The 144,179-nt window shown below is 41.7% G+C and overlaps 4 protein-coding genes, 3 long non-coding RNA genes and 1 other non-coding gene across 10 annotated transcripts; 2 read left to right on the forward strand and 6 right to left on the reverse strand.

Moving 5' to 3' along the window:
- Window positions 1–66,851: 66,851 nt before the first annotated feature.
- Window positions 66,852–76,993, reverse strand: LOC124265802. The gene is made up of 2 exons (XR_006895552.1): window positions 76,903–76,993; window positions 66,852–67,020 (listed from the first exon to the last, which is right to left on the reverse strand). It is a non-coding gene; the product is annotated as an uncharacterized LOC124265802 (long non-coding RNA).
- On the forward strand, window positions 71,544–71,652 carry Trnai-uau. The gene is made up of 2 exons: window positions 71,544–71,581; window positions 71,617–71,652. It is a non-coding gene; the product is annotated as a tRNA-Ile (tRNA).
- A 41-nt stretch (window positions 76,994–77,034) lies between the features above and the next one.
- LOC124265801 lies at window positions 77,035–94,444 on the forward strand. 3 transcript variants are annotated; one of them, XM_046700635.1, is made up of 6 exons: window positions 77,055–77,131; window positions 79,932–79,984; window positions 80,087–80,310; window positions 81,209–81,325; window positions 92,669–92,743; window positions 92,955–94,444. In XM_046700635.1, exons 3-6 carry the CDS (start codon window positions 80,097–80,099, stop codon window positions 93,518–93,520), a joined length of 972 nt encoding a protein of 323 aa, XP_046556591.1. In that variant the 5' UTR covers window positions 77,055–77,131; window positions 79,932–79,984; window positions 80,087–80,096; the 3' UTR covers window positions 93,521–94,444. The 3 variants fall into 3 exon arrangements, with proteins under 3 accessions (XP_046556589.1, XP_046556591.1, XP_046556590.1); XM_046700634.1 differs by having other exon boundaries at window positions 77,056–77,131; window positions 79,921–79,984; XM_046700633.1 differs by lacking the exon at window positions 79,932–79,984 and having other exon boundaries at window positions 77,035–77,131; window positions 80,081–80,310.
- A 1,047-nt stretch (window positions 94,445–95,491) lies between these two features.
- Window positions 95,492–112,669, reverse strand: LOC124265804. Its single transcript, XR_006895554.1, has 3 exons — window positions 112,659–112,669; window positions 112,384–112,388; window positions 95,492–95,560 (listed from the first exon to the last, which is right to left on the reverse strand). It is a non-coding gene; the product is annotated as an uncharacterized LOC124265804 (long non-coding RNA).
- LOC124265800 lies at window positions 104,534–110,316 on the reverse strand. The gene is made up of 2 exons (XM_046700632.1): window positions 110,132–110,316; window positions 104,534–106,914 (listed from the first exon to the last, which is right to left on the reverse strand). Exons 1-2 carry the CDS (start codon window positions 110,151–110,153, stop codon window positions 105,035–105,037), a joined length of 1,902 nt encoding a protein of 633 aa, XP_046556588.1. The 5' UTR covers window positions 110,154–110,316; the 3' UTR covers window positions 104,534–105,034.
- On the reverse strand, window positions 107,554–108,440 carry LOC124265803. Its single transcript, XR_006895553.1, has 3 exons — window positions 108,222–108,440; window positions 107,902–108,140; window positions 107,554–107,859 (listed from the first exon to the last, which is right to left on the reverse strand). It is a non-coding gene; the product is annotated as an uncharacterized LOC124265803 (long non-coding RNA).
- A 388-nt stretch (window positions 112,670–113,057) lies between the features above and the next one.
- LOC124265794 lies at window positions 113,058–114,917 on the reverse strand. The gene is made up of 3 exons (XM_046700623.1): window positions 114,675–114,917; window positions 114,221–114,275; window positions 113,058–113,296 (listed from the first exon to the last, which is right to left on the reverse strand). The coding sequence occupies exons 1-3, from the start codon at window positions 114,915–114,917 to the stop codon at window positions 113,058–113,060; spliced, it is 537 nt and encodes a 178-aa protein (XP_046556579.1).
- A 17,825-nt stretch (window positions 114,918–132,742) lies between these two features.
- Window positions 132,743–136,705, reverse strand: LOC124265790. Its single transcript, XM_046700617.1, has 3 exons — window positions 136,466–136,705; window positions 134,141–134,200; window positions 132,743–133,220 (listed from the first exon to the last, which is right to left on the reverse strand). The coding sequence occupies exons 1-3, from the start codon at window positions 136,617–136,619 to the stop codon at window positions 133,120–133,122; spliced, it is 315 nt and encodes a 104-aa protein (XP_046556573.1). The 5' UTR covers window positions 136,620–136,705; the 3' UTR covers window positions 132,743–133,119.
- Window positions 136,706–144,179: the final 7,474 nt, after the last annotated feature.

The raw sequence follows: 144,179 nt of genomic DNA on the forward strand, positions 1-144,179 counted from the left end.
TGCGGTGTTATACAACCAGCCATGTTAACGACGTCAACTTCAGGATTGTGTGGTGTTATGCGATGTTATACAACCAGCCATGTCAATGACGTCAACTTCAGGATTGTCTGGTCCACACTCAAATATTTACAGAAAGCCGTCTGGTGGGGTAACGTTTAGCTCAAACTAAATCGACAAACAACCTCCATTGTGAAACTGCCTGATATAGTGTTAATCCGGTTATACAAGACAGTAAATAATCTTTCAAGAGTGAGGTGAGGTGAAATTGGGTTTAACGTCGTGCTTGAGAATATTTCGCTCATATGACGATATGCATGCGTGTATGTGTATGTGTATGTGCGGCTGCTTGTACTAGCCCAGACTGAAGCTGGTTTTATAGTGCTAGCCCACTGAGATACCATGCCGCAGTGAAGCATGAATACCCACTCAGACACATTATACTGGCTCCGAGCCGACCAGTCTTTGTACCCATTAATACCGAGCGCCAGGCAGGGACCAACAAGTACCGTATTTTAACTTCTTATGGTATGACGCGGTCGGGGATCGAACCCGCGACCTTCCGCTCTCCAGGCGGACGCTCTAACCACTACACCACGGATGCGGTCCTTTCAAGAGTATATATGCCGGCCAAAGTAACCAAAGACTCCATGCAAATAAGCATTTATGATGTGTTCAGTAGCCCAGTTATCACACTTTACTACACTCAGTGTATCAGAGTCATTCTGCTGGGTGCTTAGTCTGCAAGTTCATGTCGATAAATATATATGGCAGCCAATCTGGAACCAGATTCCGTAGAGCGTCAAAAGCAATATAGGGCTAAACAAGAAATCAGTGATAACTACAGGTGTTCGCGAAAAGGCCAATAGTGTTATGCACTACCGGTTGTGCCCACCACCCAGACAACTTGCTTAAAATAGAATACTTGTTGTTACCCTGCCTCGCGTCAGTGAAAGGGATGAGGCAGGTGCTCGTCGGTTCGGTGTCGGTAAGTTATAGACCCAGTGACTTATGTCCTGAACTTGGCAGCATGTCTTCTCTTTGGACAAGAACTATAAAGCACACACGTTCACATGCACCCGCATACACATATGCACAAACATACACATATATACATACATACACAGATACACACGCACACACATACACACATGCATACACATACACATACATGCGCGCACATACACGCAAACATACACATATATAAATACATACTCAGATACACACGCACACACGCACACACATGCACACATACATACACATACACATACATGCGCGCACATATACGCAAACATACACATACACACATACATAACTGTATGTGAGCAAACATCTACAACCTAACCGCCGCCATATATCTGGAATATTGCTGAGTGCGGCGTAAAACTAAACTCACTCACTCTACAACCTAACATGACATCCCGTTCACCACCCCTCATGTTGGCGGCCTGCAGTATCGGTCTATTTGGCTATGTAATAAGCAGATGTAAAGTCTGCTCACTGATGCATGGCTGAAAGTTCCATGGTTGGAATCGATGACATCACCGTGGTGGATATCCACTTCATCGACCAGAACAAGGAAAGACTGCAGCTGCCACGATAGACGATTAAAATGGTTGAGCATGTCGTCGGTTGTTGATCGGCTAGGCAGAATGTGCGATGTGGTATGTGTGTGTGTGTGCGCGTGCGTGAGTGCGCGCGCTTGTGTGTGTAGATGGTTGTTGTAGTGTGGATTTCTTAGCGAGAAACTGAGATACAATGTCGCAATGGAAATCCAACCCATACACAATATTCTGAACACGAGTAGATCAGTTCTTGGTTCGTCCCTTTAAAGACGGATATCTTTAATGTCCGTTTTGCGTGACCGTGGTTTTACCACCAATCTCCCACTGTCCTGACACACCGGCAGTATGGATCTTGCGCGGTCGTCGGTTTGGTGTAGTCCAGCCATCAGCTTAATGAGGCGAGATCCACTCACTCGACGTGTAAATGGCCTAGTGATTTGACTACATTATTATAACACTCTCTGACGATGTACCGATGATTTAAATCAATTGAAGGATGTATTAGACATAAACTGTAGACAATACACATCATTTCCTGTCTATGAAGAATCAATAAACAGGATGGGCGTGACGACGGTATCTGTGTTGTTATAAGTGAATCTCATTGGCGTGACGACGGTATCTGTGTTGGATAACAGTGAACCTGGGCGTGACGACGGTATCTGTGTTGGATAACAGTGAATCTAGGCGTGACGACGGTATCTGTGTTGTTATCAGTGAATCTCATTGGCGTGACGACGGTATCTGTGTTGGATAACAGTGAACGTGGGCGTGACGACGGTATCTGTGTTGGATAACAGTGAATCTCATTGGCGTGACGACGGTATCTGTGTTGGATAACAGTGAATCTGGGCGTGACGACGGTAATAATAATAATAATAATAATAATACGTCCATTTGTATAGCGCCCTATATCCAATGCTCATGGCGCAAGTGGTTGTATCTGTGTTGTTATCAGCGAATCATTGGCGTGACGACGGTATCTGTGTTGATAACAGTGAATCTGGGCGCGACGACGGTATCTGTGTTGGATATCAGTGAATCTCATTGGTGACGACGGTATCTGTGTTGGATAACAGTGAATCTAGGCGTGACGACGGTATCTGTGTTGTTATCAGTGATTGGCGTGACGATGGTATCTGTGTTGGATTACAGTGAATCTGGGCGCGACGACGGTATCTGTGTTGGATATCAGTGAATCTCATTGGCGTGTCGACGGTATCTGTGTTGGATAACAGTGAATCTGGGCGTGACGACGGTATTTGTGTTGGATAACTGTGAATCTGACTATCGTGACGACGGTATTTGTGCTGGATAACAGTGACTGACGAACAATGTACATCACATGATGTCTTGCTTTGCTTATAAATCACTGATGGTTATCTGATGATGACATTTTGTTTACGGATATGGTTAGCGAGTTTAATAGATGATTGATATGGCCGAGTAGCTGGAAATTTCTCAAAATATCATCTACATTTGATACATACTGTATCAGACAACACCACGACCTTCAGGTTTCTACTTCAATTTCGCTGGTTAACATTCGTTTGAAATAGAAATTTCCAGGCTGCTAATTAATTTGAATAATATTGATTTTGAAATATTGATCTGACAAAGAATAAAGGAATGATCGTTCATGTTATTTGTGCTGATGTAACACAACAGATAAACAACTTCAAAATAATTAGTCGATGTATTGACATCTGCGTAAAATATTTTGAATGAAAATGTTCTTTGCTACAGAACGGCAATTTATAAAATAATGCATATTTTTCCAAAATATTATTTATTTCCTCAGTTTCAGCGTATTTGTTGTGCCCCGGTTGCAGACTGTAATCTGATTCAGTGGCTCGGTAAACGCTGCTATCGTAATCTACATCTACACGGATATAACTGAACAGTACCAGAATATAACCACCGCCTTGACAAGAGCCTAAAATAGCTGATCTTGTACCAGAAGGTCCCCTCCCAATCAGTCAGGAACGTGTAACTACGTCATTAGCCGCAACATCGCACATCATCACGTGACGCTGACCAAGGTGCGTGGTAGCAGTGATGACGTCACATTACTATCATACCACGAGCCAATCAATGGTTGATGCATTATAGATGTGGAGTTAATTCCCCTTCTTGCACTGCTGTTCTTTGGTGAACTGGTATTGTTTGTGACGATTATATGCAAAATACGAATGCACTCAGTTTGTTTACAAATAAGGACGTAGAGTTGCAAATATATCAATATAGTCTATTAATGGTCAGTTTTGGGGGAAAAGTTGTTGAAGAAACTATTATGTTTCTGTGTGTTCAAGTGAACATCTGTAACGGAGGGGGCACACCGGTAGGAGGAACAGCGGAAACACGTACTGCATATGCTACAAAGTATACTCCTGGAATAAAGTAACTGTGAATTATCTGATGTTATGCCATTTTTAATGCAAACACATAATAACATGATTTGTGGTGTTTTCCTTAATCATTGTTCAACTCTTGACAGGATAATATCGAAATCTGTATACTAGGCATCGTGACGAAGAGATATGTGTTAAAAGTTACAAATTCATTTTCGTGTGTGTCCACCATTGGCGTTAATGCAGGCTTGACAACGATGCCGCATAGACGACACTAACCGATTGAAGAAAGCTTTGGGAATGTTGCTCGATAGGGGACAGGTCCGGCTGGCCAGGGGAGTACCGGAATGTTGTGCTGTATCAGGAAATCTGTTAAAACACGAGCAACATGTGGACGGTCATTATCTTGCTGAAGTGTGAAATTACGTCTCTGTCCTTGAATGAACGGCTGCACATAAGACCCAATGGTCTCATCTCTGTATCGCAGTCCTGTCACATTGCCATTGCGATTGACAATGACAAGTTGTGTCCGACCATGAGATGTGATGTCCCTCCATACCATAACGCCCTCGCCACCAGACTGTCGATGTTGAAAAACGCACACGTCAGCATACGGTTCCCCTCGACGTCTTGTCCGCTCTTGTAGACCTTTAAGTTGGGTCTAGTCCGTGATTTGAACCCACACTCTCAAAGCCAGGCACCTAATCGCCGTCACACAAAGTCAGCCATCTAACCCACTCAGCCACCGCAGTATTTTACCGAGAAAGTGTAATCCCAAATATAACATATGCTATATTTGACAACTTTCTAAATGGCGTTGTGAATTCATTGCATCTTACATGGTGATTAATATTGTTAAATGAAATTCACAATGTAAGGTTACGATGCCTCACAATCAGCCAAGTCTCCGTGCCTGACCATCCGATCCACGAGTCGCCACTCACCATGGTTACTTATAAAATGTTACTTTATCGAAAATGGCTGCCAGGTGAAGAAGACGAACACAACAACCATGTGCGTTGCTGTATCACATAATATAAGTCGTAAACTTCCTGTAGGAAGAATGAGGACAATCGTTTTCTGGATATACAGCTTCTCTATTCTGTATAGCGACGTTTGACCATACGTTCTAATGTCGTTGTCACCCAAGACAACGACATTAGAATCAGTTTCGAAACGTCGCCTATACAGAATATAAAAGTTGTATATCCTCAGTTTTCATCTCCTCAACTTCCGGAATACCAATCAAAGAAATCCTGTATTGTTTTACGGTTGTCATTGAACGTTTTCTATTTAATGTTCGTAATGTTTTTAAGTAAGAGAGTGAGTGAGTGATTGAGTGAGTGATTGAGTGATTGAGTGAGTGATTGAGTGATTGAGTGATTGAGTGAGTGAGTGAGTGAGTGAGTGAGTGAGTGAGTGAGTGAGTGAGTGAGTTAGTGAGTGAGTGAGTGAGGTTTAACGCCGCTTTGAACAGTATTTCAGCTGATATGTGAGGAACGCCCGAAATGATGGAGGGCTCAGATGATGCGGGACTTTCCCCCTTCATTTTATTAACACGACATGGCATATCTGAAACACCGTTGAACCTGGAGAATACATAGGAGTTCAACATCAGTCGAGAATGATGTGGCAAATCAGGTTCCATCAGCTCGAGGCCTGGAATTAGAAATCGTCCTGGGCTCCTTTTGGATGACATTTAAGCTTTTTATTTCAGATATTTAGATTTGTTCTTATTTTTAAGACAACTCCCTTTTGGATTAAATGTCAATCAATCTCTACTCGTAATATTCCCGTTGCTAATGCATAAATTACGTGTGTGATAAAAGGTCATAAGATATTCAAGTTAACTACCGCAGAGGGTGGCAGCCTGTGAAGTCTAACAATGGATGCACACTGAACTCCCTGGGGAGAACACTACGCTGAATACTTCTTGTGTTCAGTCTTGAATAAGTTGAAGGAAATAATTGTCCGTACAAGACAGATGACTTCATGAACATTTAATAAAATTGTGATTGTCTCATCGGGACAACAATCCTGTTAGAACATGAATTGTAGGACAGGCTTTGCTTTAACCCTGGCAGACGACAAGCCAGAGAAAGGTTAATGGACAACAACTTCCTCATTTTGTGTCAACAAACCGCAAAATAATTCAGTGTGAATCCCCAAAACAACAAAGTGAGAATGAGTTGGGTTATATGCCGCTTTTTGCAATATTCCAGCAATATCACGGCGGGGGACACCAGAAATGGGCTTCACACATTGTACCCATGTGGGAATCGAACCCGGGCGTTCGGCGTGACGAGCGAAAGCTTTAACTCCTGGGCTAATTCGTCGACCCCCACCCCCCACCATACAAGACAATGGCCATATGATAAGAAGCAACATTGTATTACAAATTGATCCCAAATCAATACAAACTGTTATATGTCGATCCCTGAATGAGCTAATCACCCAAACATATGTGAATATGTGACGAAAGTAAAAGCAAGACGGTTAATGTAATGAAGGTAGAGTTTATTTGAATCCTTATCATGACATCATCATATGACTTGATCACAAAACTGGAAAATGAGTCGGACCTGATAACAGTCCCCGTTGACACGTGTGTGTGGAGATTGAGACGGCACATGAGCTGGAAGTCGTTCTTCAACGAGCACACCAATAGAAGTTTGGTCAATGTCACCACTGCCGTAACAGTGTTCTTGGCCCTGCTGGCGCCTTTCCAGGCAACAATCATTGGGACATGATATATATCTGTGACGTCGTAATAACGTCTTTTCGGACGTTTCAGGGATATATCACTCAAAAGAATTTAAGGACCACCCTTACCTTTCATATTACGATAGTTAGCCTGGCGTGTAAGTTTAACTGAAGATATAAATAAGCAGGGGGGTATTCTTAACGTATTTTGAGTAGTATACACTGGAGGCGAGGCCAAACACATTGGGGTCATGGACGTTCACCAGTTTAGTGGAAACCATGGGTATCAGCTGGGGAGAATATGGAACTCGAAATGTTGTTTGTTTTCATCCGAACGGGACAAAGGTAAACAACTCTGTATGGTGGTACTAAGACACTTCGGTCACCGGTGTTCCTTGATGCTATGAAAGGGATTAATCTCATAATCTCATAAGTGAGGTAAAATTTACATCGCGTCGGAAATATTTAAGCCATATCGCAATCTGTTTCAACTAAGGTCAAGGTGCAAGAGGTGACTTTTTCTAATACAGATTCCTTTTTACATTGAAACAATACAATTCTGTACGATTCCAACTCAATCTTCTTCTGTGTCACATGTATCTAATTACTAATATGCGCATCTGACCGGCTTAATGTTGGAGGATCAGTCTAACGTGTTATTCAAATTAGGGACGGGTTGAACAATGGTAACAATGATAATAAAAGTCAGACTAGGTAAGAAGTGAATCAACAAGCTTAAAAAAAGGTACGATTAATGTGCAAAATGATTTGGCTCGTCATTGGGACAAGGGGAGACAACTCTGATATCATCATTGGGGTGCTCGTTGAAGTGCCATCACGTTTCAGGAAGCAATCATATTGACTTTGGAGGTACATGAACACATAACCATATGAACAGAGCATAAACACATGACACGCAACACTGATTCATTAAATTTGGAAACAATGCTCAGTATAACAGTGGCTATACAGCCATAGACACACGATGAGATGGATACTCGCCACAGAACGAAGAGTTGCCTTGGAAAGGTAAACTGGCACTTGGTGTTGAGGTGTTGATGTTTCTGGTGATGGTAAGGATGTTAAGTGAGTATGGTTTTATGCCGCTGTTCCGTGAATGTCCGAGGCACACCAGGGTTTCACTAAGGCAAACAGTCATGGAGGGAATCGACCCCCTTGCTTTAACCACTGTGCTAACCTAATGGACCGTAGATATTACAAGCACGGAACACATAATAACACTTTTGAAAGACATCAATCATTTTGATAAAGTGCTCTTGAATAAATGAATATAAACATCAAAACCAAAAGATTTTTAAACTACATATATAAATATAAAAAAATACGGGCATGAGCTTTACAGAAAACAGCTCAGATGATATATACTTTGAAAGATTATATAGACACGTGAAAAAGTCGAATGTCCTTAATTTCTTCTGAGACATATAAATCGGACGAAGTGAAAACTGAACGATAGACTGCAAAACGTAAGACTGAACGTTGGTTTTGAACAGAAGTGCGGACATATTACTGAACTTCAATTTTAGCCTCATAACAATAAATTGGGGGGTGGGGTGGTTAGTGGTGGAGAGGGGGGAGGTGTAGAAGCGAACTGGCAGACACATGGTACATGATCTTCAACCCAAGACACACACTTTACAATCACAGTATTTTGATTAAATGTAAACTGACAACACAACACGACTGGATAATATACACAATTATATACACAATTAGAATACAGGTTGGAATGACTAATATCACAAATATGTGAAATTGAAAAACGAACTGTGGCCTCTGTATCAACACATGGCGGGCAAAAGTTAGTGTACACTTGAAAGTTGGATTTGACTGAACAATTAAATCAAAACAGAAACACTACAAACGTAAGGTCCCAAAAACAACTTTTCTGTAAATAAAGCAAAATGATAAACATTTCTTGTTGCATTCTGTTGTAGATTTAGCCACCATCATATGTGGGTGTATACTTTCTTTTGTCCGTCAGTTTAAACGGTCGCCACCATCATATGTGGGTGTATACTTTCTTTTGTCTTTCAGTTTAAAAGTAAAAACACTGACCAACAGACAATAGACTACCTTGGATACACTTTGAGTACATGGCGTCGACCTGGAAATTTGAATGCGCTCAACTATGGTATGGTCCGGCCGCTATAAAGTCCTCATTATGATTTCATACACCATCTCATTAAGCTTGTACGGCAATCGAAATTCCTATGGGCGAAAAGTTGTAAAATGGTGAACCGAACGACCTTGGCAAAGCGGGAACTAAACCGATACACATTAACACAAGGTACTTAAATCTGTAGATAACAGTTGTCAGGTAACACGTACAAGAATGACTTCGCATATGCAGGGAGTAGCATAATATCAACACTTAAAGGTCGTCATCGAGCTCTCATTTCAGTCGCGGCGTATTTCCCAAACGAGGAGCAAAGTACCATTCTATTTCTCTCCCAGAACATGAGTCCTACACGCTTATGTCCCAACCGGTAGTAATAGCACCGAAGCCCTGGGAAGAATATAAATAGAAATTCTGTATGGTGTAATGGTGTGTTAAGGTCTCGTGCTGCTTTAGGCCTCCCAGTCTTTGGGTATCGCTTGATGACTTCCTTTATAATGTGTACATATACAACGCATACATCGTCCAGATATATATACAACATCAACAACAGGGGAAAACGATGTAAGAAAGGAGTGATGTCCACCAAGGGCACATATTTGACCAACAACTATTAACACTAAAGTTTAATTATGATATCGTTCTAGCTCAGTTTCGAATTGATTTTTTGCGTTGCAACAAAATAACATTTTGATATGGTTATTTTGATCATAAATTGGGAGCCATCGTGAATCAGTTGACTCTGACACACAGAGTGTCACTATTTTCGGATATTAGGACCGAGCTACGGTGGTACAACATAATATCCCGACATATACTGACGGACTAAAATAAGGGAACGGTGCTAAAAGGAAACGTATGACATTTCACATGAATTCTAGTTGTCTTTAAAAACTTTTCCAAGACTGACTGTCTTGATGGAAAGAGATGTTTTACTTGTATGTATATGAGGTTACGAATCCACAAATTCAGCCTTCTTTTTTGTCGTGCCCCTTGCGGCTAAACAGCCCCATCATGGGTAGCATGCGATGACCAAATTATTTGAATCTTGTTCAAGAAAGAAATTTGACTTGAAAAGTCGTTTCATTGGCACCGCGTAAACATGCCAACAAATATATACTCATGTCAATAATGGTTGTCACCACCCTCCCCACCCGTACCCCCACACAACCCCACCCCACACCCCCTCTCCAATTAAAAAAAAGTAAGGGGGTGACAACCACTATTGGCATGAGTATATTCTAAAAAGGCAAGCCAGAAATATTTGCCCTGGTCGTCAGCACGCCATTGGCTAAAAAAACCGTGATATATTGGCCTACTTGATTGATAAATGATTTCGGATTTCTTTCACCTTTTCCGTGAACACCTGGTGTCATGCATGATCTTCAGTGATCTATACATGTATTTTTCGCCACGATTTTGCCTCTTAAGCCCCAGGTCTCATTAGACACTAAAGGTTGTATATACCTTGACGTTGACGTTTAAATGGTCAGTGTATTATCTGGAATACCTTTACCGTCAAGGTCAAACAGAGGTCAACCTTCATGATTGTCCTTTGCCCCCGTTTACTTTTCATGAATAAATAGTGGAAATAAAACAACATTGAGGTATAATGGATGACTAATTACAAAACATGATATATTTTATATCACCCAAGCGGAATGTATATATACTATCCAAAAAAAGAAACGCATATGCGATTTGTATTTTTAAAAATCTATTAATTACCTATTGTGTTCAAACAATCGTCAAAATATGAAACAAAAGGGTTGATAACATGATTTTACTCAATTGCACAAATAAAAAATCGACGTTACCTGAAAATGTTGATTTTGATGAGATTTCTTACAAGGATTAAAAAGGCAACGCCACAACGCAACAGGAATCACCGTCCTGTGGAAATTGTGCAGCAAGGAGCATGCACTGTCTGGCTATAAAAATCCAGATTACTTTCGGAAATTGGCATTCGTTTTGAAGGGGTTTAAAGGTCAAATCACTATGCCACGTCTTGACGCTGCTACACGGAACATCGCCATTGAAAGAATGCACGCTGGACATGACCAATCTTCTGTTGCCAGGCGTCTGAATGGTAGTCTGAGCACGATATCACGACTTGCAGCTCGTTACAACCAAACACGTATAACAAATGACCGTCTCCGTACAAGCAGACCTCGAGTCACCACTGCAGCCCAAGATCGGTACATTCGGGTACTACATTTGCGTGATTGTACTGCCACGGGTGAGAGCACAGCAGCCAGGGTGCCTGGACTTCGGAGGATATCTGGTCAATCTGTACGGGACAGGTTGAGAGAGATTGGTCTGAGAGTCATCACCATCGCGCTCAACGTCTCCGTTATCTAAAAGTATCTACTTGGTTGTAGAGACATTACCTTCTTCTAACCTGATGTAAACATTCATGTACTAAAGTCTATTTGTGGACGAGTTATACATGTTTGAAAATACAACATTTTCGCAACAGATTTTCCGGCCTATGCGTTTCTTTTTGGGGATAGTATAATAAGGATTTCAGGAATCAACATGCGACAACGTAATATATATATATGGTGGTGCATTACAAATGACCCACATCATCTACAGACTGAACAGCACCACATCAAACTGACATGAACATGAATGTTTAATGTTAGTTTACATGAACATGGACCCTTGTACAAAAGCAACAATGGCACCCAGGTATAGAGCACCATATTTCAAATAAATATCACACGCCGACATCGTTATTGTCGTTTTGTGATGGCAATCAGGGGAGGATGGACGTGTCTAATGCACTTTCTGAGTTCTTGTTTTTTTTATTTTTTGACTTGTTGATGAATAGTAGTGAGAGAGTGAGTATGGTAAAAAAACAGCCACCGGTTTGTGTTTTTAAAGTCAGATTAAATATGTCTTCAATTTAGCAAAATTGGTTAATATTTACATGACTTCAAATATCAGTTTCAGATATTTGATCAGATGATATAAACGTGAAAAACGTCGTGCCGTATATTTCCAACTTGCACAAGCAAATTGAATTTCAAACTGAAACACGGCTTAATTAAAATAGAATATTTTTATATTACACAATAATTCAATTATAATGAAAGCATCATTAAGCAATCTAAATGAATGAACCTTATATATCCTGTTCTTGGAAGAACACACATTGTTGGTCTCCATGGTAAAATCTAAATAAAGAACAAGTTTAAACAATATGTAACCAATTCAGGATCTGGCCTAGAAACCAAACAGAACGCACATATCGATCACGTTCAATAGGAAATAACCTCCACTGACTAAATTTAGAAAGCGCGTTAGCTACAGGTTGATAGTGCTACTATTAATACGTTCTAATAGAGAAAGGGCTTGCCCAAGAATTAGGCTAGTTGTCATGGCTGAAGGATGTTTGCAGCACATTTGATTGACAGCAACCGACAATGCAGGGCGTGACGCCAAAACGTAATGCACACTAAACAAGGCCGCGTGTGGCGTTAAGCACAAATATATACCTACTGTTAAAAACATTGTCTTCGTCACATGGTTACCAAACAATGACGTTTGCAACCAAGTAATGACGGCGTCACTTTAAAAGGCTGTTCCAATGTCCTCCCTCGTTACACTTTGATTGACAGCTCATCTTGATCGTCTTTCATTGTGATACCTCGTAATCGATTTCACCATGTGATGTTGGTGTGCAGTGACCTATTTTCTCTCGACGTAAAATAGGTTTTAATTTCCTGGGGAGGGGTGCACGTGATGGTTGCATATCACTCCGCGATTGGTGAATGCTCGTTTGGCCTGGGTAGTGAGAGGCACCTTTCTTGACAGTTAGTCCCGAATATTTTGAAATGACTTTGTCAACCGAGTTAGTATACAAACTGTCACTCATAACGGAATTGGAGAGGTATTTTTTATTGTCCGAAGTTTGTTTTGAAGTCCGAGTGTCTGTCCTCCTGGGTATGTTGGACACTCGGTCAATATCGGGCTCGCTTTGGACGCGTCTTCTTCCATGGGATGTTGTCGGCCGAGGTTGTGAATGGGGGTCGTAATTGCGATCCGATTGCGGCCGCTCTTGTCTTAAACCAAATCCACTTTCAGGCGATTCTAAAGTCTGTTTGTTCATGTTTTCAATATCGTCATGGTAACCGCTCTTTGGACTTACGGTTTTAGGAGAATCAGATTCATTGTTGTCTGATGAAACAAGCGGGCGGTTAGATTTTGACGTATTTCTTGAATTTTTCGCCTCCTCAAATTCCCGCTCATATGCGAAAACTGGATCATCTAAATCAACCACTTCAATCTCACCATCGTAAAAACTGTCGTCGCTGTCCGACAGGTTCCCGGACAGGTACATTGCCTGTCCGGCTGATTTCGGCCTGTTCGCGGATGTCAATCTCTTCATAGACCTCCCTTCATCCAACTGTTGAGTTGAAAAGTCCGAGCAGCTGGTTGAATCCCAAGTGTTCTTACTAAACCCTATTCTCTCCTGAACGGCAGTATTTCCATACACTTCTCTTTGTTGGGAACTATCCCAGTCGGGTGTTTGTCGAGTCCGGTCAGACCTGGCAACTTCCGCAGCCTCAACCGTGTCATTTAACACGCTCTTTTTATAGCCATTTAACCTACTTTTCTTCTTCTTTAAACTATGGCCCCCACTTTCAGAATATCCAAACATTCCAGCACCAGCTCTCGGTTTGGGGTAATCCTTTTCCCACGGCGACCTGGGAACGTCCCTTCTCCGGTAATCCTGGGAAGAAACAGATTTCGACACTTTCTTAAATTTTGGTGCTTCAAATGTTCGATTTACAGCTCCCTCTCGGAGTAGACTGTAATCTTTGGAATTTATTTTGTTGAGGTTCCGGGTTCGTTTGTCTTTCACGTTCAAGTCTCTGACAGAAATGAATCTATCACTGTCTAACTTGTCTACTCGTCTACCCGGAAGTAGTTGGGATTGGGGTGGCTCTAACGCCAGCATCGTGTACTCGGTCAGTGAGTCTTCAGCGTCATACATACCGCGACGTCACAACGACGGCCAAAGTCGCACCCATAAGATGCAAAACCCGATATGTCAATTCAATATCCGAGTTATGTCTGCGGGTAAGTCCCTAACACGACTTAATCTTCACGTTTATCTGTTTACAGGATTGAATAATCACGAGCTGGTTAAAACGGATCCTCAGTACCTTAACAGACCGACGTTGAGATCCTATTTAATCCAAACTAATTCCAGGATATTTATCTCGAAACGGCAAAACTATCCACACCTCGGCTCGAACGAGCAGAATTCCTGCTGTGGCAAAACCCCCGAGTCAATTCACAAGAGAATCACTGTATTAGAAACTTTCACAAACTGCTCTCTGATGTGAATATGACACAAAATTGTCTAAGAAGTCACTTGAAAATCAAATTTTGTCCCATCGGTGTAACAAATCCGAAGAGTCACTGGATGACGTCAAGCTTGAATCATAGCAATCGTCCGAAGTATCTTTGCCGGACAGGCTCAGGCGAGGTCGTCTTGCGGTTGTGGAACAAAGAACACTTTGTCGCGAGTACTACACTATCTTCTTCGCTGAGAGAAACAACACACACTCTACGTCTGACTGAAGCTGTGTTCCCGTGAGCTCATCCGTCCAATACTCTCGTCTGCGTGTGGCGTGTTCACCGACGGGTGACGCTCTTGCCTCAGACACATATATTCCTCAAACAGAGTGAAACAGGCCGCCTTGCACTGTCAAGGGAACAGCTTTCCACAGTTCGCGCTTCGGATCTGACCCTCCAGGCGTCTTTGATTCAGCACTAGTCGTCTATCGGAGCAGACGACATTACCTGTCACCAATCGCAGCAGACGACGCTCGTTTTGTATTGATGCGCTCGGCATCTACGGCGGGAAAGTGTACATGGTAATCACGTGATGTTGTGGCGCGGTCGATGAGCTGTTCTCGTCACGCCAAGACGAGCATGTATAAGCCGAGGATGATTTCGTTGAAGCTGATACTAATTCCTTGGCCTGGAGAGAGCCTTGTAACTAATGTCGCAACGAGAATGTTTTTTTTTCGCCATTATGAAGATTTCGTTCTGTAGTCAACACTATGAGTCGTATGCTTGCCATAAGCGATATCATGTTTTTTCGTGTCAGTTGGCATTTGAGCTAATTGGTTTTAATTACATTATGTTATGGATTTATTTGTTTAGTTTGTTGTTTGACAAAAAAGTCCCATCCAACTTTTTTATCAACATAATTTCAACTTGTTCTCGGGCTTAGTAGTATGTGTTTCGCTGCCATCGATGACATGGAACAGTGGGGGCATAACCCCACCCTCAGTGAATGTTTCGGCGGTCGCCAATATTTCTTTCTCATAAGTCTTTTCTCATAAGTCTGAAATTGAAAGTAATGTTAAACTCACTCACTCACTCACTCACTCACTCACTCACTCAATCACTCAATCACTCCAAACTCATTATATAAATGAACTGGACAATATACGACGTTCACGGCTGTCCACGTTATGGATGCAAGGCGTCCTCAACGAAAGCTTGGGCACCGTGTTTTATCACTTGTATTCCAACAAAATACTACCTGATATCTAAACGTCATAATTTATATCAAATGGATTTGTATGCTTACACCTGTAATACTGCCGAATCAGAGAGAGAGAGAGAGAGAGAGTTTATGAGAGAGAGAGAGAGAGAGAGAGAGAGAGAGAGAGAGAGAGAGAGAGAGAGAGAGAGAGAGAGAGAGAGAGAGGAGAGAGAGCGAGAGAGCGGGAGAGAGAGAGAGAGAGAGAGAGAGAGTTGACTAATTTTGCACCATTGTCAACATCTTCCAATGTAATGAAATTACCATTCTAGTTGTCGTCATCGCTTGTTTTATGTTAATGCACTTTGCGGCGTCGGAGAAAGACGACATTTCAGTTGCCTAATTTGTTGTCTAATACATCTGGGTTTGTCAGTCAGAATTTGAGGCTCTTTTAACAGAACATGAAATGACTGGTCTTACCATTTAAATAATGTCATGAACAAATATACAATTAACAATTGTTTTACCGTACATCTTAATGTAGACAGCACAAATACTTTGGGGATCAGATTAACGTGAATGAAAAATATTATTTCAAAACACACGAGTATATTTTCAGGAGAGGACATTTCCTTGTTCATTGTTATATGGTTACCTCTCTTGATAAATGACTCAACTGTGAACAAATAGTTCCTTTTGTATGGAACTATCAGAATACGGTTTGACCAAAGGATATCCTGTCATCACAATATTATATTAGACTGCATTATTGAAAACAAAGTGAAAACAGAATGAATCATAAACCATTTGTAACCAAAGAACAACTTTGGATTATTGTTCTGTCGAAAAAACAACATAAACAAATTCCATGACAAGACAATTCCCGGAATTCCTTAAAAATGTGTACACATACATTTCTTGAAAAATGTCAATTTTCTTATATTAACATATTCAGTTTTGTTTATAAGATCACACTCGCCTGTTTTTATGAAATTACAATTTTTAAATATTACACACATAGGACAGTTATGCCTACGTTCCATCCTCTAACACAGGCAGACAGGTTAAGGATATGGTATAATACGCCAAGTGTAACAAATACCCATCATACATTTAAAACAAACAAAAACATTCGCAAAATTTGAGGAACTGCTACACAGTGTAGAATCTGAATATTTGCCTTCATTTACATTTAGAACAAGCACAGTCTTCCGAGCACAGTCTTCCGTTTTCACATCTTACATATTTTGTTTATTTCATCTAGACACTAGGTATTGGAGACTAAGACCTTTGTTATTTTATTCCATAATATTTGAGGAGTGAGTGAGTATGTCATGCTTAACGCCGCGGGAAATGTCTTTTGTTTTACAATAAACAGATCACAGAAATTCAAGGGTACAAATCTTCATACAGTTTGATTTCTTTTAACTACTCATGTGGTAACACACTGTTCTAAAAGGTTCAGACAAAGTAGGAACACCATAGTCAACTCATTGAAGCGCAATGTGCTCGATGTTAATGGGTCCATGGCAAGAGATGTATTGCATCTTCTGTTTTTATCAAAATACGAATCTGTATGGTATTAATGTCCTGTACGACATCGCAGAATCACAAGTTCATCTTGGCGAAGTAGTTCAGTAAATGGATTCTGTCCAATATTGAGTTTAATGGAATGAAGATTGTTAGACGTTTGATCATTCCATCTCTGCTGCCACTGATCTGTTACATATTGTCGGATACCATTGTCGGAAACATTGGTAAATAAATGATGTTATATGACGATGCCATATGGTACATTCACAAACCATTGGTAAATACATGAAACCATTGGTACGATGCCTTATGGTAACTACACGAAACCATATGGTAAGTACATGATGACATATGGTAGTACATGATGACATATGGTAAGTACATGATGACATATGGTAAGTACATGATGACATATGGTAAGTACATGATGACATATGGTAAGTACACGAAACCATATGGTAAGTACATGATGACATATGGTAAGTACATGATGACATATGGTAACTACATGATGACATATGGTAAGTACATGATGACATATGGTAAGTACACGAAACCATATGGTAAGTACATGATGACATATGGTAACTACACGAAACCATATGGTCACGGTGGTACACGAAACCATATGGTAAGTACATGATGACATATGGTAAATACACGAAACCATATGGTCAATTCACGATGTCATTTGGAAAATACACGAAACAATACAAGTCTGTACATGATCGAGTATGAACCAGACACTCCAGTGATCAACATCATGAGTTAATTGAGATACACGTGTCAACCAAGTCAGCGAGCCTGACCACCCGATCCAGATAGTCAAGTATGGCTTGCTGAAGATTGCTAAATGTTGCTGAGTGCGGCGTTAAACAACAAACCGTTCAACCAACGTTCACCCCCATGGTCCCTAGTATGGTGACGTACCTTCAGTTGCTGGTGATCTCCATTTTTTATATTGTATTGTCCGTAACAGTTGGTCGATTTTTACAGTTACGTGCTAGTTTTATTTCTCTATTTGTGATAATCTAGTTATTTTACTGTCCTTCGATGACACGTTTTTCTAATTTACCATTAATTACTATGCATAAAATTAATTGTTCTCGTCACGATATGGCTGGAATATTGCCTACGTGACGATAAATTTTAACTCACTCACTCACTCACCAACGTTCACCACAGGATTCCAGCTTGAGCGTGACGATCTGTTCAGGGTGGTACAACATATTGAAGCGGAAAGCGATTCTTAGTCTGGTCAGTAACTTGACATTTAACTGTAGTTTTGCTGGATTTGGGGGCTCGAGGTCTTTAACCCTGGTTTCTGGTCACCGGAACTTGCACAAGGTCAGAGTTGATGTTTTACGTTTTATGTCGTCGGAATCCATCTATCAAAGGATCCCGTGACTGGATTGTCGACCTCGGGCGACCTGTGCGGGGTCGACCGTTCACAGATTTGTTTCCAGAAACCTGAACCAAAGTCTACAAATCACCGACTGAGATACATTGAACTTATTGGCTAGCTGTTGTTGAGTTCTGCCAGATTCCCAACAACCTTGAGGAATTCATTAGGCTGTGTACAGCATGTTCCGAAGTCGATCACAAACGTGAAAGCAAGAGTTGATACTTGTTGATAATAACAATGAACAATACCAACTGCACAGAGCTACCGAAGAAGAATAATAATAAGAAGATTATTCTCATGAATCACTTTGTGTGACATAGAGAACATGCAGAGATAATTTGAAATATGAACAGTATGCATTTATACATGGCAACAATAATAAAAAATAAATTACAATTATGCACATGATAAGTCTCAATTGTACAAACATAAGCCCTCCTTGATGTATTTGGCAAATTTCACTGCGAGTGGTTTATAAGTGGATTTCATAATTGAGGTGAATTTATCTATTGATGGATTATTACAAAAATACTTGGGCAGATATTTATTTCTTAGGGTCGCTAGACATGGGCATGTTAAGAGGAAGTGGTATTCGTCGCCCACTGCTTCATTACATAATGTACATTGTCTGTCGGATCCTACAACGTTAGCCCATCTTCCAGTTTCTATGGGCAGTCTGTGGTTAGCAGTTCTAAAGCGTGTGTACCATATTCTAAGATTTGGGGGTAGTTCCAGAAGATAAGAATTTAGATGAGGTAATTCTTTATAAAGATTTAATATTTACCTTTTGAGGAAGCATTTACTGTTGCATTCCATGACTGATAAAACTGGTCAGTAAGAATCCTTTTAACGTTAGTTTTTAAAGCATTAGGAGAAACAATATACTGTGACATCCACACATGATATAAGCCAGTATCCCGTAGGATATTTTCTATTGCCGTCAGCAGGCTAAAGTTATAATTTGGCCAGGTTGACTTCATGGTATACATGAGATAATATATTTTCTATGACAGCTTGTCTGGGAATAATAACATTTTACACCAATGAGAAAGCATTCGGATTTTTACAGAGATATTAAGCAGATATCGACCCAGCTCGCCGTATACCATGTAGTCAGGAGTTGTCATTTTAACCTTGAGAAGGAATTTACAAAACTTTAGATGGAGACGTTCTATGATTTGTGTATTTTCATATCCCCACACTTCTGAAGCATACAATAATATGGGTTGTACAAGTTGGTCAAACAGTTTTAACTTGCAATCTAGTGGCATCTCTAACATTCTTATTTTTCTCAATACTGCATACATGGCTCTGGAAGCTTGGGAATATAGTCGTTTAATACCTTTCCAAAAACGTCCGTTATTGTTAAACAAAATACCAATATAAATGTATTCTCTTACAACCTCAATATTTTCATCATCAAGTTTAAATATGGGACTTTTTTACAACTTCCTCTAGAGAATTTTACAACATTAGGTTTATATATATTAACTTTCAGTTTCCATGTTTTGCAGTATTCTGAGAAGATATTTAATGCATACTGAAGATCACCACTGGATTCAGCAAATATTACAGTATCATCTGCATACAACCATAAAAACAACTCAATGTACAAACCTATATGATCTTCAAGCATACTCTGAGTTGACTTCAAGCCAGTATAACTATGTTCAGCAAGGAAAGATTCGAGGTCATTCAAATACAGGGCAAATAAAAAAGGCGACAAATTTTCGCCCTGTCTGACACCAATATTACAGGCGAAGAAAGGGGATTCAATACCATTATGTACTATACAAGATTTTATACTTTGATACATGTCATGGATAATGCGGAAACATTTTCAGATGACCAGATGACCTTTCACTGAAGTCATGAATGGCCCCTATCCACGTGCTGGTTCCATGCATCAGGTTTTGGTTCCAAACCAGTTCTGTATCTGCCGATCTTACCCCCCTACTTATTTTGAGAGCATTCCCCATCTCCCGGAAGTTCAGTTACCTGTCTTCTGTTACTGTTGCATTATTATTCGTATGTTCATAGTAGACTTAGAAATGAAACCGAATACACTAATGGGATAATGGGAGACAGAATTTGATGTTTCCTGGGACATGTGTACGTGAGAAGGAAATGTGAAAAATGAAACTTTTCCAAAGCGCAAAGCCCCCCGGGAACAGGACTACACACAGGAAGCAAGCAGTGTTATTACGTTGAGGGACATTTTGACACTACTACCCCGGGAGCAGCACTACACACAGGAAGCAAGCAGTGTTATTACGTTGAGGAACATTTTGACACTACTACTACGAGTGAGTGAGTGAGTGGGTGTGTGGGTGAGTGAGTGAGTGAGTGATGGAGTGAGTGAGTGAGTGAGTGAGTGAGAGAGTGAGTGGGTGGGTAGATGAGTGAGTGGGTAGATGAGTGGGGTTAAACGTCTATATAAGCTCCCCTACAATATCAATATAATAGTCAGGACACCAGAAATGGTTTCAAACGTTGTACCCAATGTGGAAATTCGAACCCAGACTTCCAACGAACCAACCCTTAACCATGAACCAACGCCTGTCCCCCTATCCCCCAAAAACCCAGCCGCCCTCCAGCCCCGCCTCGCTCACTAACTTCCCGTCCTGTACACGGCTGCAGACCTGTCTGTTTAATGTTTAATTAGTTTGCCACAAATGCAACGGAAATTCATATTTACCCCCAGCAAAGACGATTCATTGGGCGGCCATTGTTATACAATACGTGTTATCTAAAAAATGTGTAATTTACGAGAATTATTCCATCCATTATGAAAGACAATCAAAGATCGATATGTTATCACGTGAATAATCTTGTCTCTCAACGTGAGACTGAAATTAACACGTGACAAAAATAGCTCATATCCACGTTCAGGGCTGGTCTACAACCAACGCTGCCCATGATAAGTGTTTAATTATGAAGGAATTACATTAATGCAGTTGAAAGGTATCGGGAATAGAAATTTATGCATGTTCAGGTTCAGGGCTAGTTGTAACAAAGAGGGACCCTAATTGAGGATAAAGTATCATTTGGGGTTTAAAAGATAGGAGAGAGTACGGAAATGGATTGAAACTGAATACTTTAATGGAATATACGGATGAAGAATTAGATGTTTCAGAAAACGAGTGGATGTTTCCCGTACATGTGCATATCTGACAGGAAGTGAGAAAAAAGAAACTCTTTCCCAACTTCTACAGCGCTCAAGGCACAAGGAGCAGCCCAGCTTGCATTGTGTACAAAAAGGATGCCTTAATTGCAAATGTCATTACTATCAACATTGCCAATCGAGACACACCATCACCCACAGTCCGTTTGGCTCAAAAGCGGACCGATGATTATGATCAGCGTTTCATTGAGTATTTTATGTTTATTAGTTTTCGAGTTAGATTGCAATTCATCAGTCCGCTTTTGAGCCAAACGGACTATATGAGATGAGTCATCAATTAAAATTCCCCTCCGTATAGAGAGTATCTGAACCGGGAAGTGGCACCTGTTTGAATGGTCTACCTACTCCTACTACCACAATGACGACTGCTTCTACTACCACCACAATGACTTCTCAAAGTGCCACTATTGCTGCTGCTGCTACTACTACTACTACTACTACGACGACTATTACTTCAACTATCACTACTACAACTACCAATACGACTACTAGAACCACCACGACTACTGCTACCATTACCGGGAGGTGGGGTAGCCTAGTGGTTAAAGCGTTCGCTCGTCCCGCCGAAGACCCGGGTTCGATTCCCCACATTGGTACAACGTGTGAAGCCCATTTCTGGTGTCCCCCGCCGTGATATTGCTGGAATATTGCTAAAAGCGGGGTAAAACTAAACTCTCTCACTCACTACCACTGCTACTACTACTGCTACTCGTGCTACTTGTCTAACATCTAGCCTCTAAAATAAACACATTTTAAGAAAACAGTTCTTAAGTGGACTTAATAAAATATGATTAATATGAGTCAAGAGACTTTGCCCTAAGCCGCAGTAATCTAGACGTGCCATATATTATACATGTGCCTGGCCTTTCCTGTATATATTGTTTTCGGAGTCTGTGTGACCGTCCGTATCGTGCTACCTGAATAAACCAGAGACCATCTATCATATGGTCTCTGAATAAACTTAAAACGCATGTTCCACGTGGTTTAGCTTTGTGTGATGTTGGACCGCTGATCACATACACATGCATTATGCATGACTCCCAACAGCGATGTAACGGCTTCTGTGCATCCCAACACCTCCTCCGAGTTGGTGTTAGTAACTAATGAGGTAAACTTGACTTTCACGGTTGACAAGAGCGGCATCAAAACATCCTGAACGTTTTTGTTCCTTAAACCATGGTTGGTTTGTCTTTCAACCCGAATTAACTGAATTATTCATCACTTGTTGAACGAGAAACTGAGAAAAACGGGAGTCGACAGAAAGAGCGACATAACCCCTGAGACTGAAGGTTTCTTAAAAAATCCTTCTTACTGAGATCCGAAGATCAATTCTTATTCTGGTACGGATATTCACGGGTGAATACCACATAATCTGACCATATGGGCTGAAATATTCCAGTACGGGATACTATGATGACCTCTGTACGGAGGAAGGACTTAGATTACCCGGATGAACATGTAATAAGTGTAATAAATACCCTTATACACCGGCCCTATTTGTTCGATATTTGATAGTACGGTCCATCGGTTTTAAAGGCAAACAACTTCGAACATGACAGTTCATGTTGGGTATCGACTATTGCATAACATCATTTTTTAATTTGGAGATCGATAACTCGATTGTATAGGTCGGCATGTCTTGTTTGATGTTTGTTAGGTCAAAATCGATTTCCTTTCTTTCGCATTTCGAGATACAGAAACCGGAGGAGCTGATAATTTCATTGCGTGTTAAGCACCATAAACCGTCTTGAACACACTTCACCAAAAATCATGTGAAAGAAAACTTTGGAATCGCAAAAATATTTTTTGTTTGAGGGAATCACTGCATGGGTGTGTTGAGGAGAGTTTTTTAAAACTCCATTTTTCTGGTGTGAATTATTTGCTGAGGATATACAATCTGCACTGGTCTTCAGGGACCAATGGTAGTCCTTCCTGGTTGGCTGGTCGGGGGCCCGTATCCCCATAGATCATGATCACTGGATTGTCTGGTCCAGACTAAAATATGTGCAGGCTGCCGCCATATAGGTTGAAGATAATTATTCTTGGGTCAGACAATTGACGGCATCCTGAACCTCAAGCCCGTGTGTGATTAATGATCAAGCAATGATCTCTAGATACTGGCAAGCTGAGTGTTACTTCGGCTTGCGGGTCACAGATGTGGATTTCATGGGTGACTAAATCTGTAATAGAGAAAATTGGGGGTTAACGCCGCTTTGGACAGTGCCCCAATTCCAACACGTCGTGTGACGTGGGGTGGGGGTGGGGGATGAGGGTGGGTGTGTGCTGTGGTTGCTGGAGGCGTTGCGGGTCTCAAACCCATACCCACGGGTTTAGTGCTAGAAACAGAATCGGCGAACCGGGATTCCAGTGAGTGAGTGAGTGAGTTTAAGTTTACGCCGCACTCATCAATATTCCAGCTATATGGCGGCGGTCTGTAAATAATCGAGTCTGGACCAGACAATCAAGTGATCAACAGTATGAGCATCGATCTGTGCAATTGGGAATCGATCACATGTGTAGACCGAGCCTGACCACCCGATCCCGTTAGTCGCCTCTTGCGACAAGCATGGGTTACTGAAGATCAATATTCTAACCCGGACCTTCACGGGTCACCGAGGTTCGAACACACGCTGAAAGGTTTATAGGTGCCCAGGAACGCACAGCGGCACGTGTCAACAAATTGTCAACACAATTGTTACAAAAGTGGTTCGTATTACATGAACATATGTACATGCATTTAAAACAAACTTTTATCATATCGTCAACATATTCATCCCCTTTCCACTCTTCAGTATCATCAATCGTCGTTGCCGATAAGTGTGAAAACTCTCCAAGCCATATACACAGAGTCAGAGAGAAACCCCGTGAGGTACCACACTACACACCATCCGCTACAAAACATCGATGTGTGATGATAATGGAATGATGCTGACGATCTGTTAACTTTCTACTATGAAAACCATAAATGCTTTTTCTGGTAACCCACACCAAGCATTGGCTAAGTCAGTACTTGGTGGGGGTTTGAAACAACATCACCAATATTCCAATTCTATGTCGGCGGCCAGCAAATAATCATGTCTGGAAATGTGGCTGACGTCATCAACATCGATGTAAGCGACTCGGGCAAGAATCAACCGGGATACGCTGACTTGTGCCAAACAGGTCTTCGAGCCTGACCGCCCGGTCCCACTGATCCCTTTGGGTCACTGAGATGAGGGGCGGTAGGTAGTGTAGTGGTTAAAGCGTCGGTCGTCACGCCCGGGTTCGATTCCCCACATGGGTACAATGTGTGAAGTCCATTTCTGGTGTCCCCCGCCGTGATATTGCTGGAATAATGCTAAAAGGGGCGTAAAACTAAACTCTCTCACTCACTGAGATGAATTCTAATTCAGTTCTTTACCCGCTCGAATTCTATGGGATGATGAGCACGTCTTCTCGTCTCCTGAGCCTATTTTGGTTGAACTGATCTTTCACACAATGATTGCTATTGTTTCGTGAAACACAATTTTGTAAAACCCTGACAATCGTGCGTACTCATATATCCATGTTAAAGAAGAATGAATCTCGCAATCTATCAATTTCCAATTTACGATAAACATTTCATGCACACACAAAGAAATTCCGAACTTTTTGTATTTTTGATATTAACACACATAGATCAAACACAACTTTCGACGACTCTCGGGCACGTTCAGCAACAGAAGTTTACAGTTTAAAAAGTCAGTAGCACGTGGATGATCGAGATGGATTTCAACGAAAGTAAACACATGTCAATCAAACTTAAAGATGTGTTTTATGACGTGCTGTCCGCATTATTTAAGCGACAGCATCAAAAGTGGAATTGGAGAAGAATATTACTCCGAATATACACATGCGCACGTACACGTAACGATTTTAAGATTAAGTCACAAACAGCAGAACGCTTGATAAACAAACAATGACATTCGCTTGTCGGATATAGTGGCGTCCTTGGATACTGCAGCTCTGTTTGTAATAAACAGCACGACAAGGTATCCAGTGCGAAGCCCGTGTGGATCGTGTTCCAGATTTGTTTTTATCCAGGTGTACATATACGGTGACGTCTATTGTTATCGTGGCCAAGGAGGATACTTAGCAATCCAGTCTGCTAACAGCAAGAGCGACACGTGATAATGTGGGTTAAATAGTGCTTTATGTTGCCATACATTCACACAGTCATTAGGCCAGTTAAACATATCCTTGTTTCTCATGAGTGTCAGGGACGAGGGAGGAGTTTGATATAGCTAGGCTGGTTGGCTGTTGTTGGTTGCCGAACTCAGCAATATTCCAGTTACATGGCGGCAATCATGACGTCATCGACTGTCATTCTCTACGAAGCTGACACTGTGAGATTATGTCATGACGTCATCGACTGTCATTCTCTACGAAGCTGACACTGTGAGATTATGTCATGACGTCCTCGGCTGTCATTCTCTACGAAACTGACACTGTGAGATTATGTCATGACGTCCTCGGCTGTCTTTCTCTACGAAGCTGACACTGTGAGATTATGTCATGACGTCCTCGGCTGTCATTCTCTACATTATGTCAAGACGTCATCGGGCGTTCTTCTCTACGAAGCTGACACTGTGAGATTATGTCAAGACGTCATCGGGCGTTCTTCTCTTCGAAGCTGACACTGTGAGATTATGTCATGACGTCCTCGGCTGTCATTCTCTACATTATGTCAAGACGTCATCGGGCGTTCTTCTCTACGAAGCTGACACTGTGAGATTATGTCAAGACGTCATCGGCTGTCCTTCTCTACTAAGCTGACACAGTGAGATTATGTCATGACGTCCTCGGGTGTCCTTCTCTACGAAGCTGACACTGTGACATTAAGCCATGACGTCCTCGGGTGTCCTTCTCTACGAAGCTGACACAGTGAGATTATGTCATGATGTCATCACCTGTCTTTCTCTACGAAGCTGACACTGTGAATGGCATAAATTCGGAATCCGGTGGAAAAAAAACTAGTTCAAGTTTGGGATTTGTCAATGAATTTGTTTTATTTCTTTTATTCAATATTATCAAACATTTTCCAAAACATAATATTTACACCACTCTTGATACATTAGAGCCATTTAAAAGTCCACAAAGAAAGGAGATATATGTTCACAACAAAGACACACTGTCTTGAATAGCATCTCTGGATACTTTCTCTGTGTGTTTCATTTCTTATTCAAATTACAGAGGTTCTTCTGAGCTCGTGATAAGAACAAAGGGCACGCGACTCTTTGGGTGTTGAAGTGTTGCAAAAACTGTATTGTATTGTTTTCGACTTACACGGAATGCACTATTCCCAAATGTGCCATAAATTATGGTCATTGAGCTTTGCGCATGACTGAAGATGCAGCCCGGCAACATGAGAGCGAGATAAACAGGTTCACCACACTGTGACATACCGTCTTATTGCACGCACAAACTGTGCGCATGATCGACCAGGAAGTGCACCTGTTACGTCAAGTCTAGACAGAGTTATCGTTCGTTCTTACTTCCGTCAACGAAGAATATCAACGTCAACAGATGTCACGTGTTTTTTGCCGACATGTGTAGAGGCTTACTTATTCTGTGGGTGTGAGTTTCTTTTGGAACTGTGTACATTTGAATGTGAAGTCGGCACCCCAGTGATGTTCGTTTTCCTATGGCATGCCAAAGATGTTACATTAAACCTCGATAATTGTGCACATCGTATCACATTTTCCTCTCCCTGGGAATTATACAACCCAAGCTGTGTGAAAGGTTAACATACACATTTACATCTCATCCTACCGGGTACCCATCCACTGCAGGGTGCACAGAGGCACGTTTCGGACAAACTCAGTTGCCTAAGGAGACACGGCATGTGCTATATGTTTCAGTGTGGGGCAGGGCCGAAGGGCGAGAGACACTCAGGATTCAAGCTGGTGGACGTCCCCCATCCACCTACTCTCCGTCGCCAGCGTTGGTTAACTTTGCCTGAAAACAGGATCACGTGCCAGTAATAAGTCCAGCCGATCAGCCCCTGAAGCAGTCTTGTATAGTTACATACGTGTCTCAGCGCATCTTCACAATACATGGGCGGCGGGGTAGCCTAGTGGTTGAAGCGTTCGCTCGTCACGCCGAAGACCTGGGTTCGTTTCCCCACATGGGTACAATGTGTGAAGCCCATTTATGGTGTCCCCTGCCGTGATGTTGCTGGAATATTGCTAAAAGCGACGTAAAACTAAAAACTCAACTCAACTCAACTGTTCCCAATTCAAGCCATGAGTAGTTGATATCAACATGTACACAATATGATGATCGACAGTTGATGGGGTTCTTATCGAAACTTGAGTTACACGTGACTGTCACGACTCTACTCGATACCCTCACACGTCAATTCCCAACTGGCACAATCCGTTAACCCCGAAATCTGTTATTTTAACGTCACATCGGCAATATTTCAGCCATGTCGTCACCAGACATTCGGACGAAAAAGAATTCAGTGAGAAAAAAAATACAAACTTATTTCATGCAGATATCATTTGTATCATATAATGAACCAGGTCCACAAATCAATACAAGTCGTTGCAGTTGCAACTCTGCATAACGAACGGCGGCCAACAGAGTGAGTGAGTGAGTTTAGTTTTACTCCCCTTTTAGCTACATTCCAACAATATCACGACAGGGGACACCAGAAATGGGTCATTGTACCCGTGGGGAATCGAACACGGGTCTTCGTCATGACGAGCGATTTTCACACCGCTTTAACCATATTCAAGACTTTGTCCCCACATTGGGAATCGAACCCTGGCCTTATGCGTGACGAGTGGACGGTTTCACCACTAAGCTACCCTACCACCCCTTGCTCGCACGGACGTCGACTATTCAAGCCAGTTTAAGGAGTCACGGGATGAAGACAGATCCAAAACTTCAGGTCCAAAACACCATATTGACATCGGCATCAAATACAGCACCATCTTAACCTGACACACCGACTGAACCAACCATTCACACCAGGTGAAATTATGCAGCCCATAGAATAAAATCGAACCCGGGTCTTCGGCGTGATGAGCTATCACTTTAACCACTTTGCCACGCTTACTCCCCTACCAACGCGAACACAACCACATTTGGAGATGTAATGACTATAACTATCATTATACCAATGACAACAATAATAAGGTATAATTAGACCACCACAAGATCAACCCTGTTGATTGCTGACAACATGAAGCGTAATAACCCCCATCGCTAATTATACCGCTTGTCTTAACGATGACGGCACAACAGAAATAGATCGCGCCACACGACAGCGAACCTCTCCCTGCTTAACTGACCAAGCATATGACGTGCAGCTTGAGTGAAATGGTTGCTTAGCGACGAGTCAACACGTTGTCGTATCAAAGGCCGTGCCATCAATATTTCACTGCTGCCAATACGCATGACGCTTACCGCGATAGTTTATGTGAACACAGTGAAATGAAATCTACAAACGAAATGGATGTTTCAATTTGATAACATCCTGTTGTCATTCGAGAACTCATGCATCAAAAGTAACACACATATCAGTTTATTATTCATTTGAAATAATCGATGCAAATCAGTCGATCACCTCTGCACGTGCAGCTGAAACAGGTGAGGCGTGATACCGTAGCGCTCATCATTAATGACACAATGATTGTAAGAAAATTATACCGTAAATAAGTTTTGATCGAACAGCTGCATACTATATTGAATTTAATGAGCTTAATCCTCTTAGCTTGGAAGGGCGGTGGGGCAGCCTAGTGGTTAAAGCGTTCGCTCGTCACGTCGAAGACCCGGTTCGATTCCCCACATGGCTAGGTACAATGTGTTAAGCCCATTTCTGGTGTCCTCCACCATGATATTGCTGGAATAAAGCTAAAAGTGGCGTAAAACTAAACTCACTCACTAACGTAGTTTGGAAGAAGATATTTCCATGCTACACATCGAACACAGAATGGAATGGTCTGTATCCTGTTGTTAGTTACAGGAGGCGATGTGCACGCAGCGGAAAGTGATATGTTTGTAGAGATACAATACTCTCCCAAGAAAGAAACGCATATAGGAATTTCAACTGTATTTTTATGTTTATTTTGAAACAACTGTAGGCTTTATGAGTCTTTGGCACCAAGTCGAGGAAAGTCAGTTTGAGTGTCACATGGAGACGTGTGGTGGCGCTGAAGTCAATACCTCATGTGACCACTGTGGGCATCCAGAACTGCACGGCATCGCCTCGGCATCGAACGAATAAGTCTCAGAATCTCGTGTTGCCCAATCGCAGCCCACTCTGCCTATAGTGCCTGTGCGAGTTGCTGAAGTGTCTGGGGCTGAGGGTTACGGCGTCGCACCCGTCTGTCCAGGGCATCCGACAGATGTTCGATCGGGTTTAAGTCCGGTCATCTTGAGGGCCAGGGGAGCACATTGATGTTGTGGTTCTGGAGGAAGTCTCTAGTGTGACGTGCGGTGTGGGGCCTGGCATTGTTCTGTTGAAACAACTCCCTCTGGCGATCAATGTATGAAAGGAGGTGTGGGCGTAGGATTTCGTCACAGTACCGTTGAGCTGTCAGGTTGCCCTGGATCATCACCAAATCACTTCTCCTACGGCAGGTGATCGCCCCCCACATCATAACACTTCCCGGCCGAATCTGTCCACCTGGGGAACGCAAGCTTCGGCGAAACGTTCACGTCGACGTCTGTACACTGTACGTTCCAATAGAAATCATGATTCATCACTGAACCAGATGCTACGCCAATTCGGTAGGTTCCAGGCCTGAACGTTGGTGCACCATTGAACTCGATGTCGACGATGTTGTTGTCGAAGCACAGGGCCAAAATAAGGTCTTCTGGCACGTAAACCAGCCTCTCTCAACCTGTTCCTGACGGTCTGTGCAGAAAGCCTCCTCAATCCGGGTATTTGTCGAGCGGTACTGGTCGCCGTAGCTGTTCGATGACGCAGGTGATGTACCCAGATGTAGCGATCCTGCGCCGCAGTGGTCGCTCGAGGTCGCCCACTACGAGGGGTATCTGCTACCGCATTCTGCCGGCGATATCTCTCCCAGAGCCGTGAAATGGTGCTTTGGTGAACATTCATGCGTCGGGCAACTGCACGTTGAGACTGGCTAGCTTCAAGCAAACCAATGGCGATATGACGGTTGGCTTCACTGAGACGTGTCATTTTGCGTTCGTCAACAATATTCCAAATACAGTGAATAATGGACAGACAGCGATCAACCTTTCATACCCATCATTGAGACTATCTGATCCCCAACTTTCACGTGCATTGCATGTGAATTGTGTATTGTGTGACACTACACGCCGAAATTGAAAATCATGCTGTTAAATACGGGTATTTTACGGATGGTGTGTTTTGTTGCGATGTTTCAAAACATAAACACCATAGGACTCATAAACACAGCAAAACCTTTTGTTAAATGAATCACGTTTTAATTCATTGCTACATGAAATTGCTATTTTCATGATGCGTTTCTTGTTTGGGAGAGTATATATTATTTTTTCCATATATAACATGACATAAAGGAGAATAAGAACCATTTTAATATCTGACGGAGTTTTGCTGATACAAGATGAAAAACATTTGAAATTTTCACTGCCTCGTACAACTAGAACACAAAGTACGCCCACTACAACGACGGTGACGTGTTTCGTTCAGTGACGTTTAGTTTTGTCATTTGTGTACAGACGAACGACGCTGTGTTCAAGTGACGACGCCGTGTTTATGTGACGACGCCGTGTTTATGTGACGACGTCGTGTTTATGTGACGACGTCGTGTTCATGTGACGACGTCGTGTTTACAGACGTCGTGAAGAACGTTATGCTCCAAAGTACACACAGTAAGTGGCCAGGTTTTGTGGCGAAAGTGTGATGATGTGGGCCACCATATCTCCCATACCGGTCAAATAGACTTGGTACAAGTCCAGGGCTATTTAACTGTACCCGTTACACGGATGAAATTCTTCCGTCACACGTCCTACCCATTACACAAGCAAACGGCATTTTTCAACACAACGCCTGACCTCACGGTAAGACTGACAACGACATTTTTGTGGAACCGCTACATCCAAATACTACCATGGTCCTCGAGGTCCCATCTGAACCATATCGAACATTCATGGGATGCTCAACGTCTGCGACCACGTCACCAAACAACCACAGAACCTCCAACAGCTGGAAAAAGCACTACAGAGAGAATGGGGGTCATACAAGATATTGAGAACGGATGACATTCATCCTTGACATTCGATTGTTTCATGTGTGCAATGATGAATCCCGGTCAGTGACAATGACTTGTGCCAAGTTGGAACAATTGTTTTAGGTCTTTTGATTATTTATTGAGTACATAAATTAAACATCTGAAAACTACTGTTGCGTGTCTTTTTTGTGCAGAGTATAATATCTGCTTTGTAGGTGGTGAATGCCGTTGTAACGCATATGTACTTAACCCAATAACATCGCCCCAACCATGGATGGCTAAATACCGCGTTCCGAATGTAAGTAACATGTATCTGTTTGGTTGCCTTGACTACTATTATTCTTCATTGTTAGTGGTCAAATATTTGGTCAGCCAAGTGGACTAAGAAGGTGTCATATTTTTCTGCTTGGTCAATGTATTATATTTAACCGAGGATTTCATTGCTCGCTGGCCAACTGGCTTCCATGTATATCATGTATTCGCCATGACATGGAAGTGGGTGGACTGACTGATCAAGTTCTTGGAAGACAATTAGAAATTGGACGAACATGCATACATGACACGTTTTATAGATGACAAAGTCAGTCCATCAGTCACCTGGTGAAGGAGCAAGAACTCGCTCTGAAACAAAGAACACTAAAAACCGTGTCATGTATGTAATGTAAACTTGAATTAAATATCAAATGTCAAATATGTCCAACCCATATTTTGTACGTTAAAACACAATGCATTGTATCCTGCATATCCTGAGTGAGTGAGTGAGTGAGTTTCGGCAGGTATTATATCATGGACCATAGAGTGAGAGTGCAGTGAGTTTTGGAAACAGGTTTGACACTTTTAAATTTATCGGCCAAATCGGAAAAATCAAGTGAGTGAGTGAGTGAGTGAGTGAGTGAGTGAGTGAGTGAGTGAGTGAGTGAGTGATTGAGTGAGTGAGTGAGTGAGTGAGTGAGTGAGTGAGTGAGTGAGTGAGTGAGTGAGTGAGTGAGTGAGTGAGTGAGAGAGTGAGTGAGTGAGCGAGTGAGTGAGTGAGTCTCTATGGACTAAAGAAGAATACCCCATGCATGATGGGGGTCGAGTTTGCCAGTGTACCCTGAAATACTGACCCCATAGCATTAGAAACTAGTTACTACCACTATGCACAGAAAGAACCCCCACAGAGAGGAAGTATCTTTAAACAACAGTATTTTAGATCAATATTAAAATTACCCTGAACAATACGTGCCAAATATTATCGGCACTAAATACTAACACCGGTAGACGTGACGACAGTCGACTGCAGGAAAACACACTACCTGATCAGTAAATGTGTTTTTCACTGACAAGTTAATTACTATCAGACTGAAGTAGCGTGGATAATGTAACAGAATATGCGTGCGTTTGCTGTGTACATGTCAGGACGAGATGATTGATACCGGTTTTATCTCCTGGGGTTTCCTGGGTCCCCCGAGATAGGCTGGAAATTGTACCCCGGGATCTAATTGCATGGTGAAGTAATTATTAAACATGGATTTACACCGTTTTTACCTGCCTGTTCTGCATATCGTGGCGGGAATCAATTACAAAATAAATGGACGTTAAACACTTTACTAATGTAGGATCTCCTCGCGGGGCTTGACATAAAACCCGATTTGATTGATGTGAAGTGAAACTGGACATTGCAACTGTTAATCTCTGACATACATGTAGTCAGTTTCCAGATGTGATATATGCTACCCAAAATATGTTTAGGATAAGGTGAATGGCCCATGATAACTGAAAATTAAGATATCCCTGTACACGGGTATACTTAACTCCTGTGGTACAGTGCAGTCATAGGTACGATGTGCACAAGGTACTTGAAAACCTCTGTTGTGATGCATCGAGACAGAATCGTTGCTCATCTGTATCAGAGAGAAAAACATCACTTGCCACTGAGTGTTGCAACTCCAAGCACCTATGCCTGTTTGCCTCCTCCTCGTCTGACGGCAGCAATATTACTCAGGTACTTTCTTGAGACAGGGTCAAAACAGGGGGCACCTTGCAAACATCTTTGATGTCTGCCAAACTGTGATCACCACATGAAATCAATACAGTAGAAGCTTGCAGGTGGTCGAGAGCGTTCCACCACACCGCGGTTTGTGGTGTAGGATTGTATGAAGACGTCATCTTTTCGTGACTGCCACTACACTCAGAAATGATTTTGCAGCAGCCATTTTGTTTCAGCTCCAGTGATGATACAACCACTTTGTTGCAACCCAAGTGATGGAACAGACAGTTTGTTACAACTCAAGTGATGGAACATCCACTTTGCTACAACCCAAGTGATGGAACAACCACTTTGTTACAACCCAAGTAATGGAACATCCACTTTGTTACAACTCAAGTGATGGAACATCCACTTTGTTACAACTCTAGTGATGGAACATCAACTTTGTTACAACTCAAGTGATGGAACAACCAGTTTGTTACAACCCAAGTGATGGAACATCCACTTTGTTAGAACTCAAGTGATGGAACATCCACTTTGTTACAACTCAAGTGATGGAACAACCACTTTGTTGCAACTCAAGTGATGGAACATCAACTTTGTTGCAACTAAGTGATGGAACATTCACTTTGTTGCAACCCAAGTGATGGAACATCCAGTTTGTTAGAACTCAAGTGATGGAATATCCACTGTGTTACAACCCAAGTGATGGAACAACCAGTTTGTTACAATCCAAGTGATGGAACATCCTGTTTGTTACAACCCAAGTGATGGAACATCCTCTTTGTTGCAACCCAAGTGATGGAACATCTACTTTGTTGCAACCCAAGTGGAACATCCGCTTTGTTACAACTCAAGTGATGGATCATCCACTTTGTTGCAACCCAAGTGATGGAACATCCACTTTGTTATAACTCAAGTGGTCGGACATCCACTTTGTTACAACCCAAGTGATGGAACAACCAGTTTGTTACAACCCAAGTGATGGGACATCCTCTTTGTTGCAACCCAAGTGATGGAACATCCACTTTGTTGCAACCCAAGTGGAACATCCGCTTTGTTACAACTCAAGTGATGGAACATCCACTTTGTTACAACCCAAGTGATGGAACAACCGGTTTGTTGCAACCCAAGTGATGGAACAACCGGTTTGTTACAACCCAAGTGATGGAACAACCACTTTGTTACAACTCAAGTGATGGGACATCCTCTTTGTTACAACTCTAGTGATGGACAAACTACTTAAGGAATAAATACCCTATCATCTAAATTATACTCAGCTATTTCTTTCAGATCTTTGTGATATTGTGTCAACATAGAAATCTTCATTTTGAGAACGCTAAGACTATCTGTAAATTCGTATCTGTTTCCCATCTGCAGTATTATATTATTTAAAAGTCCCGGGACTAGCAGGTAGCTGTTTCACAAAAGCATCCCTTAATGAAAGTAACAAGTGTATACTCCGTTGCTAGGCAATAAGCATTTTATCTAACATAAAAGCCGGAGACAAAACGATATTTTGTTCCATCCTTTTAATATTTACTCTCAGGTCAATTGTGTAGATATTTGAAGAGCTAAGCTCACTAGCTTTGACGCGTTGATACAGAAATAACCAACCCCTCAAGAGACAAATCGAACATGGCTTCCGGCGAATGCACGTGCTTCTATCGTTGGTGGCGTTGAATCAACGATGGTCACGCCAGGCGTATATTGAACACATAGTTTATTTACATTAGTGAGCCATGTAAATGTTATTGACGGTTACGGGACACGCTTGGTTTCACCATGAATGTTTGCTACAACGCAGAGACGGTGTTGTGGTGACTGTATCTCAGGTGCGCGCGTCATTCCTCCCACAGTGACCTATTGATTTCCCTATAGATAACGGTACTTTTGTCAGGGAACATCAATTTGATTTTCTTAAAAATATAATAAAATCCTCTGTTACTGAAAACAAATTACACATTGTTGGTTGAACCGTTGGTTATATGTTTTGTTTTTGTTTCTAGTAAAAAAAAGTGAAAAAGGTTAGTGGGCACCTCTCTCTCTTTTTCTCTGTCAATCTGTCTGTCTGTCTGTCTCTGTCTCCCCCTTAGTCTCGCTCTGTCTCTCTCTCTCTCTGTCTCTCTCTTTGTCTCTGTCTCTGTCTCTCTGTATCTCTCTGTGTGTGTCTCTCTCTTTGTCTCTGTCTCTGTCTCTGTCGGTCTCTCTCTCTCTCTCTTTGTCTCTCTCTCTCTCTGTCTCTCTTTCTCTCTCGCTGTCTCTCTCTCTCTGTCTCTCCAGAAAGACGGTTCCGTAGTGTTGCGCCTGCTCGTTGCTTTAATTATGTTTCAGGATATATCTATATATCTGTTTGATCTCAATCATCAAACTGCCCTACACGTGTGTCACGAGGTATGTCTGTTTTAGCTGTATTCATCGCCCAGTATTTGCCGAATATTCTTAGTGTTGCAGAAATATATTGCAAAATGTTTTCTTAATTGGAAAATCATCGGTAGGTTCGACAGGGGCCGTCATCATCAACGACAACAACACAACCGACTGCATCACACGACCTACATCGGAACAATATCGACAGCAACATCACGGATAGTTATCTGCTTCCTCATCACCAAAACACCCACTATCCACCTGGTTATAACAGGCAAGATACTTCTCCAGCGTCATGTTACCTCAACATCTGCACTAGCAACGTCAACAACAGCGCGCACACTGAAGTATACAGAAACTAATGCGTCACGTGGTGGCAACGATAAATTCTATCACGTGAAGTATTGTCAGTCATTTCAATATGTAACAGTTCTGATAGACAATGCACTGTCACTTCATCAGCTATGTATGTGTGCTCAATCAACCGTTACCAGACAATGTAGTGCTTTTCTTATCGACCTGAACGCTGTGTATTGTGAGGAATTGCTGTGTCATATGTCTGCTCAAGGCCCACCTTCGATTTTCACTTCACGTTCAACACAGCTGTTTACAGATACTGTTTACTTCCGGGTCTCCATTGTGTCCATCTGGTATATATTCCTAATACATCAGAAAATCGCATTTCACACATAGATGATAGAAATAATTACAACTACAAGAACCGTACTACAACTAAAACCACCACTAGAACTACTACTGCTGCTACTACTACTACTACTTTCACTACTACTACTACTACTACTACTGCTGCTGCTGCTGCCGTCTCTGCCACTCACTCACTCACCACTCACCACCACTCACTACCACCACTGCCACTGCTGCCGTCCTGCCACTCACCACTTCACCACTACTCACTACTCACTCACTCACCACTTCACTTCACCACCACCACCACTACCACACTCACTACACCACCACTCACCACTGCCACTCACTACTGCTGCTGCTGCTGCTGTCCTGCCACTCACTACTTCTTTCACCACCACTACCACTCTCACACCACACCACTACTCACTCACTCACTACACCACTACTCACTACTACTCACTGCAGCTGCTGCTGCCCTGCCACTACTCACTTCACTCACCACCACTACTACACATTACTCACCACTTCACCACTACCACTACCACTAACTTCACCACTACCACTACTACCACCTACTGTTGCTGCTGCTGTCCTGCCACTACTTCTTTCACCACCACTACCACTACTACTCACTATTTTCACCACTACCACTACTCACTACTACTACTACTACTTCACTACTACTAGTACTCACTACAACCACTGCTGCTGCTGCTGCCCTGCTACTACCACTTCTTCACTACTACTACTCACTCACTACTCACTCACTTCACTCACTACTACTACTACTACTACTACTTCACCACTACTACTAGTACTACTCACAACCACTGCTGCCCTGCTACCACTACACTTCACTACTACTCACTACTTCTCACTACTACTACTACTACCACTACCACTCACTGCTGCTGCTGTCTCTGCTACTACTCACTTTCACTACTACTACTACTACTATTTTCACCACTACTACTACCACTTCACTCACTACTAGCACTACTACAACCACTGCTGCTGCTGCTGCCCTGCTACTACCACTTCACTTTCACTACTACTACTACTACTACTTCTCACACTACTACCAACTACTACTACTCACTGCTGCTGCTGTCACTGCTGCTGCTGCTACCACTACTCACTTCACTACCTCACTGCTGCTACTGCTGCTGCTGCTACTACTACTCACTACCACTGCTACTACCACTACTACTACTCACTACTTTCACTACTACCACTCACCACTACCACCACCACCACCACCACCACCACTACTACTACTACTACTACCACAACAACTACCACTACTACTACCACTACTACTATACTACTTTCACTACTACTACTACCACCACCACCACCACCACTACTACTACTACTACAACAACAACTACCACTACTACTACCACTACTACTATACTACTTTCACTCACTACCACCACCACCACCACCACCACCACCACCACCACCACCACTACTACTACTACTACCACTACTACTACTACTACTACTACTACTACTATACTACTTTCACTACCACCACCACTACTACTGCTACTACTACTACCACAACTACTGCCACTCCTACTACTACTACTACTACTACTACGACAACTACTGCCACTACTACTACTACGACAACTACTGTCACTACTTCTACTACAACTACTGCTACTACTACTACTACTACTACTACTACTACCACCACCACCACCACCACTACTACTACTACTACTACTACTACTGCTACTACTACTACCGCCACCACCACCACCACCACCACCACCACTTCTACTACTACTACTGCCACTACTACTACAACTACTGCTACAACTACTGCCACTACTACTATTACTACTGCTGCTGCTACCTCTGATGCTACTTTTACTTCTACTTTCACCACTACTACAATTACTGCAACTGCTACTCTGGTCCTTGAAACAAGATATTGAACCAACAGTGCCCCTTCCCCTTCACCATCCACGTCAGCAACAACAGAGTACGTAATGAAGCAAAAACGTTGTGCTGATGACCGGAAATTGACTCCGTATCTTACCTTGTGTTTCCGTCAATAGCGTCATTATCTCGCGGTGTGAGAAAATAGACATATAGTTCTTTTTGTTTTGTCTACGGTAGAAACACACGGCGTAATAAAAAAAGGCAATTCACGTCCCGCTCGTTTGTTTCAAAATAGGACCACGCTACATCCACGTCACTTCCGGTCGAAGTGTATTTTGGTCCCCGGTTTATTTCCGGAATACGAAATCCCATTAACAGCTGTATATCGCCACGTCATATCAATTGCAAAAAAGTACGTCTATGGACCTCCCTTGACCGAGTTAGCTTCTTGGCGGTCGCACATTCCATCGAGGGAACCAGTCTACCGCGAAATCCCTGACTTTTATAAGCCGGAAGTAGTTTACTTTGCGTGATTAGGTGGGGAGACGTATTGTCAGGAGGGAACTGTAGTTTGTTTCACGGAGGTTGGTGTAAATCTTCGTCGTGCTTGAGTAAATGATTTGCCGTCTCCCGGCCCTGACAGGTAGATGGGTGCCAGATATTGATGCCCAGGTAGTTCATTCGCAGGAGATGTTAGCTGTGTTGATGAGTTGGCGAGGGTGAGTTAGTGAGTGAAGGGTTAATCGACAGAGAAAGTCGCTTTGTAAGGTGGCAATACAGTGCCACTGATTGTGTTTGTGAGTTGGCGAGAGTGATTTAGTGAGTGAAAGGGTTAATCGACAGAGAAAGTCGCTTCGTAAGGTGGCAATACAGTGCCACTGATTGTGTTGATGAGTTGGTGAGAGTGAGTTAGTGAGTGAAAGGGTTAATCGACAGAGAAAGTCGCTTCGTAAGGTGGCAATACAGTGCCACTGATGGTGTTTGTGAGTTGGCAAGAGTGAGTTAAGGAAAACTGATTTGTATGAAGTGATGGGGAACACTACTCCTTCATGGAAACCTAGGGTAACCTCTCTAGCCAGGGGTGGAAATAACTTTAAAATTGCTAGTGTACTCCGGTACAGTGGCACATGTAAAATCACTTGCCCTGATCATTTTCCAACTATACCGGCTGTTTTCTTGTTGATTTTTGAAATAAACAACATTATTACATTGGAAAGTCAACTGGACACCGGTACAGTGTGATATACAAATTTGCTTGCCCGACAGAAAAAAACACTGGACTCGGACGTCGGGCAATGGGTTATTTCCACCCCTGCTAGCACTGGAGGATGGCTAGTTTTAAACATAGAATATTATAATATTAAGCAAGTGATTATATATAATGTTAGGTTTGACCAAGGCAAATATGCCTTAGTTCTTTGAGAAACATTTTATAAGTTGTGAAGATGAAGGAAAACTAAGTTCTATGGATAGTCAACTTCTTTATTGCAATGAGTGCGAAGTTTCGGTGTAGGTACTAATACCGTTATCAAGCCTGTAGTACCTACACCGAAACGTCGCACTCATTGCAATAAAGAAGTTGACTATCCATACAAATCAGTTTTCCTTCATCTTCACAACTTCTAAAATGCCTCTCAAAGAAAAAAGAAGAAGAAAAAGAGTGAGTTAGTGAGTGAAAGGGTTATAAATGTGAGAGAGTGAGTCACTTAGAAAGGTGGCAATATGGCGTTACTGAGTATGTTAGTGAGTTGGCGAAATTGAGGTAGTAAGTGAAAGGGTTAAGCGAGAGAGTTAGTCAGTTTGTAGGGTGGCGATTTAGTGTGGCTGAGAGTGTTAGTGAATTAGTGACTTACAGGATTATGCGAGAGAGTGAGCTATTTGCTAAGATGGCAATGTAATGTGGCTGAGAGTGTTAGTGAGTTGGCGAGAGTGAGTAAGTGAGTTAATCTGGGTTTGTATCTGTATGTACGGCTGAAAGTAGGATACGTCTGCGTGTTGGACTTCACACGTTGTGGTCGGGTTCGAATCTCAGCTCGATGTATTTATTGTATTTATTAATCATCGACTAACAAAAGCGGAAATGTGTCTCACTCATCCTCTTTAATCAGTGCTGGTTTCCATTTGATATACACGATGACATTTTGGGATATATTTACACCAGAACAATAGAACATGTATGTTTTTACTAAAAAAAGGTGACAACCACCACATGGACGATTACACGTAAACATCGATATCACACACACAGACGAGGCGTTCGTCTATAAGGAAGCATCCCAATTGTTATATGCTGTGCTCGAAATGGAAGCGACTTAACGAATGTCTGTGGACTTACTTCAGATTGTACCGTGACAGTACATAGATGAGGCTATTCAGCGCAATGACGTCATGCAAGGAGGAAATAAAATGTTATGTCACAGTTTACAGAGCAATAAGGTGAGGTGAGGTGAAATTGGGTTTAACGTCGTGCTTGAGAATATTTGAAGCATGAATACCCCACTCAGACACATTATACTGACTCCGAGCCGACCAGTCCTTGATGTACCCATTAATGCCGAGTGCCAGGCAGGGACCAACAAGTACCATATTGTAAAGTCTTTTGGTATGACGCGGTCGATGATTAAACCCGGGACCTTACGCTCTCCGGGCGGACGCTCTAACCACTACACCATGGAGGCGGTCAAAGCAATACGGGGATGGACAGGCACTTCATCATCTAAAGCCCATTTTACATGTACAGATTTACTTATGTGAGTAAATTTGCTTACCGGAGTAAAAGTATATGTACGTTGCATTCACATGTAATTTAAGCTATATGAGGTTTTTTCATTATCCAATGGGAGCAATTCTGTTTTGTATACAATCGAGACAACACCTTTTAAAGACAGTTCTTGTCACAAGAAGCTTATTTCCTTCGGAGAAATCAAAATGAGTTGGCTCCTTATTCTGAAAAGGCGGCTGGATTATCAATATTGGATGTCTACTGGAATCATTATCGGATTAACGAAGGAGAAATCAGTCTGGACCACAAAACGCTCACGTTTCTGGTGGGATGACATTGTGAGAGGACATTTTACGGAAGAACAATGGATTGAAAATTTTCGCATGACAGAAGAAACATTAAATTTCCTGTCTGATGAACTTCGTCCGTATTTTCCTATCACTGAAGCACCTGTGAGGCAGCCGCTGGACCATCACCACAGAGTTGCTATTGCCATATATTGGCTAACGTCCAATGCCGAGTACAGTACTGTTGGCAATTTGTTTGGTGTTGGAACAACTACTGTGTGGAAATGTGTACATGCGGTGTGTACAGCTATATCGGACCACCTCCTACCAAGATATGTGACTTTCCCAAAAGATCATGAACTTGAAAATGTAATTAAGGGATTTGAACAAGTTTGGGGCTTCCCACATTGTGGAGGAGCAATAGATGGTACCCACATCCCAATCGTTGCACCACCCGTTGCTCATGGTGATTACCTGAACCGAAAAGGTTGGTACTCCATTATTCTCCAGGCAACATGTGACTACAAATGCATAATCACAGATATCAACGTGGGTTGGCCAGGTCGTGTGCACGATGCACGTGTATTTGGGAACTCCGAAATATCCTTTACAGGAGAAACCAACGATCTCTTTCCCTCTCGACCAAAAACACTCTGCTGCCAGGATAAAGTGATAACTATGCCCATTAATCTCCTGGGAGATGCCGCATACCCGTTGAAGACCTGGCTAATGAAGTCCTTACACCGGTACCCTCACAGCAGCTCAGAGATTATTTAACTACAGGCATAGCAGGGCAAGGATGACCATTGCGAATACCTTTGGTCGTCTAAAGGGACGATGGCGACGCATCCAGAAGCAACTCGACATCGACGTCGAGTTTGTCAGCACAGTGGTCACTACATGCGTGGTACACCACAATCTTTGTGAATTGAGACGTGAGAGATATGTAGACATGGTGAGACATGAGAGATATGTAGACATGGTGAGACATGAGAGATATGTAGACATGGTGAGACATGAGAGATATGTAGACATGGTGAGACATGAGAGATATGTAGACATGGTGACTGAGACAGATGCTGACTGAGATTATGATGGCGGTGATGATGATGCTGTACCAATTGCAAACAACCTTAGAAATGATCTGGCTTAGTCGACGCCATATTGTTTAACTGCAACTGACTCCACCCAAGCAGACAATGCGTGACAAGCACACTTTCATTGATTCCAGACAGTCATGTGACTGTGTGGATGTGTAAGAATCTATTTTCATATGATCGTTTTCATACGACAACATATATCAGGAGTAAAAATACCTCAGGAGCAGCATTTTCCAGTTACCCCTTAGAACGCATGTAAAAAGGGGTTAGGCCAAGTACACTGTCATCTTCCATTAAGTAGAGGTTAAAATACATTATATGCATTACTTTCAAGGAAGTATATGTTACGTTCCAGGTACAGTTGCAGGACCCGTGAAGTAATCCGGGGTAGAATAGGTCTTCAGCAACCCATGTGCTTGCCATAAAAGGCGACTATCTTGTCGTAAGAGGCGACTAACGGGATCGGGTGGTCAGTTTCGCTGACTTGGTTGACAAATGTCATCGGTTCCCAATTGCGCAGATCGATGCTCATGCTGTTGACCACTGGATTGTCTGGTCCAGACTTCGATTATTTACAGACCGCCGCCATATAGCTGGAATATTGCTGAGTGCGGCGTAAAACTAAACTCACTCACTCACTCACTCTGGACGTTTCCTATTCCATTTTGTTTCCCAATTCTGATATTCCCATTCTCTGTATTCTCTTTCTTTCTCTGCTTGAGAATTAGCTATAATATCTGTAATAGATGACCACAATTCAAGCAATAATGTATAGATTCCATCATTTAACATAATGCCACTTTCCAAACAATCCCAAATAAAGTAATGTAATTTACGTTAACAGTTAATATTAGACTTCATAAATGCTTTATTATGAATCGCATGCAATAACATCACTACTTTGAAGAGTATCCCAATAGCCATTTGTTTAAGGATAAAATATGCATGTTTTTAAGTATTATCATCAGTGTGTGCAGTTTCACAAGTATCATATAAAGAACTACATCAATAAATAATCAAACACTGAAATTAGTTATGTTTACATCTTTAAATTTAAATCCCCACGATCCAATCACAGTTTTACTGCTTTATCATTTGATAGGAAACCATCTGTTTCAATATTCAGCTTATTTTTATACACCTGTGCTTTATACAGAAAAGATTAATGTAGAGGCAATGAAAAGTAATTTACGTCACACTTCTTGTAATTTTACGTTACAGGGCCATGCATGGAAGGCAAAGAATGGTTTTCATAAATCATGTCTGAATTATGAAAGTATTTAAACTGATTAATCAATAAATTATCGTAATGTTGCAAAAATCTTCACTCGGAATTATTATGCAGCATGTGTCAAAACAGTACAGTCATCCTTATCATTGAAAACAGTTATTCTACTTCAGGATGAATCAGGAAACTCCGGTTCATCAAAGTTCACATTCGAATGACGTGCTGAAATGACCACTGCTTCCAACATGTGATTGCATAGGGTATTTGTGGTGCACTTTTGCACTTACAAGGGATTTCTGAACATCTACTAAACGTAAATTACAAAACGTAAATTACACCCTTATATTAAATGTCCAGGATGAGGGCCACATTACTCCGTTTTGGTGATTTAATGTTTGGAAACATACACGGTTATGCTATCCATGCAAATGGATTAGGCCTGCATCGATTCCTATGAGACTTATTTTACTGTGACCGTCACGTAGGATTACATCCTTAAAAAATCGTTCCAATAACTGAAGATAAAATGGGTTAGTTCGTTCTATTAATTTTACTTGTTGATCAGTTGACATTTGTTTGCAAGCAATATTGTGTTCGGCATAGAATACAACCCATTTTACTTGCTAAACTTGTTTATATGTAGTAAATGTTATGTACATCAGTTACCATAACGTAAATTACGTTACTTCTACCGACAAAATTAAAACAAAAATGTCTTTTGTTTCTTTCTCATTCTTGATTTTTTATGTTTTAAATATAAAAGCACACTTTGAAATTTCATTATTCTGGTTTATTACGTTGACTTGTAAGTAATTAGTATTATCTAGAAGAGAATCATTGACGGCAATATGCTTTGCCGACAGCAAGAAAAAATCATAACCAACTGTAAAGAAACAGTCAGTTTCAAATATTTTCTCAAATGTTTGTGACTATTGTAGTTTACCAAAAATTCTATTACATCTGACTATTGAATACTGTCGATTTCATAGGAAAAACGGTTTCACGGTATGGATAGCGGGGCCTGTAACCAGTCCGACAGCATTTGTACAACTTAACTGAGAATGACTGTAAAACGCTTTACTTTGGCGATCTCAGTTATAACTCTAGTAGGCAGACTCGAGTCATATTGGCGATAGACTGATTTCACAACACTCCCAATAAACGTCGCACTCATTGCAATAAAGAAGTTGACTATCCATACAAATCAGTTTTCCTTCATCTTCACAACTTCTAAAATGCCTCCTCAAAGAAAAAAAAAAGAAGAAAAAGAGTGAGTTAGTGAGTGAAAGGGTTATAAATGTGGAGAGAGTGAGTCACTTAGCAAGGTGGCAATATGGCGTTACTGAGTATGTTAGTGAGTTGGCGAAATTGAGGTAGTAAGTGAAAGGGTTAAGCGAGAGAGTTAGTCAGTTTGTAGGGTGGCGATTTAGTGTGGCTGAGAGTGTTAGTGAATTAGTGACTTACAGGATTATGCGAGAGAGTGAGCTATTTGCTAAGATGGCAATGTAATGTGGCTGAGAGAGTGTTAGTGAGTTGGCGAGAGTGAGTAAGTGAGTTAATCTGGGTTTGTATCTGTATGTACGGCTGAAAGTAGGATACGTCTGCGTGTTGGACTTCACACGTTGTGGTCGGGTTCGAATCTCAGCTCGATGTATTTATTGTATTTATTAATCATCGACTAACAAAAGCGGAAATGTGTCTCACTCATCCTCTTTAATCAGTGCTGGTTTCCATTTGATATACACGATGACATTTTGGGATATATTTACACCAGAACAATAGAACATGTATGTTTTACTAAAAAAGGTGACAACCACCACATGGACGATTACATGTAAACATCGATATCACACACACAGACGAGGCGTTCGTCTATAAGGAAGCATCCCAATTGTTATATGCTGTGCTCGAAATTGAAGCGACTTAACGAATGTCTGTGGACGTACTTCAGATTGTACCGTGACAGTACATAGATGAGGCTATTCAGCGCAATGACGTCATGCAAGGAGGAAATAAAATGTTATGTCACAGTTTACAGAGCAATAAGAGCAATAAGGTGAAATTGGGTTTAACGTCGTGCTTGAGAATATTTGAAGCATGAATACCCCACTCAGACAAATTATACTGACACCGAGCCGACCAGTCCTTGATGTACCGATTAATGCCGAGCGCCAGGCAGGGACCAACAAGTACCATATTGTAACGTCTTTGGTATGACGCGGTCGATGATTAAACCCGTGACCTCTCCGGGCGGACGCTCTAACCACTACACCGCAGAGGCGGTCACAGCAATACGGGGATGGGCAGGCACTTCATCAGCTAAAGCCCATTTTACATGCACAGATTTACTTATGTGAGTAAATTTACTTGTGGAGTAAATTTGCTTTACAGGAGTAAAAGTATATTTATGTTGCATTCACATGCAATTTAAGCTATATGAGTATTTTCATTATCCAATGGGAGCAATTCTGTTTTGTATACAATCGAGACAACACCTTTTAAGACAGTTCTGGTCACAAGAAGCTTATTTCCTTCGGAGAAATCAAAATGAGTTGGCTCCTTATTCTGAAAAGGCGGCTGGATTATCAATATTGGATGTCTACTGGAATCATTATCGGATTAACGAAGGAGAAATCAGTCTGGACCACAAAACGCTCACGTTTCTGGTGGGATGACATTGTGAGAGGACATTTTACGGAAGAACAATGGATTGAAAATTTTCGCATGACAGAAGAAACATTAAATTTCCTGTCTGATGAACTTCGTCCGTATTTTCCTATCACTGAAGCACCTGTGAGGCAGCCGCTGGACCATCACCACAGAGTTGCTATTGCCATATATTGGCTAACGTCCAATGCCGAGTACAGTACTGTTGGCAATTTGTTTGGTGTTGGAACAACTACTGTGTGGAAATGTGTACATGCGGTGTGTACAGCTATATCGGACCACCTCCTACCAAGATATGTGACTTTCCCAAAAGATCATGAACTTGAAAATGTAATTAAGGGATTTGAACAAGTTTGGGGCTTCCCACATTGTGGAGGAGCAATAGATGGTACCCACATCCCAATCGTTGCACCACCCGTTGCTCATGGTGATTACCTGAACCGAAAAGGTTGGTACTCCATTATTCTCCAGGCAACATGTGACTACAAATGCATAATCACAGATATCAACGTGGGTTGGCCAGGTCGTGTGCACGATGCACGTGTATTTGGGAACTCCGAAATATCCTTTACAGTAGAAACCAACGATCTTTCCCTCTCGACCAAAGACACTCTGCTGCCAGGATAAAGTGATAACTATGCCCATCATTCTCCTGGGAGATGCCGCATAACCGTTGAAGACCTGGCTAATGAAGCCTTACACTGGTACCCTCACAGCAGCTCAGAGATTATTTAACTACAGGCATAGCAGGGCAAGGATGACCATTGAGAATACCTTTGGTCGTCTAAAGGGACGATGGCGACGCGTCCAGAAGAAACTGGACATCGACGTCGAGTTTGTCAGCACAGTGTCACTACATGCGTGGCACTCCACAATCATGAGACATGAGAGATATGTAGACGTGAGAGGTAGACATGAGAGATATGTAGACACATGAGAGATATGTAGAATCATGAGAGATATTAGACATGGTGAGACATGAGATATGAGACATGGTGAGACATGAGAGATATAGACATGAGACATGAGAGATATGTAGACATGGTGAGACATGAGAGATATGTAGACATGGTGAGACAGATGCTGACTAGAGATGTAGACATGGTGATGGCAGATGCTGATGATGATGGCGGTGATGATGATGCTGTACCAATTGCAAACAACCTTAGAAATGATCTGGCAACGTTTTTATTAATGCGTAAGAAGTTTGTGTGGATGTGGAATCTATTTTCATATGACTCATCATGCAGCATTTTCTCAGTTCCCTTAGGACGCTTATGTACACTTTGAAGTCATGACCAGTAACCATTATATGTTCATTGTTGCAGTCTGCACTATTTGATTATTGAATAAAAGAATACTTCAGATAATTCTTGCATTTTATTTCACACCAAACAGAATGAAATATTTTTTTAATCATGGGTGAAAACAACAGATAGAACTGTAATTTTAACAGGAAGGAATATGCAAGAACTGATAATACAATTCTGGAGAAGCCTGACAATGCTTTTTCATCATCAACAGAAATATTGTAACATGAGTCTGACTATGCACTCTGAAAAATTCTGACGGTGTACTCTTATCAACAAAAACAAACACTAAATATAACTTAAAAGGGAAACATTACAGCTAACATTGTAATGGGCACATTGTTCTCCGTAACCCTCAAAGCAAAACATCATTCTTTTGAAAAATAAACTGGTACTTTGCCAATAGACATGTCCACATTTACAGCCTGTAATTACAGACTAACGTCAGTACAGATGTCATAATAAGAATTGCCACTTTCATCATATGCCACAGAAGAATGGCTGCTGCTAGGTCGATGTGTCTGATTGTAGTCGCTGCTGCCTGGTGACGTGCGTTGTGTGGTTCCATGAGAAGATTGATGCCCATTGATTCTACCAAGGATCATTTCCATCATGCGGAACTGGTGCAGGCGCTGTTGTCGCTTCTCCTCACACCTGTGTTCACGTTCCTCATGCCTCTGACGTTCTTCCGACTGGAGCTTCTCTTTTTCTAACTCTATTTTTTTAGTTCTATGTCCGCCTTTTTGCTTTCAAGTGTGACAAGGGTAGTTTCAAGTTTGTTGTTACGCTCTGTAAACCCAGACTTAACCGAACCCAGTATCTTCTCTAGTTTTCTTCTTGTTTTCTTATCTACCAACCTTGTTTTCTTGATGCAGATATCTGTCTTTCCACCTGTTGCCTTCTCTCCATCCAGTTCTGTCTGTCCTGATGTACCGTTATCTGTGTTGGCTGACATGGCTGTATCATCTTTTTCACTGTCATCTAGAGGGCCAAATGTGTTGTCGACAGCGACGCTGGAGACATCAGCCATTTCATCATTATTATCTTCTTTGTCGCTGTTCACGGCATCCTCCTCCTCTGTGTTTTCTTTTTCCTGATCTTCATAACTTTCACAGTCACTCCCAGATCCACGTTCTGTTAGTTGTCGCTTCTAGGTCATACTCTCAACTACTTTCACTGGAGAATTGCTGGACGATCACCGAGGATTTGAGAAAGTTTCGTGTAAAATTTACACATATTTCTACCTTTACCGCTTGTTTTCAGTTGTTTTTTACAGTCTCTGAATGACTTCTTCAATGTATGCATTGATGCGCTGATGATTCGATTTCTCATAGCCACTACTGATCATCTCTTTTGAGACCATTGTGTAGACTGATCCCTTGTGTTTCTTGGGATTTTCCAGGAGCATTTCTACATTCCTTTCATGCCGAATTGACAACAGGCAATCAGTTTCCTCATCAGTCCACGATATGCCACGCTTAGTCCACCTTTTTCCAGCCATATTGTTACAAAACTAACTGTAACTGACTCCACCCAAGCAGACATTCATTTAAACCAGACAGGTAATGTGACAAGCACACTTTCATTGATTCCAGACAGGTCATGTGACTGTCTAGCCATTTTAGGTGATGAAGTAAGATTTGTATAGACGTGATGCAATAGTTTGCTTATGAGAGTAAACCTTGAGATCGTTTACATGACAATATATACTTGTGGAGTAAAATACTCCAGGAGTAAATATACTTTTACTACACCTATTGGGGAGAAGTAAATTCCTTACAGGAGTAAAACTACTCATGTGAGCAAAACCATTTACATGACATATTTACTTACCCTAAGTATATTTACTTATGTAAGCAAATATACATACGTAAGTATATGTGTGCATGTAAAAAGGGGTTAGGCCAAGTATACCTCCCACAATATGGCAATCTGTTCATGTCATCTTCCATTAAACAGCCATTCTCAGTTAAAATGTACAATTGCCAGTGGAAACTCGCGGGAAAAAAAATGTTTCATGTTCGGTATATTGCATTACTTTTCATGAAGTACAAGCATTAGAGAACCTGTTACGAAATATTCAACACTCAGGCACAGAAAATTACCCTGCAACAGCTCTTTATACTACTGTACCCTGATGTTACAATGACATTTACGTGACGACATCCAAGCCACAATGACCAGCTGCCTTTCAACTAGCAATACATTGATATTTTCAAAAACAGCAGAATAAGATAGACAGTTTCACATGTCATCTATGTGGAAAAGCAATATGAACATCCGGGCATGTACTTTATTATTTCAGATTTTTTATACTGGGTATGAAAGGAAATGACATTGTTAAAACTGATACGCTTTCTCATCGATAATGCTAAAACAGAATTGCTGCGTTTCATATTTGATTTTCACCTGTCACTGTAATACTGTATTGTCAGGCAATATCCTCACATGCTGGTCCCAACGATCTTAACAGTCATCTGGATAACAACGCATTCTTTTTTTGAGTTTCATTAATTTTGATACAAATAAACAATACCAAATGACAAAAGGTGCAACTCTTAAATGCCTATATTTAGAAGTTGTTTTTTTCCAAATTGCCAACTAATTAATGAAACCAACAACTTTTGGTTAACCTGACCTTGAACATTAGACACATAAACCCTGATCAAAATACCACTGTCACGTAAATTACCAGTCAACAATTGCAACTTATATATAAATGGTCATTGGTGATACTATCATAAGCAACGACCAAGCAGAGCTTTCGAAGAACATTTGACGTATATGAACGTATAAAACACAGAAACTTGTACATGAATAAAAGCAGGTAGCTTAAAATCACTGGTCCGTGTGTTGTACTGGACACACCATTCTCATCAGACTTTTTAGTCACTACAGGCTCCCGTAGAACAACTTCTGCGGTCGCTTCATTCTGGGTCATAGTAGCTAGAATGCCTTTTACATTTTCTCCATATTTTCTGACATTTCTTCTTGTTTCTTTCGCTACGGTTAATTATTCTTTTTCAGCTCTAAACAGTGTACTGGTCTGCTTTTAATACTTTTTAACACGTTCCAATTCTTTCCTATTCCATTTGTTTCCCAATTCTGATTTTCCCGTTCTCTGTATTCTCTTTCTTTCTCTGCTTGAGAATTAGCTATAATATCTGTAATAGATGACCACAATTCAAGCAATAATGTATAGATTCCATCATTTAACATAATGCCACTTTCCAAACAATCCCAAATAAAGTAATGTAATTTACGTTAACAGTTAATATTAGACTTCATAAATGCTTTATTATGAATCGCATGCAATAACATCACTACTTTGAAGAGTATCCCAATAGCCATTTGTTTAAGGATAAAATATGCATGTTTTTAAGTATTATCATCAGTGTGTGCAGTTTCACAAGTATCATATAAAGAACTACATCAATAAATAATCAAACACTGAAATTAGTTATGTTTACATCTTTAAATTTAAATCCCCACGATCCAATCACAGTTTTACTGCTTTATCATTTGATAGGAAACCATCTGTTTCAATATTCAGCTTATTTTATACACCTGTGCTTTATACAGAAAAGATTAATGTAGAGGCAATGAAAAGTAATTTACGTCACACTTCTTGTAATTTACGTTACAGGGCCATGCATGGAAGGCAAAGAATGGTTTTCATAAATCATGTCTGGATTATGAAAGTATTTAAACTGATTAATCAATATATTATCGTAATGTTGCAAAAATCTTCCTCGGAATTATTATGCAGCATGTGTCAAAACAGTACAGTCATCCTTATCATTGAAAAACAGTTATTCTTCCTCAGGATGAATCAGGAAACTCCGGTTCATCAAAGTTCACATTCGAATGACGTGCTGAAATGACCACTGCTTCCAACATGTGATTGCATAGGGTATTTGTGGTGCACTTTTGCACTTACAAGGGAATTCTGAACATATATACTAAACGTAAATTACAAAACGTAAATTACATCCTTATATTAAATGTCCAGGATGAGGGCCACATTACTCCGTTTTGGTGATTTAATGTTTGGAAACATACACGGTTATGCTATCCATGTAAATGGATTAGGGCCTGCATCGATTCCTATGAGACTTATTTTACTGTGACCGTCACGTAGGATTACATCCTTAAAAAATCGTTCCAATAACCGAAGATGAAATGGATTAGTTCGTTCTATTAATTTTACTTGTTGATCAGTTGACATTTGTTTGCAAGCAATATTGTGTTCGGCATAGAATACAACCCATTTTACTTGCTAAACTTGTTTATATGTAGTAAATGTTATGGACATCAGTTACCATAACGTAAATTACGTTACTTCTACCGACAAAATTAAAACAAAAAAATGTCTTTTTGTTTCTTTCTCATTCTTGATTTTTATGTTTTAAATATAAAAGCGCACTTTGAAATTTCATTATTCTGGTTTATTACGTTGACTTGTAAGTAATTAGTATTATCTAGAAGAGAATCATTGACGGCAATATGCTTTGCCGACAGCAAGAAAATCATAACCAACTGTAAAGAAACAGTCAGTTTCAAATATTTTCTCAAATGTTTGTGACTATTGTAGTTTACCAAAAATTTCTATTACATCTGACTATTGAATACTGTCGATTTCATAGGAAGAACGGTTTCACGGTATGGATAGTGGGGCCTGTAACCAGTCCGACAGCATTTGTACAACTTAACTGAGAATGACTGTAAAACGCTTTACTTTGGCGATCTCAGTTATAACTCTAGGCAGACTCGAGTCATATTGGCGATAGACTGATTTCACAACACTCCCAATACATGGCAGTTCGGGTCCGGTTAAATATAATACCAGACAGCCTAAGATATCTATTTCTCCCCGCGTGTTTCCAGGTGAGACAAGATAATGAACCATTTCCTACAACGGGTGCAGGTGACTTCGCCAATATCGGCGTCGCTTTGTTTCAGGAATCAATCAACGTCAGGTAAAGGGGCGTTCGCCAGGTGGGGGATGCAGGTGAAGGAGCAAATGTCACATAAAGAGAGCTATATGTTTCACTGTATTACATCCCAGTAATGGTAATGTGGATATCAGTAGAAAGTATTAATCAACCATGAATGTTTTTTATGTAATGAAATCGTTAGTTCAATATATACTTCATTATGAATGTATTGATAGACGTTTCCAGTTACAACACACAGTTTTGGGGAGGTGTACCGCTGTTACAAGAGACAATATTAATTATCTTCGTTACATTGAAATAATCATTCGATAGGATGCCTTACAGAGGGAAACTGTGGGTTGTTAAGGGTTTATTATACTCTCCTAAAAAAGAAACGCATATAGGAATTTCAACTGTATTTTTATGTTTATTTTGAAACATCTTGTAGGCTTTATGAGTGAATGAAATATAGCGAAATTGCACACTGGCAATGCAGACTAATCCGTCTTTGGCACCAACTCGAGGAAAGTCAGTTTGAGTGTCACATGGAGACGTGTGTCGGCGCTGAAGTCAATACCTCGTGTGACCACTGTGGGCATCCAGAACTGCACGGCATCGCCTCGGCATCGAACGAATAAGTCTCAGAATCTCGTGTTGCCCAATCGCAGCCCACTCTGCCTGTAGTGCCTGTGCGAGTTGCTGAAGTGTCTGGGGCTGAGGGTTACGGCGTCGCACCCGTCTGTCCAGGGCATCCCACAGATGTTCGATCGGGTTTAAGTCCGGTCATCTTGAGGGCCAGGGGGCACATTGATGTTGTGGTTCTGGAGGAAGTCTCTAGTGTGACGTGCGGTGTGGGGCCTGGCATTGTCCTGTTGAAACAACCCCCTCTGGCGATCAATGATTGGAAGGAGGTGTGGGCATAGGATTTCGTCACAGTACCGTTGAGCTGTCAGGTTGCCCTGGATCATCACCAAATCACTTCTCCTACGGCAGGTGATCGCTCCCCACACCACAACACTGCCCTGGCCGAATCTGACCACCCTTGGAACGCAAGCTTCGGCGAAACGTTCACGTCGACGTCAGTACACCCACATTCTTCCATCGCGTGGTTCCAATAGATATCGTGATTCATCACTTAACCAGATTCTACGCCAATTCGGTAGGTTCCAGGCCTGAACGTTGGTGCACCATTGAACTCGATGTTGTTGTCGAAGCACAGGGCCAAAATAAGGTCTTCTGGCACGTAAACCAGCCTCTCTCAACCTGTTTCTGACGGTCTGTGCAGAAAGCCTCCTCAATCCGGGTATTTGTTGAGCGGTACTGGTCGCCGTAGCTGTTTGATGACGCAGGTGATGTACCCAGATGTAGCGATCCTGCGCCGCAGTGGTCGCTCGAGGTCGCCCACTACGAGGGGCATCTGCTACCGAATTCTACCGGCGATATCTCTGCCAGAGCCGTGAAATGGTGCTTTGGTGAACATTCATGCGTCGGGCAACTGCACGTTGAGACTGGCCAGCTTCAAGCAAACCAATGGCGATATGACGGTTGGCTTCACTTAGACGTGGCATTTTGCGTTCGTCAACAATATTCCAAATACAGTGAATGATCGACAGACAGCGATCAACCTTTCATACCCATCATTGAGACTATCTGATCTGTGACACTACACGCCGAAATTGAAAATCATGCTGTTAAATACGGGTATTTTACGGATGGTGCGTTTTGTTGTGATGTTTCAAAACATAAACACCATAGGACTTATAAACAGAGCAAAACCTTTTGTAAAATGAATCACGTTTTAATTCATTGCTACATGAAATTGCTATTTTCATGATGCGTTTCTTTTTTGGGAGAGTATATATTATACACCGGCCTGTAGATGTCAATTATCTTTCAATCTGTGTATGTGTGCATATATGTGTCCGTGAGTGTATTTATTTGTGTGGTCTGTGTGTTTTCGTTCGTATCTGTGCGTGTGCGTGTACGTGTGCGTGTGCCTGTATTCCAGGTGACAGATGTCCTTAAAATCTCACTTTCATTGTTGCGTCATCATATGTTTGAATAACTGTAACCACTGCCGTACAGAGTTAACTCCCTTAGACGTATGCATCAATTTTGACTCAAAATGAAACTGTCATATATTTGGGTGAGTGAGTTTAGTTTTACACCGCGCTCAGCATTATTCCAGCTAAATGGCGGCAGTCTGTTAATAATCGAGTCTGAACCAGGCAATACAGTGATCAACAGCATGAGCATCCATCTACGCAACTGGAACACGATGACATGTGTCAACCAAGTGAGCAAGCCTGATCACCCGATCCCGTTAGTCGCCTCTTATGACAAGCATGGGTTCCTGAAGACCAGGTCTTACCCAAATCCTCACGAGTGCCATATATTTGGAATATTGCTGAGTGCGGCGTTACGCAACATGCAAAATCTAAAATGAGGCTGACACACAGTGACAAATCTGAAACATAGGGGCGTTACACCAAACGCACTCACTCACTCACTCACTCACCCACTCACTCACTCCAATGTAATCGATCTAACACACTATCAAATAAAGGAAATACTTTTCAAAGCGACATTCAACAAAACTCACTCACTCTTACTGAAATACTGTTCAAAGAAACGTTAAACCGTCACTCACTCACCCTTGTCACTAAACTGACATGGCGTGATATAACTGAAATACCGTGTGTCGTGACATTAAAACTCACTCACTCCTCTCACTTCAACTGAAAGCTCTTCTTATATTGAGCTCAAACAGTAATACATTTGAAGGAAACCAAGTTCTATGCCCCTTAAAGAAGTTGTACGCCGTCTACATGTAGACGTGGGAGTTGTGTGAAGAATATCATTGACTTCATATCTTTGCATGTCAAAGATAAGATCTGAACACGGTTGGCCTGTAGTGTTTTACTGACACAACTGTCCTTTCATTTCCCGCTCGCTATGTGTACAACAATTCAATGCTATTTGACCCAGCTGCACAGTTCAACACACAGATCAATCACGCTGATCGGTGGGCGGCGACATCAAAGAGTGGACTTCTTGTCACCTGATTGTCCAGATAATGAAAGCATGCATCAGTGGAGCACGCCTACCTTTGTTCTGCCACGTGCCGTTATCTCCAGGTAAACACGGCAGTCCAGTCGCCGTGAAACAGTTTGTAAGTACGTGCATCGCTTTCTGTTTATAAAACAGCAGTGGTCAATGGTCGGGTGTGGTTTTTCGAATAACGAGGCACGTACCGGCAAAGTTTCACAAAGATGCTGTTTGCTAAGGAATATTCCCCACTTATATTGGTATTGATATAGTGGTGAGATGGAATTCAGCGCTGGCAAATGGCACGCGAAATTGACGGCGAAAAAAGGTGCTAGGGCCAGTGATGAGAGGGTTTACAAGTCCAACAGAAGTAGTCGGTACTTTATAATATGTGACATGCTTTCAGCCTTATTTGTAAAACTGTTGAATCTGAAATATGAATAAGAAAAAAATACATTAACGCGATAAGTATAGTCAGGGAGACTATATAAGGGGGAGTGGTCACTCCTCGGAAAGCCCCTTAGCATATGCCTCGGCTCGTCACGTGACCAGTGTCGCCTATACGGCGACAGCGTAGTTTTTAAGATTGAGCCCGGTTTATTTTCAACAGCTGATTACACACGCTGAGTGTTGTGACAACTGAAAACCTACATGTAGAAGATAAATTACCTATTCTGTCACTTCATTTTAAGTCAAATAAATGTTATTAGTGTCAGTATTAGTACAGTAGACTTGTAGTAAAGTTTCAAGTCGGTATGTTGTAGCTCACTGGCTTCAATTCTCAGTACACAGCGAAGAAAGACTCAATTATATCGCTAAAAACTTCTTTCACATATTCGTTTAATCTTTAGAAGGTAATTATACCTTTAGTTGAAGGGTGTATTTGAGGTGTGTGAAAAATATGACATATCGCCGATCTGCCATTGAAATACTACAGGGCGTTGTTTGAGTGTTTCTAGTTATTGTTCTAAAACATCTTTCACATACACCTTTAATTTTTATGTGGGGAATATACCATCAGGTGAAAGGTGTTTGCAAGTAATAGTGATAGTTTTATAATTTTTAAAAAAAGGTGTTAGGGTGTTTTTGAGGTGTGTGAAAAATCTGACATATCGCCGATCTGCCATTGAAATACTACAGGGCGTTGTTTGAGTGTTTCTAGTTATTGTTCTAAAACATCTTTCACATACACCTTAAATTTTTATGAGGGGAATATACCATCAGGTGAAAGGTGTTTGCAAGTATTAGTGATAGTTTTATAATTAAATCTTTTTTGTTAGGGTGTATTTGAGGTGTGTGATATAGTCTCCCTGAGTACAGTCACCACGGTATTGTCTAGCACAGCCACCACGGTATTGTCTAGTCCAGTCACCACGGTATTGTCTAGCACAGCCACCACGGTATTGTCTAGTCCAGTCACCACGGTATTGTCTAGCACAGCCACCACGGTATTGTCTAGCACAGTCACCACGGTATTGTCTAGCACAGCCACCACGGTATTGTCTAGCACAGCCACCACGGTATTGTCTAATACAGGCACCACGGTATTGTCTAGCACAGTCATCACGGTATTGTCTAGTACAGCCACCACGGTATTGTCTAGCACAGCCACCACGGTATTGTCTAGCACAGCCACCACGGTATTGTCTAGCACAGCCACCATTGTATTGTCTAGCACAGACACCACGGTATTGTCTAGCACAGCCACCACGGAATTGTCTAGCACAGCCACCACGGTATTGTCTAGCACAGACATCACGGAATTGTCTAGCACAGCCACCACGGTATTGTCTAGCACACCCACCACGGAATTGTCTAGCACAGCCACCACGGTATTGTCTAGCACAGACATCACGGAATTGTCTAGCACAGCCACCACGGTATTGTCTAGCACAGTCACCACGTGTTGTCTAGCACACCCACCACGGTATTGTCTAACACAGTTACTACGGTATTGTCTAGCACAGCAACCACGGTATTGTCTAGTCCAGTCACCACTGTATTTTCTAGTCCAGTCACAACGGTAATGTCTAGACCAGTCACCACGTATTGTCTAGCTCAGTAACTATGGTATTGTCTAGCACAGCCACCACGGTATTGTCTAGCACAGCCACCACGGTATTGTCTAATAAAGTCACCATGGTATTGTCTAGTACAGTCACCACGGTATTGTCTAGCACAGCCACCACGGTATTGTCTAGCACAGTCACCACGGTATTGTCTAGCACTGCCACCACGGTATTGTATAGCACAGTCACCACGGTATTGTCTAGTCCAGTCACCACGGTATTGTCTAGCACAGCCACCACGGTATTGTCTAGCACACCCACCACGGTATTGTCTAGCACACCCACCATTGTATTGTCTAGCACAGCCACCACGGTATTGTCTAGCACAGCCACCACGGAATTGTCTAGCACACCCACCACGGTATTGTCTAGCACAGACATCACGGATCTAGTACAGTCACCACGTGTTCAGCACAGCCACCACGGTATTGTCTGGCACAGTCACCACGTGTTGTCTAGCACACCCACCACGGTATTGTCTAACACAGTTACTACGGTATTGTCTAGCACAGCCACCACGGTATTGTCTAGTCCAGTCACCACTGTATTTTCTAGTCCAGTCACAACGGTAATGTCTAGACCAGTCACCACGTATTGTCTAGCTCAGTAACTATGGTATTGTCTGGCACAGCCACCACGGTATTGTCTAGCACAGCCACCACGGTATTGTCTAATAAAGTCACCATGGTATTGTCTAGTACAGTCACCACGGTATTGTCTAGCACAGCCACCACGGTATTGTCTAGCACAGTCACCACGGTATTGTCCAGCACAGTCACCACGGTATTGTCTAGCACTGCCACCACGGTATTGTATAGCACAGTCACCACGGTATTGTCTAGTCCAGTCACCACGGTATTGTCTAGCACAGCCACCACGGTATTGTATAGCACAGTCACCACGTATTGTCTAGCACAGCCACCACGGTATTGTCTAGTACAGCCACCACGGAATTGTCTAGCACAGTCACCACGGTATTGTCTAGCACTGCCACCACGGTATTGTCTAGCACAGTCACCACGTATTATCTAGAACAGCCACCACGGTATTGTCTAGCACAGTCACCACGGTATTGTCTAGCACAGTCACCACGTATTATCTAGCACAGCCACCACGGTATTGTCTAGCACAGTCACCACGGTATTGTCTAGCACAGTCACCACGGTATTGTAAAGCACAGTCACCACGGTATTGTCTAGTCCAGTCACCACGGTATTGTCTAGCACAGCCAGCACGGTATTGTCTAGCACAGTCACCACGGTATTGTCTAGCACTGCCACCACGGTATTGTCTAGCACAGCCACCACGGTATTGTCTAGCACAGTCGCCATGTATTATCTAGAACAGACACCACGGTATTGTCTAGCACAGCCACCACGGTATTGTCTAGCACAGTCATTACGGTATTGTCTAGCACAGTCACAAAGTATTGTCTAGCACAGCCACTACGGTATTGTCTAGCACAGCCACCACGGTATTGTCTAGTACAGTCACCACTGTATTGTCTAGTACAGCCACCACGGTATTGTCTAGTACAGCCACCACGGTATTGTCAAGCACAGCCACCACGGTATTGTCTAGTACAGTCACCACGGTATTGTCTAGCACAGCCACCACGGTATTGTCTAGCACACCCACCACGGTATTGTCTAGTACAGGCACCACGGTATTGTGTCAAGCACAGCCACCACGGTATTGTCTAGTACAGTCACCACGGTATTGTCTAGTACAGTCACCACGGTATTGTCTAGCACAACCACCGCGGTATTGTCTAGTACAGCCACCACGGTATTGTCTAGTACAGTCACCACGGTATTGTCAAGCACAGCCAACACGGTATTGTCTAGCACACCCACGCACGGCACAGCCACGGCACAGCCACTACGGTATTGTCTAGTACAGTCACCACGGTATTGTCTAGTACAGTCACCACGGTATTGTCTAGTACAGCCACCACGGTATTGTCTAGCACAGCCACCACGGTATTGTCAAGCACAGCCACCACGGTATTGTCTAGTACAGTCACCACGGTATTGTCTAGCACAGCCAAAACGGTATTGTCTAGCACACCCACCACGGTATTGTCTAGTACAGCCACCACGGTATTGTCAAGCACAGCCACCACGGTATTGTCTAGTACAGTCACCACGGTATTGTCTAGTACAGTCACCGCGGTATTTTCAGGCACAGCCACCGCGGTATTGTCTAGTACAGCCACCACGGTATTGTCTAGTACAGCCACCACGGTATTGTCTAGCACAGCCAACACGGTATTGTCTAGCACACCCACCACGGTATTGTCTAGTACAACCACCACGGTATTGTCAAGCACAGCCACCACGGTATTGTCTAGTACAGTCACCACGGTATTGTCTAGTACAGTCACCACGGTATTGTCAAGCACAGCCACCGCGGTATTGTCTAGTACAGCCACCACGGTATTGTCAAGCACAGCCACCACGGTATTGTCTAGTACAGTCACCACGGTATTGTCTAGCACAGCCACCACGGTATTGTCTAGCACAGCCAACACGGTATTGTCTAGCACACCCACCACTGTATTGTCTAGTACAGTCACCACTGTATTGTCTAGCACAGCCACATATCAAAGTAAGAAATTGCTTTTGGTCAAAGACAGCTATATCATTTTAGTGTGTTGCGAAAGCGCGAAGTGATGTTTAGAGATGACGATAACGATAGCGACAACGGCCCGACGACAAAGACGACTGTGACGACGACGATGATGTTGTTGATGATGATGATGATGATGATGATGGTGGTGATGAATACACACCTAGTCTGAATACACCCCCCAAAACAAATATAACCTATATTGCCAGTGCAAGTCCAGAATTATTAATAGTCGTCCCCATGTCTGAATACACACCCCAAAACAAATATAACCTATATTGCCAATGCAAGTCTAGAATTATTAATAGTCGTCCCCATGTCTGAATACACAACCCAAAACAAATATAACCTATATTGCCAATGCAAGTCCAAAATTATTAATAGTCGTCCCCATGTCTGAATACACAACCCAAAACAAATATAACCTATATTGCCAATGCAAGTCCAAAATTATTAATAGTCGTCCCCATGTCTGAATACACACCCCAAAACAAATATAACCTATATTGCCAATGCAAGTCCAAACTTATTAATAGTCGTCCCCATGTCTGAATACACACCCCAAAACAAATATAACCTATATTGCCAATGCAAGTCCAAACTTATTAATAGTCGTCCCCATGTCTGAATACACACCCCAAAACAAATATAACCTATATTGCCAATGCAAGTCCAAAATTATTAATAGTCGTCCCCATGTCTGAATACACACCCCAAAACAAATATAACCTATATTGTCAATGCAAGTCCAGAATTATTAATAGTCGTCCCCATGTCTGAATACACCCCCAAAACAAATGTAACCTTTATTGCCAATGCAAGTCCAGAATTATTAATAGTCGTCCCCATGTCTGAATACACACCCCAAAACAAATATAACCTATATTGCCAATGCAAGTCTAGAATTATTAATAGTCGTCCCCATGTCTGAATACACACCCCAAAACAAATATAACCTATATTGCCAATGCAAGTCTAGAATTATTAATAGTCGTCCCCATGTCTGAATACACACCCCAAAACAAATATAACCTATATTGCCAATGCAAGTCCAAACTTATTAATAGTCGTCCCCATGTCTGAATACACCCCCCAAAACAAATATAACCTATATTGCCAATGCAAGTCCAAAATTATTAATAGTCGTCCCCATGTCTGAATACACACCCAAAACAAATATAACCTATATTGCCAATGCAAGTCCAAAATTATTAATAGTCGTCCCCATGTCTGAATACACAACCCAAAACAAATATAACCTATATTGCCAATGCAAGTCCAAAATTATTAATAGTCGTCCCCATGTCTGAATACACACCCCAAAACAAATATAACCTATATTGCCAATGCAAGTCCAAACTTATTAATAGTCGTCCCCATGTCTGAATACACCCCCAAAACAAATGTAACCTATATTGCCAATGCAAGTCCAGAATTATTAATAGTCGTCCCCTAGTCTGAATACACACCCCAAAACAAATATAACCTATATTGCCAATGCAAGTCCAAACTTATTAATAGTCGTCCCCATGTCTGAATACACCCCTCAAAACAAATATAACCTATATTGTCAATGCAAGTCCAGAATTATTAATAGTCGTCCCCATGTCTGAATACACACCCCAAAACAAATATAACCTATATTGCCAATGCAAGTCCAAACTTATTAATAGTCGTCCCCATGTCTGAATACACACCCCAAAACAAATATAACCTATATTGCCAATGCAAGTCCAAACTTATTAATAGTCGTCCCCATGTCTGAATACACCCCCCAAAACAAATATAACCTATATTGTCAATGCAAGTCCAAACTTATTAATAGTCATCCCCATGTCTGAATACACCCCCCAAAACAAATATAACCTATATTGTCAATGCAAGTCCAGAATTATTAATAGTCGTCCCCTAGTCTGAATACACACCCCGAAACAAATATAAAACCTATATTACCAATGCAAGTCTAGAATTATTAATAGTCGTCCCCTAGTCTGAATACTCACCCCGAAACAAATATAACCTATATTGCCCATACAAGTCCAGAATTAGTAATAGTCGTCCCCCTAGTCTGAATACACCCCCCCGAAACAAATATAACCAATATTGCCCATACAAGTCGAGAATTATTAATAGTCGTCCCCTAGTCTGAATACACACCGCAAACAAATATAACCTATATTGCCCATACAAGTCTAGATATATTTGTGGTGCTTTCTGAGAGAAACCATCATGGCTTATTTTATTCTATTTTATGAACATAATTTAATTATAGAAATCTGAAAAATGTGTTCATCTAAGGATCTAGATTTCAGTCTGGTTGTTTGGTTAAGTTATTCACAGCCGTTGTAATGCATTCTGAATACCTGCTTGTTCATCGTTTCGTCTGTTGAACACAATCCACCTCGGCTGTTGTTTAAACACGTCATTACCACAGAAGATAATGATTTTCTTTAGAAAGAGTCTTCAGATATCCTTAAATAGATTGGAGATGTTAAACCGACACCAACACAAGCACACTTCAATCACAAGATCCTCGCCTGCCGTTGTCAAATGACGTCGTAGATATGGGTGAAAACAGAGAATTTCAACCACTATCGGCACAGTGTTTAATCTACAAAGTTGGTTACCATGGTGACTGTTATAAACACATATGCTGTTAACCCACGCACTAAGACATTTTCATTAGTATCAGCGAATTATGGGAATTAATCAATCAATGTGATTGTCAGTTTGTTCACGATAATAAGCAATTCAGACAGAAGAGCGTAATTAGCCTGTTTTGAGTTCGTTGTGAGCACATGTTCTTGAATATTGTGGAGTATGGAATTCTAGAAGGGACATTGTCGCGTTGTAGCCCCCATGAAAACAAGCAAAAAGTGTCAAAACTAACCCAAACGCGACAATGCGACAACGCCCCATTTTGGCCACTTGTAGCATTGTCGCGCTTTGAATAATATTTTTTTATTCACTCAAACCCCGACAAAGCGACATAGCGACAATGTCCCTTCAAGGATTCCATAGTTGAGGACTGAACACACCTTGGAGACCTTGGTTTGCATGTTATCATCTGATACAAACAGACCGAATATTTTACAAAAAATGTCAATATTATATAAACTCACGAAATTAGCAACTTGGAAATCCAGGGAAAGTATGCATGTAGATTCTTTGAAAAACTTTGGCAAGAATAGAGAAATTCAAAAGCAAACTGTCATTGTGCCACTGTTTTCTTTGTTTCATTTACAAACCTAAATACATTGCTTTTTAGGATACTGAAAGTTGAAACAACTACTGCTACATTTGCCAATCAGTCCAGCTGTGATATTTGCCGGGTCACGTGATCTGGCATAGGTGTACATCAAACAGCTCCAGAAGGAAATGGAACGCTGTCTGCGACGTCCTCCAAGTCCTCGTGAAATCCGCTTTATACCTGCTCAGATATTATAGTTAGATGCCATTTCCGACCCGGGTTACAATTCAGCAATCCATGTTTATCGTAAGAGGCGACTAACGGTATCGGGAGGTTAGGTTCGATGACATCCCAACTGCATAGATCGATGCTCATCACCGGATTTTCTGGACCAGAATCGATTATTTACAGACTGCCACCATATAGCTGGAATTTTGCTGAACGTGGCGTTAAACGACAAACAAACGATGCCATTTCCAAAGCTTCTCTTAAAAGTTAAGGGATTTCCCTTGTCTTGTGAGTAGCACGTCAACTCGCAGAGCGGAAATGGAAATATGAAACTTTGTGTTACCACGGCTATTGCTCGGCATTGAACGGAGAAGTCCAAGATTGGTCACCCCAGAGTCAATCTACCTTATATGTGCGACGTTAATCTGATCGTATTCTTCAGACAAATGTGTGAGGGCTTCATGGCTACATCGGATGACCACACCCGCTACTGACACCCGGAACTTGACCCTGAGCGTCTCTGTGAGATATAGGGGCAGTGGGGTAGCCTAGTGGTTAATTATAAAACGTTCGCTCATCACGCCGAAGACCCGGGTTCGATTCCCCACATGGGTACAATGTGTGAAGCCCATTTCTGGTGTCTGGTGATATTGCTGGAATATTGCTAAAAGCGGCGTAAAGCAATACTCACCCACTCACTCTGTGAAATGTGACCCGACTGCACGTGCCACGAGAGCTCTTCACATCCTCGTTACCATACAGTCAGCCGTTGTTCTTCCCATATGAAAACATTCCATCCACGACAATAAATATTTTTCATGGGATTTCATTGTTTCTTAGGTCACAATGACATATGCCATGGAGTATATACAGGTGTTTGTTTCCCATAACAATACATTTCATGATCATGCTTTAGATGGTATTTTGTTGACGTACATGTTTGTGCGCTATTTGTATTTGTACATTATATGTAATGCAGTCATCTTTACACGTGTAGAAGTGTTCTAACGCTGTGGGCAGGTGTGTGGACATACACAGTGTGGTGCTCTGATTTCTGGGCTATTGAACATTCCAGCAATATCATGGGTGGGGACACCAGTTATTGGATCGAACCCACAGGCCCTCTTGTCCTTGCGATAATTTAAGATTTAAAAAAATTAAAACATTTAGAGATGCCCCCCGACTCGAAATACTTCACAGTACAATACATTATGACAAGGCCAATTCTATTGTACTGTGAAGCATTTCGAGTCGGGGGGCATCTCAATTTTCTTTTAAAAATCTTTAATCCTCGCACAGACACGAGGGCCTGTGATCGAACCCGGGCCTTCGGTGAGATTTGCGAAACTTTCACCACAAAGCTACGCAACTGCCCCAAGTGAGGAGACGTTCCAGAGCACTGCACACAAGCTGCTACGCACATGCACGTGTGGGTGTGGCTGCCTGTACTAGTCAGGACTAATGTCTGTTTTATACAACTGAGATACCGCAGTTCTCCCACTCAGACACATTAGGCTCTTTCCCAGCCGACCAGTCGATGATTTATACCCAAATGCCGAGCGTCAGCCAGGATAACAAGAAGCACCACCTATCAAAGTGTGTTGATATGCCTCGGCCCGGGTTCGAACCTCCCACCTGTGCGGGCAGACATTGTTTCAACTGGACTAAGGAGTACCCCTTACATTGAGGTATCTGATAAATGTGGACGGAGCCGGGTTTAATTCACTTGCTCTGTGTATTCATAGTGTAATTGGGGCGGTGGGGTAGCCTAATGGTTAAAGCGTTGGCTCGTCACGCCGAAGACCCGGGTTCGAATCCCCACATGGGTACAATGTGTGAAGCCCATTTCTGGTGTCCCCCCGACGTGATGTTGCTGGAATATTGCCAAAAGCGGCGTAAAACCAAACTCAGTCAGTCAGTCGAAGTGTAATTTATCCGAAAACAAATTAACGTTCTACCTGACTTAATGCATTTAATTAGTATTGAGAAAAGAAATGGATTCTATTTCAAGATCTCTCAGCATCAAAGGAAAAGCTGCAGACAGTGCAGACAGAGGTAATTATATACTGTGCAAGCAACGGAAGTGTTCCGCCCAGACACTATAGATCACAGGTACGTGAACACACAGCGAGTCTCAAACCAAATGTAAACTAAATAACCTCTCTCATGTTCTTCATCTTAATGAACAGCATCGCCCGACCCCGCCCTGTCGATGAGAGTGGTTTGCATGCTATTTCGGAGATAACTAAAAAAATAGAAAAAATAATAAAAAAACATTAATGTAGAGAGGAGTGTTGGGAGTTGTCTCTGTTAGATAAAACATAATCGGCTTTTTTCATGAAATGGTTGATCATGAAGTGATTATTGTAATAGGTTTATTGCTGATTTGTTCCAAGAAAAATGGCGCCATTCAACGACCGCCAACTACCTGCTATGCGTGCTGATCGTACAGGCAAAGTAGCTTCCATTACGGCGAGGAGGTGAGTCATGCTTAGTGGTCCAAGGTGACCAGAGTTGCGTCCCTTTCCCTTAAAGACCCACTGATCATAGATTTGTCCTGAATCCGAGTCATGTTCATTTTCATGGCTTCCACCGATGTTGTCCGACCTCCAAGAATTCAGACACGCCTCTACGTGACAAAACGTAACTTCTTCTATGTTCATGTTATTTCATATCACACGACACCCGTGAACATCCGGGTTAGAATTGATCTTCAGCACCCCATGCTTGTCGTTACGGGGCGACTAACGGGTTCGGGTTGTCAGACTCACTGACCAGGCTGACAGATGCCATCGTATCACAATTTGGTAGATAGATGCTCGTGCTTTTGATCACTGGATTGTCTGGTCCAGACCCGATTATACAGACCGCCGTCATATAGCTGGGATATTGCTGAGTGTGGCTGTATATCATACCACACAAGCAATGAAAAACCGCAACATCTTAAGAAACACAGATAATATAATCCATGAATGTACAGTCACAGAATCCAGAAGGGTGGTGTAGCCCAGTGGTTGAAGCGTTTGCTCGATATGACGACTTCCTGGGTTCTATTCTCCTCATCAGTACAATGTCTGAATTTCCGATGTCGCGAGCCGTGACATTGCTTGAATATTGCTGAAAAACAAAGTAGAGCAATACTCGTGAATTATTCATTCACTATAAAAAGAACGGGTTCAAATTGTGATTGCTTGTATGTGCATGGTCGTGTGTTTAGTTTTTGAAAACACATCACCAAATGAGATATTACTGGAGTGAGATCGCACAATGTCCCGAGGGATTTTTCAAAACGAATCAGTTCTTTTCCCATTCATTCAATTCAACCATTCAACCAGCACCAGGCGTTTTTAAACATTGTTTACCATTCCCCCGACTCAAACATGTTGAAATGTGCAAAATTACAATTTACGCCGACCAGAAATAAGTAAAATGGTAAGAAAACTATCTCATTTACTTTCATTATAACAGAGCACGCCAGAGCTACATGGATCACCACTGTTGTGCTCCACTGGGTGGGTTATCGGGATTATGAGTGAGTGAGTGACTGAATGAACGAATAGTGTCTTGTTGTAGTGAGTGTATTTATATCTGATAACCATGGAGACAGCATGAGTACATATTCCACAATAGTGCCAAATGAATAACTGGATATAAACAAGAAGGCGTTACAGGCAGCTAGAACGGGCATGCATTGTAAAGGGAGACAATCAGAAGGTTGGGTTGAACGCGAGATTATGGTGACATAACGAGTACAGTCTATACATGAAAGTGGGTTTGTTTCAAACAAATTTAAATGAGAATTAAAAAAACCGAACTGTTTGTCTATCCCACACACCAGAAATAATTATATGTTTTTCTCTATTTTTGCTTCTTTATCATTGCATCAAACAGACGCTCCAGCCATACCATTATCGTTTCTTCCCCTATTCCTATTGCCCTAATAGTTCCATATTAAAAAAAGTAAATAAACTAATATTCATATTTTCAATGTTATTCTATTTTCTTCGACCCAACGAAATGATTTTCTGGACCCAAACTCCGTACTATAATATGCTATTGAAAGGAACATATTGTCCCAGAGATGCTTGAACAATTTTCACACGGTTAAAAACAAAAATTGTTCGCCGAAAACTACATTGTCGAAAGGTTTTTGAAATACCTTATAGACACATAATTTAATTGAAAAAATACCCTTTGCTCAACAAGCATACATACAAAATCCCACACCTGCTGAGTATAATGACACTTCATCAACCATGTATGGCAGATCACCGCATCCATTGAGCTGATCGTTGGGTACAGAATCGCAACTGGGGCACACAACTAGGTTTGTTGCTAGTTTAATTACAGGTAAGAACAAAACAAAACCCCAAATCTTAAATTGTATAAATACTTGATGTAAAGTTTCAAAAAGGTGAGGATATAATGGGATGTATTTCTAGCTTGTGGCATGAGTTGAGATTGGGTAAGGATAGGTCTGGCCAGGGCTTGAACCACAATATGGGTGCGCCATAAAATGACTGTCACCCAACAACACATACGGCCTCTGTGGTCTGATAGACAGATTGTGTGACCAGAATGTCTGAAAAGTATATCTGAATAAAACTGTGGCATGGTATATTTGTGGACTAGCAATACAGAACTCACATTTTCCCAACATGTACAACAGTCTCTCTCTCTTTCTCTCTCACACACACACGCACAGACACGCACAGACATACACGCTTGCACGCACAGTCACAACGCAAACACACACAGACATACACGCTAGCACATACAGACAACACAAGCACACACAGACATACACGCTAGCACATACAGACAACGCAAGCACACACAGACATACACGCTAGCACATACAGACAACGCAAACACACACAGACATACACGCTAGCACATACAGACAACGCAAGCACACACAGACATACACGCTAGCACATACAGACAACGCAAGCACACACAGACATACACGCTAGCACATACAGACAACGCAAGCACACACAGACATACACGCTAGCACATACAGACAACACAAGCACACACAGACATACACGCTAGCACATACAGACAACGCAAGCACACACAGACATACACGCTAGCACATACAGACAACGCAAGCACACACAGACATACACGCTAGCACATACAGACAACGCAAGCACACACAGACATACACGCTAGCACATACAGACAACGCAAGCAATAACACAGACATACACGCTAGCACATACAGACAACGCAAGCACACACAGACATTCACGCTAGCACATACACACAACGCAAGCACACACAGACATACACGCTAGGCTAGCACATACTACACAACGCAAACACACGACATACACGCTAGCACATACAGACAACGCAAAGCACACACAGCACATACACGCTAGCACATACAGACAACGCAAGCACACACAGACATACACGCTAGCACATACAGACAACGCAAGCACACACAGACATACACGCTAGCACATACAGACAACGCAAGCACACACAGACATACACACTAGCACATACAGACACACACAAACACACACGGACATACACGCTAGCACATACACACAACGCACACATACACAGACATACACGCAAGCACAGCACATACACGCTGGCACATACGCAACGCAAGCACACAGACATACACGCTAGCACATACAGACAACGCAAGCACACACAGACATACACGCTAGCACATACAGACAACGCAAGCACACACAGACATACACGCTAGCACATACAGACAACACAAGCACACACAGACATACACGCTAGCACATACAGACAACGCAAGCACACACACAGACATACACGCTAGCACATACAGACAACGCAGCTAGCACATACAGACAACGTTAAGCACACAGACATACACGCTAGCACATACAGACAACGCAAGCACACACAGACATACACGCTAGCACATACAGACAACGCAAGCACACACAGACATACACTACTAGCACATACAGACAACACAAGCACACACACGGACATACAGGCTAGCACATACACACAACGCAAACACACAGACATACACGCTAGCACATACAGACAACGCAAGACACAGACATACGCTAGCACATACAGACAACGCAAGCACACACACAGACATACACGCATACAGCACATACAGACAACGCAAGCACACACAGACATACACGCTAGCACATACAGACAACACAAGCACACACAGACATACACACTAGCACATACAGACAACGCAAGCACACACAGACATACACACTAGCACATACAGACAACACAAGCACACACGGACATACACGCTAGCACATACAGACAACGCAAGCACACACAGACACAACGCAGACACACACAATATAAAGTATGTGTGTATATTTATCCAGTAAAATGAACACTGATACACTCATATATTATTTATTTTAAGTTTTGGGCGTTGCTTAAAAGAGACAATACTATTTTGCAAATTATTGCTAATTTCTTTTATATTCTCAGTTTATTGCAGTAAAAAGCTGGTTCATTTTGTGCATATTTAGGTCTACAGTAATAGTTGTTGATATATGAAAACCTTTCTAGGACCAATGTAGGACAAATAAACAGAAAGAGAAATTTGGGGGTGTATATATCCATCGTTCGTCGTCCTCATTCAACTGGCAGGTAAAACGCTTTGCGGTTCTGAAATTGAGTAACGCCCTATGATTATAATAATTTAATAAATTCGGATAGGTCACGTGTTTCAATCCAGAATTTTTTAAAATATATAGTTATTAAAGATTTTTTATGCTTGATATCCAAGTCTGTGTATGAATGTTTTTCAATCTTTTTTCAACAAGGGCTTTAATTAAGATTATTTATATTAGGATATGCCTGTGTAGCGCTAACATAATTCATTTCAATTTCTTAAGTATCCTTAATACAGGCAATCCATTTAGGAGAGAAAATTTAGAAGCCTTTCCTGAAATGAGTTTTCCCCGATAGAGAAGGCTAACATTCGTGATTAAATTTCTATTTACAGTGGATATCTCCCCACGTCCCAATAAACCATGAATAAAGGGGTGCTTTTTAAGAAGTTCCTTTCGAAATTTTAGACGGATATGTTCTACCCAATAATTGTTAAACCCCATAATTTACATCCATACAAAAGGACAGGGACAACCAAACAATCGAATAATCGTAACTGACAATCGCACGACAAATTAAGTAAAAAATACACAGCTTTGGTTGCCTTCTCAGCTAGATTCTTTTCATTTAAATTAAAACTCTTATTCTTTTGCATAGTATTTCCTAGGTACTTAAATTATAAGAAGGCGCCCAGTGTAGCGGTATTTGCCGAGTGTGAGCCCCACAGTAACCAAACCGTAGGTGGAAGGGAGGTAACTCTAAAATCCCTATGTCAGCTGTTAACAACGCAGTTGCTCCGTATTGATTTCCGCATTCGAGATTGTAGAATAATTAGTCGAATTGTGACGTCACTGTCTTTTCAAGTGCGCTATTTACACGCCGGCGAACTATTTCTATTACAAAATAAGCTTTCTTACAGACAAACTCATCAATTTAAAATACTGTGGCAATATAACTGAAAACGAAACTGCGTGGCAAAGATGACCTACATTCCCGGCGAAGTCAACGGTAATTTTACTTCAATTTTGCGTGCAGCCCCGGTGGCACAATCGGTTAGCGCGCCGTACTTATAGACAGTACCTTCCCCGAGTTACACCGGGACGAGGAATGCGGAGGTTGTGAGTTCGAGCCTCACCCGGGGCATAGCACTATTTTTTGTAAGAATAATATTTCACTTGCACAAATAAATGACATTGGATTTTCAGATTTAATAGCTTCTTCATTAACTGGCTGGGCGTATTTGAGAAATAACAAATATCAAGTGCCGTATTTCTCAATACGTTCATGTCGGATCACTGCATTGGTGACGGGGAAGGCGCACGGGTTTTTTAAAATAAATAACGTACCCTATGTCAGGATAATCCTCTTAAATAGCTGTGTGCATGCTGTGTATACACACATGTGGGTGTGACTTCGCATATGTGTTTTTTTGTTTTGAGATATACTTTTAATTTTGTTTAACAATAAGAAATTCAAAATTTCATTGTTTACAAATCTGTGCTAATTTAAAGTATTTATTTTGCTGACATAAATAAATATAACGGACTGAATTCTCCGACACTGGTACTTATCTGCAAGGAAAGGGCACAGAAATAATATTTATCTATTACAATGCCTTCCAGTGGTGAATTATTGTCCATTTCTCAGCTGCTTCATCTTTTGCATAAACAAATCTCCCCGCCCCTCCATTCCTAAATATCTGTGCTGAGCAATTTCAAATACTTAGGCGTCGCGATAATTGTTAACCACGCAGAAAATGAAAATACATACATATGCAGGTAATGATGATGATGACGACGACGAGAACGATAATGGTGATGTGATGGTATTATGTAGGTGGGTGAAAACTTTTTTGCCTAATTACATTTACCACATTATTGTGATGTCTGTTTTTTTCTGCCCCCGTGATACTGCTGCATGAATAGTGCTATAAGCGGCCTAAAACTTCTCTCAATCACTATATTAACCATGTCTGAATGGTGAATTTTATAAATTGAAAAAAAGTGTAAAGTTTAAAAAATACAATAACGTTTAGAAATTAAACAAATATGGAGAATAAACACCGGAAATGTACGTCGTCTATAAACAGCATTTCCCCGGCACCCTGCTGGGATAATGGAGATTATCTGTGCTGGCAGGGTGAACAGCTCATAGTCCAATTTGGACCGACCGTATTTATTTTCTGTGTTTCTCAACGCCCGCCCGACCCTTCTAATTTTATTGCCGACCCCCCTCAAAAAAAATTTCTTTTTCATTCTAACACCGCCAACTCGAACCTAAAACGTACCGCCTCCTCAGATAAAATGTTTATCTTGTTATCAGTCGCTGCCACAAGTCCAAAGAACGCGAGAAATTGTAATAAAATTTAAAATAAATGATAATCAAGAACATTATTAAGATAATTTTGTCTTTATTTTTTATTTTTTCTCGATCGACCCATGTTCAGAATTTTGTTCAGAAATTCATAAAAAATGATGTCCTGATAGGCAAGCAGAGTGAGCGAGAGTAGAAATGTCACTGATAAATGTGTTGAGTGAACGCATGAACGTAGTATACAAATAGCTATGAATATACTCTTCAAAAAGCAGGGGAAACTGAGGGAGTTAATGAGTATGGTTTTACGCCGCTTTTAGCAATATCACGGCGGGGGACACCAGAAATGGGCTTCACACATTGTACCCATGTGGGGAATCGAACTCGGGTCTTCGGCGTGGCAAGCGGACACTTTAACCACTAGGCTACCCCACCGCCTCTCATGGGTTACAGGTTCAGCATCAAGTCTAAACTAACGCTTAGTCTCTGAATATATATACTTTTGATAGTAACAAACAAACCCATATATACTGAACAGCAAAAGAAACGCAAGTTTCGAAAAAATGAAATTTCATGAAGGTAAGCGTTTATGTTTATGGAACGTTCATGGTAAAGTGACGTAATGATCCCAGATGAGATGATGTCATGCAATTTGACGTCCATACGAACCATTCGCACAAACACACCAACAGTGCAGCAAAACCATAATTTTAGCACGTGCGTCGACGGTTCTGGATGGAAAGCATGCATTTCACTCTGAGGTATTCTTTATAAAGGATTGTGTAAAAAAACGGTTCAGTATTGACGCTAGGAGGTGTACACGCCACACAAACGATGCCTAGACTAACGACTGAGCAGAGGAATGTGGCCATTGGAAAGTTGCACGGAGGTAGCTCTGCAACCGCTGTAGCTAGGCAATTGGGCTGTCATCTTACCACATTTCACGACTTGCTCAACGTCATCGGCAAACCGGGGTTGCTGCTGATCGTTACCGTACCGGTCGGCAACAAGTGACAACTCATACTTCATCCGGGTCACTCATCTAAAGAACCGAACTCAAGCAGAAACAGCAGCCTTAGGTCTTGGGTCAAGTGGAGCAGTGTCCAGCGATACGATTAGGCGTCATCTTCGGGCTGCTGGAATCCACTGCCGACGACCATATGTGGGGCCAGTTTTGACACGTCAAAAACGCCAGCAGCCCTCACAGAGCAAGGGTGTTGATGGATCATCTGGCTCAGAACAACGTTAACATTTTGCCATGGCCGTCTCTTATCCGGATATGGCTTCCTTTGAACATTCTGGGACGAAATTGGACGGAGGATTGGGGCAGGTAGACAGCCACTCACACTTGCACAAGTGGAATACAGATTGGTGTTTGAGCGGAACCAGTTGCCTCAGGCAGTCTTTCAGACTCTAGTGAACTCAATGAGGTCACTTTGCACGGCCCGTGTGCAAGCTCAAGGTGACTATACGCGCTACTAAAGATACTGTCACGTTTCACGTTCAGGGGTATCTCCATTTGACGGACTGTGATCAATTTGAACTTATTGCAATTCAGTGTCAACAGCAACTTTCAACTGTTAAATTGACAGTGTTTTCTATAGAATAAATGACAAGACATGATTTTGGTTTTCTGCTATTAAAAAACTTGACAAAAAGACAGACTTGCGTTACTTTTGCTGTTCAGTATAAATTGAAAAGGAGCCCCAGGGAGACCAGAGATTCAGAACCTGAGGAAATCTAGACTTGTTATATTTAGGGTTTTAGCATGGCAGAAAGAGTTGGTCGGGAGGGAAAATAATGTGGTTCAGGAACTGTGACACAGACTACATCAAGTCATTAAGGGGCCACTGCTGCCGACACAACTGTCAAGCTATTGTCATCGCCAAAGACGGCATCGTCACAACGTACATAAATCAGCATAAACATCAAGCAGATCAGAATCAGATTAATATCGATACATTTCTCTCTACCACAGTTATTAGATACAGTACGGGTACGTCGGGAGATACCATAGCATGGGCGCTAGTCGGCCTCCCAGACACAAGAGTATAAATAAATAGGAGTATAACTCTATAATAATTCATGAAATATGGGTTCCATTTTGACTATTTTTGTAAATATTTATTTTAAGATAGGATAATTTTATTTCAGGGTCTTCTTCGTTATATTGTACCAAGCAAATGATATTAAGACGGAACGTGAGGATCGTTATTCTGGACAGAGCTTATGGAGAGCTGCTGTTCGTCATCCCACAGGGGCGTGTCACGCTCAGAAACAGCGTTAGAAAGACATATAGGTATATAAACCCTACCTAGTGCTATATATAGTACTAGGGTAGGGTCTATATACCTATATGTCTTTCTAATGTTGTTTCTAAGCGTGACACGCCCCTGTGCGTCATCCAACGAATCAGTTCAGCGTAAGTGTGTCACTGTAAGTGTGTCACTGTAAGTGTACATGGAGTCATTTGAAAACAGCTGGTAGAAAGAAGAATCTGTTATCACAAGTAGATGTACATATAGATGTATATTAACAACTCAGTGCCAGATGCTGCCTACCGTAAAACCTTCCATACTCGCATTCCTTTAATAGACGATCGTGGTTTAACGTTAGATTGACAACGAGGCTTTTAGGATAGCCTAGTGGTTAAAGCGTCCGCTCGTCACGCCGAAGACCCGGGTTCGATTCCCCCACGTGGGTAATGTGTGAAGCCCATTTCTGGTGTCCCCGCCGTGATATTGCTGGAATATTCCTAAAAACGGCGTAAAACCATACTCACTCACTCACTAGATTGATAATAGAGAGACACATTTTGTGTTCTTTTTAATCTCGCTAACACGTCTCTCAAACATTAACGTGGGGATATTAAACACACCCACATAAATGAATTCCTACCGAAAGAAGCGAGAAAGTGACTTGAGTTTAACGTCGTTTTGAATTGTATTCACAGCCTCAAGTGAGAGGTAAGCCCAAAGTGAGTGGGTGAGTTTAGTTTAACGAAACACTCAGCAGTATTCCAGCTATATGGCGGCGGTCTGTAAATAATCAAGTCGGGACCAGCATGAGCATCAATCTACGCAATTGGGATACGACGACATGTGTCAACCAAGTCAGCGAGTCTGACCACCCGATCCCATTAATCGCCTCTTACGACAAGCATGTGTTACTGAAGATCAATTTAACATAATCTTCAAAGCGAAATGCAGCGCCTAAGACAACTGCACAAATTCCTAGTAATATATAATGAGTTAGTGAGTGAGTATGGTTTTACGCCGCTTTTAGGCATATTCCAGCAATATCACGGCGAGGGGCTCCTGAAATGGGGTTCACACACAGTGTACCCATGTGGGAAATCGAACCCGGGTCTTCGGCGTGACGAGCGGAAGCTTTAACCATTAGGCTACCCCACGTGTTACCTCCCTAATAATTGTTGTTGTTTTTCATGCGTTCAGGGCATCTGGGTAAAGGAAGGGACGTTACTCCGGTGGATCCTGAAAGGTAAGGCTGTGTATATCTATGGTTTCGTTCAAGTGGTTACAGAAAGAAGGGAACATCGTTCTGATCTTCGTCCTGTTTGCAGGGGAGATTAAAGTGACGTGAGGGGGAATGGGGTTTATTCAAGGATTTACGGTACATACCACTGGAAGCTTAACACAAATACACAAGTCACAGAATCACTTGATTAGAAGTCTGTAACCGGATATAGACTGCATAGTCCTGGATGTTCAACGGCGCTGACTGACTCTTCTCGAGAGACAGACAAAACCAAAAAGCTAAACCGATTCCAAATTTCGAATTTTCCGCAGCAAATACTGATAACTAGTAATTAAGTGGTTAGTGGGCTGTTTCTTTGGAGGTAATGTGAGCTTCAGTATAAAATAAATCGTTGGAAGAGTAAGAGTCTGAAGCTTTAAGGATGGCGGGTGTGGACAGATACCATATAATAGATATTGTCTCTGAACACTGAAATACGAAGCTGCGCAGACATTTTTTCACCCGTGATATTTTTCGTTGAAATCGTATATTTACTGATCTCGGTTTAACAAATCGTTTCAGGTAAAATAAACGAAAACCTACGGAGGTGAATTGTTAAAGCATGTAACGGTCCCTCGGGACGACCTTCGAGGACTTCTTCACGACTCGATCTCCGTGATGATTTCGTATTTTGAAGAGAGTTGAAATTTGGAAAACCCACGCATCTATAAATAGTACATTTTTGTTGTTGTCACGTGATTTCGAGACTTCCGGCAAGACCTGAGGTTGGAGCTTGTTGATGCAGTTTTGACATACCACGCAAAAACTCGAGGTCGGTGAGAGAAACGGTTCATTGAAAGTGAACAAATAGTAGAACCATGTTTTCATCATATTCAAATGCCCTGGATGTACCCTGAAATATCATTTTAGGTAGAGATCGTTGATGTTTTTGTTTTAAGAATTGTTGATCGATTTGTCACCTGACATTATTTGACAGCGTTTTTTGTTAGAAGTGTGACTAACTCCCATGTTATGACTTATCATCACTTAGTGTTTCATATTTGTCAGACTCGAACATATCACAACTGGTGCAGACTTCTCCGAAAAACAAAACAATATGGCGTTATCTATTGCTGCTATACTCGTTTTCCAAGAATGTGGCTTTTTACGTTTTACCAGAGACCATATCGGTATATGGTCTCTGGTTTTACCTCAATGCTATATCGGTTAATTTATATAATATTTAATTAATAGTTGGTTCCTGGAATATGCCTTTGATGTTTATATATTGCCCTGAACTTGTAATTGGTGTGAATAGCGTGGTTTCGATGATCGATGTTGTCTCGAGCACAGGGGCTTGTATTGCTGAAAATAATACGTCCTGGGTCCTACAAGCGTACACTGATATCCATATAATATACATATAAAGAAGTACATCTCAAAACATTCTTTATATGTATATGGATATCAGTGTACGCTTGTAGGACCCAGGACGTATTATTTTCATCAATACAAGCCCCTGTGGTCTCGAGCCAAACTTAGTAACTTTGAAACTACTGTGACGTGTTTATTTCGGCGAATAGACATGTTCCCTGGTTACAGTTGGGAGACGAATCGTTGCTACTGAGAAACACATTTTACTGAATAAAATCTGGATCTCATTGTGAAAAACAAAGAAGTAAGAAAAAAGGGTTAATTATTTAAGTTGCTTACACTTACGCTGAAGGAGTCCTTGTCAGCACAGGTACTACAGATACGTACCCCAGGTACGTTTCTGTATACAGATATGTACCCTAAACAAAGTGAAATTACAGAAACGTAGCCGGTACCCTAAAAGGCGAACGAGTCCATATTCCGCAATCCAAAATCGAAACCGCATGTACTTTTTCCCGTTCAACTGATTCCGAGTGGTATTCATCAGCACGAAATATCCGTTACTTTTTTTTTTTTTTCATTACTTACTTACTTATAAATGTATCTAATGCAACAGTATGACAGTTCTGATCAAGAATACGACACAATGGGAATGGAATTGTCCTAGGATACGTTTCTGTATTCTCATTATGGCCAGGGTACCTGGGGTACATGTCTGTAGTACCCGTGCCGACAACAACTCCTTCAGCTACACTTACAGATACATTATCTCCATGCCAGAATGACAGAAATAATAAGTCTAATTAACAATGTATGAAAGAAGTGTTTAAAGGGCATTGTTTACAAATTTGTGTATTTTATATTTGTTTCACCCCCATAAAAAACACTTGAAACTGAAAGTTAATACTGTTCATCAAGGTATAATGAAACAAGGACATAATAGTGGAGTCAGTGTCTCAAGCGACAAGAAAATAATGTCCTTGCCAGCACTTTGTATACAGTGTTGGTAATCCAAGAAATTTAGGTCATGGTGGTGTCAGATATGTGTAATAAGAAGGACACTAATGTGGTACTAAACTCCACGCCACACAGGCTTTCTCTAAGCGCATTCAACTAAACAGATTAACAACTATCGGTGATTGTGTGAAACAGGTGCTTCTTTAGGCCAGACTTAGGCAGTCAAGGAAATAGTCATTAACAAAATCTGTCTGTTATTTATGATAAGTGGATTTTTTTTGGTGTGTTTATTTGGAGGTGAACATTATTTCCTTTGGTTTTTAAACATGTAGAAACAGGACATTTGATTTGAATTGTTCTGCAAATGTTACAAATTTTGCTTGAATTTGAACGCAGAATCCCAATTTAGGTTGAGACTTGGTGACTTAGTTGAATACTTTTCATCAAATCATGGTGTGTGGATTGATTCTCATCATGCTAATGAATGTAGCTCTGACATATTGTTTGAATATTGCTGAGTGGTATGAGTCGATATTGGGTGAAGATAGGTCTGGTCAGGGCTTGAATCACAATCTAACTGCGCCATGAGACAGCTGTCACCCAACACCACATATTGCCTGTGTGTTCTGATAGATTGGGTGTCCAGATGACTGCAGTCTGGGGGTCCAGTCCCCAGGTACAGCATGACAGGAGATGTCATGCAACTGCCCTTGTATCAATAGTAAACTTCAAAATTTTAATGGGCCATTTTTTATTCTAATGTGCAAAATGGCCCATGGCCCCTGCCTTTCCCAATGCCTGTTTGTTGTTACCCGACCTGCGACTGAAGTCTGATACAATGTCTGAAAAGTGTATATGTCATTAAAATTAGGCATTGTGTATTTGTGGGCTAGAAATATAGAATTGACATGTTTCCAGCTTCTACACACAGTCATGCACACAAACACGCACTCATGCACATTAAATGACAACCAAGGTCCAGGTTAGAATTGGTCTTCAGTAACCCATGCTTGTTGTAAGAGGTGACTAACGGGATCGGGTGGTCAGGCTTGCTGACTTGGTTGACACATGTCATCGGTTCCCAATTGCGTAGATCGATGCTCATGCTGTTGATCACTGGATTGACTGGTCCAGACTCGATTAATAACAGACTGCCTGCATATAGCTGGAATATTGCTGAGTGCGGCGTAAAACTAAACTCTCTCACTCATTAGATGACAAGCACATTGTTAGTCAGACAAGTGAGACATTAGTTAGAGAGGTCGAATCATCTGGCCTGACTCACTCCAGTGTGTTGACAGATCCACATGATGCTTGTCTGGCCTGACTCACTCCAGTGTGTTGACAGATCCACATGATGCTCATCTGGCCTGACTCACTCCAGTGTGTTGACAGATCCACATGATGCTTGTCTGACCCGACTCACTCACTCACTCCAGTGTGTTGACAGGTCCACATGATGCGATATGACGACATCCAGCAGCTCGAGCCCCAACAACTGTTCCATATGTCTCGACCCCTTCAACTCTCCTGCCGCCTGCATCCCCTGCGGCCACGTGTTCTGCAACCTCTGCATCAACCAGTGGTACTCCAACAGCAGGGGCGGAGCACACGGCATGTGCCCCCAGTGTCGTACATCCATCCTCTCCATTCAGACCCTTCGCATCGATGATGGCAACAGTGAGTACTAGTGTTGGGAATCGGAAAGCACTGTCGATTATCGGAGGACTTGTGGTGAACGATTATCAATTATAGTTGAAATATTTACATTTTTATTGTAATCACCAATTTTAAGGGTTTTTCCCCAGATTTTTTCTAATTAATGTTAATGTAATTATTCTGTTTATTTATACAACAACTATTTATCAGTATATCTCATTACATTCACAATTGATTTATACTTTATTCATAGACAGGTTACAGTGATATTTACCATTGTGATGATAAATAAATACGAAACTATGAATTCAATGTTCATAGCTTTAGGCTGTTGAGTGCATCTTTGTTCGTGAATATTCATCAAATTTAATGGCTAGTTTACTGGTCAGGGGATTCATTGTACACATGTTAGGAATCGAACCCGTGTGTTTGGCATGACAAATGAATGCTTTAACCACTAGGCTACCCCACCGCCCTATATATAGAGCTGTAGACAGTGCCTGAATGACAACTAACATTCTCAGAAGTTACATGATGTTAGTCAAGATTAAGTTCGAAAATTAGTGCCATAATATCTTTTATTCCAGAGAGGGGGCGTATTTCTCGAGGGACATAAGTTTTGAAATCAGTTGTAAAACTATTGTTCAGAATACACCATGTAAACATTTTTGAGGTTATATAATAAGTAAACGTATCCTGACTGTCAGTGTCTATATTTGGTAAGTGACACTCTGATAGGTTGGATGAATTGTCATTGACGTGACGTGGTGTCATGACGTAATGACCATTAATGGGGTGTCCTCTGCTCGTTGTTCAGTATTTGTGAGGACTAAGTTTAATTTTAATGAGATGTTGAGACTGGAAACTGTTACTGACTCTTGTGGATCTTCATGTAATGACTATGTATCCATGATTTCAGTTTCCATACACCATTCTTCTGTCGGGGCCCGGATTGTGAATTTCTTCTACCAGCAGTGGTTCACTCTCACACGTAGTGTGCATGACCTCGCTGCAGAAATCCCCACCAGTGTCACAGGTAAGTAGAGGTATGTGAGAGGTAAGATATGAACACAGGTGTGTGAGAGGTAAGGTATAAACACAGGTGTGTGAGAGGTAAGGTATAAACACAGGTGTGTGAGAGGTAAGGTATAAGCACATGTGTGTGAGAGGTAAGGTAAAGAAGATGTGTGTGTGAGGTAAGGTATAAACACAGGTGTGTGAGAGGTAAGGTATAAACACAGGTGTGTGTGAGAGGTAAGGTATAAGCACAGGTGTGTGAGAGGTAAGGTAAGAAGAGGTGTGTTTGAGGTAAGGTATAAACAAAGGTGTGTGAGAGGTAAGGTATAAGCACAGGTTTGTGTGAGGTAAGATATAAACACAGGTGTGTGTGTGAGGTAAGGTATAAACACAGGTGTGTGTGAGGTAAGGTATAAACACAGGTGTGTGAGAGGTAAGGTATAAGCACAGGTGTGTGAGAGGTAAGGTAAGAAGAGGTGTGTGTGAGGTAAGGTTTAAACACAGGTGTGTGAGAGGTAAGATATGAACACAGGTGTGTGAGAGGTAAGATATGAACACAGGTGTGTGAGAGGAGAGGTAAGATATGAACTCAGGTGTGTGAGAGGTAAGATATGAACAGAGGTGTGTGAGAGGTAAGATAAAAACACAGGTGTGTGAGAGGTAAGATATAAACACAGGGTGTGAGAGGTAAGATAAGCTGTGCTGTATCCGAGGGTAAAATACACATAGAAAATTTCCAAGTAGGCATTGAATAATAATTGTTGCGTACCAATTACGCATTTAAAATGTTAGGTGCGCAAAAAGTTTAAAACAAATGCGTACGGAATATATTTATAAAAATCGCTTAGCGTAATAAAAAGACATCGATTGCTATCAAGTTGTACTGTTGTATGAGGAAAATATGGTGAACCTGTTATCGTCTAATTCTAAGAACTCAAAGTCATTTTGGAGCCAAGTTAAACGCCTAACAACGGATAAATCAACTGATATCAACTCTATATCGGCAACACAGTGGGTCGATTACTTAAAAAAAGTGATGAATATAAGTGATGAGAATACGGATCAAGACCATGTCAGAGAAGCCAGTAAATTTCTTGAAAATCACGATGAACATAATTGCTGTGCATGCAATAATGATACCATTAATAATACTCTGAACTGTGAAATCAAGCATAATGAAAGTGTTGATGCCATTGACAATCTGAAGGACGGTAAAGCTCCTGGTCCTGATGCAGTAACTCCAGAAATGATAAAAATGTTGTAAAACTGAACTATTGCCATTTTTTCATGCACTGTTTAATAATATTTTGAACAGTGGTAATTTCCCTATAGAATGGGCTAATGGACTGGTTTTACCGCTTCACAAGAAAGGCAAGAAGACAGAGGTTAATAATTATAGAGGGATAACGCTTAGTGATGTCATGGGAAAATTATTCACGTTTATATTAAACAAGAGGTTGATAAGTTTTTGTCATCAGTATGACAAGATTCCTGAGTCTCAGGCTGGATTCCGTGCTGGATATAGCACTGTTGATAATATTTTCAGTTTACAGTGTCTGGTCCAAAAGTATCTCTCGAAAACTAATGGTCATTTTGATTGTTTATTCGTTGATTTCAGAAAGGCATTTGATTCCATTAATCGCAAATTATTGTGGTTCTCAGTTTTAAATAAAGGTATTCATGGTAGAATATTTACAGTATTATTGGACATGTACTCCAAAGTTAAATCTGCTGTTAAACTGTCAAATAGTTCCATTTCTTATTATTTTGATACTTTAAGTGGCGTAAAACAGGGGTGTATTTTAAGTCCTTTGCTGTTCTCTCTTTTTGTTGTTGAGTTGGAAACTATGTTACAGGAATCGAATGTCCGAGGTACATTTGTTGGTCAAGAGTTTCGTGATATTTTATCTTTATTTTATGCTGATGATCTGTGTTTGTTTGATGATAGTGTGATTGGTCTAAAGAGAAAAATAGATGTATTGGAGCAGTTAGGTATCAAATGGGGTTTGGATGTCAATTTAGATAAGACTGAAATTTTAGTATTTAGAAATGATGGCAAGTTACGGCTTTCTGAAAAATGGATGTTTGGCAATAAAACTATTAAGACATCGACCTATTATAATTATCTTGGGTTAACATTTTCTAACAGGTTATGTTGGTCAAAGGGTATTGAAGTTCTTGTTCAAAAAGCATCAAAAGCCCTAGTATCCGTTAAACAATTAGAGCGTAAGTTTCAGAATATTTCTTATTTGTTGATTGTCATAAAAGATGTATTCAGTATTGGTTAAAGTTGGTATCAATGCCTAATCATAGATATTCTAAGCAAAGCTATCTTCTGTGTAAATCTTTAGATGACTGCAATCGTGTTACATGGGCTTCAAAGGTTAAAATATTACTGTTCTCTTATGGTTTTGGATTTGTTTGGATCTCTCAGGAAGTTGGTAATTGTTCTTATTTTTCCTTATCCTGACTCATGCTTATTGCTTGTCTCCTTCCTCTTGCGAACTTAGTGGAACACTTGTATCTCCAATTGAAGCTCCCTTCAATAAACCAACGTAAAATCACTACTCACCAGAGTTGTCTCTATTTCCGTTTTGGCGGGAAACCGTGGCGCCACCGTTCTCCCACGCTTCACTCTCTCCTTCTTCACCCTAGTGGACGGTTGGGAGAGCACCTGTGTCTCCTATACGGCACTATATCTTTTTATTACTTAGTTATTATCCTCTATTCTACCTTTATAGAGGTTTAGTTAGTATCCTTCAACAATATGGTTGGAAATTTAGTCGTATTTAGCACTGTTTATTCACGGTTTGTCCGTGTTTGTTCAGTTGTTTACATTTTCATGAAACCTGTTTTCGTTGTAGACTTCGGTTCTCTGCTGCTGACCCGCATCAACTGTGCCCTAGCTGCACTAAGACATGTTTTTCCAGCTCGCGCGCTGTATTCATTGCCAGCATTTAACTAATTTTGCATTTAATAAATAATTTCTTTGCGTCCTTAGAGGTGCTGCAGACATGTCGAGATGGCTTTGTCAGTCATAGATACGCCGGCTGAGTCCCTCTCGAGTCAACTGATGTCAGACGACCCCCTTGCCGTCTGGTGATGCGCCGGAGAATTCCTCGGGGGACAGGCGTGGGACGTTGTCTGCCACCCCCAAGAAGAGGCCTGCTACTCCGGACATCCCATCGTCGCAGCCTAAGATGAAGAAGCCATCCTCTACCCAGAGAAGACTACACATCCCGAGGAAGACGACCACCTCTACGGGGAAGTCAGCGCAGACTACAAGGACTTCCTCGGCCGAGATTGTCCCGATGGCGGAACAGGGACTCTATGATGAGCAACCGCTCGTCATCCCAGAGATACATCACCGCAAGCAGAGGCCAGTCTCAGCAACGTTGACTTCAGCGCAGCTGTCTATGCAGTCCGAGGTATCTACACTGACGGCAGATGAGCGATCCCTGGACCATATCGCTACCAACGCAGAGAGGGGAGCTCATCTATCACCGCAGACATTCAACCTGGGGGTCTTCATGCAGCAGTTTCCCAACAGATCATAGAGATGATGGAGAGGCGCTGCGCACTGGAGAGGGCATCGCATGTTCAACAACCAGCCCGCAGAGAGGACCCGAGCCTTCGCGAAGGTTCCAACGCAGACGACGCTTCGGAGAGGCCCTCCACCAACGTGACGTCTGAGAACAGATCTACGCTTCAAGAGGTCAACCAGCCTGCGCGAAGGACGACTCACCCATCCCCAGATGCGGCCTCGGACGATCAGCATTCGCGAAGGCACTCGCGAAGGACGTCTCACCCATCCCCAGAGGCGGACTCGGACGATCAACATTCGCGACGGCACTCGCGAAGGACGACTCGCCTATCCCCAGATGCGGACTCAGATGATCAGCATTCGCGAAGGCACTCGCGACGGACGACTCATCCATCCCCAGATACGGACTCAGACGATCAGCATTCGAGAAGGCACTCGCGAAGGACGATTCGCCTATCCCCAGATGCGTACTCAGATGATCAGCATTCGCGAAGGCACTCGCGAAGGACGTCGGACACAGCCTCCAAGACATCACGCAGATCGTTGAGGGATTCACCGAGGCATTCGTGAATAAAGGGTCGCTCATCTCCGCGCAGGTCTCCGCGCAGGTCACCCTACAGACGCAGTTCACCGGGCTCTTCTCCACGCCGATCTCCAAGCAGAAAAAGAGAAACCAAAAGGAGGTCTTCACGCACGCAGGTTTCCACGCAGGTCTCCACGTAGATCCCCAGCGCAGTAGCACTCACCTCTACAAGACGTCGACGAGCCAGCGCGAAGGCTTTCGTGCAGGCCATCTACAACGCAGAGTCATCGCAGTACTTAGCCTCTGAACAGAATGCTACATACTGTCAACACGCCTTCGCGCAGGCCATCTACAATGCAGAGACGCCGCAGTACTTAGATTCTCAGCAGAACGCTACATGCCGTCAACACGCCTGCGCTAAGGCAATCGCGCAGGCCATCTACAACGCAGAGACGCCTCAGTACTTAGATTCTCAACAGAACGCTACATGTCGTCACGAACGAGCCTGCGCGAAGGCATTCGCACAGGCCATCTACAACGCAGAGACATCGCAGTACTTAGATTCTCAACAGAACGCAACATGTCGTCTACAACCTGCGCGCAGGATGGCGCTATCTTCAGAGACCGTCAATAAAAGCCTAATAAAGGATCTTCAGGCCGACTACCTACATCAAGGGCATCAACGACGCCTCGCAGATCATCACGGGAATCACCATTTAGGAATATATTGCCAGGAAGGCAATCCCGGACTACAAGACAATTACCTACACGCAAGGCGCCATACAGACACTCCACGCTACGCAGATCTTCAAGGTTATTCAACCAGGACACGAGGGCGGACTGGACCTAGCGTCACCCTAGAAGGGAAAGATCTTCGTCGGCACACAGACTGAAGGACATGTAATAAAGTTCAAGAGGGGTACTCTTGTCTGAATTCATCACCGGCACGGATCTTCAGACTGAATCCAGGACGGGATTCACATAGATTGATATATCTACTTTAGAAGACTCATGGCCATATAGAGATCTTCACTTCCGTACAGATCTGCAGATATTCTCACTGGCGTGGTTCAACAGCAGCCTTGCTAAGGCTAGGAAACTACATACTCGTCAACGATTCCCTGAGTAGAATTTACAACAAAGTTCAGCATTAATTCTGCAATTACGACGCTTCATTGAGATGGATGTATGCAGTCTACAAGAGCAGCACTGACAACGTGAAGATTTCAGCTGATCATCTGTATAAAGAGCGACGGCATTATCTTCAGGACTGAAGTAACAGTCACAGCAGCCAGGAAAACATCCTACCTACATCGGTAAATATTTCTCGCGTTAACCATGCAACCCTCGATACACGTGGTCACTCGTGTAACTCCGGAAGGCTACGGACAAGACCGAGAGGTGATCAGATATCAACGGCGACACTAGATTCTACAAGGACCTTTTTCCTGCTACACCGGTGATGTCACAGCGCGGCAAGCCAAAGGAATCAAAATGCTATATTTTGATTGGACCACGAGACACAACGCCCTGCGCAGAGGTCAAACGTAGTTTACAGGTCAAGAAATGGGTTACAAGTGACAACAACCTGTCAGCGAGGGAGGAAGGCCTCAATTACAGTCCAGTTAGACGGGACCTACGTGATTTGGCTGCCTTCACGAGGTTAGAGACCTTCCCTGTCATCATTGAAGACGATTCATCAGACGACTTGCAGCAACATACGTTGGCTGGCCTTTGGGTGACGGCAGCCAGACGACTTTATATAGACTTTACAACGATGGCAGTCACAGAGTCGGACATCGCTTCATTTCCCTTACGGACACGGCAAGGGTTTCAAGATCGTAGGATATAGATACAAGTCCTTGTATCTCAAGCACTACTCTCTCCGTTATTACTACGAAGTGGCAGAGTCTGTTGGTTCTTCTCACATCAGCACAAGACATGACACGCAGAGGGAGTCTACAACTACGCCCACTACAGGTCTTCGTGAATGTACAACTGGACGATCCGGACCCCTTCGGACTCCTGGACAGATTAAATCCATATCTAATATGGTGGACTCAGAGATCGGAGGGTCGCAGACGCACCTATTTAGCAGAGCCGGAGTACAAGACGCATCTCTATGTGGACGCATTTCTCCAAGATTGGGGAGCACACCTCGACAATGATGTGTCAGCTGGGATATGGACCATAGCAGAGAAGATCTGCACTTCCACATGCTTGAAATGAAAGCAGTGATAAACGCCATACTCCACTGGACCAGCATTTTTAAGAATGCTCATCTGACGGTACATACAGTCACCTCCACAGTGGAGTTCTACATCCACAGAAGGATCAACAAGGTCGGCGAACCTTCTGGACCTCTGCTTTCAACTGGCCAGCATAACAGTCAACCTGAATGTCCACATCACAGCATGCCACATTCCAAGAGCCAAGAATGTGATAGCAGATGCACTATCTTGTCCAACGCAGCCATTCTCAACAGACTGGTTGCTACATCCAGAGATCTTCAAGCAGATCATACAAGCGATGGGAGCACCATTAGTAGACCTCTTCGCCACAAGGGTCAACTGATAACATTCGTCTCACCAATACCAGATCCACGGGCATGGGCAACGGACACGCTAAGCATCTCCTGGCAAGGACTAAACGTTTACGCGTTTCCACCACCAGCTCTAATACTGAGGGTGTTGCGGAAAATCAGTCGGACGAGAGACAACAACTTAGGGCACGCCTTACTGGCCAGCGAGAATATGGTTCCCTATTCTCATACAAGACCTAGGACTGACTCAACTGCCACTACCAGAGTGGACGAATCTACTAGTACATCCTCACACAAAGCAGGCGCACGGCAACCCAGAGGTGTTCCGGCTACGCGTGTGGACTGTATCAAGGCATGCTTGAACAAGAGAGGATATTCCGCCAGGGCAGCGAAAGCAGTCACACTAGCTCTACGCAAGTCTACACGCAACTTGTACGACGACAAGTGGCGACGCTTCAAGACATACGCTCCGAGGACCGGCTTCACAGCCATGAAAGCGACACATCCTCAAGTGGCGGACTACCTTTGTCACCTAGACAAACGAAGCGGTTAAAAGGGTCAACACTCTCAACATACCTACCTTACTGGCCTTACTACGCCCTTTTAATTGGAGGACCAACAACAGAGATTTAAAGCTCCGGCGTGGGACCTCAACGTAGTTCTACGACATCTCACTAGTGACATCTACGAACCATTACAGAGAACATCATTCGAGTTCTTGACGCAGAAGACGCTGTTCTTGATAACCTTAGCAACAGCAGCAAGGATGTCAGAAATACATGCTCTGGACTTCGAGAAGAACACGATTTGATGCAAATCAAAACATCGTGCATATGGGACTGAGATGGGACTTCATAGCAAAGAATCAACTTCCAGGTCATCCAGACAGACAGTTCCACGTCCCAACACTATCATCAGTCCTTGGACCACAGGATATGCAGGTCCTATCCTTGTGCCCAGTGAGAGCATTGAAAGTCTACCTACAACGATCCAGGTCCAGGAGATAGAAATTCAAGCGTCTTTTCGTCTCGATATCGACAGCGACACAGACAGAGGTCTTCCGCACTAAGATATCAAGCTGGATCAGAACTGTCATACTATGGGCCTACAAAGCAGCAGGACTTGATCCTCCAAGAGCCTCCAACCCACATGAAGTTAGAGCTCTGGTATCAACGCCGCTCTACATGGGAATCGCTCTATCAGGACGATAATGGAGGGCTGCTTCTGGAAATGGGACATGGTGTTTGCCAACCACTACCTGAGGGACATCGCCACTGAGGACGGCTCTGACATTCACCATTTCGGCCCACTTGTTGTAGCACAACAATTGACAGTCCCACAAAGGCGCTGAGACAGAGTCTCGCCCTTTTATCACATGACTTACAAAGCCTACACTCAGCAGAGTTCTGCTTAAGTCTCAATGCACGTCTAACGACTAGCATAAGTGATATGACCCAGTACTTGTAGGGATACTTGTACAGAAAAGGGTCGCTTCTCCACTTGGTGCTTGCATCAAGAAATGGAGTCACAAAAATGCACATAAAATGTTAACAGAAGAAAGGACCAAAAGTTAACTATTGTGGTCCCCCCATCAAAAGGCAGCTGGAAGGACAAGGTCGCAGCAGCAGCAGAGATTAGCAGTTACCTACAGTGCCAATACGAAGTTCCCATAGGGGGGGTATGGATGACGTAAATCACTACATCATACATGAAATCCAAAGTAACAGCCTGCCGCCAATCCGTCGGATTCTACAAGCAATAAGCATGAGTCAGGATAAGGAAAAATATGTAATTTTCTGAGTAAAATTGATATTTTATACTTATCCTGACTCATGAGGTAAGCCCTCCCAACCTCCCCACTAGACACTTTGGATTTCCCTGCAAATTCTAGTGTCGGGCTCATAATCAGGAGAGAGTGAAGCATGGGAGAACGGTGGCGACACGGTTTCCTGCCAAAACGGAAATAGAGACAACTCTGGTGAGTAGTGATTTTACGTCTGGTAATACAAGTGTTCCACTAAGTTCGCAAGAGGAAGGAGCCAAGCAATAAGCATGAGTCAGGATAAGTATAAAATATCAATTATACTCAGAAAATTATTTCTTAGTAAGTTTGTGCAAAGGGTTAAAGATTGCCACCAACAAGATTGGTTTTCTAAAGTTTGTGAATCAAACAAGTTATGTTTCTATCAAGAACATAAATCTCTATTGACAGTTGAATATTTTTTATCCACTCTAAAGGATCGCGAATATAGAAGGCTTTTATTTTTGCTAAGATCTGGGGAATTGCCTTTAATGATAAACGTTGGTAGACGTTGTGGTATTGTTCGCAATGAACGATTTTGTAATTTATGTATGAATGGATGTATAGAAGATGAATACCATTTTCTGTTAATATGTAAAGTTTATTCCATTTTAAGACAAAAGTATATTCCTGAAAATGTCTGGAAACATCCCTCTATTGATAAAATTTAACATGTTATTAAGTTGTGACAAAGTGAATATCCTAATTAACCTAGCAAAATTTGTAAAAGAAGCTTTAAGGTTAAGATGTGCTTAAAAGGTGTATCTAATCATTTTGTCACCTTCATTATTATTTTGTGAGTTTTTGTACTTGGGCCTTTGGCCTTTATACAGAATACAAGTTTGAATAGTTGTACTGTTTGTATAGGACTAGTGTTGTACTGTCAGTACAGGAGGAGTGATTTTTATGAAATCATTTCCATTATATTTAAGTTGGTTTGACATAAAGCAGAACATACCTGCTTAGTAAACTTACTCAATGACATAATACAGTGAGACCTCAGTTTTTACGTAAATCGTCCGGATAATTGAATATCCGGATATCTGGATTTTTGGTTTTCATACACCTCAAGGAAAATCCAAAACGTTTATGATCATCAAGCGTTTATTGTACATGTATAGACATTCAAAAACAGCATCACAATCATACCTTTACAATTATTCAGTTTTGAAAAAAGTCTTTCATTGAGGACTGCTTACACTGGGTGCCGCTCCTTTGTCGATCGTCGACTTTCCAATCACATGTCCAAATACTGGTCCAAAATGTTTGCTTATGTTATCAAAGCTTACTTTGGGATTTTGTTCTTTGTAAAGACATATCTCTTTCTTTGCCTTGGCTGTCATTGCGTAGCGCTTGCGTTTAGTAGGTTGACTAGCCATTTGTGATCATTCTCCGTGAATTGCATATCTAAGTGATCATTTCTACTTTGACTTCCCAAACTGCCTTTTTTTTAATTTCTCAAACTTGTATTCACAGATTCCTGGGAGAGACGTGTCAGTCCTCTCGTCATCTGACATATTCTTCTTAGTTTGTATGTGTGTATGCCACCTCTTCACACTGCATGTATGGTAATGTTCTCAGACGAAGATCTTCTAGTTTCATCTTACTTTTATGAAGTCATTCAGTGAATATATTTCTTTCAGATATCTCTATGATACCGAACCTTCCGAAAATTCCAACGTTTGAGTGTATGCCATATAAAGAGAGGTTCAAAAATCGGGTAACATTGCGTTCTCATCAGAGAAGCAAACATGAACTTGCTTATAATTTCAACTGTGAATTGTGTGTCAGGAAGATTTTATCATTCTGCAATTTTATCTTTCCATGTACTTCAAAGTATTCCATGCAATCCCAAACATTTTACATCATTTAACAAAAAATAAAGCTTAACTTGAGGTACAAACACGCATCCGTCTTTGTTATTGTAAGTCTCAAGAAGTCGCCTCCTGTGGACTTGAAACAGAAATCCCTGCCCTAATCAGTGGATTGAGTTTGCACTCGTACACTTTAAAAATGATCACTTATATAATATATGCAATTCACGGAGAATGAACAAAGTTTTTGTAAACTTTTTAAATCACTAAAATATAGTAATGTTGAATGTGACGCTATGAACACTTTATATACAAAACTGAAGAGAAACAGGACCACGGCATGTTGACAAGAAATCCTATTCGGTCGAACGAGGGACCACATTGTGTAGAATTGCAAGCCTGACACTGAGAAGTATGGACATAAGTTTGAAGCTTACTACAATAGGGGGTTTATGCACTACATCCCGATATCAAATTTTCAAGATTAGACTCATAGTGACGAAAAAAATTGTGTACCAAAGCCTATTCGTCTCCCCTCGCCGCCATCTTTGACGATTTGTATGCTGTTTCGGGATGCTATGACTGCCGTGTTGGGATGCTATGAATGCCGTTCTGTACGCTCGGCGACTGTTCTCGCGCGCTCTTGTAGCTGATACGCGAGTTTTGTTTCCATTTCAAACGATTTGTCTTCCATTACAGATGTATTGTTTCGGTTTTAGAGGATATGGTTGCAGTTTTGGTGATTTTGTTCTGTTTTGGTGTATATGAGATCAGTTTTGATGATTTGTTCACCGTTTGTATGGTAGGCCTGGGTAACAGAAAATGAAATACCCACTCAACATTCATGATACCCACTCCAAAACAATACATTGGGTACAGTACCCACATGAGCTAAATCTTATCTGGAGCTCTGAATAAACAGGTGTGTGTGAGGTAATATATAAACACAGGTGTGTGAGAGGTAATATATAAACACAGGTGTGTGAGAGGTAAGATATAAACAGGTGTGTGTGAGGTAAGGCATAAACACAGGGGTGTGACAATCATTGGTTTGCCAATGCTCTACAGGGCACACTGTGACAGAATTGGAATGACCACAGCTTCACCCATCATTCATTGACTTGGGCCTGTGTTTCAGAACTGGAGCAGGCTGCGGAGAGGTACCAGTTACCGAATATTGTCCAGGTGGCGCGGAGGATCCGGAGATTGCCAGGTACTGTACACTCGTGGGCTGAGTATAACAGGTTGATTAGCATGCATTTTAGCTTAAGTTGTAGTCTATAATCTCTCATCAAAGTTTTTGAAGTTTGTTCAGTGGAACATTTGCATGTGACAATAAATCTTGTGAAAGCCATGAAACTCTCACCCAGGAGGTAGATCAGTTGGGTGGATACTTTACTAAGTATTACTAATTGTTTTTGCAGCCACCATGCTGCTGTCTTGGTTCAATCTGGGCCCGGACGTCCAGCTCTTTACCCTCCTGATCCTCATCCTGCTCGCCTCCCTCCTCATCAAGGATCTCCAGAACCCGGTCGGTCTCTTCCACAACTGTGTCTTCCCCATCACCAGCCTATGCAAGGACATCGTCCGCGAGACCCTGTGTTGTCTCCTGCTGGTCATCTGTCGGCCGCTCGTCTGTGTCGGGCAGTGCATTCTGGAAGTTCTCTTGGCATTGTGGGACATCTTTTTCGGAATGATCGTCTCGGTGACGTTGGTGACTTACTACACAGCACTGATTCCCTGCGTTGTGCTAGGTGCTGTGATAGAGTGGACATGTGCTCTTGTCATATTTCTTTCGGAGACTTTTATCGCACTGTTACGCCTCGCGTTTATCATGGCGCTGGTTCTTGTTCCAGGATATTTTGCTCAAACAACGGAAGAACAAAGGAGCGAATATTTTCAAAATTTCGTGACAATCATGCAGACTGTTCGTGACCGATACCAAGTGTACATGACCAGTCTTCAGGACAGATATATCAATGCTGGATAAGTTTGTTGGGGAGTTTTTGAAGCAGGTTTCACTGACAGTTCTGTTATATTTCTTGGTTCATGAAATTCCTCAGGTAGTGTAATTTAAAGCTTATTTTTACATTTTATCTTTTCAAACATGATGCAAAAAATCCATGCTGCTTTTGATCATTTATGGGAGTGAGATGTCATCGGGTTATGTTCATTACTCTCATTACTTTGTATTTTTATCACGTCTTTCTCAGAGGCCAGGTTGTTTTCCTTCCCAAACGGTTGCCTGAAGTTTGTGCCATATTTATCAATCCTGTCATACTGGTGATACAAGTTATTACTGTATTACATGTTTATGGTGTTGGCAGGTGTGGAAACAGAGTTACCTCCCTTTAGTAAAATATCAAATGTGCTCACAGGACCTATAATTGTTCAGTGATTATTTGTCATATTTGTAAAGATATTATTTTCACATTTCATTTTACAACAGAAATATTTTAACTGTGAAGTATCATTTTGATCTTATCTTTTAAGAATGAAATATTTTATCTGCACGAACCAAATATGTTCAAATGATTTTGTTATTCTAGTTTCATGTTTGGGGTTTAGACCTGAAAACCAGTTTAAAGAAAAGCATAACTTCTTTGAGAGGCATTTAGAAGTTGGAGCAGTAAGGAAGGATAACAATATATGGATGAATAAGGAAACTAATACAGAACTTGTTCATACATGTATCTTTCTCTTTCCTTAACGAAAAGCTTATCTTACAATTTGTTAAAGATTTGAAGAGCAGCCAAAGTTTACAAATGTATCAAGTTTGTGAACGATTGTTGTGATGCAGCAAGATTGTTGTCTTGGGCCTGGGTTTTCAGAGCGATCATAGTGTGACAATGTTAAGTCTGTACTGAAGTATAGCATGACATGGAACCTTGGATATTAAATTGGTGGAATAGTAGGTGGCCTTCAGACTTGTTATACTTGTTTTCCTATCCATGAGATCACTTACCTTCTGTGGGGACAAAGAATAGATACATGTGTGTCAGGTAACTAGACCAAGACTTTGTTCCACTTGCGACCTAACTGTTTGACCACTATTGGACACATCTGTCTAAAAGTCCAATTTAAGATTTGGTTGAGAATTAGTAAACAACTAATCGATGTTGTAGCTCCCTAAAAACATCGCAGCTGGCATCCGCATTAAATGGTCATTTTGAGTGAAATATTAAAGAAATATAGCGAGAATGTTCGATCTTTGGGGTCCTTGTTACCTGAAACTAGTGTTTATTTTGCTTGATCTGTGAATATGGTCTACTCTGTGTATTGGTGATGAATGTATGGGTGCACTGGTTCTTGTACGGATGGGGGAGTGGCTGTAAGGTTTTACTTCACTTAAAGGTGTTCTGTACGAGTATCAAGGGGAGAGGTTTGATGTGGCTAGTTTATGTTTTAGCTGATGTATAGGCCTCAAAGAGTTTCATTACTGACCTGAAGCATGCTTTGTCTTTTTCACTGATTTGTCTTTTATGATGATGATGATGATGATGATGATGATGATGATGATGATGATGATGAGCATAGTTTATAATGCACCACAAATCCTCATCCTAACCATGCTCAAAGTACTACATTATTACCCCAGCTCAGTTTTCATTCTCAGTAAGTCACCAATCCGTGGTGATTACACAAACCAAGCTGAGTGAGTGAGTGAGTTGGGTTTTGCGCCACGTTAAGCAATGTTCCACAGAGATGCCAACCACTCCAAGTTTGGCGGAGTTACTCCGATTTTCAAATACGATATCCGCTGTCCGATTTGTCTTTAAAAAACTCAGATTTTTTTCAGAAAGAGTTCTGGAATCTTTATTTACAGTGTACAATTTCGTAAATCAATGGTGATTTATTTGAGTCGACACCAGTAAAAGCATTCACAAGCTTAGCGTGTGATATTTTGGATATCGATTGTGTATATTGGGTGTTATTGATGATGAAGTTTCACAAAGTTTTCCCAAATGTATGTCATAGCCCGTATGTAAGTGAAACAAAATGGCGGAGACGACCACGTGTTCACCCCCAACTCGCCACGTCTGTGCTCCAGCCATGATTCCACTTGCATTAGATACAGGGTTGGCATCTCTGGTTTCAGCAATATCACGGCAGGGGACACCAGGAATGGGCTTCACACATTGTACCCATGTGGGGAATCGTACCCAGACCTTCAGCCTGAGGGATGGGCTTCACACATTGTACCCATGTGGGGAATCGTACCCAGACCTTCAGCCTGAGGGATGGGCTTCATTGTACCCATTGTACCCAGCCTGAGGGTGGGAATGTAATGTGGGGTATCGTACCCAGACCTTCAGCCTGAGGGATGGGCTTCACACATTGTACCCATGTGGGGAATCGTACCCAGACCTTCAGCCTGAGGGATGGGCTTCACACATTGTACCCATGTGGGGAATCGTACCCAGACCTTCAGCCTGAGGGATGGGCTGGGGTGGAATGACTGAGTTGATATGTTGTATAAGAAAAGTCAAGTTTAGTTAAACTATGCAATGTTGTAAATTTTAGAATGAAGTTGTGAATGTCAGTGCCACGCCTCATCTGCAGTAACATCTGGGAGTTATTCTTCATGTGTTAATCAAACAATGAAATTGTCTATCATCATTCAGGATAAAACCAGAGATTGTATGATGACGTCCATCACTTTGATCTTACCTCACCAGTCCAGCTGATACACTGTTGCCAATCTCACTTCTCTTATTTCATGCTTCACATATTCTTTTATACATGTTCTCTACATGTCTACTAGTTAGGAATTTTAATGCAAAAAGTCAACTATTATAGGAACAGTGAAAGAGAGATATTTTTACTTTTTAATTATTTCATGTTGTGAAAAAGGTCCTGTTTTACATTTCTATTTTTCATTTGGATTTTACATTCAGCAAATTTATTTTAATATACTGCCTAATCTCGCTCTCTTTTACATCGGTGAAGATCCAGGTTAGATTGGTCTCCAGCAAACCCATGCTTGTCGTAAGAGGCGATTAATGGGATCAGGTGGTCATGCTCCCTTTCTTGGTTGTACATGTCATTGTATCCGATGCTCATTCTGTTGATCACTGGATTGTCTGGTCTAACCTATACTGCTATCAAATTGACATTGATTTGTGAGTGGAGTGGTGGTTGAGTGGAATAGTGTCTGCTTCTCATGCCATGTGAGTGAGTGTGTTTTGTTTTATGCCACTTTTAGCAATATATACCCGACGGTTACACCAGATATGGACATCACACTTGGGTATTTGGCATGATGGCACCACTAGGCTACCCCAGCGCCCCTCTCATGCCATGTTGTGAATGAATACTGAATACTGCTAACTCACAAGACATGTCTGAACCATGAGAATGTAGTCACATGTTACATACTGGGTCCTTATACATGCAGTTGTAGTTGGGTATTCAGTATAGTAATACCTTCGGTCAAATCCTTTGTGTTTTTATGAAGCAATAATTAACAATATTAATAATAATTATGCATAACTTGTTGTTTCAGGTGATAATTAATGCATTATACACAGCAGCTAAAGCCATGTAAGGGATGACTGTCGATAAGCAAATAATGATCAATCAAAAAAATATTGACATATGAACAGGAAAGATTGTACTTTCACACCGTGGTGTATTTGAGTTAACTAACATCATGTTGTATGACATTGTTTGTTCAAGAAAATATTTTTAAGATATACGATAACCAACATTGTCAGCCACCGACCCACTGTTTTAATGATATTACCACTATGTCCAATGGTTGCCTGCTTCCTAGTGTTGGGAATCGGAAACCAAATATTGATTGTGGTGAACGATTATCGATTATAATCGAAATATATACATTTTTAATGTAATCACAAATTATAAGTTTTTTTCCCCAGTTTTTTTCTAATTAATGTTTTTTTTTAATAATTAATGCTGTCATGCAATGAAATATACGCATGCAAGAAAGACAGTGGAATTGTAATTAATTATACAATAAAAGTGGTTAAAATTTTACAATGTGCATGGCTTTACGCCAGTCTAAGTAAACTTATACTCAGTATTATTCTTTACACTGCTATACTGTATACTTAGACTGAGCTTTACACTGTTGAGAGCATGTTTGTTCGTGAATATTCATCAAATTTGATGGTTAGTTTACTTCATTCAAGGGTGTTATACATAAACAACAAAATTCTGATTAATCGAAAATATGTCTTTTACGTTTGATAATCATTTTTAATCCTTCTTTTGATCGATTTTCGATTATTTTCGATCATCGGAACATCACTACTGCTTCCTGTAAGTTTTGTTGTTGATTGAGATGTTGATCCCAGTGAAACACTTGAACTTAGGCCAGACATCTGAACACTTGAACTTAGGCCAGACATCTGAACACTTGAACTTAGGCCAGACATCTGGCTGAAGACTTGAAATTAGGCCAGACATCTGAAGACTTGACTTACCAATCTGATGACTCCTTAAATGAAAATGTGATAATTAAAGAAATGAAAAACATGTTTTTTTCTAGTTTGCTGACCAGAAATAATTTAAATAGTTAATGACAGTATTTACTCTTGGTATAATTCATCATTAAAAATACTGAAAGTGAATCCTGTGATTAAACACAGCAAATTATGATGAATTGTGAGAGGAAATTAAAAACAAAATATTTCATCCAAGTTTGTACCACTACTTCTGAAGATGTGGAGACACTTAGATACCATACATTGCAACATGATCTTATGATATGATTGTTACTGCATCTTTTGTTCTGACCCATTAAATATCAGACAAATGTTGCTTTTTTCTATTGGCTTTGTTTTTGCAAGCATTCCAGGTTTGTTGTGGTTTTCCTGAGTGTTTGTGTGGTTTATACTAGGTTTTCAGATCTCCATTTGTGAAGTCATGTGTGATTAAACAAATCACATTGTCATTACTGTATTGTTTTTCAATCAGAGTTTGTTGTCAACATACTTTATGATATTTTATGATGGTTTTATATAATTTGTGTTTGTGTTGGTGCATGTTTAAATTGGTACTGATTTAACTATTGCACGATACTTTATTGTTGACAGGAAAACACTCTGACTGTATATAAATCTGGACACCATGGGTATTGATCTGTACTGCTCTATGTATCCATGGTGCTCCTGTGTGGGGATGGGCACAGGTAGCCCGGATGCTGTCCATCCTTGTAACGTCTGATCAAGTCCTATTTCACCCTGATAATGTTTCTAGGTTATTTTTCACCATAATTACATGAGCTCATGGGTTTCACCAAAACCTGAGACCAGCATCACCTCAGGCTTTCCAAACTTTTTAGCTGACATGCTAGATATAACTTATATATTTATCAAAGCTCTGTTAAACTCACCCAGTCTTAGGATAAATGCATTGTTTCACTCATCTTTAGCTCGACATAGGTGTATTGTTCCAAATGTGTGTGTCTTGTGCCGTTGTACAAAACAACCTTAGCTACCTTAGACTACCTTAAGTCTGTGTTAAGGAATGGGAGTTACGATCACCTTAGAGCTAAGACTACCGTTAGTCTATGTTAAGGTATGGGAGTTATGATCACCTTGGAGCTAAGACTACCGTAAGTCTATGTTTAAGGTATACCGGAAGTCTATGTTAAGGTATGGAGTTATGATCACCTTAAGCTAAGACTACCGTAAGTCTATGTTAAGGTATGGAGAGTTATGATCACCTATGGGAGTTATGGTCACCTAAGACTACCGTGAAGTCTATGTTTAAGGTATGCTAAGACTACCGTAAGTCTATGTTAAGGTATGGGATCACCTTAGCTAAGACTACCGTGAAGTCTATGTTAAGGTATGGGAGTTTATGATCACCGTAAGCTGGGAGCCACTAAGACTACCGTAAGTCGTTAAGGTATGGGAAGTCACCTTATGTTAAAGTTAAGGTATGGGAGTTATGATCACCTTAGCTAAGACTACCGTAAGTCAATGTTAAGGTATGGGAGTTTATGATCACCATGTTAAGGTATGGGAGGCTCACAAGACTGCCAAGAAGTATGTTAAGGTATGGGAGTTATGGTCACCTTAGCTAAGACTAAGACTACCGTAAAGTCAAGTCTATGTTAAGGTATGGGAGTTATGATCACCTTAGCCAAGACTACCGTAAGTCTATGTTAAGGTATGGAGTTATGATCACCTTATGAAGCTAAGACTACCGTAAGTCTATATGTTAAGGTATGGGAGTTATGATCACCTTAGCACTAAGCTACCGTAAGTAATGACTATGTTAGGTATGGGAGTTATGATCACCTTAGCACTAAGAGTCAGTCTATGTTATGGGAGGAGTAGTTAAGGTATGGGAGTTATGGATCACCTTAGCTAAGACTACCGTAAGTCTATGTTAAGGTATGGGAGTTATGGTCACCTTAGCTAAGACTACCGTAAGTCTATGTTAAGGTATGGGAGAGTTATAAGACTACCGTAAGTCTATGTTAAGGTATGGGAGTTATGGTCACCTTAGCGCTAAGACTACCGTAAGTCTATGTTAAGGTATGGGAGTTATGGTCACCTTAGCGCTAAGACTACCGTAAGTCTATGTTAAGGTATGGGAGTTATGGTCACCTTAGCGCTAAGACCTTAAGTCTATGTTAAGGTATGGGAGTTATGGTCACCTTAGCGCTAAGACTACCGTAAGTCTATGTTAAGGTATGGGAGTTACGGTCACCTTAGCGCTAAGACTACCGTAAGTCTATGTTAAGGTATGGGAGTTATGGTCACCTTAACGCTAAGATTGCTTTGTACAATGGTATCCTGGACTTGTCCACTCTAAATCCCTTTACAGTATACTCTCTATATATTATAGAATTAGAACAATGGTACACAAACGTAATGCGATCAATGTTCATTGTCCTATTTCAAATGTCTTGAAATTTCTGAAATTTAAATGAGAAAACTCAAAATGCATTATGCAAGCATTTCTGATAGACTTCTACTATTTAGCTTATCACGTGTCATGTGTTCTAGCAGTATCAGTGGTCAGTGTCAGTTTGATTCACTCTTGAAATTACCTTTGTAGAGACTTCTCATTTATAACAAAGCTGTTGTCTCCAATGAGTGATGTCCTTGCATGTGGATGTTCGAGCGTTTGTAATTATATTATTATGATTGTATACGTGATAACTGATGAGTTCAAAGACGAGATTGTGGTCAAGGTCATTAAACCGGAAATAGTTAAAACAGTCGTATTGTGATAGCTGGAGGCGTCGGGCTTTGGAAGCATTTTCTGTTTGCAATACAGTGTTAGTTACAAAACAGAAGTGATATTTTTAAGCTGGAAGTCTTTTTATCTTTGTTTTATTGTGGAAGCTTGAGGCATAAGACCTTCTGCTTCAAAGATGGATTGCATTTGGCATATGACAGGGCGAGAACCATCTAATGTGGAATGGTTCATGATACATGTATAATCATAAGGGACACGTCAGCTGTGTCAGCGTGTTTTCGGGTCATCATATACACCGGATATGACGTCATGGCCGATTGGTGACGTCACGTTCAGGTATTTTCGACAATGTGATGATATGACCAAATACTGGTCACTTCTCAGCCACTGCAATCACTGGAACCTTGCTAGAACGTGCCAGCCGACAGCTGAATGAGAATTACAAACACTAATTCTTTCGATGTGATGCTCACGCAAGGATGTTGTTGCCAAGAATGGGTGCAACCGTTTCACGATGAAGGGGTTCATTCTCTGATTATGGGTGAAAGCGCAATAGGCATATGAATGCAACAGAAAGTGTTTGAAAACATCACAAAATGCTAGTTATCAGCTTGTAGTATCTGTAAACCTGAATTATGACATTTCCCATGATTATCCCTGTTTGTATTGGTGCCTTGGACTTGGAGAACTGCATCACTCGAACCTTTATGTTCTGCGTGAAACTATACCAGAACAACTACCACCACGTGGTAATCTAAGAGTGTCATGTAAGCTGTCAACGCTCCAATCCATTCTCCTTCCTCCATGATGCTAAGGACGAAGCAGTGGCTCTTACTTTGTGTGCGGTAGGGATCCATAAACCATAATGAAAGCAGTCTTCCATGAAAGATGTGACAAGGATGCTTTCACCACAGGTTTAAAAAGATGTAATAACCCTGATGATACTACTGATAAACCCCATGTCGTGGGTATGCGTTGTCCTGTGTGGTTCAGCAAGTAGGCTTGTATTACAGCTGTATTCAACCTGCCCAAGATGTAGGTGCTTACAGCATTAATGTTGCGTTCTTATTCCAGTGTATTGTATTGGTAAATGTCAAAACACAGCACTGCATACGTTCTCCAACGTTCTCAGGCTACAAGTATAATCCTTGACAATCAGTGTGACGTCATGCTCCCTGCTCGTAATCCAACCAGTGTGACGTCATGCTCCCTGCTCGTAATACTCTCCAATGTCCCAGCAGACAGATACACCATAGTGCCTGTTATTGGAGACATAGCCAGAGGTCTGTCAAAGACGATCTCTTGGGGGGCGGTACTGACAGTATTATGAAGTATAACTTTGTCTTCGTCTACTGGTTCTGTTACAGACTGTTTTCATATTTTGTTCATGTTTACTTACACAATAAAGGTTGAAAACTGCGACGGTATGAAACTAAATGTTTCAGTTGTTTTTCTACCCTAATTGGTAGATGGATAGTTGGGGTTAGAGCAAGCAACCTATCCTTGTCGTAAGAGTGAGTGAGTGAAGTTTTACGCCGCTTTTAGCAATATTTAAGCAGGGGACGTCAGGGTCTCTCACGTGTCGAATCCAATCCGGAACGTTTGTCTCGAATTGTCTGACCCCTACTCAAAAATTCATGGGACCACTGCTTTGTAGCTGAAATATCACTGAAGGTTGCGTTTAACAACAGGACAAAAGACCAATCTGAACACGCAAGGCAGCACAGGAAAATATTTGCTTGAGAATGTTTGATATTTGGTGCGTTGATTAACATATTGTTAAGACTTACAGCCCCTTGTCATAGCCGATCTGCGCTTAGCTTAGAGGTTCTCTTATCATGTACATTATATTCCTGTCTGATTAAAAAAAATGGTTCAAATGGTTGAATTCTATTTCTGGTGTCCGCCGCGATGTTGCGAGAAGTTCACTAAAAGCAGCATTAAACCCATCTCACTCACTCACTCTTCCCACATGGACTCAACACGCCATAACTGAAATAATTAAATCCGACTCTCTCATTCTGAAAGCAAAGTGAGTAAAACAATAAAACTCTCATTAGGAAAAATATATAATTTATTCAAACTGAAACAATTCAATACATATTTGAAATAAATATTTCCGTTTCTAGAAGTTGATGGTTATGTCGGCTCGCTCAGGTTTGTAAAACCTAGGTTTTGGCCAAACACAAGAAACATCTGTCTTAATTTGCATAAACCTCACTCGTATATGTAAGTATGCAGGTGCTGTAGTGCTAGATATCACTTATATCTGTGACTGTAGTGCAGGATATGCTACATCTGTCTGACTGTAGTGCTACAGATATCACTTACATCTGCCTGGCTGTAGTGCTACAGATATCACTTACATCTGTCTGGCTGTAGTGCTACAGATATCACTTACATCTGTCTGACTGTAGTGCTACAGATATCACTTACATCTGTCTGACTGTAGTGCTACAGATATCACTTACATCTGTCTGGCTGTCGTGCTACAGATATCACATCTGTCTGGCTGTAGTGCTACAGATATCACTTACATCTGTCTGGCTGTCGTGCTACAGATATCCCTTACATCTGTCTGGCTGCAGTGCTACAGATATCACTTACATCTGTCTGGCTGTGGTGCTACAGATATCACTTACATCTGCCTGGCTGTCGTGCTACAGATATCACTTACATCTGTCTGGCTGTCGTGCTACAGATATCACTTACACCTGTCTGGCTGTAGTGCTACAGATATCACAGATCTGACTGTCAGATATCACTTTACACCCGTCAGGCTGTAGTGCTACAAATATCACTTTTACATCTGTCTGGCTGTAGTGCTACAGATATCACTTTACATCTGTCTGGCTGTAGTGCTACAGATATCACTTGCATCTGTCTGGCTGTAGTGCTACAGATCTTACATCTGTCTGGCTGTCGTGCTACAGATATCACTTACATCTGTCTGGCTGTCGTGCTACAGATATCACTTACACCTGTCAGGCTGTAGTGCTACAGATATCACTTACATCTGTCTGGCTGTAGTGCTACAGATATCACTTACATCTGTCTGGCTGTCGAGGAACACTTTCACCTGACAACAGGTATTTGCAATTTTCGAAAAGGAAAAAAAAACGATTCTTGGTTTTCCGAACTGTCCGGTCTAGGGAAAGGGGATTATAATTTAGATTAGATTATTCACTAGGTTAGAGGTCAGCAAGAGAAAACCTGTTTCTTGTGTACCATATTAGTTGGTCTGTTGTTAAACGCCGCACTGAGCAATATTCCAGCTTTATGAAGGCGGTTCATAATAATCGAGTCTAGACCAGACAATCCAGTGATCAACAGCATGAGAAACCGACAGACTGTTACTTTGTGCGCGCGTGTAGCGTTATGATCCACCGGTTATGGCATGGCGAAACGAGGAGCAAAAACAAACTTCTTTCATAAACAGGGATATCAAAATTTATAATAAACCAATAGTTGGGGTAATTTACTTCACCGACCCTACATGTAAACTTTAGGATAAGAAAATATACAATGTACTGATGAAATCTTCTGTAAGCTTAGAGTGAGTGGAAATTGAGGCATATGTTTACAGCTTATAGACTTCAAAACAGTAACGTACCTGAGCAGGTATTCGAAAGCAGGTGTATCGTGACAAAGAAACCCTTCACCAACTTGCCCACTCAAGCACTACATCATGAGAGAAATGTTCAATCAATACAATTTTTAGCAAACTTAAGCAAAGTTAGCGAGTATCATAATGTTGCATAGGATGGCTGGTGATTACTTCTATATGAATATGGTTAAATAATTAATAAAATGGAATGCAACGTTAACGTCTAATTAACGGGGAGAGGCTTCAGCTCAGTGAATAACTATGTTGACCCACTTTAAGCTGAATAACGTGTTTGAATGAATCCATTGTTCACATATAGCTGAATATAAGTCATATCCTTTACAGAGTACACATACCTTATCGTCTAGACACAGACGCTGTCTCGTGTAACATGGGCCTGTCTCTGTGCCTGAAGAACAGTCATCGAGTGATCAGTTCTAGATCTAGCTAATCTCAAACCAAGGCATGAATAATTTTGCTATGTTTCACGTCACATGTTTTTATCTTCGCGTAATAACCGGTAGTTCAGACACTGGTTGTTTGGGCTGAAAAGGAATTCCATGATATTGTATTTAGTTCCCAAGATATTTCAGTTCTTCTGGTCGAAGAGTATAAATGTCAATGTCAAAGAGGCATCGCTCGACGCCTTCAGTGCTGGAACTGCCAAGATGTCAAATGAACCCATGGGTTGAATGAAACTGGTGGCGAACATATTCACTGAACAGTGAACACTCCTACCTTTCCATTCTCATTACAAACAAACACCGATCCTTTAGGCCCAATGGCCACACATTTAGGGTCCTTAAGTCCTTCAGTCTTGTGCAGCAGATACCGTATGTTCCCTGTATAGTCAACAAGCACGAGGGCCGGCTTGCTGTCAGCTACAAAGATGTAACCTCTACCATCATCTGCCATGCCCATCGGCTTCTTAATGGTCTGGCCAAACGGAGGCTGACACATGTGTAGCAGGTGACCGCTCAACCGCAGACAGGCCACCTTCGACACGGTACAGTCGGAGACCATGATGTCCCCACTGGCAACGGTGCACATGTAGAGGGGGTTTGCGAAAAGAGCTGTTCCGTTGTGAATACACTTGAGAATATTCCCTTCTAAGTCCATGATATTGATGACTATCGGTCCTGTTCCTGGGCAGGTGCTGACGGCGAATGCGTCTGTGCCTACTTGGGTGATTCCCCAGTATTTCAGCTCGGTCTTTAGAATGGTCTGTAGTATGAGGTTGGGTGAGACGGACACGATGGCAACTTGCTTGGCAGCAGGAACAGTGATTGCCACCATGTTGCCAACATAATTACAGACACCGTGTGGCTTCTTCTCCAGAACCAGCTTGCTATGCATATCCTTCTTGCCATGGGTGTAGAAGGACTTGACACAGAAATTCTCCCCGTCAGTGACAACCAAAACTCCACCGGCTACAGAAACAGCATCACGTAAGCTTGGTTGATTCTTATCCCCTTTAACTTTGGCAGAGATGATCCTTTCCAGCTTCAAGTTCCGCCCTCCGGTAACGAGTGGTTCAAAAGGGGAGACGTTTCCGATTTGAACTGGCGTCTGGGGGGACGTGGGGGTGGCAGGGGAAGCCGGTGCCCCTGGGGAGGGAGGTGGTGTGGCGATCGGCAACAACATCAACTGTCTGGCTAGTGACTCGCGTTTCAGGCTTCCCAGTGGTAACGCCTTCCAGGGATTCGCCTGATACTGCAGACTCCGCATCTGAATGTCACAGGAAGTCTTCTGCTTGTATGAGGAGAGTTTAATGCAGTACTGTTCTAGAGCACTGTACTGGTCAATAACCCGATGGAGGTCCTCTCCATGGAGCAGCTCATGAGATGCATCTTTCAGACGATTGAGAAACTGATTCTGTCTGGTGTGTTCACGTAGTTCTGCATTCAGCTCGTGGTCAAACCTGCTGTAAGCAAGGTCAAGGTCATTCAACGCTTGGGCTTCTTCTTCCTTGATCTTCTGCACGATCTGTGCCACGTGCTCCACGATCTTCCTCTTCTCCGTACAGTACTGTTTCTCCAGCTTATCCCGTTCCTTCATCTGCTCGACCTTCTTGGCCTCAGACCGGTCCATATGGGAAGAGAATGAGTGATGAAACATCTTAATCCTGGACCTCTTCTCAGCAACAGCCTCCTCCAAGGTAATCACTTGAAGACACGTCCTGTGGAGGGTTGGAGCACAGGACGAGCAGATCATCACATCACAGTCAACACACAGAAAATCCAAAGGTTTGCCGGGGTGTTTGTAGCAGAACCTAGCTTGTACGGAGGGAATAGAGTCGGTGCCACTGGACACAAGGCCAAGAAGGTTCTTGATCAGAAAGTTGTCTTTGAAGCCATTGGCCCATTTATCAATTGATTCATTTGGATTTGGAATTTCAATATTTTCCCTACATGTTGGGCAGTTGAAGCGAGGGTTTAGTCTGGAACAAACACTCTGGATGTAGTCGGACAGACATTGTCTACAGAAGGTGTGGACGCAGGGGAGGAACTTGGGGTCCTTGAACTGGTCGAAGCAGACACCACATTCCAGGAATCCTCGACTGAAGGAATCATGCTGGCTTAGAGCCAGGGACCCTGAAACAGATAAAAGAGGTGTCAGTGTATTGCTCTCTAACATTAAAGTAGATCATGCTCATGCTGTTGATCACTGAATTGTCTGGCCCAGACTCGATTATTACAGACCGCCGCCATATATAGCTAGAATATTGCTGAGTGCGGCGTAAAACTAAACTCACGCACTATACCATCAAAACGTATAATTAATGTGGCAATTCCTGGTCTCTACTGTTTCTGCCTTGTTGCAACAATCCACGCCGTCTGGCTAAGATGACATCCAACCAACGAGGTCTCCGATCCTACGTTTCTTATATTTTGAAAATTTCCTTTCAATATTATTCTGCTACTTCTTTAAACAAGCGTCCCTAAACAAAGTGGCATAAACGTCGGAAGTTAGTACAAGTTACACAGCAAGACAACATCTGGGACCCATACCACTTTTTCTATTATGTGAAACCCGTGAAGGTCCGGGTTAGAATGAACCTTCAGTAACCCATGCTCGTCGTAAGAGGCGACGGGATCGGGTGGTCAGGCTCGCTGGCTTGGTTGACACATGTCATCGGTTCCCAGTTGCGCAGATCGATGCTCAAGCTGTTGATCACTGGATTGTCTGGTCCAGACTAGATTATTTACAGACCGCCACCATATAGCTGGAATATTGTTGTGTGCGGCGTAAAACTCAACTCATTCACCCACTCATGTGAAACTGACACGCTGTTATGACCCTCACATCACATCCGTCCCTCACTCACCCACTGAGGGGCACTCACTCACTCGACCATAGATACATTAGTCACTCACTCACTCACTCATAAATACATAAGTAGCTCAACAAATACACAACAAGAACAAGCCCACAAAACTACAACAATAAAACAACAACAACAAATAAACACAACAAATTGTAGGAGGCCACAGGGTAGATGATATACGATTGATATACGACTGAAGAATAAAACATATCTGCAAGGAAATATGAATATAGTGATGGGTTGGGTCCAACACCGGCAGTGACGTAACAGTTCATGACTACATCCGGTATTTGCATCGCATGACTGACGCTATGCAGAAATATAGAGGTATTGTCTCGCTTCGCTTTCGTTTTGAGATTCCTTCCGCGATTTGTGCCATTGAACACCCTCAGGTTTCCCCGAGCTAGTTCTGTCTCCACGCATATGATTCTCTGCGTGCTGTCAGCTGACGAGTGCTGGCCAATCAGTTACACGTATGTTTCCGGTGTTCACCTGGGTCAATTGTAACTACTCGCCTCTTTCCGTGACCTACAAGACGGCTTGCCGGAATGACACGAGTAGTTACGAATGCACCTGGGTATCTGAGTGGGTTATTATTCAGGGAAAATACTCAGTGAATTAGATGAAAACTGACGACATGTTTCTGAACTAACAACTTACTGAGGCTTTGCAAATAGCGCAAAGCAAACGCCCATCAATCGTGCTGTATCAAACGCGCCTGAACATCTCTTAATGAATCAAACAAACACCATACTATAGCAAGTAGACGCCTGTCCAGAATAAGCAGGTAGACAGGTTGATGCAATAAAACTATTCGTATTTTTCTGCTTCCCCTCTCCCACCCAATTTTCATCCCGACTTGAAATAATATAAAGTTTTTCTTATTTAAATTTTCCCAGTCTCTGTGGAGTGAGTTTGGTTTTACGCCGCTTTTAGCAATATTCCAGCAACACCACTACCCTCCACTGTGGAAACGTATGCCCTACTGTGAGTGAAAATAAATACCCTTAACTTTGAACCTTTAGATAGAATCTGACCAGCTTGGTCCTTCTTCTTCAACATGTTACACAATTAGTGAAACAATATTTGTTTTCATTTTCTTCATTATGTTTTCTCAAGTCCACCCTCTTGCAGATAAAGGTTATGAGATGAGATACACATTAAAAAGAACGGATGTCCTCACTCAGTGATAACCTTGAAAACATATAACCTCTCGCAGGTACAACACGCGAAACAGTGGATAAAGCGACCACTGAAACTACACAAACATAGCTTCAGTTTATAGCATCCGTAAAATGAAAATACGAGGGAGGAGGGGGCGCACACACCCTGCACACACACACGTCCGTCCACCCCACCCCCACCCTTGATCCGCCTATGATACGCCTGTCGCCCACAAAGGACAGGTGGTGGAGCAGCGTTTGCTCGTCATGTCAAATGCCTGGGTTCGATTCCCCTCATGGGTGTAACTTGTAAATCCGTGTTTCATGTTCCCCTCGGTGATATTGTTGCCGTATTCATCAAAGGTCCGATGCAAGGTTTTGGAAGAAGTTCCGTAAACATAGAGTAGCATTACACCCCACAACGTGAGAGCGCCACAAATAGCCAGGATCGTTTACATACCCAGTATGTTCCGCTGATCGTAACAACAAATCCTCCTCTTTATGACCCAAGAAGACAACGTTATGGGTTTTTTGTGTAACGCCACGATCTGCAAATTCACAGATATTTGAAGGCGATTTGTAAGTAATCAGTTCTGGACCATACAATCAAGTGATTGTGACCACAGTGCCACGCCATCGGGGTGACATGAAAAATAAGGTGTGTGAAAGAAGCACCGTGTGCTTTAGTAATTAATCGTCAATAGGTCTCGTTGTATATCACCCATGAGACATTATGCAAACGTATACATGTTCAATAAGCTTTCCGCGTCACACACACACCCCTACACACACACGCGCACACACACATCCACCGCTTAAATTCATTATGTTTCTAAGTCTGTCAGTACGACACCACATCGGGTACCACCGCATCGAGCGTCACCCTCACTCTCTGCTCCCCAACACACTAACACGTAACGAATCCTTGAAAGGAACTGTCAAGATGTTACAAAGCGATGATATAGCAACGTAGCCGTGTCGTGCAGTGACAAGCTTTGGTCAGTTTGTGTTTGTTATTGTAAGGGCGACAACTCGAAGCTGTCCATTTAGGGATTCCATACCCAAACTCACGAAACGAAAACCGAAGGGATATTGTTGACAAACTTACTCCAAATGTCTGTGAAGAGCGCGTCCTGAACACCCGTATTGTCGTGAGGGTATTGAGACGGGTGTCAGATTGTACTGTGTGTCACTGTAAGGATTTAGGTCACACTTCGCTGTCCAACATGTACGTTCCTGTAATACCATATATGAACATAGTTATATACATGGCATTCCTGTACGTAATCTGAAGTTTAAGGAATTGAAAACACCACGTACCTTCGACGTTCCTGTCGACCATGTTACCTGTACAGCATTCACACCCGTCCTAGGCCTTGGCTGTGTGGTGAGAAGACATGCCGCATGGATGATCAGAAAGTACGAACCAGGATGTCCGCTATGGAAAAACACTTAACCACAGGCTTGTGTTTCATACAGACGATCGCGATTGTGAAATCGCGGAAAAACCAGTCCTGTGTTCAGGGACCGTGACGGGTTGTTCCGTGTCACTGAGCTCTGGTACGTACCTCTAAATGTGTTGCTGTTATGCGTTGAGGGATTTTGTGACACTGAGACTATATTTAGCTGGGTCATGTGGGGTTTCCAGTGCGTAGTTACCGTCTACTGAGTTAATATGACAACAGGGAGAAATGTACCCAATGTATTCGCTAAATGAAAGGACGATCCATCCATCCGATACAGTCAGTGTTTGCTCGCTCTCAGCAATATTTGATGTTGATGGCGATCTGTAAATAATTGTGTCCGTAACCAATCTAATGACGGACATCATCAGTCCTGACCCCCAACAACCCCCCCCACCCCCGCACCTTACCCCCAATTCTTTCATTTCGGAGTCCCTAATACAGATAGGACCAGGCAATCAGGGTACTGCTAGACCTACATCAAATGAGAAGAAGTTAGAAAGATAATTTTAGAATAGACAGGTTATGCAACGACTTCCAAAAGCTATTGTTGTAATTCTGTTAGTATGGTTCTAATTACGGGGTCTTGCCGATTTAACTTTAACGGTACAAGGAAGTTAAATATCAACAGTGGGGGCTCATTGGGGGTTGGGGGGCGTACGTCGGCCGTTGTCGCTGGTATAAAAGTCATAGCGGATGGAGGCATGTCATCAGCATACACAACGCTTAGGCTGTACTGGATATCAAACTCGCGCAAAATTTTGAAAACCAACGTGCCAAAGTCAAGGATGACAACCAGACCTCTCTAGCCGTAATTGCCCATTTATAGATCAAGGTCATCGAAACATTTGATGGTCCACAAGGAACCTCGATTTGAACCCCACAGAACATATCGTTGGGACTATCTTGGACGCTAAGTTCGAGTAAGAGATCCTAGTGTTCAAAATCTGCGGGAATCTATACATGTACAGGCATAGACAATCCATGAGGAATGGCGAGGGATTCCGTTGCAGAGAATGAGGAGCAGACTGGCCGATGTTATTGGTCCTAGGTGTGGTTACAGCAGGTACTGGTGTGGTCGCTAGAGGTGGTTCATACAATCACAACAGTCCTTATTATGAAACAAAATTATTTCTGTATCAGTTAACTCCTAATGATGAAGGAGCAAGCATACACTCCGAAACGTTGTGTTATTCACAATAAAGAAGTTGACATCCTTAAATCTTGCTTTTCTTTTCCTATTAACTCCTGACTCCAGAAAACAATGACTGCAGCGTAATTATATGTATCCACCAATCTCAGAGTTATATAGTTCTGCTGCAATGACTGATATATGCGCATGGAGCTAGAACACATTGGAGATAGTACAAGCAGGGATCCAGAAAGCACCAGCAGTACGGATCATGGCCGAATCCTTGGAGGCGTTAGTATAAATCTGCATATCGTTCCCGTATAGAATCCTCAGATATTGCTCTCACCACGTTTGGATTCATCACTGGCCCTCATCTCTGGAACAATCTTCCATCTCACCTCAGAACACAACCAGATTTAGCTGTTTTTAAATCAAATCTGAAGACGTGGCTCTTTCATTTGAACTCTATGTGATATCTAGAATCTTAGAGCCAGAGCGCCTTTGAGCGGATTACGGATATTGCGCTATACAAGTATTTGTATGTATGTATGGTATGTGTAATGTCCTTCTCAACAACGGAACTCAGTTCAGGGTACAATCCTGGCTTAAGGAGGTATTTTAGAAGGTGTAGATGGATCCCAATTCCTGAATGTTTAAAGCAAAGGGGATATTGGCGTGAAACCAGTCACACGTGACATTAAATATATCCGCGACTGAATGATAGCTCACCATAGTCTTCTTTTCATGAAGTAATTATGGGAGATTGGTGTCTAAGGATCATGTCAGAACACTCAACCTGAAGAGCTGACACTGGAGTATGATTACACATTGCCGTTTAGAAAGTGATCAAATGTAACATATATATATATATATATTACACTTTGGGTTGAGTCCCATCCGGGATTCGAACCCGCGCCCTCAGAGTCAGGGACCTAATCGCCAGCACACAATGTCAACCGCCTAACCCGCTCAGCCACCGGGACTTCCACAAAAATGGCAGTCGGACAACTGGTAGTCTAGACTGCGGACTTTGTGTACCCCTCTGATAAGCGTTAATTGGCACGGCTCCACGGCCGAAAGCTATGATTACACAATGCCATTTAGAAAGTGGTCAAATGTAACATATGCTATATTTTTGGGATTACACTTTCTCAGTAAAGTACAGATTCTAGTACTGTGTTGGGTTGAGTGCCATCCGGGATTCGGAACCCGTTATTGGGTTGAGTCCAGTTGAGGCTGGAGCAGTTACAACAGCTTCAGTGCAAATTCCAGGATCCAGATTGAACGCGATCAAGTTTGGAGAGGCGACTTAAAGACGCAGACATGTACACTTGGCAGCTATGGCCGATTCTCGATAGGATATGTGCTTTATACAGCAAGAGCATGGTAGATTTACCAGCTCCCTTTTGAGGTTTGGACAAACATTACAATAGATTAATGGCACTGTTACAGCGGGCCGCAAAGTGTGCTTGTTTGTTGCTTAAAGCCGCACACCACTATGTTCAAGCTATATGGCGTCGGTCAGTAAATAATTGAGTGTGGACGAGACAATCCAGTGATCAACACAATGTGCATCAATATACACAGATTGGCATATACAAAGGGACATTAAACACAATGTAGGTTCCGCCTCCTCTCAATGGAGTTTGTCTCACTGCAGGCTGAACCCTGTCTCTAGAATGTCTGTCACTGCAAGCTGAACCTCTGTCTCTGGAATGTCCATCACTGCAGATTGAACCTCTGTTTCTAGAATGTTTGTCACTGCAGACTGAACATCTGTCTGTAGAATGACTGTCACTGCAGGCTGAACCTCTGTCTCTGGAATGTCTGTCACTGCAAACTGAACCTCTGTCTCTGGAATGTCTGTCACTGCAGACTGAACCTCTGTTTCTAGAATGTTTGTCACTGCAGACTGACTGAACCTCTGTCTCTGGAATGTCTGTCACTGCAGGCCGAACCTCTGTCTCTGGAATGTCTGTCACTGCAGACTGAACTTCTGTCTCTAGAATGTCTCTCACTGCAGACTGAACATCTGTCTCTAGGATGTCTGTCACTGCAGACTGAACTTCTGTCTCTATAATGTCTGTCACCGCAGACTGAACATCTGTCTCTAGCATGTCTGTCACTGCAGACTGAACTTCTGTCTCTAGAATGTCTGTCACTGCAGGCTGAGACAACATCTGTCTCTGGAACGTCTGTCACTGCAGACTGAACCTCTGTCTCTAGAATGTCTGTCACTGCAGACTGAACTTCTGTCTCTAGAATGTCTCTCACTGCACACTGAACATTTGTCTCTAGGATGTCTGTCACTGCAGACTGAACTTCTGTCTCTATAATGTCTGTCACTGCAGACTGAACATCTGTCTCTAGCATGTCTGTCACTGCAGACTGAACTTCTGTCTCTAGAATGTCTGTCACTGCAGGCTGAACATCTGTCTCTGGAACGTCTGTCACTGCAGACTGGACCTCTGTCTCTAGAATGTCTGTCACTGCAGACTGAACCTTGGTCTCTGGAATGTCTGTCCGCAGACTGAACATCTGTCTCTAGCATGTCTGTCACTGCAGACTGAACTTCTGTCTCTAGAATGTCTGTCACTGCAGGCTGAACATCTGTCTCTGGAACGTCTGTCACTGCAGACTGGACCTCTGTCTCTAGAATGTCTGTCACTGCAGACTGAACCTCGGTCTCTGGAATGTCTGTCACCCGCAGACTGAGACATCTGTCTCTAGGATGTCTGTCACTGCAGGCTGAACCTCTGTCTCTAGAATGTCTGTCACTGCAGACTGAACCTCAGTCTCTGGAATGTCTGTCACCCGCAAGCTGAACCTCGGTCTCTGGAATGTCTGTCACTGCAGCATCAACCTCTGTCTGTGGAATGATTGTAACTGTTACTGCAAGCGGTACCTCTGTATCTGGAATGTCTGGCTCTGTAACCGCAGGCTGAACCATTTTCTCTGGAATGTCTGTCACTGTCACCGCAGGCTGAACCTTTTCGCTGGAATGTCTGTCACTGCAGGCTGAACTTCTGTCTCTAGATTGTGTGTGTCACTGCAGACTGAACTTCTGTCTCTCTGGAATGTCTGTCACTGCAGACTGAACTTCTGTCTCTAGAATGCCTGTCACTGCAGACTGAACATCTGTCTCTAGCATGTCTGTCACTGCAGACTGAACATCTGTCTCTAGAATGTCTGTCACTGCAGACTGAACATCTGTCTCTAGGATGTCTGTCACTGCAGACTGAACTTCTGTCTCTAGAATGTCTGTCACTGCAGACTGAACATCTGTCTCTGGAACGTCTGTCACTGCAGACTGAACCTCTGTCTGTGGAATGTCTGTCACAGCAGCCTGAACCTCTGTCTCTGGAATGTCTGTCACTGCAGCCTGAACCTTTGTCTCTAGAATGTCTCTCACTGCAGACTGAACCTCTGTCTCTAGGATGTCTGTCACCGCAGACTGAACCTCAGTCTCTGGAATGTCTGTCACCATAAGCTGAACATCTGTCTCTAGCATGTCTGTCACTGTGGACTGAACTTCTGTCTCTAGAATGTCTGTCACTGCAGACTGAACATCTGTCTCTAGCATGTCTGTCACTGCAGACTGAACTTCTGTCTCTAGATTGTCTGTCACTGCAGACTGAACATCTGTCTCTAGAATGTCTGTCACTGCAGACTGAACTTCTGTCTCTAGAATGTCTGTCACTGCAGACTGAACATCTGTCTCTGGAACGTCTGTCACTGCAGACCGAACCTCTGTCTGTGGAATGTCTGTCACTGCAAACTGAACCTCTGTCTCTGGAATGTCTGTCACCTGCAGACTGAACCTCTGTTTCTTGAATGTTTGTCACTGCAGACTGAACCTCTGTCTCTAGAATGTCTGTCACTGCAGGCCGAACCTCTGTCTCTGGAATGTCTGTCACTGCAGACTGAACCTCTGTCTCTGGAATGTCTGTCACTGCAGACTGAACCTCTGTTTCTAGAATGTTTGTCACTGCAGACTGAACCTCTGTCTCTAGAATGTCTGTCACTGCAGGCTGAACATCTGTCTCTGGAATGTCTGTCACTGCAGACTGAACCTCTGTCTCTAGAATGTTTGTCACTGCAGACTGAACCTTGGTCTCTGGAATGTCTGTCACCGCAGACTGAACATCTGTCTCTAGCATGTCTGTCACTGCAGACTGAACTTCTGTCTCTAGAATGTCTGTCACACCGCAAGCTAGACATCTGTCTCTAGCATGTCTGTCACTGTAGACTGAACTTCTGTCTCTAGAATGTCTGTCACTGCAGACTGAACATCTGTCTCTAGCATGTCTGTCACTGCAGACTGAACTTCTGTCTCTAGATTGTCTGTCACTGCAGACTGAACATCTGTCTCTAGAATGTCTGTCACTGCAGACTGAACTTCTGTCTCTCTAGAATGTCTGTCACTGCAGACTGAACATCTGTCTCTGGAACGTCTGTCACTGCAGACCAGACCTCTGTCTGTGGAATGTCTGTCACTGCAAAGCTGAACCTCTGTCTCTGGAATGTCTGTCACTGCAGACTGAACCTCTGTTTCTTGAATGTTTGTCACTGCAGACTGAACCTCTGTCTCTAGAATGTCTGTCACTGCAGGGGCTGAACCTCTGTCTCTGGAATGTCTGTCACTGCAGACTGAACCTCTGTCTCTGGAATGTCTGTCACTGCAGACTGAACCTCTGTCTCTAGAATGTTTGTCACTGCAGACTGAACCTTGGTCTCTGGAATGTCTGTCACCGCAGACTGAACATCTGTCTCTAGCATGTCTGTCACTGCAGACTGAACTTCTGTCTCTAGAATGTCTGTCACTGCAGGCTGAACATCTGTCTCTGGAACGTCTGTCACTGCAGACTGGACCTCTGTCTCTAGAATGTCTGTCACTGCAGACTGAGACCTCAGTCTCTGGAACGTCTGTCACTGCAGACTGAACCTCTGTCTGTGGAATGTCTGTCACCCACCCAGCCTGAACCTCTGTCTCTGGAAATGTCTGTCACTGCAGCCTGAACCTTTGTCTCTAGAATGTCTCTCACTGCAGACTGAACCTCTGTCTCTAGGATGTCTGTCACCGCAGACTGAACCTCAGTCTCTGGAATGTCTGTCACTGCAAGCTGAACATCTGTCTCTAGCATGTCTGTCACTGTAGACTGAACTTCTGTCTCTAGAATGTCTGTCACTGCAGACTGAACATCTGTCTCTAGCATGTCTGTCACTGCAGACTGAACTTCTGTCTCTAGATTGTCTGTCACTGCAGACTGAACATCTGTCTCTAGAATGTCTGTCACTGCAGACTGAACTTCTGTCTCTAGAATGTCTGTCTGCAGACTGAACATCTGTCTCTGGAACGTCTGTCACTGCAGACCGAACCTCTGTCTGTGGAATGTCTGTCACTGCAGAGCTGAACCTCTGTCTCTGGAATGTCTGTCACTGCAGACTGAACCTCCTGTTTCTTGAATGTTTGTCACTGCAGACTGAACCTCTGTCTCTAGAATGTCTGTCACTGCAGGCCGAACCTCTGTCTCTGGAATGTCTGTCACTGCAGACTGAACCTCTGTCTCTGGAATGTCTGTCACTGCAGACTGAACCTCTGTTTCTAGAATGTTTGTCACTGCAGACTGAACCTCTGTCTCTAGAATGTCTGTCACTGCAGGCTGAACATCTGTTTGTGGAATATCTGTCACTGTAGACTGAACTTCTGTCTCTAGAATGTCTCTCACTGCAGACCCCAGACATCTGTCTCTAGGATGTCTGTCACTGCAGACTGAACTTCTGTCTCTATAATGTCTGTCACTGGACTGAACATCTGTCTCTAGCATGTCTGTCACCTGCAGACTGAACTTCTGTCTCTAGAATGTCTGTCACTGCAGGCTGAACATCTGTCTCTGGAACGTCTGTCACTGCAGGCTGAACCTCTGTCTCTAGAATGTCTGTCACTGCAGACTGAACTTCTATCTCTAGAATGTCTCTCACTGCACACTGAACATTTTTTTGTCTCTAGGATGTCTGTCACTGCAGACTGAACTTCTGTCTCTATAAATGTCTGTCACTGCAGACTGAACATCTGTCTCTCTGGCATGTCTGTCACTGCAGACTGAACTTCTGTCTCTAGAATGTCTGTCACTGCAGGCTGAACATCTGTCTCTGGAACGTCTGTCACTGCAGACTGGACCTCTGTCTCTAGAATGTCTGTCACTGCAGACTGAACCTTAGTCTCTGGAATGTCTGTCACCGCAGACTGAACATCTGTCTCTAGCATGTCTGTCACTGCAGACTGAACTTCTGTCTCTAGAATGTCTGTCACTGCAGGCTGAACCTCTGTCTCTGGAACGTCTGTCACTGCAGACTGGACCTCTGTCTCTAGAATGTCTGTCACTGCAGACTGAACCTCAGTCTCTGGAATGTCTGTCACCTGGAGACTGAACATCTGTCTCTAGGATGTCTGTCACTGCAGGCTGAACCTCTGTCTCTAGAATGTCTGTCACTGCAGACTGAACCTCAGTCTCTGGAATGTCTGTCACCATAAGCTGAACCTCAGTCTCTGAAATGTCTGTCACTGCAGCATCAACCTCTGTCTGTGGAATGATTGTAACTGTTACATTGCAAGCGGTACCTCTGTATCTGGAATGTCTGAAACCTGTAAACTGCAGGCTGAACCATTTTCTCTGGAATGTCTGTCACTGTCACCGCAGGCTGAACCTTTTTCGCTGGAATGTCTGTCTGCAGGCTGAACTTCTGTCTCTAGATTGTGTGTCACTGCAGACTGAACTTCTGTCTCTCTGGAATGTCTGTCACTGCAGACTGAACTTCTGTCTCTAGAATGCCTGTCTGCAGACTGAACATCTGTCTCTAGGATGTCTGTCACTGCAGACTGAACTTCTGCCTCTAGAATGTCTGTCACTGCAGACTGAACATCTGTCTCTAGGATGTCTGTCACTGCAGACTGAACTTCTGTCTCTAGAATGTCTGTCACTGCAGACTGAACATCTGTCTCTGGAACGTCTGTCACTGCAGACTGAACCTCTGTCTGTGGAATGTCTGTCACTGCAGCCCTGAACCTCTGTCTCTGGAATGTCTGTCACTGCAGCCTGAACCTTTGTCTCTAGAATGTCTCTCTCACTGCAGACTGAACCTCTGTCTCTAGGATGTCTGTCACCTGCAGACTGAACCTCGGTCTCTGGAATGTCTGTCACCGCAAGCTGAACATCTGTCTCTAGCATGTCTGTCACTGTAGACTGAACTTCTGTCTCTAGAATGTCTGTCACTGCAGACTGAACATCTGTCTCTAGCATGTCTGTCACTGCAGACTGAACTTCTGTCTCTAGATTGTCTGTCACTGCAGACTGAACATCTGTCTCTAGAATGTCTGTCACTGCAGACTGAACTTCTGTCTCTAGAATGTCTGTCACTGCAGACTGAACATCTGTCTCTGGAACGTCTGTCACTGCAGACCAGAACCTCTGTCTGTGGAATGTCTGTCACTGCAGCCTGAACCTCTGTCTCTGGAATGTCTGTCACTGCAGCCTGAACCTTTGTCTCTAGAATGTCTCTCACTGCAGACTGAACCTCTGTCACTAAGATGTCTGTCACCGCAGACTGAACCTCAGTCTCTGGAATGTCTGTCACCGCAAGCTGAACCTCTGTCTCTGGAATGTCTGTCATTGAAGATCGAGTTTCCCTCTCTCTGGAATGTCTGTCATTGAAGGTCAGGTTTCCCTCTCTCTGGAATGTCTGTCACTGAAGATCGAGTTTCCCTCTCTCTGGAATGTCTTTCATTGAAGGTCGAGTTCCCTCTCTCTGGAATGTCTGTCATTGAAGGTCGAGTTCCCTCTCTCTGGAATGTCTGTCACTGAAGATCGAGTTTCCTCTCTGGAATGTCTTTCATTGAAGGTCGAGTTTCCCTCTCTGGAATGTCTGTCATTGAAGGTCAAGGTTTCCCTCTCTCTGGAATGTCTGTCACTGAAGGTCGAGTTTCCCTCTCTGGAATGTCTGTCATTGAAGGTCAGAGTTTCCCCTCTCTCTGGAATGTCTGTCACTGAGATCGAGTTTCCCTCTCTCTGGAATGTCTTTCATTGAAGGTCAGAGTTTCCCTCTCTCTGGAATGTCTGTCATTGAAGGTCGAGGAGTTTCCCTCTCTCTGGAATGTCTGTGTCACTGAAGGTCGAGGTTCCCCTCTCTCAGGGGTCCTTCACAGCAGGCTGAACCTCTCGTTGGTGTCCCTATCTGCAGTGAGCTTCTCTAGAATATGTTCTTGTTTCCATGTTTGAAGTTTAACGTCTCTCTCAACAATATTCCAGGTTTATGACAAAGTGGCATCATCAGCATCCGCCTATGCAAAGCTTACCTAAAATAAGGTAAAACCTAATGATTAACCAAATCAGCCGTTGCTGAGAAGACAGATTGTAACCTGGGTCTTCAGAGGTGATATTCTAATGACTATGCAGAACAGAATTATATCACTTGTGTATGTGTGAGGTGAGGGTGAAATTGGGTTTAACGTCGCGCTGGAACATATTTCCGCTCATATGACGACGTGCATGCGTGTGTATGTGTATGTCGGGCTGCTTGTACCTAGCCCAGACTTAAGCTGGTTTTATAGTGCTAGCTAACTGAGGTACCATGCCGCAGTGAAGAATGAATACCCCTCTCAGACACATTATACTGACTGACCCGATCCGACCAGTCCTTGTTGTACCCATTAATGCCGAGGCGCCAGGCAGGGACCAACAAAGTACCATATTTTAACGTCTTCTGGTATGACGCGACCGGGGATCGAACCCGCGACCTTCCGCTCTCCGGGCGGACGCTCTAACCACTACACCATGGAGGCGGTCTCTTGTGTATGTACATGTCAAAGCAATACAAATATATTTTTCGAGACGCTAAGAAATTCATCTTCTTCAGTCGTTCAGGTTGACTGTAGCCTTGTTAAACTGATATTAACACACGAGCTGTACAGCTTCTAACACGACACTACAAACAGAAGGCAATGGTGAAGCTGAGTGACTCGTTCTGGCCACTGTAAGATAACTGTAAGCTGTGTTTACACTTTGGATGGTTACAGATGTCAGGGGACATGAGCTCAGCTTCAAGATTTCAGGGGTGAGTGAGTGAGTGAGCTCAGCAATATTCCAGCTATATGGCGGCGGTGGGTAAAGAATTGAGCCTGGACCAGACAATCCAGTGATCAACAACATGAGCATCGATCTACGTAATTGAGATACGATGACAAGTGTCAACCAAGTCAGCGAGCCTGACCACCTGATCCCGTTAGTCGCCTCTTACGACAAGCATGGGTTACTGAAGGTTCATTCTAACCCGCATCTTCAGTGTGGTGTCTTCTAGAATGACATCGAAAGCATATATAGCAATGGTGAAGCTAGATGACTGATTCTGGCCAATGTAACATAATTGTAAGCTGTGTAGTTCAGAGGCCAGGGGACATGAGTTCAGCGTCGACGTATCAAGATTTTATTGGATACGTAGATACGTGTCAACCAGTTCTTGTTTTATCCCCTAGCCCCCTTTTTTTCAGGCGCACATTTTCATACGGTTTGAAAAGTGAACGTTGTGCGAGATTTGCGCTCGCGTGGTCCTGGATCTACGTACGGCTATAAAATTACACAGAAATGTAGAATATTAGATTTCCTATCCGTTGGTATAAATATAAGTGCAACTACCTCGGCGGTTTGAGAAATAGACACTGCTAAATGTTGTCCAAATTTTTTGTTATGCGTTAAAAACAGTAAAAATCTCCGCTTTTTATCGCGCACCGATAAAAGCATTGTGCTACGATTTTTTATTTTCGCATCTTTACGGAAAGTGTGAGCGAAGAAAATGCAGCCTGATATCTGAACGACATAAGTGTATATGAAATGGATTTATGTGCTTATGCATAACATTATACGCTCAACATTAAAATGACTCGCAATAAATGTCAAAATGGATTTTTCTTCTACGACGTCAAACGACGACAGTGAGGTCATACACATATAATGATACACAGGGGCATAACTCCGTTATGCTTAACACTAGGTCAATGTAACTCAGATCACATGGAAGTATTTTGTTGTGGATACGGACGCTATATTTTCGTTATTTTTGTTCACGGTGAACTAAACTATTCCAATTCAAAGTTCCCCAATGTGAGCGGATACGCTTTGGTAGTTTCACAATTTATAAGTAAAAGATGACAACGTACTACATGTGAAAGCACGTAATAGCGATTTGGATGGCCCTATCCGATATATAAGTTAGTTCTTAGATTCCCATATTCTCCTGTTTGTGTAGATGTATTTTGACTAATTTTGCATCGTTATTACCAGAATACTAGCCATATCTTCAAATGTAATGAAATTGCTGAAAATAATACAACATTTTAGTTGACGTCATTGCTTGTTTTATGCATTTTGCGACGTCGGAAAAAGACGACATTGGTATGCTGATTAGTATATATCTCAACTAATTTCCATTAATTGTGTGAAAGGTCTCGGCTTCTTTGTCAGAATTAACACTCTTTAGACAAAACATAAAATGACTGTTTTTTCCATTTTAAATAGTGTCCTGAATATATCAACAATTAGACAGTTTGACTGTGTATCTTATCATGAGCAACACGCGCACCTGTTTGGCATCAATTTAACGTAAATGAAAAATAACATTTCACAACACCTGAATATTTTGTTTAGGATAGGAATTTTATTTATTTATGATTATGTAGCTATTTCTCTTCATAAGTATGCAATGGAAGATGCTAAAAAAATAGCTTTTTATATATGGAACTAGTACGTACTATATATTAGAATATGGACGTAAGATTTGTCCAAATTAAGACATGACATGCTTTATGCATTTTTAAACAATTTTCGTATAAATATAGTTAGAGTTTGATATCCTGTCATCACAATATTTTTTAAATCGAATATGAATTGATTATATTATCGAAAACAATGATAGTGAATCATAAAACGTTTCCGACAAAACGCGCACCTGGCCAATCAATTTACATCATTGTTTTCTCTATAAAACGACACAAAATGTGCAATGAACAAGACAATTCCTTTAAATGTGTGTGCATATACATTTCATAACATACATAATTCATTTTCATTAAATATTATCAGTTTTACTTATAAGGTTTAATCAAATCGCCGTTCATTAACCTGTTCATGTGAAACTGCAATATTAGTTCAAATGCACTGAATATTGTACATCATAGGAACTAAAGTAATTGCAGTTATGGCTACGTTTGATCTTATTACACTTGTGTAAAGGTTTAGAATATGGTGTACTGCGCTAAATGTGTCAATTTCTTATGTAAATATTATTCAAAACAATCAAACACTTTCAAAGAATAAAACACCGTAAGCCCTATATGCGTATGATATGGTATTGGACAAGGCTAAATGTAGATACTGAGGTCAGTTTCATGAAAAAGTATCTGAACTATCCACCAAAATATACATGATAATACTGACAGTGTAATCGGAAGGATTGGGCGATTGGGTAAGTGCATTTTCGAAAACATCCCAACCGATTCTAGATTCATCGGCAACGTTTCAGAATTATAATTAGCGATTTCATGTAAAACTGATATCAGTGATCATGAATATGTTATTTTGGAAATTCAGTACTCCCAGGAATTATCCGATTTTCACATTTCAAAACATACAGCAAATGACGGTGTGAATCGCGATTTCGTACTGTGTCAAAATGGCGACATTTTTCGATGAAACCTATTTTGGAAGGTCATTTTTCAGCACTTGAGCTTTGTCTAAAATAATAGTGGATGGTATCAAGAAACAGGAAATTTCCCGCAGAATTCGAAACTGTGAAGTGTATTTGTGTGCGTGGGATATTTTGATTTTTATTGGACTTCAAATTGAGGGTTGAAGGGAAGGACATATATGTCCCTGTGGCATCAAAGGGGCTAGATGACGAGCGAAAGGCATGTAACATCTTAGAACGCGATAGAGGAAAAGAATCTGCAATGTCAAAACATATAATGTAATGGTGTAAAATATTACAAAAAAAATAATCAGTAATCCCAATCCAGATCCTAGATCCTAGATCCTAGATGACGAGCGAAAGGCATGTAACATCTTAGAACGCGATAGAGGAAGAATCTGCAATGTCAAAACATATAATGTAATGGTGTAAAATATTACAAAAAAATAATCAGTAATCCCAATCCAGATCCTAGATCCTAGATCCTAGATGACGAGCGAAAGGCATGTCACATCTTTGAACGCGATAGAGGAAAAGAATCTGCAATGTCAAAACTTATAATGTGATGGTGTAAAATATTACAAAAAAATAATCAGTAATCCCAATCCATTCATATCACGGACTGATTTTTGGATAGATAACCACTTAAAGTCGTTAAAACTGTATTTATTCATACTAAAATTCATCTGAAGAATTTATGGATATACAACTTCTATATTCAGTATATTTCGACATGAGATTAATTTTCATGTACTACTTGCTGGACAACGACATTAGAATCTATGCCGAAACGTCGCCTATACAGAATTCTAATTCAACTTAGTATGTAACACGAGTTCTGATTGGTCAATGCTATAAATTTCCGACCGTATAATCAGCATATATGGTCGCAATTTGAAAACCGATTCACCGAAACCTTTGAATGTATGCCTACACTATTGGGGTAACGCTGTTTCGCAGGACATTGTCATTTGCAGAAGCCATTGGTCAATTAACTCCCTATCCAGCTAAAATGGGTGGAATTTGTGTTAAGAAAAGACAAAACAGTATCATAAAATTTAATTTTAAGTTCAAACAACTTACTCGCAACGGGCTGTTGACCCAACACTGTTAGATCATGAAACAAGGTTTATGACGTCATTATGGAGCGTGACGTCACCTGCTATGACGTCATTTGACAACAGAACTGATAATGGCCCGTAGTTGAGGAATCAGCCGGGCCGCTCATTTCTGTAACTAGAGGGCGGTTTCATCATAATACCTTCCATTTTATCTATAATACTATGATCTATTCATCATTGTCAAATTTAGTCTGTGTGCACATAATAAACGTGTGTAGTTTGAAAAGGAACTACTTTCTCTGGCGATGGTGTAAGTTGAAGGAGTGATATGATTAACCTTTGACCTAGAGGAACTTTGACCTGGTTTAAATAATGAATTTCTTTCACGAAAAACAGCGTAAAACAGAGTTGAATTAGAATGAGGATAACTGTACTGTGTTTGACGAATTGGGGACGTATACCGGTGGTTATATAGCCGCAAATTTAACGTTATATCGGCTCCGCTTACGCGTCGCCGATATAACTAAATTGCGGCTATCCACCACCGGTATACAATCGTCAAACACAGTCTGAATATCTAATTCTAATTCAACGTAGTATGTAACACGAGTTCTGATTGGTCAGTGCTATAAATTTCCGACCGTATAATCAGCATATACGGTCGCAATTTCAAAACCGATTCACCAAAACCTTTGAATGTATTGCTACAGGATATTGTCATTTTGCAGAAGCCGCTCATATGACGACGTGCATGCGTGTGTATGTGTATGTCGGGCTGCTTGTACTAGCCAGACTTAAGCTGGTTTTATAGTGCTAGCTAACTGGGTACCATGCCGCAGTGAAGAATGAATACCCTCTCAGACACATTATACTGACTCCGATCCGACCAGTCCTTGTTGTACCCATTAATGCCAGAGCGCCAGGCAGGGACCAACAAGTACCATATTTTAACGTCTTCTGGTATGACGCGACCGGGGATCGAACCCGCGACCTTCCGCTCTCCGGGCGGACGCTCTAACTCACTACACCATGGAGGCGGTCTCTTGTGTATGTACATGTCAAAGCAATACAAATATGTTTTCGAGACGCTAAAAATTCATCTTCTTCAGTCGTTCAGGTTGACTGTAGCCTTGTTAAACTGATATTAACACACGAGCTGTACAGCTTCTAACACGACACTACAAGCAGAAGGCAATGGTGAAGCTGGTGACTCGTTCTGGCCACTGTAAGATAACTGTAAGCTGTGTTTACACTTTGGATGGTTACAGATGTCAGGGGACATGAGCTCAGCTTCAAGATTTCAGGGGTGAGTGAGTGAGTGAGGCTCAGCAATATTCCAGCTATATGGCGGCGGTGGGTAAAGAATTGAGCCTGGACCAGACAATCCAGTGATCAACAACATGAGCATCGATCTACGTAATTGAGATACGATGACAAGTGTCAACCAAGTCAGCGAGCCTGACCACCTGATCCCGTTAGTCGCCTCTTACGACAAGCATGGGTTACTGAAGGTTCATTCTAACCCGCATCTTCAGTGGTGTCTTCTAGAATGACATCGAAAGCATATAGCAATGGTGAAGCTAGATGACTGATTCTGGCCAATGTAACATAATTGTAAGCTGTGTAGTTCAGAGGCCAGGGGACATGAGTTCAGCGTCGACGTATCAAGATTTTATTGGATACGTAGATGCGTAATCAACCAGTTCTTGTTTATCCCTAGCCCCCTTTTTCAGGCGCACATTTCATACGGTTTGAAAAGTGAACGTTGTGCGAGATTTGCGCTCGCGTGGTCCTGGATCTACGTACGGCTATAAAATTACACAGAAATGTAGAATATTAGATTTCCTATCCGTTGGTATAAATATAAGTGCAACTACCTCGGCGGTTTGAGAAATAGACACTGCTAAATGTTGTCCAAATTTTTGTTATGCGTTAAAAAACAGTAAATCTCTCCGCTTTTTATCGCGCACCGATAAAAGCACTGTGCTACGAATTTTTTATTTTCGCATCTTTACGGAAAGTGTGAGCGAAGAAAATGCAGCCTGATATCTGAACGACATAAGTGTATATGAAATGGATTTATGTGCTTATGCATAACATTATACGCTCAACATTAAAATGACTCGCAATAAATGTCAAAATGGATTTTCTTCTACGACGTCAAACGACGACAGTGAGGTCATACTACATATAATGATACGGGGCATAACTCCGTTATGCTTAACACTAGGTCAATGTAACTCAGATCACATGGAGAGTATTTGTTGTGGATACGGACGCTATATTTTCGTTATTTTTTGGTTCTTGGTGAACTAAACTATTCCAATTCAAAGTTCCCCAATGTGAGCGGATACGCTTTGGTAGTTTCACAATATATAAGTAAAAGATGACAACGTACTACATGTGAAAGCACGTAATAGCGATTTGGATGGCCCTATCCGATATATAAGTTAGTTCTTAGATTCCCATATTCTCCTGTTTGTGTAGATGTATTTTGACTAATTTTGCATCGTTATTACCAGAATACTAGCCATATCTTCAAATGTAATGAAATTGCTGAAAATAATACAACATTTTAGTTGACGTCATTGCTTGTTTTATGCATTTTGCGACGTCGGAAAAAAGACGACATTGGTATGCTGATTAGTATATATCTCAACTAATTTCCATTAATTGTGTGAAAGGTCTCGGCTTCTTTGTCAGAATTAACACTCTTTAGACAAAACATAAAATGACTGTTTTTTTCCATTTTAAATAGTGTCCTGAATATATCAACAATTAGACAGTTTGACTGTGTATCTTATCATGAGCAACACGCGCACCTGTTTGGCATCAATTTAACGTAAATGAAAAATAACATTTCACAACACCTGAATATTTTGTTTAGGATAGGAATTTTATTTATTTATGATTATGTAGCTATTTCTCTTCATAAGTATGCAATGGAAGATGCAAAAAAGATAGCTTTTTATATATGGAACTAGTACGTACTATATATTAGAATATGGATGTAAGATTTGTCCAAATTAAGACATGACATGCTTTATGCATTTTTAAACAATTTTCGTATAAATATAGTTAGAGTTTGATATCCTGTCATCACAATATTTTTAAATCGAATATGAATTGATTATATTATCGAAAACAATGATAGTGAATCATAAAACGTTTCCGACAAACGCGCACCTGGCCAATCAATTTACATCATTGTTTTCTCTATAAAACGACACAAAAATGTGCAATGAACAAGACAATTCCTTTAAATGTGTGTGCATATACATTTCATAACATACATAAATCATTTTCATTAAATATTATCAGTTTTACTTATAAGGTTTAATCAAATCGCCGTTCATTAACCTGTTCATGTGAAACTGCAATATTAGTTCAAATGCATTGAATATTGTACATCATAGGAACTAAAGTAATTGCAGTTATGGCTACGTTTGATCTTATTACACTTGTGTAAAGGTTTAGAATATGGTGTACTGCGCTAAATGTGTCAATTTCTTATGTAAATATTATTCAAACAATCAAAAACTTTCAAAGAATAAAACACCGTAAGCCCTATATGCACGTATGATATGGTATTGGACAAGGCTAAATGTAGATACTGAGGTCAGTTTCATGAAAAAGTATCTGAACTATCCGCAAAATATACATGATAATACTGACAGTGTAATCGGAAGGATTGGGCGATTGGGTAAGTGCATTTTCGAAAACATCCCAACCGATTCTAGATTCATCGGCAACGTTTCAGAATTATAATTAGCGATTTCATGTAAAACTGATATCAGTGATCATGAATATGTTATTTTGGAAATTCAAGTACTCCCAGGAATTATCCGATTTTCACATTTCAAAACATACAGCAAATGACGGTGTGAATCGCGATTTCGTACTGTGTCAAAATGGCGACATTTTCGATGAAACCTATTTTGGAAGGTCATTTTCAGCACTTGAGCTTTGTCTAAAATAATAGTGGATGGTATCAAGAAACAGGAAATTTCCCGCAGAATTCAGAAACTGTGAAGTGTATTTGTGTGCGTGGGATATTTTGATTTTTATTGGACTTCAAATTGAGGGTTGAAGGGAAGGACATATATGTCCCTGTGGCATCAAGGGGGCTAGATGACGAGCGAAAGGCATGTAACATCTTAGAACGCGATAGAGGAAGAATCTGCAATGTCAAAACATATAATGTAATGGTGTAAAATATTACAAAAAATAATCGGTAATCCCAATCCAGATCCTAGATCCTAGATCCTAGATGACGAGCGAAAGGCATGTAACATCTTAGAGAACGCGATAGAGGAAGAATCTGCAATGTCAAAACATATAATGTAATGGTGTAAAATATTACAAAAAAAATAATCAGTAATCCCAATCCAGATCCTAGATCCTAGATCCTAGATGACGAGCGAAAGGCATGTCACATCTTTGAACGCGATAGAGGAAGAATCTGCAATGTCAAAACTTATAATGTGATGGTGTAAAATATTACAAAAAAAATAATCGGTAATCCCAATCCATTCATATCACGGACTGATTTTTGGATAGATAACCACTTAAAGTCGTTAAAACTGTATTTATTCATACTAAAATTCATCTGAAGAATTTATGGATATACAACTTCTATATTCAGTATATTTGAATTCTAATTCAACTTAGTATGTAACACGAGTTCTGATTGGTCAATGCTATAAATTTCCGACCGTATAATCAGCATATACGGTCGCAATTTGAAAACCGATTCACCGAAACCTTTGAATGTATCCCTACACTATTGGGGTAACGCTGTTTCGCAGGACATTGTCATTTGCAGAAGCCATTGGTCAATTAACTCCCCTATCCAGCTAAAATGGGTGGAATTTGTGTTAAAAAAGACAAAACAGTATCATAAATTTAATTTTAAGTTCAAACAACTTACTCGCAACGGGCTGTTGACCCAACACTGTTAGATCATGAAACAAGGTTTATGACGTCATTATGGAGCGTGACGTCACCTGCTATGACGTCATTTGACAACAGAACTGATAATGGCCCGTAGTTGAGGAATCAGCGGGCCGCTCATTTCTGTAACTAGAGGGCGGTTTCATCATAATACCGTCCATTTTATCTATAATACTATGATCTATTCATCATTGTCAAATTTAGTCTGTGTGCACATAATAAACGTGTGTAGTTTGAAAAGGGAACTACTTTCTCTGGCGATGGTGTAAGTTGAAGGAGTGATATGATTAACCTTTGACCTAGAGGAACTTTGACCTGGTTTAAATAATGAATTTCTTTCACGAAAAAACAGCGTAAAACGAGTTGAATTAGAATGGGGATAACTGTACTGTGTTTGACGAATTGGGGACGTATACCGGTGGTTATATAGCCGCAAATTTAACGTTATATCGGCTCCGCTTACGCGTCGCCGATATAACTAAATTTGCGGCTATATAACCACCGGTATAATACGGTCGCAATTTCAAAACCGATTCACCAAAACCTTTGAATGTATTGCTACAGGATATTGTCATTTGCAGAAGCCATAGGTCAATTAACTCCCCTTTCCAGTTAAAATGGGTGGAATTTAATTGTGTTAAAAAGACAAATCATAAATTTGATTTTAAGTTCAAACAACTTACTCGCAACGGGCTGTTGACCCAACACTGTTACATCATGAAACAAGATTTATGACGTCATTATGGGCGTGACGTCACCTGCTGTGACGTCATTTGACAACAGAACTGATAATGGCCCGTAGTTGAGGAATCAGCGGGCCGCCCATTTCTGTAACTAGAGGGCGGTTTCATCATAACTCCGTCCATTTTATCTATAATACTATGATCTATTCCTCATTGTCAGATTTAGTCTGTGTGCACAAATTAAACGTGTGTAGTTTGAAAAGGGAACTACTTTTTCTGGCGATGGTGTAAGTTCAAGGAGTGATATGATTAACGTTTGACCTAGAGGAACTTTGACCTGGTTTAAATAATGAATTTCTTTCACAAAACAACAGCGTAAAACGAGTTGAATTAGAATGGGGATAACTGTACTGTGTTTGACAAATTGGGGACGTATACCGGTGGTTATATAGCCGCAAATTTAACGTTATATCGGCTCGCTTACGCTTACTTCGTCAAACACAGTACAGTTATCCCCTAAGTTGTATATCCATAACATTGTCCTCATTCTTCATAGCCTCCACTTCAAAATGCCAATCAAAAAGTAAAAGTACATCTGTCAAGGCGTAACATACCACTCAAAAAGAAATTAATTAACACTCGATTCTTTCATACCCTACTTATTAAACTCGTAGGAGTCATAAAATATATGTTTCAAGACCAAGAATGTAGAACAATGTTATGTGTTGATAACAAAGATCTTATGCAGGAGTCTGTGGAACACCCAGAAAATACACACGACAGCTTGCATGTCCCGCATGCAGAGTTACACATTGGAAAGTGGAAGTCGTCACCAAAGGGAACCGTTCATAATTTATGGCTTTGGGACAGTGATGATGATTTTGACGGAGAAGCATGTACAATGTGAATGACAACCCCATTTTAACATAGCACTATGGTTACCTTAGTGACTTACGATCATCTTAGTGCTCTGTGAAGGAGGCCCAGTTCTAACCCGGATCTTCTCTTGTTGATACTTTTGGTCAAGGACCTGTGTGTTCTTGAAGTCTTTAATTTCCATCTTCGGTTCCAGTGACTATAATCTGTAAGACTAGGGTAACATTTAGGAGAATTCGCCTGATTTTAATTGTCCCAGAGATATATTTTATCTGTTCGCTATGAATTTATGATGATTTAGAGATTTTACGTGCGCTTTCCGACATTATGCCCATTTCGCAGGCCCACCAGACCATTTAGTGAGTGACTTTAGGTTAGCAATATTCCTGCAATATCCCGACCGGGTACACCAGAAATGGGCTTCACACTAATACCCATGTGGAGAGCCAGGCCATTTAGTGCAAGGATGCTTTCACCGAAAGATATATACCAACCTGAAGGGGCTTAGGGTTACATATAAGTTCATTTATGTGAATTTTTAATTTGGAGATTTCTCATGAGTGGTAGGGGTAGCGGAAGTACGGGTTGGTTAGGTTGGTATTTGTTTGTTTTGTTAAATTGTGTGGTTTCATTGGTTTTTTTTATGTTGGTACTAGTTTTTTTACGTGGTTTTCATGAGAAATATACCTTTGCCAGTTTGTTATTTAATGGACTTACTAGTGTTTGTCAAATGAACACCACTCTATAGTGTTTTGTAGTGTTTGTTGTGTTAGAGTCAAATGAACACCACTCAATTGTGTTTTGTAGTGTTTGTGTTAGTGTCAAATGAACACCACTCTATAGTGTTTTGTAGTGTTTGTTGTGTTAGTGTCAAATGAACACCACTCTATAGTGTTTTGTAGTGTTTGCATTGTAGTAGGACATGTTCGAGAGTTTCTGTTTCGTTGCTGTGTGTACATTTGCCCGTTTGATGTTTTTTGTTTTAATTTTAAGCGGGTCGGAAAATAAGTTCGTATGACATGGTTATCGCCCTTCCAATATTTTCAGATTTATGGTAGATTTTAGGTTTCTGAGTGTTTGTTTAGTAAATATCCAAGTTTTGAATTTGAATTTTGGCACTTACTTTGCCAGTTTTGGAAGGTTTGTTTTCATAGGCTTTTAGCATCGTGTTTACATCAAAGTATGTTTAAGTTAACTTCTGGTAGTTTAAGTGCCACTTCGGCTGCGTGGTCGACATGTTTGTTGCCAGACACACCGACATGGGCAGGGATTCATATGAACCTTTTTCCTAACTCGTGTACATCCTGGCTGCTTTTAAGCATTTCGTTTATTAGTTTAGGTTGGTTTTGGTGTTTTGTGTTTTATTTCTCGGAGCCCGTTGAGTGAGTCTGTTAGAATTATATTTTGTGTTGTTTGACGAGCGGGTCACGGAGTGCTGTCACTATACCCATTAATTCTATAAAATCCGTTCAGAATTATATAACTGAAACTAACCGCTTTACGGAATTCAAGTAACAACCTATAAACATAAAATGCACTTGGTATCTTGTTCTATATTTTCTTTTTGTTTATTTTTCTTTTGTTTTGATTCATTCATTAATGTCCTAATGTCTGCTCCATAGAATTAAGTCAAGATAATAACGAACTATATGCGGAGAAGCATGGACATAGGCCATATGCTAATCCTATTTCCATTTTGTTATGTCGTGTATTATGAAAAATGTAAACATTAATGTAAATAAAATACTGTTTAAATCATTAATTCTGCCATGCAAATCCGTTGATTTGATCGCACGACCAAAGGTTCGTGCAGCACATAAAGTACCGAACTCTGCACAGCAAATTACGGCGCTTTCTTCTACTGGTCCACCCCTCTCCCGAAAGTTCTTTCAAACCATTTACTGTACAATATCGGCAGATGATTTGGTTATGTCTCTCCGTATAGAGTCTGTGAAAGTGATAGCACTGAATTGATGTCCTTTGAATAAGGTGCCCGAAGACAGTAATGAGCTGTTTATAATCTTTATTTATGTAATCTACATGTTTGAGTGAATCAGAATTAACAGAAAAACAATGCATGTGAAAAATATAACATGATATTTGTTTTCATGAACATTTTCTGCTTTTTCTGTCTCAAAAAATTATATAATTTTGTTGTCAGAATAGAAATTACGATGCTCCATTGTCATTAATACAATATTGTATTGACAGAATTCCTGCTATCGATATTGAAGGTTTACCTGTGCAGGTAACTAGTTTTGCAGATTCTCTGATGGTGAGTACATCCTTTATCATACACTTTTCCATTCTGCTTGCGAACCTTTGTCTTCTGTTACAATATAACAAAGATTTTGGTATATTTCATATCCAATCACACTTGTCCTTAGTCTGAAGGCATGCCCATTCACAACTCTCTTCTACTAATATCCTTTAACTTCTTGTGGTATTTGCTGACACAGACAAAGTCAGACTGTTTTTGGAATTTGTTACTGTACACCTTGCAATCTGGAACAGAGAAACAAACCAGTTGGTATTGGTCAGCACATCCATCCTGGGGTGAGTCAGTCAATGTGGTCTGGGGGATGTGATCTAGGGACAGACAGTCGATGTGGTCTAGGGTGAGTCAGTCGATGTGGTCTAGGGTGAGTCAGTCGATGTGGTCTAGGGTGAGCCAGTCGATGTGGTCTAGGGTGAGACAGTCGATGTGGTCTAGGGACAGACAGTCGATGTGGTCTAGTTAGAGTCAGTCGATGCGGTCTAGTTAGAGTCAGTCGATGTGGTCCAAAGAGGAACAAACCAGTTGGTATTGGTCCAGCACAACCATCCTGGGGTGAAGTCAGTCAATAATGGTCTGGGGATGTGGTCTAAGGTGAGACAGTCGATGTGGTCTAGGGTGAGACAGTCGATGTGGTCTAGGGTGAATCAGTGGATGTGGTCTAGTTAGAGTCAGTCGATGTGGTCCAGAGGGTGAATCAGTGGATGTGGTCTAGGGTGAGTCAGTGGATGTGGTCTAGGGTGAGACAGTCGATGTGGTCTAAGTCCTGGGTGAAACAGTCCATGTGGTCTAGGGTGAGACAGTCGATGTGGTCTAGGGTGAGACAGTCGATGTGTGGTCTAGGGTGAGACAGTCGATATGGTCTAGGGTGAGACAGTCGATATGGTCTAGGGTGAGACAGTCGATGTGGTCTAGGGTGAGACAGTCGATGTGGTCCAGGGGTGAATCAGTGGATGTGGTCTAGGGTGAGTCAGTGGATGTGGTCTAGTTAGAGTCAGTGGATGTGGTCCAGGAGAGTTAGTCGATTTGGTCTAGGAAGAGTCAGTCGAAGTGTTTTAGGGTGAGTCAGTCTATGTGGTCTAGGATGAGTCAATCGATGTGGTCTTGGGTGAAGCAATGACTGCAGTCTAAGATGGGTCAGTCTACCTACCCAGGACGCATCTGTTCTTGTCCGGTATGAGGCTGTATCCCATCTCACAGTTGGGATTACCTAGAACACACAGTGAAATCGTATCCCCTTCTCGTCATGGAGTTGTATATATACTACCAGGCAAAGAAAGTTGTCCCTTTTCAAGTGATTGTATAAAACACAAAATCGCTGGTGCAGGTTTAAAACCAAAGCAGACAAACTTCGCTAAAACGCATCATGGTCCCGATAACAACGCAGCTGTCCGAAAAAAATCATGCATTTTTCAAAACGCGAAAAACGTAATTGTAGGACATAAGTCCAAATGTACGTGCGTGATATTGGCATAAATACCGATGTTGGTCAGAGCAAGCATGCAGTAATCGAAAAACAACCACAAATATGCCAAGACTTACGCAAGCACAACGAGACAGTGCGATAGGTATGGCCAATATGAGGGCTTCAAAACGTCAGCTGGCAAGAACCTTCAACTGCAGCCAGGCCACCATCAGCAAATTGAAAAACCGCTACCAGCAAACAGGCCAGACCCAAGGCCGCCCGGGAAGACAAAGAGTCACGACACCGACACAAGACCGCTACATACGCAGATAGACATCCGGAACAGATTTCTAGACGTCGATGTCAACGGCGGCGACAGGGAACGCCATCAGCAGACTAACTGTCCATCGACAGCTTGGCATGGCTGGTATACGAGCCTACTAGCGCAACTTCCGTGGAATGGCCTTGACCCGTCTACGCCGCCAACACAGATTGCAATGTTCGTCGGCGGGAGGGACGTGACTGGGAGAGAGTGCACTTTACAGATGAAAGTCGGTTCAATGGGTTCAGAGACGATGGCAGAGTTCGAGTTTTTCGAGGAGAGTGACTGGCGCAAAACAGCGTATGAGAAGTTCATCCTTTCGATGGAGGAGGCGTCATGGTATCGGGCGGCGTTTGTAGCCAGAGAATTGTAAGACTGGTTATCATCCGAAGAAACCTGAATGTCCAGGAATACAGGGGTGAAGTGTTGAGAACTTCAATGGTGCCCTTTATTCGACAACAGCCAAGAAGTGACATTTTGATGCACGTCAATGTAAAGGCCTCACACCACAAGAATTGTTCGAGAATACCTAAACAACGAAACCCATTGAACACGTCTGTGGCCAGTGTGGGTATCTTGATCATCAGCTGAGACAGCGTGCACCACCTGCAATGAACCTGACAGGAACCTGAACAGACTCTCTTGGACTTATGAAAACAGATTTCTGCTGACGTCATCCGCCGACGGATGACGTCAATGAAAAGACGTGTGTTGGCATGTATGGATGCCCAGGGTGGTCACACTCGCTATTGATGACGTGTCCCCTTATTCCTGTCTCAATATGTGACTCTTTATGCACTTTTTGAATAAACTCTAGTTTGTGTAATCTTTAATGTTGACCCCTTCGCTCTTTCTTAATTAATTGTCGCAAATGCAAGACCAGCATTACAATTTACAAATAATTGAAAAATGATTTCTGTTTGTAAAATAATTACCATAAATACCGCATACGTCTTTGTTTCTATATATTGTCAAGTGAAGTCGGTGCTAACTCTCTTTGGCCGTTAGTTTAGAAGACATCATCAGTCCCTCAAAACACCTAGTGGGTAACATCTCGCCATACCCACCCACGATCATGCACTAACTTCATGAACCAGCTGGTCTGTTCCTGGGCTGCCATTGTTTTCGATGACGATTGGCTCTGCTAGTACATATACGGCAGTATTATCTACAAGCTGGCGACAGAAACAACTCACAGAACATAATGGATACTATATCCGCGATATTGCATACCAAGTCTTAATATTTACATGTATCCTGTGTTGTACACGGGTGTACATTTTGTATCTTATTTTGTTTTGTTTTTACGGGGTGGTGGGGTAGCCTAGTGGTTACAGAGTCGCTCGTCACGCTGAAGACCAGGTTCGATTCCCACATGGGTACAATGTGTGAAGCCCATTTCTGGTGTCCCCCGCCGTGATATTGTTTAGTTTTAGCAACATATGTTCTATTTGGGATTACACTTTCTTAGTAAAGTACAGATTTTGGTATTTTTGATGGGCTGAGTCCGGGCTTCGAACCCACACAATAGCAACATTCCAGAATTTTCAGAACACCAGAAATATACAAAATTTAATAATCAGAGCGCTTTGAGCAATAGTCCCGCAATATAACGGCGAGGGACACCAGAAATGGGTTTCACACATTGTACCCATGTGGGGAATCGAACCCTTGTGTTCGGCGTGACGAACGAACGCTTTACCCACAAGGCTACCCACCACCCACATGAAAGTATTCAGCACACTTACAGTCCCGTGTGTACTGTTCACAAGCTTGTGTCTTGTGTTCCCAGGTCTTCTCAAGCGACCTCAGGCCCCACTTCATTGTGTAACAGTTTCCTTTGTAGTAGTGGAATGCTCCACAGGTGAATCCCTTCTCACGTCGGCATATGTGTTCACACATTGTCGCTGACGTCTTGGTGTACTTCTTTACGTATTCCCGCACACAGTGATGATATGACTGTTTTGTGAAACTATCTGCATACGACAAACACTCTGTAATATAAGATTAGCAGGTAAGGGCTAAGACCGTTAGTAAACTGTTACAGTGAAATCTTTTAGCAGTTTGTTTCTTAAATAAAATAAAATACAATGACAAATCCTAATTGCCCAAACTGCCACCATGTAGAGATACATTTATGCTGCTGTTACTGGAAGCTGAGGTGAACCATTAAGCAGCCAGTAAACAATGACAGTGTCTCAGCTGATAAGCCAGCATAAAGGAAAGGTAACCTTACATTTATGCTGCTGTTACTGGAAGCTGAGGTAAACCATTAAGCCAGTAAACAATAACAATGTCTCAGCTGATAAGCCAGCATAAAGGAAAGGTAACCTTACATTAATGCTGCTGTTTCTGGAAGCTGAGGTAAACCATTAAGCCAGTAAACAATAACAATGTCTCAGCTGATAAGCCAGCATAAAGGCAAGGTAACCTTACATTAATGCTGCTGTTTCTGGAAGCTGAGGTAAACCATTAAGCCAGTAAACAATGACAATGTCTCAGCTGATAAGCCAGCATAAAGGCAAGGTAACCTTACATTAATGCTGCTGTTTCTGGAAGCTGAGGGTAGACCATTAAGCCAGTAAACAATGACAGTGTCTCAGCTGATAAGCCAGCATAAAGGCAAGGTAACCTTACATTAATGCTGCTGTTTCTGGAAGCTGAGGTAGACCATTAAGCCAGTAAACAATGACAGTGTCTCAGCTGATAAGCCAGCATAAAGGCAAGGTAACTTTACATTAATGCTGCTGTTTCTGGAAGCTGAGGTAGACCATTAAGCCAGTAAACAATGACAGTGTCTCAGCTGATAAGCCAGCATAAAGGCAAGGTAACCTTACATTAATGCTGCTGTTTCTGGAAGCTGAGGTAGACCATTAAGCCAGTAAACAATGACAGTGTCTCAGCTGATAAGCCAGCATAAAGGCAAGGTAACCTTACATTAATGCTGCTGTTTCTGGAAGCTGAGGTAGACCATTAAGCCAGTAAACAATGACAGTGTCTCAGCTGATAAGCCAGCATAAAGGCAAGGTAACCTTACATTAATGCTGCTGTTTCTGGAAGCTGAGGTAGACCATTAAGCCAGTAAACAATGACAGTGTCTCAGCTGATAAGCCAGCATTAAAGGTACAGCTTGTTCAGCTTGTACACCTGAGCTACTCTACACATGTCATATGGCACAAGCGGCGGAGTCGAGTTAAACTTCATTAAATAGGGGAGCAGATAATGTTATAAATGTTGCATAAAAGCCCGAGTCGGAAACATTAAACCATTTGTAGCTTGTTTTATAAAGAAAGTTAGGACATTGCTGACGATTTCACAATAATAGACCCAAAAAGTTTTGACATGGTCATGCAATGCATAAGTATTCACTTGATCAGGTCAAGCTGAGAGATCGAACAGTCTGTCCAGTTCATGAAAATGTCCATGTATATTTTATTATAAGAAGCGGGAGTCGGGATGGAACCCACCCGCTGAGGCTCTATCTACTACACCAAGAACATGGTATGACGGAGTACCCTGTATCTAAACTAACGCTTAGTCTCTGAATATATATATACGTGTGTGTGTAGTAGTGTGTGTGTGTGTCATATATATATATATATATATTTGATAATAACAAACAGTTACCTTTTAAATTACAAAGGAGCCCCAGTGTGAGAAAGGAGACTCATGAACCCTGACGAAATCTAAATTGCTTTATTTTGGGTGTTAGCATTGCAGAGAGGGCTAGGCAGAGGGGGGATTAATTGGAGACTCGGAGACAGACAAACAATTTGAAATGATTTTAGCTTATTGTATAGCTTATTTTAACGAACTTAAAAATATTATCACTTGGTAATGTATATAAATACATGTATGATCTACATAAAGTCGCTTTGCTTTGGAAACATTTGTTAAATAGTTTAGATGAAGAAAGATCAAGTTCGCCTGTTTTCATGAATGTGTTTCATGAGTGTATTTTATTATGACAGGGTATTCACTTCTTCGGCGGAGAAAAGTAAAGATATGAACCTTTCTTTATTTTGATGTCAGAATGAAAATCCAGGGTGGGTTGGGACCTATACATGCACATACTGGATACATCATCCTACAGCTACTGACATACATCCAGGGTGGGTTGGGAACCTTACATGCACATACTGGATACATCATCCTACAGCTACTAAAATACATCCAGGGTGGGTTGGGAACCTTACATGCACATACTGGATACATCATCCTACAGCTACTGACATACATCCAGGGGTGGGTTGGGAACCTTACATGCACATACTGGATACATCATCCCAAAGCTACTGACATACATCCAGGGTGGGTTGGGAACCTTACATGCACATACTGGATACATCATCCCACAGCTACTTAAAATACATCCAGAGGTGGGTTGGGAACCTTACATGCACATACTGGATACATCATCCTCCCCAGCCTACTGACATACATCCAGGGTGGGTTGGGGAACCTTACATGCACATACTGGATACATCATCCCATATTGCATGCATCCAGGGCTCAAAGTAGGAAGAACATCAAGGGTGTGCCCTAGGGCACTGTGTGCTTTAGGTGTTCCATGTTAAACATAGATATGCTTTATCTATTTTACCCAAAATATTATTATGAAGGGCAGAAAAATCGATTCCATCAAAATTATTAGAGATATAAATGATATGTTCATGCGTTAGAATGTTTGTCCGACATGACAGTGAAAATTTATTACAAGTCCTTTGGAAATTCCTATAAATGGCGTCAGTCCTCCTCTTCCGCGTTGTTTGTGTTTGATCTAGGCGGTTCAGTGTTGAAATTTGTTTGATATGACGTTACCACTTTGAAAAAAATAATGAATTAGCGATATTGTTTGACAATTGTCCTTTCACCATCTTAGCTTTGACATTTCATGCAAACAGTAATTGATCATATTTGTATAAAATAACTATTTCATCGTTGAAACCAAACGAAGCGCACAGCAGTTCATTTTCATATAGACAATTCCTCTGTTTGAATTCCGTTAATCATGTCGTGGTTGTTGCAGCCGTATTGCGAGCAAACGCATCAAAATGTGTTTGCAAACGTTTGTGATGAAAAAATGAAACCGATACATGAAAAGTGCATACAGACAAAAGTTTTCCACGTAATGCACGTCAATGCAAGCCTCAATGCCCTTCCTGGTCTTCTTTAATCGCCTGATCTGAACCCGATCTAGCATCTATGGGACGAACTATGGGATTGACGCGTCCGCAAACGTCACCATCGTCCTCAGACACTTGCAGAACTTGCCAGCGCGTTGCAGGGAGGAATGCAGGAGAATTCCCCAGCCCAAATCCGACGACCTGTGCAATCCCTTCCAAGGCGGTGTCGAGCAGTGATTGGCTGCAAGGGTGGTGTCACCAGGTACTGACCTGAACGTTCCCTTTGTGTCCACACACATGATGCACTGTGTGTGAACTGAGTTAATGCTGACAATGACAACCATACATATCTTCATCCGTATGTCGAATTTCCGTCTACTACGTTTAAGTTTAATCCACGTATGTATACTTACAGTACAACCAGAAATTCATTGAGAATTTAGAGATTGTAATTTTATAATTTTTCACTCATTACTCACCCATTGAATGTGAATATTAGCAGAACATAACTGTCAGATTCAAAGACAGGTGGAGGCAGTTGAGTATCTTTGTCAAGTCACCATGGACAGCAATGCAGGCTTCAATGCGGCGGGGCATTCTTTCCGATCAAAGAAGTTAGAAAGTCGTGATCCATGCTGTCCCAATATCGGACCACCTCTTCTTTCATTTCAGCAACATTTGTCAGTTTTTTCTTATTGACACTTTGCTTCAAAAGTCCCCAAACATTTTCTATTGGATTTAGGTCAGGGCTATAGCTTGGCCAATCTAATAATGTTATATTTTGGGTCCGAAGCCAGCCCTGTGAATACTTTGAACGATGTTTTGGGTCGTTGTCCTGCTGGAAAATCCAAAGTTTCCACAGAATTACGTGAGCAGATGGAAGTAAATGTCCCTCGAGAATATCTGTGTACCGCTCACTGTTCATATTATTTCATTCAAATGCACAGAGGACGTTGCCCCTAACACATATATGCCACTCCACACGTTAAATTTCGGACTGTACTTTGGGCGTTAATACAAAGGTTTTCAGTTTGTTTGGTCCAGCATTTCAGTGTATTAGAAACAGCCACACAGAACTTCAACTGAGAAAATCACATTGTCCCAGTTAAAATTTCTATGCTGTAAGCACCAGTTCAACCTTCGCTCGCCTTTTGTTCAGGGTTTCATGATCGGTGATGGAATTCCCTCGACTTTCTCTGCCAACCCCTTGCATGCAGCTCCTTTCTAACTGTCTCCCTTACAGACCAACCCCTACTTCTTCCTCGGTGTTTCCATTTAATGTGCATACCCCCTTGTAATACAAACCAACAATAGCCTTTTGAAACTATGATCGTTTGTTTAACAGCTTTTATCCTAAGTTGAATAAAATTCCTGAGATTTAAATGTTCAATTGGCAAGGTAAAATCATGAGGATTCGTACTTCTAATTCCACTTTCATTTGATTTTACGTTTTTATTAAAGGTGAAATTCATCGAGGGTACGTTTTCACTGCAAACAGACTATAAAGGGCTGACTGGCCCATCATACCGAGTAGCACATAAAATCTCATTTCCAAGCCATGCCGTTTTGTAGGCGGTTTTGGCAAGAGATTACAATTCTACTGCCGTGGTTATTACAATGTAACATAGCTTGAATAGTTACAATTTACCGCCGTGGTTATTACAATGAAACATAGCTGGAATAGTTACAACTTTACCACCGTGGGTATTACGATTTGTTATGAAGCTTGAATGGTTACAATTTTACCGCCGTGGTTTATTACAATGTACCATAGCTGAATACTTACAATTCTACCGCCGTGGTTATTACAATGTACCATAGCTGAATACTTACAATTTTACCGCCGTGGTTATTACAATGTACCATTGCTGAATACTTTACAATTTACCGCCGTGGTTATTACAGTGTACCATAGCTGAATACTTTACAATTTACCGCCGTGGTTATTACAGTGTACCATAGCTGAATACTTACAATTTACCACAAAGGTGACAGTGGTAACATTGTCACCCACCAAAGCAGGACTTCTACTTTCAGCATATCTAGGAAACAGTTCTTATTACAAGAGTACTTCCAAGTTCCTGCAAAGTGTTCCATCACTAAAGATTTGAATCAGATAAGCCAGTTAACTAATGGGGGCAAGACACAACTAAACAAACTCATAAAAAGCATACAAAAGAAGTAATAAGACAACTACAAGACAAGAATAAAGTATTAAGAACAAAGGACTTGGTTATTACAATAGAAATATACCAGGTGACCAAAAGTAATAATTCCAATTCTCCAGCCTGTTGTGAACACTTTCTATAAGGGACTGTGTTTCTCGGTTTCCTTAAAGATATCTGTCTGACCTCCAAGCACAAATGTTATGTTTCCCGGAGATTCCACTAACAAGCTGAACCACATCATAACCCACTCAAATATGAAAAAGAGACAAGACTCTTCCAGATCGACTTTGTCATAAGCAAATGTTTATGAATCAGTGTTAAAAATAGTGATGACAACACGGTAGTATGTACAGGGTATGTGTACGGTATAAACACAGCATATGTACGCTATGAACACAGTATGAACATGGTATGTTCACAGTATGAACATGGTATGAACACACAGCATATGTACGGTATGAACACAGTATGAACATGGTATGTTGACAGTGTGAACATGGTATGAACACAGTATATGTACGGTATGAACACAGTAGAAACATGGTATGTTCACGGTATGTGTACAGTATGAACACAGCATGAACATGGTATGTATGTTCACGGTATATGCACAGTATGAACACAGTATGAACATGGTATGTTCACGGTATGTGTACGGTATGAACACAGTATGAACATGGAATGTTCACAGTGTGAACATGGTATGAACACAAAATATGTACGGTATGAAAACAGTATGAACATACGGTATGTTCTGGTGCATGTGTAGAGTATGAACACAGTATGAACATGGTATGTTGACAGTGTGAACATGGTATGAACACAGTATATGTACGGTATGAACACAGTAGAAACATGGTATGTTCACGGTATATGTACAGTATGAACACAGCATGAACATGGTATGTTCACGGTATGTGTATGGTATGAACACAATATATGAACATGGTATGTTCACAGTATATGTACAGTCTGAACACAGTATGAACATGGTACGTCTTCACGGTATGTGTACAGTATGAACACAGTATGAACATGGTATGTTCACGGTATGTGTACAGTATGAAAACAGTATGAACACGGTATGTTCACAGTATGAACATGGCATGAACACAATTATATGTACGGTATGAACACAGTATAAACATGGTATGTTCACGGTATGTGTACAGTATGAACACAGTATGAACATGGTATGTTCACAGTATATATGTACAGTATGAACACAGTATGAACATGGTATGTTCACGGTATATGTACAGTATGAACACAGTATGAACATGGTGTTGCACGTTCACGGTATGTGTACAGTATGAACACAGTATGAACATGGTATGTTCACAGTAATGAACATGGCATGAACACAGCATATGTACAGTATGAAAACAGTATGAACACGGTATGTTCACAGCATGAACATGGTATGAACACAGTAAATGTAATGCGGTATGAACACAGTATAAACATGGTATGTTCACGGTATGTGTACAGTATGAACACAGTATGAGCATGGTATGTTCACAGTATATGTACAGTATGGAACACAGTATGAACATGGTACGTTCACGGTATGTGTGTACAGCAGTATGAACACAGTATGAACATGGTATGTTCACAGTATATGTACAGTATGAAGACACAGTTTGAACATGGTATGTTCACGGTATCTGTACAGTATGAACACAGTATGAACATGGTATGTTCACAGTATATGTACAGTATGAACACCAGTATAAACATGGTATGTTCAATGGTATGTGTACATTAGTATGAACACAATAGTATGAACACTGGTACATGTTCACAGTATGTGTGCTAACACGAACACAGTATGAACATGGTATGTTCACGGTATGTGGCACAGTATGAACACAGTATGAACATGGTATGTTCAAGGTATATGCAACAGTAATGAACGACTGTATGAACATGGTATGTTCACAGTATATGTACAGTATGAACACAGTATAAACATGGGATGTTCACGGTATATGTACAGTATGAACACAGTATTATGAACATGGTATGTCCACAGCTATGTGTACAGTATGAACACAGTATGAACATGGTATGTTCACGGTATATGTACAGTATGAACACGAGTATGAACATGGTATGTTCACAGTATATGTACAGAGTATGAACACTATAGTATGAACATGTGACAT

The sequence above is a fragment of the Haliotis rubra genome, unplaced genomic scaffold (genome assembly GCF_003918875.1).
Source record: "Haliotis rubra isolate DU_JTF1 unplaced genomic scaffold, ASM391887v1 Scf996, whole genome shotgun sequence".
In the NCBI taxonomy this organism is placed as follows: domain Eukaryota; kingdom Metazoa; phylum Mollusca; class Gastropoda; order Lepetellida; family Haliotidae; genus Haliotis; species Haliotis rubra.

Excerpts from the sequence above, each read along its gene's own strand:
- LOC124265801 (XM_046700633.1), top strand. The coding sequence starts at position 80,097 with ATGACGACATCCAGCAGCTCGAGCCCCAACAACTGTTCCATATGTCTC. Across the intron at positions 81,326-92,668 it reads AATCCCCACCAGTGTCACAG|AACTGGAGCAGGCTGCGGAG; the intron begins GTAAGTAGAGGT and ends CCTGTGTTTCAG. Across the intron at positions 92,744-92,954 it reads GAGGATCCGGAGATTGCCAG|CCACCATGCTGCTGTCTTGG; the intron begins GTACTGTACACT and ends TTGTTTTTGCAG.
- LOC124265794 (XM_046700623.1), bottom strand. The coding sequence starts at position 114,917 with ATGCTAGAGACAGATGTTCAGCTTATGGTGACAGACATTCCAGAGACT. Across the intron at positions 114,276-114,674 it reads AGACAGATGTTCAGTCTGCA|ACAGAGGTTGATGCTGCAGT; the intron begins GTGACAGACATT and ends ATCATTCCACAG. Across the intron at positions 113,297-114,220 it reads GACCGAGGTTCAGCTTGCGG|AAACAGAGGTTCAGTCTGCA; the intron begins GTGACAGACATT and ends CAAACATTCTAG.
- LOC124265800 (XM_046700632.1), bottom strand. The coding sequence starts at position 110,153 with ATGGTCGACAGGAACGTCGAAG. Across the intron at positions 106,915-110,131 it reads GGTCGACAGGAACGTCGAAG|GGTCCCTGGCTCTAAGCCAG; the intron begins GTACGTGGTGTT and ends TATCTGTTTCAG.
- LOC124265790 (XM_046700617.1), bottom strand. The coding sequence starts at position 136,619 with ATGTGTGAACACATATGCCGACGTGAGAAGGGATTCACCTGTGGAGCA. Across the intron at positions 134,201-136,465 it reads TGAACAGTACACACGGGACT|GTAATCCCAACTGTGAGATG; the intron begins GTAAGTGTGCTG and ends TGTGTGTTCTAG. Across the intron at positions 133,221-134,140 it reads CAAGAACAGATGCGTCCTGG|ATTGCAAGGTGTACAGTAAC; the intron begins GTAGGTAGACTG and ends TCTCTGTTCCAG.